Here is a 144,179-nt window from a genome sequence, read left to right on the forward strand (position 1 = left end):
GTGCACCATTCTGTAACCTTTAAGCCCAAAGGCAAATGGGTTAAATAATTGAACCCTTGCAGGAATTTAAAAGAGTGATTGAAATATTCTAGCACTGACCCTTCTGGGATTTCACTTTGCATTCACTGGGCTACCACTAGAGGGTACTCCAACATCAGATTTTCAATGGCAGGCCGAGAATGTGGTCTCCTCATCCTAATCCAAAGGGTATAGCATTTCCAAACCCATTACTGAGACCTAGGATTTCCTATGTGCTGGCTTTCTACACATATATAAGGATCGCCACCTATATCTGGTTTAAGTAGCTTCTAGCCCAGTTATCCTAATAACAAGAAATGCAGACTATTGATCCCATAATAAGGGGACTGTACTGTAATATACTATGGGATAATGAATTTACCTCCCTTGTTCCCCAGATGAGAAGAGGTTCAAGTGACACAAGATACTGGCCAGACACCTACAGGAATGAGACATAGAATCTACCCACTCATAAAGCAATTAGAAGAGATTCTCTTCCCCACATAATTGCCAGTAAACCACAGCCTTCAAGCAGGTTAGATTCCAAATTCACTTCAAAAAGGGAGAGTTTAAATGAGGAAAACACTGATAAAGTGACAGACATTTACCCTCAACTAAAAAGGATTCTATTCCCAAGCAAAAGCACACCAAGAGGAAGACATTTGCTGATGTATAATAATCCTTGCATTTGATATAACGTCTTATCACGTCGTCGAGACGTCTCAAAGCACTTCACAGGATATACTATAAAAATTATTGATTACGTATTTTGTGGACAAAACACAGTAGCCAGTTTGCACATAGCAATATCCTGGGCCAATAGAAAAGTGTGGAAATATTTGCCCAAAATTGCAGGGAAATTTGCGAATGTTGAAGAAAATTGCGGGGAGTTGATTGATGCTATTGAGATACATTTTACTGCCAATCTACACTTTATTGATAAAAACTAAACATGAGGAAAAAACACATATTAGATTGTTGACATTTTTTTGAAAGTTTCACCAAAAAACAGACACTCAGGACAAGTGTCCTGACTGTGGGGCTACAGGAGCTCACCACCTCTTGCCTCTCATTGCCCAGCACCACACACCAACACAGAGACCCAACAACAACAACAACAACAACAACAACTTGGATTTATATAGTGCCCTCCACGTTGGACGGCGTCTCAGTGCGCTTTAGAGTAATGGATCCCGGGACCAAGGGAGGGGTGACCAAAGGCGCGGTCGAAAAGAAAGGTCTTCAGCAGAGACCTGAAAATGGGAAGGGAAGGAGCGAGACGAAGGGAGTGAGGAAGGCAGTTCCAGAGCCTCGGGGCATAGTGGCTGAAGGCACGGCCCCCGAGGGTGGAGCGGAGGACTCGGGGGACAAGGAGGAGGCCAGACCCAGAGGAACAAAGGCAACGGGTACTGTTTTGAGGAGAGAGGAGGTCAGAGAGGTAGGGGGGTGCAGAGGAGTGCAGGTACTTGAATACAAGGGTGAGGATCATGAAATCGATTCTCTCTGGAACAGGGAGCCAGTGCAGTCTGGCAAGGACTAGAGTGATCGGGGAGCGGAGTTTGGTGCGGGTGAGAATGTGGGCGGCAGAGTTTTGAATGATTTGTATTTTATGGATGGTAGTGGATGGGAGACCGGCGAGGAGGGCGTTGGAGTAGTCCAGCCGAGAGGTGACAAAGGCATGGACCAGGGTTTCATGGACCCAGAGAGAGACACACACACAGAGACACACACACACACACAGACTCAGAGAGAGAGACACACACACAAAGACAGACACACACACAGACCCAAAGAGCGACACACACACACTCGCAGACACAGAGAGGCATACTACAAGAATAATAAATTACATTTGTAAAGCGCCTTTTACGTCATGACGTCCCAAGGCGTTGGACAGTCAGGGAGCCGCACCCAAACTTGAGGTTGGGATCAGGAGGGGTGGAGGGCGAGAAGGGTAGAGGTAGGAGGGTGACCGAAGGCACATTCTCAAAGAGAGAGCGAGCGACACACACGCTCATAGACACAAAGAGATGTATACACACATAGAGAGAGGAGAGAGACAGACTCACATAGAGACACTCACAATCGTACACACACGCATAAAGAAAGAGACACACAGACATACTCACACAGGCACTCACAAACACACACACACACACACAGAAAGAGACACAGAGACACACTCACACAGACACTCACAAACATACAGAGAGAGAGAAAGAGACACACAGACACACTCACACAGACACTCACAAATACACAGAGAGGAGAGAGACACACACACAAATAGAGACATTCACAAACACATAGAGAGAGAGAGACACAGACAATCTCAACAGTGGAGGAAAGCCCATTACCTGTTTGCGCTGCACCGTGCATGTACATCTGGAGCCGCTTGGCCCACTGTTGCATCGGATTAACAGAGCGAGAGACTGGAGATGTTTTTCGAATAGTGGCATTGGGATCTTTAATGTCACCAGAACAGGCAGACTGGACCTTGGTTTAACACCTTATCCAAAGGACGGGACCATCGGAGCAGTGTATTGGAGTGTCAGCTTAGACTATGTGATTCCAAGTCCCGATGTGCGGCTTGAACCCACAACCTTCTGACTCAGGGGTGAGTGGGGTAAGAGTGCTACCACTGAGCCAGGCTGACAGATTGATATCATACATCATTCCTGTGTGACATCCAGATGGCAGCTCAGAGATTGGGTAGAGAAACGTGACAATACCAATGTTCAGCACATTCTGTGTTGATGACCAGGTTTAGCAAACACGTATTCAGGGGAGAAGGAAGAGAAAGTGTAATGCATTTTGAAGGACTGAAAAGTCTGAAACAAGTTTGCCAAACAGATTATTTTGTAGATGAATCACAGTCCTGTGCACAGGGAAGTAGCAAGACAGAATTATAAAATGGTTCCAATGAATTAAACAGATCTGAGACGTATGCTATTATAAGAAATTCTAAAAAGTTGTATTTCCCACTTTAACAATACATGACATAGCATGGCCTAACAATATTAGCTGAGATATACTGTTGAAAGGGAATATTCAGTCAAGTGTGAGACATTCCTTGGAGGATCCTATCTCAAGGTTACTCTGGCTCCTGAGATCTAGTAACAGTGATACTCTATTGACGAAATCCAAAGTCTGTATCTTAAACCATACAACCAGTCTCTGCAGGCACAGAGCCAGGGTATCTGTTCCAAGCACTGCATGAATCCCTCAAGCAGACAACTTTTTTTACCCTATATTGGATCTCTGGAAGGCAAACTGGTTTATTTGAAGATTAAACTGCAGGATCGAGACATTGCACTTTGCCAGTTCTGAATGTTTCTTTTTAGCTTAAGTCTGAAGGTGTTTACCACAAATTGCATAACAATGCCATTTTAGCTGAAACAGGTATGCATAACTCTACCTTGACTAGCTCTGTGACTGAAGCTAAATTAACCACAGAAATCTTTATAATAATAATCCTTTAATTTGATATAGCACCTTATCACGTCTTTGAGATGTCCCAAAGTGCTTCACAGTCGTGGATTGAGTGACCAAATTATTATTATTTTTTTAAAACCTCTTTTTTGAGGGGATTATTATCCCCGGAAAAGCAATCCCCCAATCGACTTACAACCAGGATCTTACTTACTGCTAGGAAAACAGAGTTTCAAATGAACTCTTATCTGTGGATTCTTCAGTCGGGAAGGTTGCTCTACAATATAGGAAGGCATAGGAGATACTAATAATATTCCTTACTACTGCAAGAGATGTATACTCAACCTGCAGATAATTTATTGACTGTGCACCAATATGAAATTCCTAGCAATAATTCACCTCCTGTGACCACAAGCTGACCTCCTGTGTCTATCTTCAGTTTAGAATATGGTCATATCTGGTGCGCTCACTGCATCAGTCAATTTGCAGCCCAGCTTTCTCAATCATAGGAGTGCCTTTGTGTCCGCATATTCTCTCCCAATCAACCTAAAGAACATATGAAATGCCAAACATAAGGCCTGTTTCACATGGCTGAGTAATGGGTCTGTGGTAACAATACGCTCAGCAAGTTTCGCCAAGTTTACCCAGCTATGAATGCCCTTCTCTTTAGGGTTTTGGGTCACAAATTAAGAATGTTAACATCTTCAAATCTCATTATGAATCACTTTAAATCACTTGACTTTCCTGGGAGAGCAGACCAGGATGGGTTGGTGAGGAAAAGCTTTTTCCGGGGATAATAACCTTCAAAAAAATAATAATTTGGTCACTTAATCCATGACTGTTTGTGGGACACTGAAATGCACAATAGGCTACCCCGTTTCGCCCACTAAATATACAGTCAATTCACTTTACAGTAAATTCTGTGAAGTGCTTTGAGGTCGTCCACGGGGCAAAGGTGATGGAGGCGAATGAATTGGCCACCAGTGTCAAAGATGAGGAAATGCAGAGGGACAGTGAACCCTGGGTCCAATCAGACAAAATGTCACAGGTGACTCTGACAGGGGTAATCTCAATGTTATGCATGAGTGTTACAAGCTTGTGTCTTTGTCTGGTTTTAGCTATCTCAAACTCTCTTGGTAGCCTGTTCACTTTCACTTTCAAACTTTTTTGAGCCTGTGTGGCAATAAACTGATTTTGCATACTTCAAACAAACAGCTCTGACTGGCTAGGAATGGACAGTCACAAAACCAGTTTCATTTCACAGTCTCTCCCTTAGGAAATTAAAACAGCAATAACCTCTCACAAATTGTAGGTTTTCCAAATATGATAGTTTAGTTAATACTTTAGTACATCACATAAATAGTGTAGTCCTGTAGCGTATTGGTTAGAGCACTCGTTGAGCAAATGAGAGGACCTGAGTTTGATTCCTGAGCGGGGTGAAACAGGCAAGTTAGGCAAGTTTCCTCACTCCACACCCCTCTGCTTACCTAGCAGCAAGTAGGAACACGGTTGTTAGTCCATTGACGGATCACTTTTCTGGGAGTATTAATCCCTTAAAAAAACAATAATAATTTGGTCATTTAATCCATGACTGTTTGTAGAACATTGTTGTGCTCAATTGGCTGCCGCATTTCACCCACAAAATATACAGTCAATTCATTTTACCATATATTCTATAAAGTGCTTTGAGATGTCTCAAATATGTGATAAGGCACTATATCAAATGCAAGGATGATTACTATTATTACTACTATGTAGGCAGCGCAGGCCATAAGGGATTGTGGAAAAGATAGAAAAGAACAGAACAAATAATAACAATTACCAGTACTTAAAAGATGATTTCACAGATAAGATTGCTTCAAAAACCAACTTTTTGGTGCACAGACTATCCACACATTTTCTCTATCTCCTTATGTACAGACTTGCTGTTGACTTGAAGTGTGTGTCTCTGTGTTCATTTTCCCCCGCAATGAAGTGTCTCCCTGAGATATATTTCCCACTTGCAATCTCTTCTCATTCGTTGAACATTAATAAACTTCCAATTTGTGACATTTTCAATTTGGTAGAATCATCTTTCATTTTAACCTTATTTAATTTATCAACCATTTGGTCTTTAATGTTGTGTTGATTATAGCAAAGATACTGTGAACAAACAAATCTCTTTCACACTTTATTGTGAAGAAAACTTTGGAGAGAGAGACCCTCTACAATTTCAGTTTGAACAGAACCAAATGGTTCTCTCAAGGTTTTTTAAAAAAGCAAATAGCGGATAAGGCAGGTTTAAAATTGTCTCGGTGAGTTGAAAGCTTCTCTGGAGAGTGACAAAGATACAGACAAGTACTATGGCAAGAAAAGGCTAGTTACAGATAGGGCGGTAGTTTGAGAGATTAGAGATGAGTCTGATCTCATCTCTATGCGAAATTGCAGAGGACAGGTTACATGATGGAGAGAAGGAGGTGGAGGAACGTGAAGCAGTTAAAATGAATAGACTCGATTGTGGACACAACACAAGGAAAGCTCCTCACATTTTGAATCAAAGCAAGGATTCCAGTGGTTAGTGGTAGAGGAGAGATGTTTGGGACCCTACTTGCCTATCAGAATGATGCTGTAGGAGTTCGAGAAGAATGCTTGAAATCTGATCTTAAACATCTCAACCTCTGGAGGCAAAGGCAGTAGAACTTCTTCACATCTGGTTCAGTTCAGAACATGCTTCATGCCAGATATTAATGGATGAGCTGGGTGTGTGGAGACACAGCAGAAACCAAAAAACCACAAGAATGCCTGGAGCACTAAAAATTGTGCTCGTTATCATACCAGCGGCAAAATAATGATTTGAAATCTTTGTCTAGCAAACAGATGCATAAAGCAGATTGCTGTCATTTTATCAGGAAAAAAACAGGAAATTCTTTCTGAAATGCAGGTGGGTTGAAATTTCTTTGGCCATGTGCGATTATAATAGAGGAAATCCAACTAGCTCCCCAAATCGCCAAAGACAATGCTCGTAATACCAACCGAAACTTTAGGGTAATAGTGTATCTAAATTCTAAATCCTAGAATGCTGTAACAAGGAAACATGCCATTTGGCCATCAAAGAACATAATGCTTCATTAACACATTATACACAGGCATAAATATAAAAACATGCATTTGATATAACACATTTCACAGAGGACCCCTTAAGCGCTTCATAGAATCTACTGTAAAGTGCTGTGACTGGATATTTTGTAAGCGCATATAACAATGAGGCAACCTGTTTATCCCAAAGCCTGGTAAAATAATCCAGAAACATGCAATTATGATAATCTTTGCATTTGATGTAGCACCTCTATTGTTGAACATGTTTCAAAGTGTTTCATGGGAAATTTCTTTCAATTGTCATATCCAACTTGTAATGTTCCTCAAACAGCCATGAAATGATTGACCAATTTACTGGGAGAATTGTTGGCTAGGACATCAGGAGAAATTCCCTTCTCTTTTTAAATAGTGCCATTGGATCTGTTAATGTTGAACATGTAGATAGGACCTTGGTTAAAGATTTTTTCTGAAGGATGGCACCTACAACAATTCAATACTGTGTACCGGACTGGAGTGTCAGCTCAGATCACGAGATCAAAGTCCCAACATATAGCTTGAACCCACAATCCCTAACCCAGAGGGGTTGGAGCTAAAACTGAGCTAATCTAATTATAATATTATATCTTAAAAGTACTATACACTAAATTACTTTAATCATATGGTTCAAGATAATCATATGAATCCCTCAGTGTGCTACAATTGGCTGTTTATTATCCTTTATTACAGCACAGTTTCGATAATTTGAGTTATTCTTTAATTCCTTATTAATGATGCACAAATAGAATTATGGTTATTAACTGGAGTTACACAGACCTGTGGGAACTTTATTTCAATGTAATTTATTTCCAAAGCAGAATTCCCATGGACAGGAATTCTAATAGGATTCCTTATTAAACAATAAAATTTAAAAAAAACGCAAATTAAGCCTCAACGTTAGATGTGCCAGTCTGCCTGGAACTAGATGCTTTACAGGAAATCTTTGTAATGAGGCAACAAAAATAAACATCATCTAATAGCAAGAGTGCAGAAGTGTGTAGGCACATCTGAGTGGTTGTGTGCGAATGTGTGTGAACCTGTTTAGGTGTGAGTGTACAAATAATAATAATCTTTGCATTTGGTATAGTGCCTTTCATATCAGGAGGACTTCTCAAAGCGCTTCATAGGATTTACTGTAAAGTGTAGTGACTGTGTATTTGTAGGAAAACACAGCAGCCCATTTGTACATAGCAATGTCCCACAAAAATCCCTGAAGTCAATGAGCAATCTTATTTGAGGGATTGTTGGCTAGGACACTGGAAGAGACACCCTTCTCTTTTCAACTATTGGGAACTTTGATGTCCACTTGAAAAGGCAGATGGGACTTCATATCTTTCTGTGTGGAAGAGAATGTGTCTGTGCGTACGTATGTGCACATGTGAATGCCGCTGTAAGTATATATTTCTGATATTGAACTGCTTTACTCTTTCTCCTGGTTTATTGTTCCAATAGCCCAAGAAAATTGCAGGTGCAGTTCATAATTATGTGCAATCCAATTAGGAAGTTACACATGTCTCTGATGTCCCATTAAACACTTGAATCCATTTTGAATCCAAAATAACTGTGTATTTTGTGGGTGAAACATGGAAGCCAATTGTGCACATCTGTGTTCCACAAAAAGTTGTGGAATGAGTGACTACATTTTTTTTGGGGGGGGAGGATTATTACTCCCGAAAAGTGATTTGCCAATTGACTAACATCCGTTTCTTACCTACTGCTAAGTAAACAGAGGCGTGTGGAGTAAGGAAACTTGCCCAAGGTTTCGCCCTGACCTGGAATAAAACCCGGGTCCTCTTGCTTACCACTACGCTACAGGACTCCGATGATGTCCATTATTAGACTGCATTTGTTCCCGATGTCCCATTCATTAAAAACGTGTTGTCCTCGTTGGCAAGTTGAAATCCAGGGTACTTTTTCAGACTGCTACTCCTGTCAACTCATAATGTAACATAGTTTGTACTTTAATTTGGATCCTGCACTTTGCATGGTCATACGGACCTAAATAAAGCATTTCTCTTAATGGGGAAACACAACAGAGTACCTCTTCAGCCAAAGGGACTATCTTAAGATGGCAAATAGAAAGCTCAAGATTGCAAGAGAGCTTTGGATGAAGAAGGCAAATGACACAATCGGTCTTCTGCTTCCAGAATACCCACCCACAGCATTAAGCATTTTTTTCATGAGTCCAGTGTCCTGGTTTGTACCATCCCTCCTGGTAACTCGTTCCAGTTGTTAATTATGCCTGCAATATGTAAAGAATGCAATGTCCAAAAAAATTTAATATTTATACTAAAATTATTTTTTAAATCCTGATTTGTGGTCTCTTGTCCTACCTCCTCGACGTGCCCAATGTATTGTCATAGGGTTTTCCTTCTCTACCGCATTTAACATTTTGGATTCCTTTGAGATATCTCTTTTTAAGGAATGAAGAGCCCTAGCTGATCACATGAGCTGATCAGCTCATGATTAACTCATAGATCTTGGAAGCAAAGAGCCATATTGTATAAACAAAGGTCTACTGCATATGATTTGCTCCCAGCTGCTAGATCTACATATAAGGAAGAATGCAATAAGATGTCTTTTACAAGGCAATAAAATGAAGAAAGCTTCAGGTGAGATTCATAAATTGCAAGAGCAAAGTTTTATCATTTCCTAGAAACCCACTCCAGCTGGTTGTGGAAAATGTGCGACTGGAAGAGAGTTCTAAAGGGGAAAAATTTCAGTTCTTTATTAATATATCACACTCTCCCTTGAATTGAATATTCATTCATCCCATATGTGTGTCAACCTGGCTTAGTTTGGTAGCATTCTCGCCACTGGGTTAGAAGGATGTGAGGACAAGCCCCACTTTAGAACTTGAGCTAAAAGCTCACGCTAGTTAAGTGCTGCACTGTTGGAATGGACATTCTTTGGTGAGATGTTAAACTGAGGACCCATCTGTCAGGTAAAGACTCCTATGTCTGTCCACAAAACAATCACTGACCTTGACAGTAATAACTTGCTTTGAAACATTTCAACATGATAAGGTGCTATAAAGTGTAAATACATTTCAACATGATAAGGTGCTGTAAAGTGTTAATACACTTCAACATGATAAAGTGCTGTAAAGTGTAATGAGCTAATAACACAACACACTAAAAGGTGTTCAAGTTCTCACTGAAAACAAAATACAGATGACAAATAGGCTTGTGGCAAAATAATAAGGTGCTAGTGTTATATGTACAGAATCATTAGTGGAAGAATTGTTTATTTGTCACCAAGTGTTAATGATGACAGATTATTATCAGCTCTCTGATAAGTCACCATGGGGTAGGCAGATTTCCTATTCCAGGACAAACCCCAGCAACCTAGTTCACCTGTTTCTGCTTTCAAACAGATGTGCATGTCCTATTGCCAAGCTGTTTTGAAATCTCTTGGCTTGAGAGATTTGAAGAGTTGAAGAGGCTAATAAAGGAAGAGATTTGGAGNAAAAAAAGCATGAATAAAAGTATTGAGAAGTAGGAACAAAACACAAAATACTGCAGATGCTGGAATCTGAAACAAAAACAGAGAGAGCTGGGAAAACTCAGCAGGTCAGGCAACATCTATGGAGAAAGGAAAGTGAGTCAACGTTTCGGGTCCACAACCCTTCGTCAGAACTCGAGAAGTAGGAAATTAGCTGACTTTTTAGGACTTGCAAGCAAGAAGTGGTGATGTGGCATGGGCAGGAGAAGCCAGGTTTGTTCTAACGTTGTTGTATCGACAAACTCCAGAATAATTTATGGGATGGGGAAAATATTTTGTTGTAAATGTTATATCCTGTGAAACCAAAGTGGCAGTTTGCAGTAGGACTACTGAGAAATGATGCCACTCACTCAAAGTAATGGAGTGGCTTGATCAGGGGAGTCTGGGTTGATCCATAAAGCCTCTCACTGTGGAAATTGCCAAATGTTCTTTCCTTTTCCTCCACCCATCCTCCCAATCTCTGATCTTGAATGATATGTCATCAGTAAAGGCCTCAGCTTCATCCCTTTACACTCCCACTTCAATCAATTTCGATCCTAGTATGATGTTGAACTCTTCTTCCGCCACCTCTGCATGCGCACCCACTATTTTGGCCAGTAGACCTCCCCCCGCACAACAATAACAACAACAACTTGCACTTATATAGCGCCCTCCATGCACGGTAGTATCTCAGAGTGCTTAACAGTGGCAGAGCCTGACTCTGAGCTGGGGCAGGTGGGAGGGGGTTGATGGCCATAAGCACAGTCAAACAGGAAAGTTTTCAGGTGGGACTTGAAAGAGGAGAGAGAGGGGGCAAGGCGGAGCGATTAAGGGAGAGTGTTCCAGAGTTTTGGGGCATAGCAGCTGAAAGCACGACCTCTGATGGTGGGGCGGAGGGTGTGAGGGAAGAGCAAGAGACCAGTGCCAGTCGAGCAGAGGAGCCGGGTGGTGGATTGGGGAATAAGGAGGTCGGAGAGGTAGGGAGGTGCCAGGGAGTGAATGGATTTGAACACGAGTGTGAGGATCTTGAAGTTGATCCGTTCAGTGATGGGGAGCCAGTGGCCTGTCCATAACTGATGAAATGTGGGTACGGAGTTTGGTCCGGGTCAGTATGTGGGCAGCAGAGTTTTGAATGAGCTGGATCTTGGGAATGGTGGAGCTGGGAAGACCGGCAAGCAACAGGTGAGAAATGCATGCACGAGGGTTTCGGGTGCATTTGGGGTAAGGTACGGTCGGAGGTGGGCAATATGGTGGAGGTGGAAGAAAGCCGTTCTGGTCAGGGACTGGATGTGTGGGAGGAAGGACAGTTGGGGGTTGAACCGGAAACCTAAGTTGCGCACTCCTGTGGTGACTCTGAGGGAGAGTCCGGGCAGGTTGAAGAGTTTAGATTCGCAGGTGTGAAGACATTGACAGGAGCCAAGGAGTATGGCTTCCATCTTGTTGATATTCAGCTGCAGGAAGTTTACACTCATCCAAGCCCTGATGTCTGTCAGACAAGCTGATAGAACATCGCAGGACCTGGAGTCGATACTGGAGGAGGCAAAGTAGATTTGTGTGTCATCCACATACACATGGAAGTTTACCCCGTATCTGAGAATTACATCATCCAGGGGGAGCATATAGATAAGGAAAAGTAGAGGGCCAAGGATGGAGCCCTGGGGTACCCCGCAAATGATGGGGCGGGGATGGGAGGAGAAACCATTTGCTGAGATGAAATGGAGGCGGCTGGTTAAGTAGGACTCGAGTCATGCGAGTGCCATCCCACTGAGGTAGATGAGGGAGGAGAGCCAGTGAAGGAGGATGGCATGGTCAACTGTGTCGAATGTGGTACAAAGATCCAGGAGGATGAGAAGGCAGAGGGAGCCCTGGTCACAGATAGAGAGAAGGTCGTTTGTGACTTTGACAGGCGCTGTTTCTGTGCTGTGGGCAGGGTGAAAATCAGACTACAGGGACTCGAGGAGGGAGTGGAGGGAGAGGTGTGACTGAAGTTGACCTGCAACAATGCATTCCAGGACTTTGGCAAGGAAAGGATTCGGCCAGAAGTGGGGAGAGAAGGGATAGTTGAGTGACCAGCAGCTGGGTGGGAGGGATTTGAGGCAGCAGGTGGTGAACTTCATCCGGGCGATTGTAGTTGAGAGAGAGGAGGAAGAAATGGGGGCAAAGGAGTGTAAGGAGGGGATAGTGGCAGGAGCCGTGGTGGAGGGAGAAGGTGGTGTAAATGGTCTGATTGGGGTGGAAGGGGACATAGGGTGGGGGAGGATGATGCAGCTAAGCGGATGCTTTCAATTCTTGAGGCAAAGAATGTCTAGGACCTCTTCGCACTTGGCGTTTGACGTGAGAATAGAGGGGGCTTGAGGGGATGCACGGAGGAGGTGATAGATGGTGCAAAACAACAACAACAACAACAACAAGATTCCATTTATAAAGCGCCTTTCACGTCAGGAGGACGTCCCAAGGCGCTGCACAGTTGGGTCATGACCCGAGCAGGGGGGAAATGGTCAGGGTGAGGGAAGGGAGGGAGCAAGGAGGGGGGAAATGGTCAGGGTGAGGGGAGGGAAGGGAGGGAGCGAGGAGGGGGAAGAGAGTCGAGAGGGGAGCTGAAGGCACGGTCAAAGAGAAAGGTTTTGAGACCGGCCTTGAAGGAGGAAAGGGAGGAAGCAAGGCGAAGGCACTGGGGGATGGAGTTCCAGAGCCTGGGGGCTGAGAGGCTGAAGGCCCGACCACCGATGGTAGGGCGGTTGGGGCGGGGGACGTGGAGCAGACCAGAGCCAGAGGAACGGAGGGTACGGGCAGGTAGGTAGGGGGATAGTAGGTTGGAGAGGTAGGAGGGAGCGAGGCCGTGAATGGCCTTGTAGGTGAGGATGAGGATCTTGAAATCAATCCTCTGGGGGATGGGGAGCCAGTGGAGGCGAGCGAGGGTGGGAGTGATGTGGTCCCGAAGCCTGGTGCGGGACAGTACACGAGCTGCAGAGTTCTGAATGACCTGCAGCTTGTGGAGGGAGGTGGCGGGAAGGCCGGCGAGGAGAGAGTTCCCATAGTCCAGCCTTGAGGTGACAAAGGCGTGGACCAGGGTTTCAGCAGCGTGAGGGGTGAGGTAATGCCGTAGTCTGGCGATGTTCCGGAGGTGATGGAAGGCGGTGCCAGTTGTGGTGCGGATGTGAGGGAGAAAGGACAGCTCAGGGTCGAACAAAACGCCGAGGTTCCTGACTGGCTTTGAGAGGTGGAGAGTGCAGCCTTGGATGCTGATGGTGTCAGCGCCTGAGGTGCGGAGGCGCTGACGTGAGCCAATCAGGAGGGCCTCGGTTTTTCGCACGTTGAGCTGAAGAAAGTTGTCTCTCGTCCAGGACTCGATGTCGGACAGGCAGGCTGTCAGGACATCGGTGGTCGTGGAGTTGAGAGTAGAGGAGGAAAGGTAGAGTTGGGTGTCATCCGCATACATGTGGAAGTTAACTCCATGTCTGCGGATGATGTCACCGAGGGGGAGCATATAGAGGGTGAAGAGGAGGGGACCGAGGACAGAGCCCTGAGGGACACCACATGAGACAGTACGGGGAGTGGAGGAGAAGCCATTCGTCGAGACAAAGTGAAGACGGTGAGAAAGGTACGACCTAAACCATTCAAGGACAGTGCCTTGAAGGTTGAGGTGGGAGGACAAGCGGTGGAGTAGGATAGCGTGGTCGACCGTATCGAATGCTGCCGATAGGTCGAGGAGGACGAGGAGACAGAGGGAGCCCTGGTCACAGATGGTCAGGATATCATTGGTGACCTTGACCAGGGCAGTTTCTGTGCTATGGGCAGCACGGAAACCTGACTGAAGGGTGATAGATGGTGGAAAACAGCGTCTTTGGATTGTTGTTTGCCTCCAGGATGACTTTGGAGTAAAAATCAGTTTTGGCCTGTGAAAGGGAGAGGTGGTAGCTGCAGAGGTGCTCAAGCCACAGCAGGCGGCAAATCCTCCCCATTGGGGAGACCAAATGCAGATTGGGAGATCGATTTGCCGAACACCTTCATTCTTTCTGGAAGCACAACCCTGAGCTTCCGGTTTCTTGCCACTTCAACTCTCCCTCCCACTTGCACTCTGACCTCTCCATCCATGGTCTCCTATGCTGTTCCAATGAACCGCAGCGCAAGCTTGAGGAACAGCACGTCATTTATCTGCTGGGGACCTTACAGCCCTCTGGCCTCAATATTGATTTCAATAATTTCAGGCAATAACAACTCACCTTCCACCTCCCCCAGACACACATTTTCCCTCTGGTCTGCTTGTTTTGTTGCAATCCCCCCCCACCCCACTTTGTTTTGCGTCATTAACATCTCTTTAACCCATCATCCCCTGAACTCTATCCTATTTTCTTCTTTGTCTCCCTTGCCTTGCCTCCCACCTCTCTGTTAGTCCTTAAAAACCTCTCCCTCCCAACGTGCCCCAGTTCTGATGAAGGGTCGTGGACTCGAAACATTGACTCACTTTCCATTCTCCATAGATGCTGCCTGACCTGCTGAGTGTTCCCAGCAACTTCTGTTTTTGTTTCAGATTTCCAGCATCTGCAGTATTTTGTAATTTGCAAGGATTATTATTATCTGCTGTGCAAGTAAGAGTATTGGGATCACCTGCCCTATCACATTTTTTTAATTTACCAATCCAAAATGCAATCTAGCCACATCTGGTTTCCCAATTAGGCTCATGTGGGTCGTGGGTAATATATTGGACAACTCTGCTACAGAGGGCTGCTACAGGTTGGCTCAGTTGTCAGGACTTTCACTTTCGAATCAGAAATTGTGGATCCACATCAGGACTTCTTGCTCATTCCAGTGCAGTGCTGGGGAAATACTGCATTGTTGGAGGTGTGTCTTTCAGATGAGACGTTAACCAAGATTCTGTCTGCCTGTCCAGTTGCACATGAAAAGATCCTATAACACTATTCAAAGAAAGAAGGGAGTCTGCTGTCCTGGCCAACAATTTGCCAGATACATTAATTGTTCTTTTCATGGCTGTTTGTGAGACATTACTGGATTCAAGTTGGCCATTTGATTTCTCGTGTAGCACCTCTTGGGTCATGGCATCGTGGGCAGGTCTGACAAGCCACAAGGTTGGCCAATCATTCAGTGTTGGAGTGAGAATGGTGTTCTACCATTGCTAGACTGAGATGCAGCCACAGCAACTAATGTAATAATAATAATATAATAATAATCCTTGCACTTGATATAGGGCTTTTCATGTCTTCTAGACGTCTCAAAGCGCTTCACAGAACAGACTGTAAAGTGAATTGACCGTATATTTGTGGGCGAAATAATGAAATGTAATAACACTAGCCCATTCCCTTTGAAGACCTCAGGAAATGCCCTGAGCCTCAGAGGACCCTGAGAACAGCATTGAAGACCTTCAGCCATAGCTTCACATAGTGAGCCGGTGAAGTACAGCAGAACAGTCCAGGATCCCCTGCCAAGGAGCCTCTCTCTTGAGGACCTGGATTCAGCAGCTAGTGTTGATTAAGTCTGGGAGGAATGAATGGGTTGGACCAGGTCAGGAGTTTTGGGCCATATAAAAGGCACTGCAGTTTGGCACCAAGTTGATTTATAACTAAACAGAGAGCGAACTTGTCAATGAGTTCAGCTGCTTGTTTTGTTGGATGCAGTGGGTGCAAATAACATATCGGGTTTTTGCTAACTTCATGAGTAATGAAAGGTAGGTGTATTTATAACAATCCTTACATTTACAAGGTCCATTCTGGCTCTGGCGATAGACGGATTGTCCAACCTTGTGGTTGGTTGGCTCTATTCCATGATGCCAAGGCTCATGAGTTCTACACTGGAAATCAAATGTCCAATTTTGTGTACAGCAATGTCCCACAAACAACACAAAGTGAATAACCAAATTTATCCGGAAGTTCGTTGGTCTGGAAACCCTCTTCTTTTCTTGAATAGTGTTCATATGGATATTTATCATTCACCATCATAAACTGTCTGCCACAGCAGCAGTACATATTTCATGTAAGATCCATTAAGAGCATAGCAGACATTTCCCCAGAGAGACAGAGTTGGAGGGTGAATTAAAAGCAATCCACACTCGCACTTTTAACAGCTAAACTCAAAAGTGGTATTGTCAGATGTCAGGGGCAGGATGCTGGCCACATTGCCTGGCAGAAGAACAGTGCACTTTATGGAGGTGGGTGATGCAACCGAAGAAGGAAATAATGAGTGTAAAATAAGCCAGTAAAAGAAAACAGCAACTAACATTGTGTTAAACGCCACTGTATATAAATACAAATAATAATCCCTGCATCTGATAGCGCTATGTCACATCATTGAGATGTCTCAAAGTGCTTCACAGAATGTATTGCAAAATGGATTGGCTGTGTATTTTGTGGGTGAATCCGGCTGCCAATTGCACATAGCAGTGTCACACAAACAATCATGGAGGGAGTGACCAAATTATTATTATTTGTTTTTAGAGAGATTATTGCCCCTGAAAATCGATCCACCAATTGACGAACAACCGGATTCCTACTTACTGCTGGGAAACAGAGGTATGTGAAGTAAGGAAACTTGCCTGAGAGTGATTACATAGAAAATAATAGACCCATCAATAGATTGCAAGGCAGTAATTCTATCAAGGTGTACATTTCACAGCATGAAATAGAAGACAGCAATTGAAGAGGCATCATAGAAACACTTTGCTCATTATTGACCAGCAGCTGAATGCAGTACTGTGCTTGTTGAGATACTTTGATTGTTCAGTGGTCTGTGTTATATTATACTTTGAAGGATGTTCTTCACTGCACTGTTATTTCCAGAACTTCTGAAAAAAAATACATCTATACTTTTTATCCCAAAACATGCACTTACTTGGAGTTGTAGATATGTTGGTCCTCATCCACTTCAGTATTCCTTTTATAGCCGGAAAGATTATGAAGCTCCGCTATTAATGGGTGACTTTTCAACCATTCTGACCCCACCATCTGGAACTCCATCACAGAGTCCTTCCCCCTTGCTCCCTCCTTCACCACCTTTAAAGCACGCCTTAAGACCTACATGTTTAGCTACCTTTCCCCCTCATCCTCCTCTCTTACCCACCCCTCCTCATTCCGGCTTCCAGTCAGCAATGTGAAATGCTTTGAGATGTTCTCCCAATGTTAAAGGCACTATATAAATGCAAACTGTTGTTGTTGAAGCACCTTCTTTACATTTAGCAGCTAATATGGCCTCAGCAAAGAATATTATTAACAAAGAAGCTTAGTGTGCTTGATGTCAGAGTTTTTATCTATAACTCTTACAGTAAAATTTTTTGATTGTGGCTTCAGCAGCTAATGGAAATTCTCTATTTTTTGAGTTGAAATGAAGTTGTGCATTGATCAATAAATTGGCCAGTTGGGCAATTAAAATTTAGTTGGGTGATATCAAAGTTAATAAATTTGAATTCATATACAACCATAGCATAAATAGAAAACCTGGGACTTTTAGATTTATGGCAAACACAAGAATGGAGAATACCCCACTGTGGAATTCCACGTATCCTGGCAATCACTTTTGCTGACAGCAGGTATGGAAATATCTTTTGATCTGATTGAATTTAAATGATTTACTCAGAATTGTCTGAATGACAGATCCGAGGATGTATTTTATACATCTTTTGCAAGCTATTTAAATTTAGTTTTCTATCTTTTTTCTTTCTATCATTCTCTTTCCATCAGCACTCAGCCACCTCACAGATTGTCGGGTTTGCTTGAATTTGAAAAAAAATTATTCACATTTCTAGTATATATGAGCCATAATATTCCTTTGCACCATGACTTGTGTTAGAGTGAACAGCTGTGCTATTAATATGTCTGGTGCCTGTTAAATCTAAATAAATTTGATGAGAGAGGCAATAATTATTGGGTTCCTTTCCAAGAAACTCATTCATTGTAATTGGAAGTAAAGGTGGCTACTTTGGTTATACTATAATTTTAACTCCATTCCCTTTTGCCTCAAGAAAGATAATTTATTATAACTTATGTTCTTCTTGAACATCTAATTTATATTGTAATTTCTTTCAGGAATTCTCTCCTCTCTTGAGTTAGCTATTCACAACAAGCATTTGTACAATAAATGTATATCTCATATTCAAACAATAAATGTATATCTGTTCAGGTAGATATTAAAGATCCCGTTGTACTATTTGAAAACAGAAGGGATTTTTTCTTGGCAAGCAATCCTTAAGATAAAATTGGGCATTCACTTCATGACTGTTTGTGGATCAGTACTGCATATAAATTAGCTGCCATGTTCAAGGCTGGATTAACGCAAGGGGCTTTAGGGGCTGTAAGGCCAGGGCCCCAGATTTTGAGTAGTCCACAAAAAAGAGCAAGTCGCAATGATGGGACTAGTAAAGGGAAGGAATTGAACATGCAAAGAGGGGCCCCCGAAAACTATAATAGCCCTGGGCCCCCATCAAGCTTAATCCTGCCTTGGGTGTTCTGTTTGAGGTACGTACGGGAAACAAAGTTTTGACCTGGAGAGTTCAGTAGTGTTCAGTAATGACAAATGCAGTAGCGATGTTATGAGTTGCGTGATTGTTAATACGGTTTCCTCCAACTGATAGCTGTGTAAAGTATAATGCTGCACATATCTTCTGTTATAACTGAGACAATTAAGGGGACTCTTAACATCTCCCTTCAACTCTTAAGTATATCACACATTTGTATCATCTCCCACTGCAAGAAAAATAGAATAAAATCAGGAAAGGCAATAGGAACATTCAGATAAGACAGTTACAAATATTAAAACAGGTTGGAAAATACATGAAAAGGGTTGTTCCAAAAATTGATGGGTCTGAAAATTTCCATTTTGAAACCTTGTCTTAATGTCACCAGCCAATTCAGTACTTGTGTACTTGTTATGTATTTGTTATATAAAATCCGACCTATACATAATTTCACATAAGTCATATATGATACAACATTGACATAACTCATACTTGCATGAATCATATTAAATGTAGGGTCCCAACTGTAGACATTCTGTAGTTCTGAAAGAAACCAGTTTTAAACCCTTTTTCTTGCTCTACTTCCCCAACAATTGTGGTAGTCTATTCTGATATAATATATCCACATATGTCCAGAACCAGAAGGAGCTTTCATGCTTATTGGACCATATTATATTAGGGCAGAATTACACTGCAACATATCAATATTTTATAATTTTTTAAAAAAAATTCCAGTTATATGTTAGAAAATAAAAACACAATGTGAATAAAAGCATAATGTGAGTCCATTACAACATACAGGTATTTTAAGGATCTGTGGTATAGCAGAACTGACAGTGGCAAAGAAGGCTCAATAAATTATAGGATAGCGAACATAAAACATCTTGTTCAACCTCTACTTTTGAAGTAAACGTACTACCATTTGTGTCTTTGGTTTAACAAATGTTTTATGAGCATACATAATACTTAAACTTTAGACCAACCTTTCATTTAACTGCCTACATTATTTTGTAGGTCCCCGGAGGCTAAAACCCAAATCCATCTCAAATCTGCCTTCACATCTGGCTGTGTGTGGTATAAAATGCTTTTTAAATCCAACATTCTAGTCATTGTAACCATGGCTGTTTTTGTTTATATACTATATATATTTTTTGATAAATCCCTGGTGGATTTTTTATGTTTTCAGTAATATTCATTATTTTGTTTGGTCAACCGGATGTTTGACGCATGCAGAAACCTATCACCATGCGTATCCAAACCAAACTGAGAATTCCATGTTCACGCCTATATATGAAATTCCAGAGATATCTGTTGGAATGGAATGCGCACTGTTTCCCTGGAGGGATGCATCCTGGTTACCTAATTCTGGAAAGTATTAGGCTCAGGTTGGCGAGAGCCAAGGCTTGGGGACCCCAGAGTGTGCGTTGGAATCTAATCAGTTAAAAATAATTTGACAAGTGTGGTTTGAGCTCTCACTGGGTGGATGGCAGGTACCTGGAACTCGCTGCAATTTTCGTAGTTGGTAACACAGTTCAGCATGGAATGCATAAGAGCATTGACACCATTTTCCTGTCTGCAGCTCGGGCCCACATCTCTTCCCATTAAGTGCTGCTTCCACCAGTTGAAGGTGCAGAGTTTAAGAAGCAGCTGCTTGCCTCTCTGCAGGCCAATTAAGGTGGATTCTAGGTGCTGGATGTATGAATGTGTGTTCACGACCTCGGACTCAAGATAACGCCCACCAGCTGTTTCCTCAGGCCTCAGTTTCCTCATCAGCTATCTTGTAGACATCTCCCTTTAGCAATGTGAGAGGACCTTTACAGGACAGCTTGTGATGTGCTAGCCACCTTGATGTTCTCGATGTCCAAGTCCAATGGTGTGTACCAGGCTTACTCAGCACCAGCTGCTCAATCCAGGTCTTCATGTGAGGGGCCTTGGCAAATAGACATATTCATGACAAAAGGGAAATACCATCAGCAATTGATTCCCAGGATATTAAATGCTATTGTACGTAGGTTGGTCACTCACTCTAAGGCAGTTGTGGAACATGGCTGTGTGCCTAATCGGCCACCATGTTCACTCACAAAACTCACAGTCTCATTACTTTACAGTACATCCTGCGAAGCACTTTGAGATGTGTTGATGACATGATCAGGTATTATATCTAAGGTATTATATTATTTCACTCCCTGCTAATTTTCACATATTTGCGTGTTCGTCTGTATGTCAGGGTGTTGAAAGGGGAATTTAGGCTAAATATCACTGAGTTGCAAAACTTATCATCACACTATTGTTGCCAGGTCTTACACCTTGCCCCTTCTGTCATTTTAAACAGTGAAACGTATTTCATACAAGTGAAGGAACGTTCACTACTTATTGTCCAGTGACACCTTATCTGAACAGTTTACAATTCTGAGGTCTGTTTTCCTGTCAGTTTGAATAAAATAATTCAAGTACTTTGTCTACTTCTGTTAGTTATTTAAGACAGGAGCAAGTGGACACAAAGTGTCTTGTAGTTCTTCATACTAATTAAACCTTCACATCTGTTTCTGCAAAAATATAAATTGAGCAATTTGAATGACAGAAAATGAATATATTTACCATCATTGGAGAAAGTTTGCATGTTGTGGCATTTCAAGCATTCTTCTACTCAGAGGTCAACACAAAACATTTTGTCTGTGAAACTATCAAGATCAGACATAAAACTGGCCGATCTTAATGCAACCAGCACATCAGGATAACATGATGCTCATGTTTGATTTCTTACAGTCATGTTTAGTCTTCTACTTAGCATTTACATGGCTTCTGAAAAGTATTGAAAATGAGTTTGACAGAAGATTCCCCTCGTTTTGTGAATCGCCTTCTGTCAACAGAAAGCCTATGTTTCTGTCTTTATATTGTAACTTGGGTACCAGTACCATACCAATATTTTCAGTAAAGCATTTTCAACAACTTGCACTTATATAGCCCCCTCCACACCGGGCGGCATCTCAGAGCGCTTAACAATGGCGGAGCCCAAGGCCGAGCCAAGGGGAGGGGGAAGGTGACCATAGGTGCGGTCGAAAACGAAGGTCTTCAGGCACGACCTGAAGATGGGTAAGGAGGGGGGTGAGGCAAAGGGGTTGAGTAAGGGAGTTCCAAAGTTTCGGGGCATAGTGGCTGAAGGCACGGCTGCCGATGGTGGAGCAGAGGATTCGGTGGATGTGGAGGAGGCTGAGCCCAGTAGAGCGGAGGCAGCAGGTACTGTTGTGGGGAGAGAGGAGATCAGAGAGATAGAGGGGTGCCAAGGAATGGAGGGATTTAAACACTGGAGTAAGGATCTTGAAGTTGATCTGCTCTGTGACAGGGAGCCACTGGAGTTTGCCAAGGACTGGAGTAATCGGGGAACAAAGTTTTGTGTGGGTGAGATTTCGGGCGGTGGAGTTTTGAATGAGATAAATTTTGTGAATACAACAACAACAAGATTACATTTGTATAGCGCCTTTCACGTCGGGAGGATGTCCCATAGTGAATAGTGGAGGAGGGGAGACAGGCGAGGAGGGCATTAAAGTAGTCCAGCTGAGAGGTGACAAAGGTATCGACAAGGGTTTCGGCAGCTTTTGGGGTGAGATATTGTCGGAGATGGTCAATGTGGTGGAGGTCGAAGAAAGTGGTGCTGGTCAGGGATTGGATGTGGGGGAGGAAAGATAACTTGCACATGGGTTCAATGAGCTTCAAGGACAGATCGGGTAGGTTGAAGAGGTCGGAACTGTGGGACAGAAAATGTCGGCAGGAGCCAAAGAGTATGGCCTCCATCTTGTTGACGTTTTGTGCAGGAAATTTGGGCTCATCCAGCTCCTGATGTCCAACAGACAAGCTAACAGGACATCAGGGGACTGGGAGAAACAGCTGGAGGTGGAAAAGTAGAGTTGAGTGTCATCTGCATACATGTGGAAGTTAACCCTGTGTCTGCGGATGACATCACTGAGAGGAGCATATAGATGAAGAAGAGAAGGGGGCCAAGGATGGATCACCGGGGTGCCCCGCAGGTGACTGGGTGGAAACGCAAAGAAAAGCCATTTGCAGAAATGTAGTGCTGGTGGTTTGAAGGTAGGACTTGAACCAAGCGAGTGCCGTCTCACTGAGGTGAATGATGGAGGATAGGCGATGGAGGAGATCGACTGTGTCAAACGTGGCAGAGAGGTCCAGGAGGACGAGGAGACAGAGGGAGCCCTGGTCACAGATAAAGAGGATATCGTTTTCCATCTTCACAAGTGCTGTCTCTATACTGTGGGCAGGCCAGAAACTAGATTGGAGGGGTTTTAGTAGGGTGTGGAGAGAGAGGTGTGTGCGAAGTTGGTTGGCAACAACGCGTTCCAGAGCTTTGACAAGGAAGGGCAGGTTTGAGATAGGGCGGTAGTGGCCAAGGTTGGTGGAATCAAGAGTACGTTTTATAAGGAGAGGGGTTGATGACCACAATTTTGAGGGTGAGTGGGACTGATCCTAAGGAGAGAGACGGTTAATAATGTCTGTCAGCAGTGTGCAGAGGAGGGGGAGCTGAGCAATCAGCAGTTGGATGGGGAGGGGTTGAGGCAGCAGATGAAGAGGTTTATTGTGGTGATGGTGAATGAGAAGGAGGAAAGAGAGATTGGGGCAAATTACTGTAGGATGGGGGCCATGGTAGGAGCTGAGGGCGGGGTGGGTGAGTGAGACGGAATGGGAGTGGTGGTGTCCCGCTGATCGCTCGCTCCCGGTCTCTGCGTGCGCATTTTGGCTGCCGCCCCGACCTGAGCTGCTCCCCCTGGAATTGCTCCTCCTCCTACTCCCCTCTATCCACTACTCCCACTCCGTCCTTCTCTCCCACCACCCTCCCTGCCTTCTCTCTCTCCTGGGCCCCACCATTACTTCCCTCTGCTCCAGAGTGGGCATCCTCCATCAGACCCATCATGGCTCCCAGCGTTGGTTGTCCCAGAGCAGCCACCCAAACTATCCCATCGCTCACTCTCTCCGCACCAACCGCCTCCGAAAGTCAAACACCCCTTCCCTCTCCTTCATTCATACCCTCTCCAACTCTCCCAGCTCCTCAAACTCTACGGTCATTTCTCCCCTATGACCCCAAATCCTCTTCATACCACTCTCTCCTCCGACCCCCCTCCCCACTAGCAAACCCATCCGGATTTCCCTATAAAATGTCCACTCCCTCTCCAATAAAGCCCTCACTATCCATGCCCTCATCCTGGATGAGCACATAGATATTCTTGGGCTTCCGGAAACCTGGCTTTCCCCCAGTGACTCCGTCCCCCTAGTTGAAGCCTCCCCTCCTTCCTACACCTTCCATCACACCCCCTACCCTAACCAACATAGCAGCAAGGTGGCCCTCATCTCCCAAGCTTCCCTCGGTCTATCCCCTTGTTCCTCTGGCTGCTTCTCCTCATTTGAGCACCTCACCCTCTACCATCCCTCCTCTCTCTCACTCAAACTTTTCCTGGTTTACCGCTGCCCAAAACCCCTTGGCTTCCTTCCTCTCCGATATCTCCACTCTCCTCTCCTCCCTGTCCCTCTGCTCAGAACGCCTGCTCATAATGGGCGACTTCAACCTCCACCTAAACTCCCCTTATACCACATCCTCAGATTTCACTGTCCTCCTCTCCTCCCTAAACCTCACCCTCCATATTAATTCGCTGACCTGCACCACACCATGGCCACCCCCTCGACCTCGTCATCATACGTGACCTTGACATTTCCAATGACAATGCCATCTCGGACCACTTCCTCATCTCCTTATCCTCTCACATTCCTCTTCCCTCCATCAAAACCTTAACCATACTTTTACACCTGTGGAAAAAGCTCCCCGAGACGCTCACAAATGCCCTCTCATCCTCAAACCTCATTTTCCTCCGGCCTTCCACCCGCAGCAACCCTGAATCAGCCGTCAAGCTGCTCCATGATCGCCTCTCCTCCACCTTCAAATCCCTCGTCTCCCTGAAATCCAGGGTCGGCTCCAAAACCACCCACTCCTCCTGGTACAACAGCCATCTCCACTCCCTAAAACTCCAAATCCAGTTGCTCGAGTGCAGGTGGCAGAAAACCAGCCTCACAGTTCACCACCAGCTGTGGCTCGAGCATCTTCACACCTACTGGCCCTTCCTGTCGCAAGCAAAAACTGCACATTACTGAAACATTATAGTGGAGGCCAACAATAACTCCAAAATCCTATTCTCCACCGCCCACCACCTCCCCATGTGGCCCCTCATGCAGCCTCAATCATCACATCTAACGCCAAGTGCGAAGAGATCATGGACTTCCTTACCTCTAAAATTGACAACATCCACCTGGTAGCTTCATCTTCCTGCCCCGTGTCACCTACCACTACCCCCATTCCGTCTCCCTCACCCACCCTGCCCTCAGCTCCTACCACAGCCCCCATCCTACATTATTTGCCCCCATCTCTGATGCTGATTTTCAGAACTGGAAGAGAAAACTCTAGCCATATTTTAATTTGCTTTAACAAGCTGAAGAAAATAATTGGCAGCACTTTTGAGGGCAGAAACCGTCAACCCCCATTCCACAGTGAAGAGGTAGAGGGCGGTTAGTCAATAACTGGAGGACATCAATTTAAGTTAGCAAATGAGCAAATGGGGTAGTTAAGAGTTTTGTTTCCACACATAGGGCGGTTAGCACCTGCCAGGAGCGGTGGTTGAGGCAAAATTCATATTAGCTTTCGAATGGGAACCAGATATTGAAAAACAGGTAGACTGCCTGGGTATTGGCGAAAGGCAACAACAACTTACATTTATATAGTGCCCTTTTATGTAGGTAATGTCTCAAAGCTCTCAATAGTGGTGGAGCGTGAAACAACAACAACAACAAGATTCCATTTATAGAGCGCCTTTCACGTCGGGAGGACGTCCCAAGGCACTGGAACCAAGCTGGTAAGAGAGGAAACGCCAAAGAAGAAGGTCTTCAGATGCGATCCAGAGTTACTTATGATAGAGTAGAGGGGACAAAGGATATACAAATGGCTGGAGCCAACTGAGCAAAGGGAATAGGTAGAAGAGTAGGGTGTAAGCAGGCAGGCAGGCAATGTCTATGTGAAAAACCTGCACATCATTATCCTTATACGAACAATCTACACCAATATCTGTATGTCAACAATCTACATATCATTGTCCCATGTGTGAATAATCTATAATCACTGTCCTGTATGTTAACCTACGCACCACTGTACCATTTGTGAATAAACTGCATACCATTTTCCTGCATGCGAATAGTGCACAACATTTGTCTATGAGTGAATTGAAGTGCTCCGCGTGAAGGGCTTATAAATGCCTGTTGTTTTTGTTGTGAATAACAAACACCTTTGTCTGTATGTCTAGAACTTACTGTTACTGAGACGCTATCCGGCGTGGAGGGTGCTATATAAATCCAAGTTGTTGTTGTAAATCCAAGTTGTTGTTGTTATGTAACACTACTGTCCATGTATGGATAATATGCACAATAATATTGTGTAGAGATAACCTATCAGGGAACCTTTTAAGAATACAATCCCTGTACAATAAATGGAAACAGCAAAGTGATAAACTCGTAGTTTATTGAAAACAGTGCATGGAATATGCACTAGATGGCGATGATGCAAAGACTCCAGTGTTCAACAATTCATGGTCCGTTTCTGGTTTTAAATGAACTTGTTGCATTACGTGTGCTGCGTCAGCAGAGAAATAAATGAACAAAAGACTAGCAGTGTTAACTTTTTATAAAGTGGAATGAAACCTATAAATAGAGTCCTCAATTGTTTTTGACACAGTTTATTCAACTATTTCCTTCAACATTATTTATTTATTTATTTATAACCGGGACTATCAAAAGACTTTAAACCTTGGAATCCTCTCTCAATAAAAAATGCTTTACACATTACTTCAGCATTGTTTTACTTTTCTCAATCTACTTGTCGATTTTAAAACATGCTAATTACCTGTCCAACACCAAAATTATTGGTACAACATATTTGAGCGTTCGTAGCAGGAAGATAGAACTACCTCAAAGTCTGGGAGGGAGAAAGTGGACATTTACTTCCCATGATGTTGTAAAATGTACTTTGAGTTAATGTCACTAATGAAGTTTCAGCTAACATTAGTCATAACCTTTTCCCTTGAATTATCTCACTTAATGGTGCATTTAAACAATTTCAGTCATCTAAACATAAATATGTAGCTAAAATTAAATGAGTAATTTAGTCATTTAAATTTCACAATAATTCTCTTACAATGCTCTGTTGCAGAATTACTGTTCCAAGGCCAAATCTGTAACTGCTTCCCCACCACAATTCAGAGGTGCTATTATAAGAAAAAAGTGGCGTGTTCAACAATAGATGCATCATGTGTTTGGAGTGTATAAGGATGTTGTCCCCAGCAACTGGTTTGCACCAGTATAAAGGTCAAAATAAGGTCTGATTTAAAGTAGGGCTAAAAAGAAAATAAAACTGCTGGGATCTAAAATGCAGGATAGTGACGTTAATGCCGATTAGTTACAGGATCAGTGTGAGTGAAAAGCATAAAGCAGGACCACCTGACATATGATGGTCAGGTTACACTGCTTACATACAGGCACTCCACAGTATCACTATTACTCACGGCATGACTGTACATGTGTAGGTATGCATACACCTTGCACACCTCCCGATGCACTTGCAGTGGTGCTGGGATTGTAGAGAGCAAACCGGAGCTTCCAATTCCTGTGATCCATTTTAGCTGGCTGTGCGTGTTTTAAATCCGCCCTGGATGGGTAGATTTCACACCAGTTAAGCACACAGGGTGATTTCAATGGACATCGGGACATGCATTAGCTGCTGGTGAATGTATCAGCTTACTGATACTGTAGTCAACACAGTGGGTACTCCAGCAATAGGGCATCTACTTGGGTACATCTCTGTGAGGACAAAACTATCTGAATTGAAGTGTGGTTCAGCTACTCAAAACCATGAATTTTCACTGGATTGATGCTATCACAGGTATAAACTCACTGCATACATCTTAGTATTCACAGGCATAGCACACAGATTATAACATTCTTGTCTGAGTTATTTTCATAGAATGAGACAAGTGACAATGAATCCTAGCAATTCTTTCACAAGTTTTTAAAGTGTGATGAGGAAAGTCTTTCTCATGAGTGATATGTCAACTCAAACTCACCATTACTGGGAGACATTTGTTTTATTCTGCAGATGTACTTTCTCAGAATCTTAAATGCACCCTTGAATTAATTCTCAAGCACCATGCGCTACTGTTAAATTTTATTTTGTCATAGATTCACCCAATGTATGAAATCTCAATACCATGAGCAGTGAATTTCTTATTATATTCTCAGAATAGACTTCTCTGTCAACAAAGCTAGTATCATTGATTGGATAGAGAGGGTGAAGGAAATGCAAGTTCCAAGGGTGCAGTGAAGTGGCAGGTTCCAATGTGCTTAATCCAGAATGCTGGCATAGTGCTGGCATAGCTTTATGACTGCGTGATCTGCAGAGCATCCAGCATGTCCTCCACGACCTTTAACGAATACTTGGTCTCCTTCTTACCACGACCTGCAAGCTTGAAGTAACAAAGAAGGATTAGATCTAGTTCCCGGCTGGCACTGTTTTAAATCTATGGCACCAAGCCATACAGCCCTCCCCACCCCCATGCTCCAACCTTTCGTGTCTGATTGCTGAAATGACTTGTAATGCACCTTTCAAAAAGGACAATGAAACTGGAGAGCATTTATTTTCACCCAGGACACTGACATTTTCTCAATGCAATGCTTTCCCATAACATAAGAATTAATACAACCTTGTTTCACACTGGGACAAACTACCACATAACAGGTTCATATCCACTTGAGAAAAGAGGTATTCAATAGGGCCTCAAGACTGCTATTCATTACGAAAATAGCAATTCTATTTCAATAATAAGGTGAGAAATGATTTGTTGGAAGAGTTTACTTCACTGGCAATTATCCAAAAGACAGCATTCATTTTGACCTGGCTCTTCTTTAGCCATCGAACAGATACACACGTATAGAGATACAGGTATAAGCTATTTGTTCAATTAAGGTCATTGCTTTAATGGAAGCACATGTCATCACCTAATATGTCATCAAATTTAATTCTAAATTGTGGTCACGTTATGCACCACAACACTGTAGACCACACCAGTGGATTTTTAATTAAATCTGTAAATGTTGGCGATTCTCCAGATATGTGAAGTGACACTATCAGCTGTCTTCATCACATTTTAAATCTCTAAACTTGTCTTTGAGGTCGAACACCATTACATGACTGCCTCTAAGTTATTGATATTTAAAGCCACAAACCTGTCCAAAAGTTTAAGTGATAAAGCAGCAACAATAGAAATTGTTTCTATTGTTTCTAAGAGACAACAGAAACAATAGAAGTAAATTATTTTCTTGTGCTAGCAGGCTTTCTCTGCAATTAGTCGAATCCTGTGCTCATGTAGAATCTGACATTTATATTAAACTGGATATGCATTTTGGCATAAAATAGCAGGGAAAATATGTCTTTCTAAAAACACTATACTTTTCTTATAACTGCTATTAAAAATATCAACAGCAAGAGACTTTAAAAACACGTTGGGGGTCAGAATCTTTCTGTCAACGTAACAGTCGGTGCTTTGAAAACATTAGACTTTTATAATCAATCCATTGCAAATCCTTACACAAGTCCAACATTAAGCCATAGGAAGTTAATGCTCAAAAGATGACAACGGCCCATTTGCACATTTATGCACCAGTAATGCACATTTTCATAGTAAAAGACATAGATGTTCAGTTTGCTCAAAAGATATTGAACATAAAATCCCATAGTTTTGCCTGCCTCTCATACCTTTGAGTTGTGTACTGTTCACCAGAAAATACATATATTCTTTGTTAGCTTATATGTAAAGTTTATTTTACAAATAAATAACAGATAGTTAGCACTTAAGGATTTACGACACTGGTATCTGTTGCAGCAACTTAGTAGCTAAAGATGGTTTAGTCTTTCTCCTTTTTAAATAGGTTAAGATGATACTTTTACAGCCCAAGCTGCCTGGTCAAGCAGTTGAGTGCTCAACACTAATTCAAAAAATTGCCAGTGTGAGTCCTAGAATAGCCCATCACTCAAACTTGCTCTCAATAATGAGTTCAGTCAGTTTTTAACTGAGAATGTAAGGTAAGCATCTAAATATTTCATCTCAGCTCAGGAGAATAAGAATTCAAGAGTTATTCAACACCTCACCTCACACAAAAAAGTCTGGAGGGAGTACCTTGTGTTCAAAACACTCAAAGATAGAAGAAATAATTATAATATAGCTCGTGTGTGGCTAAGAAACCTCGCTTTTCCACATTTCCTGGATCTTCCAGCTCCATTCGTGGATCTCTCCAAAGATGTACATTCTAGAAAGGTGTCAGGGAAGTCTCGACAGTTTAGTGGAGGATGGGTGGGTTTTATCTGGGAGCAGAGCACAGACGAGCAGGCATCAGTCTGGGAACCACCTGACTCTGGGAAATTGCAGTATCGACCAGGTATTTCAATGTTCTTGGAGCGTTGTCTGTACTGTGCTATCCTGGGAGAGGGTATTGATGCATCCGTGTATATTGTTATTCCCTGGCAGGGTGTATTGATGCCTGTTTGTTTGTACTGTTCAATTCTGGGAGGGGGTATTGATGCCAACTCATCTGTATTCTGTTAACATGGGAAGGAATATTGATGACTCCTCATCTGTACTGTGCTATCCTGGGAGCTGATATTGATGCCTATTTGTCTACAGTGTGCTTTCCTGGGAAGTGGTATTGATGCCTGCTTGTATTTATATTGTGCTATCCTGCACCTCAAAATCCACTCCCAAGCTAATTCAAAGCACTCAATCCATTGCACCTCTGCCTCAGAACAACAGTGTGTCTTAGGATTGGAGGAGGCTGGTCACAGATTGAGTAGGAAAGTGAGTCATCGTAACAAATATATTAAATATCATTTTTTTCTATTTAGGACAATACTGTACTATGAACAAAATAAATACTTCCGATCCATTCACATGATTTTTACCACCAGTAATACTTAGTGAAAAGATGGAAAAGGAGCACCTCCATGTGGAGAGAATGTTACTGTCCAATTTTGAAACAGACTGATTTTCAATACTTCCTGTTTTGTCAAAAGAACTCAAGATTTCAATTCAACACAAGAGTTTTGCAGCTCTGACGAGCATGTTTTTAAAATGCCATCATTTAGTTTTTTGCAAAAAATATTTCAGCATTTGTATTACTTTATAATCACAGACTACATTTATATCTATTGCGGCAAAAAATTAAGGGTGAGACAACTCTATATATTTATTCAAAAGACACTTTCTAAATATTGTGGCTACGATCTTTCAGCTAATCAATATTTTCCTTTTACAATCAAGTTCCTATCTTAACATTGCATTTCTAACAATTTAAATATAAAATATTCTCTAAATCCAGTGGATCTGCACAGAAAGTGTTTTATAGTTCACAGGGTTTCAGTTGTACAACATTTGCACAGCTGCCAGCTATTCAATTTGTAACCAGACTCAAATATTTTTTTCTGCCCAAGATTGCACTTGCAGTAAGAATGAGATGGAAGACTGTATCCAATGGAAAGTTTCAGAAAACATCCAAAGATGTGAACAGCTTGGATCTTACTTCTTCCTGTGCATATTTTTAGTGTAGTTAGAGGTAAAATTTGTTGGAGTATCTTCTTATGATAGCATAATCTTAATCCTGACACATTTTATTTGCTTTGCAGGTCCCTCCCTGACCATATATCTATAAGGCTGAGAATGCAGAGCGAGCAAGCAAGCAGCCTACTCACAGGTGTCTCAGCAAACAGTGTCATCCTAGTGCTTTGAAGTTGTTAAGTTAGAGCTTTGAACTATGGTATATTGTAGTTATTAGTTGTACTGTCTTGATGCTGTGATCTTCCCAAGAAGGTACTAATCACCTTTGTCAAGTAGCTACGGTAATATTAGAAGGAAATTACATAGATCCAGAGCTTCACACTGAGATTGGATGCCTCCAGCCTTAGCCGACCGTCCGCAGGCAGTTCAGAGGCGGGAGTGTTATCCCTGTGTTAAGCACTGGCACACCGGCTGCTTGCGGCCTTGGCCAGAATCCTCTTGCAATCCAAGCATACTACAATTTAGTGACCGTTTAGTTTTATGCATGGTTTGGCAATTACCAAACTACTTTCGAGCATTTCCTCAGAGAGAGCATGAGCTAATAACCCATGAACAGGGCCAACAGAAAAACAGAGTGGCATGCAATTAATAGACACTAGCAATTACTGGTTAATTTTGAGAAACCTTGGATTTTAAATAATGAGCAAATGAACATGTAATTTAAATAAACCTGAATATTCAATCCTGGCCAAACTTTAAATTGTCCAACTCTTTAACCACCAATAAAACCTTGGGCAAGTTTCCTTACTCCACACGCCTAATAATAATCCCTCCAAAACAAAACAATAATAAATTGGTCATTTTCAATCAACGATTGTTTGTAGGACACTGCTGTGTGCAATTGGCTGCCATGTTTCGCCCACAAATATACGGTCAATTCACTTTACAGCATATTCTGTGAAGCGCTTTGAGACGTCGAGAAGACGTGAAAAGCGCTATATCAAATGCAAGGCTTATTACTATATTATTATAATAAAACTAAGAGCAGTTATTCACAGGCATGTGCCAATCTGATTTAGCAATCCTCGTTTTTCTTTGAAATGGCTATTTAAAGAGTCATTATGCCTCATAAATTGTTTTTTCTTTCTACAAACCAGCAATTATCGACAAACTCTGGTCCTCGTTACTCTATACTAACATGATTAAATCCCATTTTTGAATTTCCATGCTGTATGGTAAACAGTCCACTTCCAATGATTAAAACAGCTTTCTTTACAGTACAGTTTTATGTTCAGAGACTATCACAGTCCAGCTTCACTGTGAGTCCACAGCATCACAGGACACAAAGTTTACCTCCTGACAACCTTAAGCCAATTTTGAATGCAAGAGAGTGAAAGAAAACTCATGCCTCTCTTCCAAATAATCAGATTAATAAGGACATACAGAAGCATTCAAGTAAACATTCTAAGATAAATTAAATCACAGGTCCTTAAGCACCATGGTTTTATTAAGCTTTCCGTAATTGTTTCCTTCCCTTAGCAAATACACAGATCATGCCACAGATAAATTTTTTTTCAAAAGTCTATATAGTTAACATTGTATTGGATTATCAATTTTTAATAGAACAACATTTTCAATCAGTCCTTATGCTATTCATATATTTTTATTAGATATCTGGTACTTAGACATGATCAATCCAGTCTGTACAAAAGGTGAACCTATATTAATAATGACATAAGTGTGAGAACAAGCACCAGCTGTTGTTCTACAGTTGAACCTTGGGTTCAGCTCTGACCCTTGATCACTCCCAGATGTCTAAATATCTTCCTGAGTACCTCTCCCCAGAATGGTTATGATAATCACCAGGTACCACTTACATTTATGACCAAAGTTTCGTCACAATCAATCACACACCCTGTCTTGTATTATCCCCCAGCTACAGAGCAAAGAATCACAGTTCTAGGGTAGGCCCAAAGGGCAAAGCAACCAGTCCTTTAATTTTGATTTGCCAGGCGGCACAGGCACCTTTTCACACACTTGGTTCCCATAACTGGCCAGCGCGATAAAAGCTTTCAAGTGGTTTAGAAGAAGCAGTGGAGGAGATTGCTTATTACTTCCTTTCCCCAGCTGATAAAGAGAGTTACATTTGTACTGGAAGAGAACAGAGCCTTTCTTTAATGGCCTCCCATTCCCATGCAAACAGAAACTGCCCTAATCAGATGTTAGGGAGTTCCAATCCCTGGAAAACAGCTTTGATGCAGAGTTTTAACTTGCCTGCAGATGTCAGTTCTTGGGAACCTAGAGATAAAAATCATGCAAGCTGGAAACAAAACTTTCTGGTATCACATCTGAAACTGCTGACATATAATTTAGCACTAATTATGAGAAGAGTTACATCAGAAACAAAGACCATTAAAACATAAATATTTAGGTAAGTGAAAGAGTCTTTAAAAACAATACGTAGCTCATGTGAATCTTTGCATAGCATTTGATGTAACTTTTCTTGTCAGGAGGACATCTCAAAGTGCTTCGCAGGTTATTTTGTGAAGTGTAGTGACTGCACATTTTGTAAGTGAAATATGGCATCCAATTTGTGCACAATTTGTGTCCCACAAACAGCCAAGAAGTGAATGACCCCAAATTTTATTTGGGGGGATGTTGGCCAAGATCCAGAAGAAACAATCTTCTCTTTTTGAACAGTAACATGAGATCTCAGGTGTCAGCCTAGCTCAGCTAGTAGCACTCTGAGTCAGAAGAGTATGGTTTCAAGCCCTGCGTCGAGCATTAGAATTCATAGTCTACTCCAATGCAATGCTGGGGGAGCGCTGCATTGTCAGAGGTGCTGCCGCACAATTACTCAGATAAAATTGGTCACTCACATCATGAAACATTGATATGCTCAAGTTGGCTGCCAGTCACCTATAGATAATCGATCACTACACTTTATAGTAAATCCTGAGAAGTGGTTTGAGATGCTTCAAAAACATGACAAGGCATTATATCAAATGCAAAGATTATTATTTATTATCTTTAATATCCACCTGAATGGGCAAACGTGATCTTGGTTTAATGTGTCTTACTATGAGTTCAAAGTACTGACATGGAGAGCGGGATTGATTTGGATAGCTCTTTTCAGAGAGCCGGCACAGACACAATGGGATGAATGGCCTCCTTCTGTGTTGTATAATTCTATGATTGTTGACGCGAATACCTGGAGAAACTCCCTTCTTTTGAAATAGTGTCACAGAATTTTTAAGTACACTTGAACAGGCAGACAGGACCTCAGTTTAATGTCTCATCCGAAGAATGGCACCTCAGACAATGCAGCACACCCTGAGCACTGTGTCAGTATAAATTGTGAGCTCAAAGTTCCCACATGGGCCTTGAATCCACAACTGTTTCAAGGTGCAAAAAGCATGGATGAGGGTTTTGACTGTTTTGAAGCGAGATGCCTTGTAACATTCCAGACATAGAAGATGGTCTTGGTAAAGGTCCAGGTATAAGGTTTGAAACAAGGCTGGTGGTCAAATGAATATCAAGAGTACGTGCTGGCTTTGTTAGATGGAGCAAGCAACCTGGAAGATTGAAGAGCAGGAAACTTTTGTGAGAAATTGCATTAATACAATTCACATTTATCGCGCTCTCATATTACAATGATGGATGGACACCCGAGCTAGGGGTGGGAGCCAAGAAAGGGTGGGTGGGAGGAGGGGGTGGCTGCGGAGGGGAAAAATAACCAAAAGTGCAGTCAAACAGGTATATTTTGAGAATGCCTTGAAAGAGAGGGAAGGACTCGGATGGAATTCCAGAGAGTGGGGCACCACAAGAATTGTAGAAATGTAAATGCTTTCATGGTGAATGAATTACCTTTTTGAGGCCAGTCCAACTTCCACTGTACACAATTTTATCAACATTCAACAAGTTCAAGGCTGCTCTTTCACATTCTACAGCTCTCTTCATTTAGGAACACATACACTTCATGCTGCTTATTATTATTATATAACTGCTTTCACACCACAGTCTTTTTTGATAAATGTTTTGATATATTTCTACGCGATAAGACACCATTATCAAATTTTACTATCATTTGAAATTCTTCAGTTAGAAGCTGATTTTTGCTCCTGATCTAGTCACAAAATACTGAAAGTGATCAAGTGCTATATACAAAGAATTTTATGGTTTCACAGCAAATTGTATGGTGTGAAATGCCACTACTAGGTCATTTCGGGGAAGAAAAAAAAACTAATGCAGTAGCCCGGTTTAATTATACAGCTAACAATTGCTCTCTTGGGGTTGGAGGGTGTACAAGCATCAGCAATGGACCATTCAATTTTCTTCAGACACTGCCCTAATTTCCAGCTCTGGCGTTTCCTTGGCATGGCACTTTCCCATGAGCTGGGCGGTTACATGCTGTCAGTTAAAAGATATCATAAAAATGTGGCTGTGTTCTGATCCACTGAGCCTTGGTTTCACTAAAATTAGCTTCCTTTGGATGAGTTATTGTCGAATCGTATGGAATGCCTTCAATTTATCCCTCTACAACCTCCCTCCTAAAACCACAGATGATATTTTCACAGCCGTTGCAGAAAATTGACTTTCATTTTGCCAATATTACCAAGGATTGTCTTACAATTTAGATCAAGTGCTTGAGTGATTTTAAAATTATTTAAAAATTTTCGTTAGCCTCTTACTTTTTCATGTTATGGGCACACAGCAGTCCTGTACAGAAGAGTTTCTCTTTTTAACTACTTTAGTTGTATGTCAGCTTTGAAGGTTTTGTGAAATGGGTTACACAATCATTCTGATAACCGATTCCTATTAATGAGCATGGTACCTTTAGAATATTCCTATTTTTTCTAACAGGAATATTTGTTACAGTAATACAATGTAGGTGTGACATGCCAAAGTGTAACTATATCAACTGCTGCCAATCTCCCTGGCAGATCTTACTTGAGGTAGCTCAACTCCAGGGATATCCTGTCTACTCTCTGCCCAAGGAATTTTAAATCAAGTACTCATTTTATCAACTTAACAACAATATCTACTCCGTTCACATACGAAAACACCTCAAAGTGCTTCAGAGACAAAGTGGGAGTCTGAACAGGGTGGGAGGTAGAGGATTGAAAAGTCATGATCAATAGTGTAGTCCACGAATATTTAAGTTTGTAGGAAGGTTTGGAAAGCAGGAGGATGATGCAACACAGAATGAATTAGGGAAAGAGTCCCAGAGAGTAGGGTAAAGGGCTGAAAGCTTGCCCACCCATGATGGGAGTGGTGGGAGTGGGCAACTTGCATCAGGCTCAACTTAGCAGAGCAGAGGGAGGGGACAGGGAAGTAGGACGATAAATAACAGAGATAGGGTAAGGCAAGGACATGGAGGCATTTGAAAATTAAGCTGGGGATCTTAAAAGTCAAGTGAGAAGGCTGTGAGTCCAAAATCCACGCCGGCATTTGGAACCCATATAGAATAATCTGACACTCCAGTGCAGTGCTGGGGAGTATGCATTATCGGAGGTACCGTACTTCGGATGAGGAATTAAACCAAATTCATATGTCTATCCAGATGGACATTCAAAATCCCATGGCACTATTTGGAAAGAGAAGGTAAAAGGTTTCTCCTGCTGTCCTGGCCAACAATCCCACAAATAAAATTGATTATTCAATTCATGACTGTTTGTGGGGCATTTCTGTATGTAAATTGGCTGTCCTCAAAGGCACACCACTGTACAGTATATCCTGTGCAGCACTTTTGAGACGTCTCGATGATGTGATAAGGTACTATCAAATAACTTTTTTTTAAACACAAAATGCTCATGCACATACACATTGTTATTGTTACATCAGTTATAATAATAATCCTGGCTTTTGATATAGCGCTTTTCATGTCGGGAGGACGTCCCAAAGCGCTTCACAGAACACACTGTAAAGTGAATTGACTGTATATTTTTGGGCGAACGCGGCAGCCAATTGCGCACAGCAATGTACCACAAACAGTCGTAGATTGAAAATGACCAATTTATTATTGTTTTTGGTTTTGGAGGGATTATTAAAGAGAAGGTATAAACTTTGGAATTGGAAGGGGTCATAAAGTCTGATACAGAGTGAGATGATAATGGTGTCGAAAAGAAACTTACAAATCAATGTAGCAGTGGAAATCTCACTTTTGTCTCTCTCTCCTGAATTATGAATCAATACTTCAGTCTTTGAATGCTTCAACCGAACGAGCATTCAATGCATTAAGTGGAAATCTGTTGCCAGTCTTCATCTTTCGTACCTCAAGTATCTGAAATCCTAAAATCATCTGTCGCAGTTCTTTCAATCGCTTTCATTTCCTCTATATATTTTGTAACTATGGTGATTAAAACTGGCCCAGGAACTCTCCTTGCGTTCATGCAATGCTTTGAAACGAGTCAATCATTTTAATGGACTTGTACAGACATATGGTCGCACTCTAATATTTCACTTGTGCTGGTAATCACTGCCATAAAATACAACAATGCTTTCAACATTTGGCAAACTTCCACCCCAGACCTTGAAATCATGTTTGCTATTTTTTGCATCAATATGAATAACCTAATTATCCTCAATATTAAACACTATCTATGATTCACCTGGTTGCTCAATCTCTGTAGGTCTTTGATGTTCTCTCTCTCTTCTTAAAAGATTCTCATTCTCAAACAACTTGGTATTGTCCACAAACTTAACATCTGCCTACAATACCCTGAAGAAAGTATTTAATAAACATGAACAGTAGGGGTCCCACAGTGATCTCTGGGATTACTGTGTTGGTCACAGCTTCCGGATTAAAACCATTACCATAACCACCCACCACCATTTCCCATTATCCAAATAAATTTTTAAAAAACCTCCTGTTTAAACTGTGATCTCTTACATTTGCCACTAACCTCCGGTGAGTAATAATACAATATACCAAACAAACCACCAATCACTGCGGTAAAACAAAGAATTGTAAAGATCATTAGGCATAACCTACCTGTCATAATCTATGATGGATTACAATTATTGCTCTACTACTTATACATAAGGTCTACTCACATTAAATGTGCTTGAATCATTACTCCTATAACAGGCTCGAAAATCGTTGCCACTACAGATGTGAAGCTAAAAGGGCTATCATTCCCAGATCATGTTTCCGCCTTTTTTCAACAACTGTATTAAAATTGGCTATTTTCCTGGATTCTGTTAATACTCCTATACCCTGCAAACGTTAAAGAAAATTCCCAACACACTTTTCTATAAATAATAATAATAATCCTTGCATTTGATATAGCGCTTTTCACATTTTCGAGACATCTCAAAGCGCTCACAGAATAGACTGTAAAGTGGATTGACTGTATATTTGTGGGCGAAACATGGCAGCCAATTGCGCACAGCAGTGTCCCACAAACAGTCGTGGATTGAAGTGACCAATTTTTTTTTATTTTTGGAGGGATTATTATCAGTCGTGTGGAGTAAGGAAAGTTGCCCAGGGTTTCGCCCTACTGGGAATTGAACCCAGCTCTCGCTTGCGAGGCGAGTGCTCTAACCACTGAGCTATAGGACTCTCTAAATAGGACTCTGGAAATCTATTCCCCCTCTATTTTACTTTCAAATTTGCTCCCCTCCCAAGCAACTTTTCTTTCTACTGGATATGGTTTCACTTATTGGTATCTCTGACCAAGTGGCCATGCTTTTTTGAGCCTCAATAGTCAGCGGCAGTGAGCTTCTCAAATACAAGGCACAGCACAAGCACGTGTGATCCCATCCTTAGCTGATCTCCAGACACTAACATCTTCCCCCAGGAATCTCTGGAAAGCAGTCAAGAGAGCAGAAATTCTGGCTGATTTCCCCTTCTATAACAAAGGCCCAATTGTAACTCTCAACTGCTGCACTGGTTGAGATCAACTAACTCAGCACAAGGTGAGCTAACTGGCGGCCCATGAGCTGCACCCAGCCCGGGGAATGATTTCATCCGGCCTGAAAACCATTTCCAACATTGTGCCGCCTGCTCCCTTCCTCCCAGGCAAATTGTCCTCTCATGGCTGGGGCAGGAGCCGGCGATTGGTAAGGAAACCCGCTTTGCCTTCCCCTCAGCTCGGGGGGATATCGTGAAACACTGCAGTACATTTGAGCTACGGAATTGGAAATAAAGTTTCCCATTGCCGCAGTCTGTCTGAACTCTCCTCCCACACCAGGCCATCAACGAAGCTGATCTTTANTTTTTTTTAAGCATTTTGATATACTTGTTTGCTTCTACTGCTTTATAACTATTCAGGTAATCCTCTTTCAAAACTTAACATATGATCTACATCAGCATCGATGCAACTTTCAGTTACTAGACTGATTTTCAGTTACTAGACCACTGCTGAGCTAATTCAGTGAAAAATGTAACCAAAACGTTTAAAATGTGATCAAACATTTGTCTGATTTCTGATCTGATGTTAGAGACCTGTCAGCACTTATTTTCTGACAATTTTACTTGTTACCCAATCAAAAAAAATTCTAGTTAATTTAATAAATGTTCCAATTTTGTTTTTTCTAATTTCTCTTTTTATGATAAATTACCTTTTCTATAATTTTTCACCTTTATACATTTTTTCAAACTTCTCATTTTTTCATGCCTTTGCAACTTTAAAAATATTTTGTTACCAACCTTTAATTTATCTGAAGACCATATTTTGTTTTGTCTGATCTTCAATTCCTTTTACTCAGTGTTTTATTTCTCGGCTATGATTCACAACGTGCCTTTAACATCAGGACTTCTTTTGAAGCAAAATTGCTCATAAGTACCTATTCACTTATTTGACCATGATAGCAGCCACAATCACAGCCTATGATAATGTCAAGATTTGATCTTGTTTTTTCTTAATGACTTGCCTAAATAGAATAAAATAGCACAATCTAAGTACTCGCCGAGCAAGGCATGATACCAATTTGGCAGTTAAACCTCAGAGTATGGTGCACAGAAAGATTAAAATAGGTTAAATAACTGCATGCTCTGCATAACTGCAGCAAAGCTAAAAAACATGTTTTTAAAATTAGCAAATTCTTCGTCTTCAACTAAACTGCTGGCACAAATGTGCGCATTTGCCTACATAAAAAAACACTTAATTTCTCACGTATCGTATTTTATAAATTTCTTTTGAGACATTTCTGTTATGTGAAAGGCATTATATAATTGCAAGCTGTTGCAGTCACACCTAATACAATGCAGATGCATATTTTCACACTCCATTATCCACTGTTAATCCCTTCATTCTGTTAGATAATGAATGTAAATGTAACTGATTGGTATATGATTTCAATTCTACTACAGCTACAAGAGGAGCTATAATTGCTCAAACTCACCATTGAATTTTAAACAATTTTAAACATACTTTTTGAACAATTCTCTTTTATGGTTTATTCTGAAATGTGAAAAACAATCAAATTGTGCCAATCTGTTATATTGTGATTAAAGTCACACATTATTTAATATTGTGGCTATATTGTAATTTATCTCAATGCTTTTATTACATTAATTTAGTAACCACTGTACTATTTTATTATTTCTCACTGTTTCCTCACAGACACAGCCCAAAAGGGATTAGAGTTGGTATGATGTATTGCTGGAATACATTGTTAATGCCACTGAACACAAATTGCAGGTGATTATCCTCAAGATAAATCAACAACAACAACTTGCATTTATATAGCGCCCTTCACACAGGGCAGCATCCTAGAGCACAGAACATTATTAAAATCCAAGGTTTCATTAAGGCTAATTGCTTTTTTTGGCACTTTCACAAAATGAAATACCTCCATTCTAAACCACTTGGTAACCTCTTGAACTCACTGCAATAACAGGTTCAATACAACAATAATTTGTGCACTTACAATAAACACAATGGTCACTTTTAAAACCGTCTTATTGCAGTATCTTAAATGGAGGAAATTAATCTGTGGCACTCAATGGTATTCAGTCCAGTTCAGTAAACAGTTCTATATGCCTGAAAAAGAGTACTCTTCTGAGAAAGAATTAAAATTGGAGCTTCACAGTGAACTCTGACATGGGAAACTCATCATTAATGGATAGACAAAGATTTGCTATTTCCATTGAGGATTTCAGTTTCCTTACTCCCATCAACCCACAGTGAATGTCCTTCACAGCTATGACCCCAGTGTTGCCAATGCAAGTTCAATTTCAAAACTAATCAAAGCAACAGGAGTTCAAGACAATTACGACTCCCATCATGAAAGGTACACTTTATACGGTTTGACTTCATAAAAAACAAAAATGTACCAGCACACAAAACAGAGCACCCAGTCTTCAAACTATGCTTTAATCAGCTCAGGTTCATTTATGTTTTGACCAAAGAAGTAATCCACTAAGGTTGATTGCACAAAACATAAAATCTTAATCGACTTGTGTCCCACTTAATAATAAGTTATTATTTATAAATTATTAAATGTGCTATAATAAATTGTGGTTTTAGCTAATAAAAATTAATAAATTAATTAATAATTTCAGACAATTATTTCAGACAACAATCGATGCAAGAATACTACTGAATTGAAACAGTTTAGAAATCGGAGCTCTGTGTGTTGGCTAAGTTACATTTCAATTATCATTGAATTATGAACCTCGACTTAACATTTTCTCCATTCACTCTACTACTTGAGGAAGTGGACAGAAAGTTTTGTTAAAATCATATGTGCATTTGTTGCAAACAATAACAACTTGCACTTATATAACACTTTTCACAAAGGACTAATGTCTCAAAGCATTTACAGAAACAATGTGGATCACTGAGCAAAGTGGGAAGAGGGGATCAGTTTCAGTATTTTGACTGACTGACTCCCAGTGCCTTGGAACGTCCTTGCGACGTGGAAGGTTCTATATAAATACAATTTGTTGTTGTTGACATGGTCAAAGAGATGCATTTTTAGGAAAGTTTTAAAGGTAGGGAGAGGAGCACAGCAAAATGATTTGGGAAGAGTTCTATGAGAGTAAGAGGGGTGGAGATTGCAGTGATAAAATAAAGCAACCTCATGAAGGTCATGCGAATAATAATAAATCCTTGCATTTGATATAGCGCCTTATCACGTCTTTGAGATGTTTCAAAGAGCTTCACCGAATATACTATAAATTGAATTGACTGAATATTTTGTGGGTAAAACACAGCAGCCATTCTTTTTGAAGGCATTATTAACCCCAGAAAAGCAATCTGCCATTTGACTAACAACTGGGTTCTTACTTCCTGCTAGGTAAACAGAGGCGTGTGGAGGAAGGGAACTTGCCCAACATTTTGCCCGAGAATCGAACCCAGGTCTCTCGCTTGCAAGGCAAGTGCTCTAACCACTGAGCTACAGGATTCCACAGGACTACAGGAATGCACTGGCAGTTGGAGAGCCAGTGGAGGCTTGTGAAGATGGATTTGTGGAGCCAACAATAAAAGAGGATTTAGGTAGCAGAGATTTAATATGAGTTGTAGCTTTTGGAGGAGGGTAGAAATAGAGAGGCCAGCAAAGTGTACATTGGAGAAATCTAGCCTTGAGGTGATGAAAGCATGGGTAAAAGTTTTGGCTGCATTGAACTTAGGTGAGCAATGCTGTGCGATATTACAAAGATAGAGGAAGACTATTTTGTTCAAGAATCAGATGTAGTTTGAAGCAGAGCTGAGAGCCAAAGATAGCAGTTATCTTTGCATTACATTTTGATATTTTTAAATACAGCAACACTTGCATGTGACTCAGCCTGGTTCTATGCCCACTTCCTGAGGACAAATATGTAGGAAATCCTCTTATAAAATATTAATAGCTTACAGTTATCTTTTTCCCAGGAAAATCTACATGAAATAAACTGAAACATTGCTTCTGAGCAGTCGTATGCTTGCACAGTTTCAAGCCAACATTGCACCAACATTTCTGCATTAATAATGTAAACAAGCATTATTACATTTAGCATTTCACCAGCCGTTAGGGAAACTTTAAAGCAGTGTCTGATGCCAAACACACAAATAAATTTGGAACGATCTAAATCCAGGACAACATCTGCCTCATCATGTAAAACATACTTTCCTCCCACAAGAAAAGATTGCCAGCTTGTTTTCAGTTAATATTTTATAAGAGGTTCCCAACAAATGTTTTCCTCGGGAAATAGACGAGCACTAGGCTGAGATGTAGGTCAGCGCTGCTGTATTTAAGGATATCAGGATATAGCTCAACAGGAAAAATTCACAAAATCTTCTGGTCTGGTGTTTTATTTCTTGGTAGCCATTCTGATTGTCATAATCCAGAGAGACCAACAGCAAAAAGGATTAACATCATAACCTTTCTGGAATAACAGTGGGTTCATTAAAAACAATCTGAAACTTTATGGATTAGTAAGAGGTGCAATCCTATGTCAAGCAACGTTGTGGGATTTAACTGATTTTGGATGCATATACTGTAAGTAAAACCGAATTTATACTCCTGACAGCCACACAACAATGGAGCTATTTGGAGAAAAAAAACACAATTCATATTTCTCTAGCACTCAGCAATAGTTTGTTTTAAAAATATTGTGTGACTGACTTATTAAAAATTATCAATACTAAAAATAAACCCCAAGAACTATTGAGGTATAATTTGTTGAGTAGAGATTTTATCGTACTTTTAAACGTGTAGAGGTAAAAAGAACAACATTGATATAGCAAGAGACTATAGCAAGAGAGGGGAGGCGGAAGCCCAGAGAAAGAAGCATAGAGTGTGTATGTTTGTGTGTGTGTGTGAGAGAAAAGAAAGAGAGAGACAGAGTGTATGAAAGAGAGAGTGGCTGTATATGGGTGCATGCTTGTGTGAGAGAGTGTGAATGAGTGAGAGAAGAGTGGGGGCAGAGTGAGAGAGAAACACATGTTTCTGACACATGCAAAAACCCATCACCATACAACAAAATCATCCAAACAAGACAGAGTACCACATATACATGTCGCCTAAGCACTGAAATTTCTGTTTGGAATGAAAAGCACAATCTCTCCTTCCGGAGAGTATTAGGCACAGGTTATGTTGGGATTCTGCTAGCTCAAACTGCATAGCTAACCATTGAGAGCATCAGCTGGCAAGCTTCCTGCTGTTTATTCAGCAAATGGGTAGGGCTTTGGTTTGGAGGGTTAACAGGAGTCTAGTGAGAAGAGTGGAGTCCTGTAGCTCAGTGGTTAGAGCACTCGCTTTGCAAGTGAGAGACCTGAGTTCAATTCCAGGCAGGGCGAAACCTTGGGCAAGTTTCCTTACTCCACACGCCTAATAATAATCCCTCCAAAACCAAAAACAATGATAAATTGGTCATTTTCAATCTACGACTGTTTGTGGGACATTGCTGTGCGCAATTGGCTGCCACATTCGCCCACAGTGTGTTCTGTGAAGCGCTTTGGGATGTCCTCCCGACGTGAAAAGCGCTATATCAAATGCAAGGATTAAGAATACCTGCGCCCATTGTCTTGGCCACTGTGCCCTGCTGATGAGCCAGCAGTATCTTAGTGTATAGTGGATCCACCTGGCTCAGGAACTAGAGAATCTAGTCCGCCACAAACATCTCATTGCCAAGCACATCAATTTGAAGCCAAATTCAGCTCTAAGGAGACCCCGCTTATCTCCTAACGAGGGTAATGAGAGAGGGAGAGATAGAGATAGAGAGGGAAGGAGAGCGGCAGTGTGAATGAGAAGCACAGAGAGAAAGAGAGAGGCAGAGCAAGAGGTGGTAGAGAGTGTGAAGAATTGGAATAACATGATCCTCCAGTATAACTCCTGATGGAACAACTTTTGTTAACAACTGTAGCCAATTTGTATTTTTGCGAGTTGTTAGAATTTGGAATGATCTGCCAGAAAGGGCAGTGAAGTCCGATTCGATAACAGCTTTTAAGAGAGAACTGGATAGGTATCTGGGGAAGACGGGTTTGCAGGGTTATGGGGAGAAAGCTGGTGAGTGGGGTTAATAAAAGTCAGTTGCTCTGTCAAAGAGCCGGCACAGGCCGAATGGCCTCCTTCTGTGCCGTAACATTCTATGATTCTATGATTCTATTTTCCATGATGTCTAATTATCAACAGCATTTGCTAACCCAACCACAATGGACCAGTCCTGATTAGTGCAATCAACTCTACTGCTTTGGTACGTCCTCCTGACATGAAAGGCGCTATACAAATGTAATTTGTTGCAATTTGTTGTTGTAATAGACATTTATACAGTCCACACAGTGTACCAATTCAGTGCAAAGAATACAGTATAAATCCAGTGTGGGGTGTAGTAATTTGTAATGGAACTTAACTACACAGTTTGTCTGAATTCTCTATAACAGGGAAGACCACAGAGTATGACTCAGCTCGGCACAATTCTGTCCCATGAAATCCTCTCTTTTATTCTTTCCTCATTACATTTCCAGAAATTTGTCCAGAGGAATGGTTACTCTGAGAACATAGCAAACTAGTTTGTCCAGCTTGTTTGATTAAAAAGCAAATGAAGCAGAGTCTGTTCACAAATCAGGAAATTTATCTCTTTTACTTTTAATCTAGAGCCAGGTCGGTATATTCCCAGGAAAATGTTCCTCACACATATGTTCTGTGAGCAAACCAGGCTGATATTTTGTAAACAAAACGATTGTTTCAGGTTTCAAGAGAATAAAAGAGAGGTGCCAGATATTGTTTTGGTAGTGCCATTTATTCTGCTATCATTTGTTAATGACCCAAATATCCAAATTGACAAAGTCAACTAAAATGGGACAGGAAACAAACTTCATAAAGGCAGGCAAGCACTTCTCTGTTTTTTTTTACTTACCTGATAAGCTTTATTAACCTGTGCAGCCGCCCAAGTGGCATATTTCATATTGTCCTTTTTTATTTTGGCGTTGGCTTTGGGATTAGAGGCAATATGACTTGCAGTCTTGGAAATAGAGAAAAAAATGTAAATAGAGATAATATTTAGCCTACAATTGTGTTATTTTATATTATACCACATTGTAGCATTTACCAAAAATATCTGTTGGCTGCAAAAATTGTAACAACATTCAAAAGGGAACTGGAAAACACAGATTACCTTAGATAGCTCCAAAAGGGAGCTCCAATAGCACACTGGCACAGACTCCACTGGCACACAGTACAAACGTTCTAGGAATTTCTCATTATTTATGTTTTGGGTCATGCGACAATGATGCATTAACTGCAAAAAGTTTCTCAACACAGAAGAGAAAACTTGGGTCAAGAAAATGTATTTCATGAATTTTAGAACTAACACCCAAAATATAATGGCTTGGGTCCACACACTCAGTCCTATGGTATAACAAAGTGCCAAAAAATGGACAACTTCTGACTCGTCAGATTGTCAGTGATGCCGCAAGAGTGCGCTGCACAGAAGCGTAGCTGACATCACTTCCTTCTCAAAGTGCCATGAGCAGTGCCAGGGGCAGATTGGCTATTCAGAAATTCCGAGCCCTTTCGGGAGCTATTGCACCACTGAGCAATGATTTCTCCAGATAGAGTGCAGGAATTTAAGGCAGCAGGAAGTGACCCTAACCAATGATCTGATAACTCAGAAGGTGCCAGCTTTTTTTGTCCACAGTACACCTCAGCTATAAGTGAACCCATAATAAACTTGACAGCTTTATGCAGGGGTACCTGTAATAGATTCATTAGTACTTGTAAAATTAACACAGGGTCTATAAAGTTAAAACATGTCAATGTACTTCAAAGGTAGTCGCTACACTTAACAGCAATTGTGCATTTGGAGGCAAATGTAGAAGTTATTTTGCATACAAGGGCCCACAAACGGCCAAATCGTTTCACGGGATCTTTAATGTCCACCTGAAGAGGTAGATGAGATGTTGTCTTAACATCTGATCAAAGAAGAAGAAAAAAAGGAGAGAAAAATAGCATTGTTTTTAAAAAGCCAGAATAATGAAAAAGAGAACGGGAGGAAAAAAGACCACAGGTGAGGTATTTAAAATGTTTAAAATAGTGTTTATAAAATTTACTTTAGCAGGCTAGGATTAATATTACATGAATAAACTTCTGACCATCTTTCTTATTATTTGAACATTGGTGCTTTTTAACACCAGTGCGTGAGTAGAAAATATGCTGAACATGGGATAGACTGTTTTTTCAAGTCTTTAAATCATGGTCATAAATGAGAAGCAGCCTTACATCTCCAGGGAGCTACAAAATAACTTTATTAGTGTACAATTTCCTCCACATATTCCAACTTACCATATAAAGCCCAAACAAAGCTCTCATATTTCTGTTGTTTAGCTTCAGGGCCTGGGAAAAATATTTTCGAGCTATCTCCAGGTTTTCAAGACCACCTTGTGTGTATTTCACCTGTAATACAGAGGAGTAAAGATGAATAAAGTTGGCTAAATTTTGAACCTCAATATTTTCGAACTTGATTAAAAGCACAAATTGAAATTATCTATTTGCAGTGCTCCAAGACACTATCCTGTGTGAAGGTTGTTATATAAATTCAAGTTGTTGTTGGAATGTTAATAACTCTATTTTACAACAAGACTCATTGAGCTTTTGCAAGACTTCATTTAAATCACTATCAAAACGTTTAATTTGTGCTTTGTGCTGTGCTACTATTCATCAGAAGAGTGTAAGAAAACATGATGCAGATTAATAATTTAACTACTATTTTGCTCCTGCGAAACACTGCCTGTTAAGCTTTTATTGTGAATTCTGTGCCAGCCATTCATAGCGAATACAACAATTTTCTTCACCCAGTGTCAACATCAAGCTTTCTCTAAGTATAGTAGTTAGAAACTGAGTAAAGCTCCTTCTCTTCTGCCCGAAAACTCCAGTCTCAGGAAATCAGTGTATTTCCACTTTCTATTGTAGTTATCCAACAGCTCCATTATAACATGCTGTTTGCCAACCCACCTTATAATGGGGCCTGAATGCCTATCAGGATTTCCGTAACATGATATCAGTCATTTAACTGTTGTCATCATATTAAGGGATGCTTAAAAACATGGTCAATTTCTGTGTTACCAGGTCACCAATGGCCTTCTTGTGTGTTGTACACATGCATGGAATGTCTCCAGCCTCGTAATGCACAATCTAACCAGCTAGGATTTTAAAAAGTACATGAGATTTTATTCATTTTACACTGAGATTGGTATCTGATTATATATTAAAACTAGAATTTGATGCAACCATCCTTATTTCCCTAATACAGCAATTGCAACAGATTGATATAATGGTCTTCTGTGCTGTAAATTTCTATATAACACAAACAAAGTGAGGTGGCAACACACATTATTCAGAGGGGGATGTTGTCAGTACAAAGGTCTACAAATGCATTCACTTTTTAAGTGTGAATGAATTATGTTTCTCTGACTTTGAAATGAACCCAATAAATAACAGCAAGTACAAGCAAATTATGTTATTACAGGTGTATATGACCGTTTATACATGTACATATTCCTTGAATTAACTGAGGGAAAAAGATCACATCCTCTCTCTGATTTTGGATTAGAAATGCAACAGCCTGTGTCAAAAGATTAAAAATAATCAACAACAACAACAAGATTCCATTTATAGAGCGCCTTTCACGTCGGGAGGACGTCCCAAGGTGCTGTACAGTTGGGTCAGGACCTGAGCAGGGGGGAAATGGTGAGGGGAGGGAAGGGAGGGAGCGAGGAGGGGGTAGAGAGTCGAGAGGGGAGCTGAAGGCACGGTCAAAGAGAAGAGTCTTAGAACCGAGAGAAGATTCTGCAGTGTAATGGAATGGAACTATCAAATCAACTGAGCAGTTTTTTACATTATTATTGTGTTAATATCTGTAACAAGAATGAAGATGTTGTTCTCTACGCCCACCTCTGCATAATTCTGACAATACAGGTGATTGTGAGGGTTGGTCATCATAAGCTCTTCCAGGCAAAATGCTGCTTTTCCATAACTGCATGATAAAAAAAATGAATGCAGAATGATGAAAAAGGCAAACAGTTCAACACAATTAATTTCCTGCACTAGTTTGTTTGTTGCAAATTTAAATTCAAATCAAAATGCCAAGTTATTTCAATTGATTTTGCTACCTTCACTTTACTTTGGTACACACAGCAAAAAAAGTTATTAATTGTGTTTTAAATGGCATTCAACTGAGCATTATCTTCTAATATAACTCAGTGGTGATCATATTATATAACATACTGCACTTTTTAAAAATGTATTTAATGAATAGGAAATGATATCCTCCTTGTTCAATATACAGCTTGACAAATTACTTGACTAATTTCATTTCCAAACCCTACATATTGCAGTCTCTCCAAGGAGACTAAATCCAACAGAGCAGTGACCTAGAAGTAATCCCTTGTAAAAGTTGTGTTTGTGAGGCCAAAATAAGGTTAACACTACCACTGATAATTGCAAACAGGGAAATAATATGTTGAGGTAAGCAGTTAGTTAAATAAAAATATCTCTCTAAATGGCTGTAATAACAATAAAGAGTTTGAAACCCACCATAAATGACACCAATATTGTTTTTCATAGCGAGAAAACTTTAAAGCACTAAAAGAAACTTTGAGCACAGAAGAAGGCCACTCAGCTCGTGTCTATCCCATTGCGATCAATATTAAGACCACTTTCCAACTCCTTTTCCCATATCCCTTAATATTTTTGCTGCTTGGTCGTTTATTGAGTTCCTTCAAGTTCCACTCTGAATGACTTGATCCAGTTACAAAAGCCACCTGTGGTAATAAATTCCAAACCTTAAGAATCCTCTGAGTGAAGAAATTCCTTCTCCCTGCTTCTTTTTCTAACAATCCTGAGACTATATACCCTTGCCACCAATTCCCCATATAAAGGAAATAGTTTTTCCCTATGTAACTCCATTACAGCATCCTTCATTACTGATTCCCCATTCTCCTCAGCCCCAGTGGAAAATAACACAATTTAACCAGTTTCTCTCATACATATAATCTCATACCCTGTGTCATTTTAGGGTAAATGAATCTGCATTGCATGCACTCTCTCTGTCTGACATCTTTCCTGTAATAGGGAGCCCATAACTGAACAAATTGCTCCAACAATACCCTAACCAATGTATCATACAATTCCAACATCATTTCCCTACTTTTATAATCAATTTCCTGATTTGTAAATCCCCAAAACCTCATTTGTCTTCTCTTGTACTGGTTCCCCACATTTAGCGATTTATCCATTTTTACCCCAGACCCCTTCACTCCTCCACTTTAGCTGAGTGTTTACCCTTCAAGCTAAACGTTATAACTCATAGGACTATTTCTCTAGCCTAAAAATGTCCTCCTAAAGTCTTGCATAATTATTCTCACAACTTGCTTATTCAGACATTTTGATATCAGCAGCAAATTTGGATACAATCACTCCAATGTTTAAGCCAAGTCACTGATGCATACTGTAAAAAGCAATACATCCTATTAGTCTGAGAAATGTCTAATGATTCACACTTTCTCCCTAAGCAATCTTTCTATCCACTGGTTGATGGAACCAGGGAGAAATCCGTTTGATAATTCCAGTCAGGAGTTAATTAAAGCACATCAATTTGAGGTTAAATTAATCAGGTTAATCAGAATTAAGGATGTTGATCAAAAGTATGTTACAAAAGATGTTTTTAGAGGAGTTTTGAAGGCAGCGAGCAAAAGAGAGAGAGCGGGAGAGAAAGAGAAAGCAAGGCAAGGGTTTTGGAAGACAATTCACCATGCAGTAGCATAAATGGCTGAAGGTTTGACAACCAATGGTGAGATGGAGGGAGTGATGAAGCAAGAAACACCAGATTCAAGGACTACTACGAGTTTAAAATGTACGAAGTATTCCAGTCAACTTTGTTACAGCATCCTTCTTTCCTGATTTCCAGATATACCTTTTCAGTCCCTCCTCCTCCTCCCGACCACATCTTCCCAAACTGCTTCTTATGACCCCTTGCACAGTTACTAAACCACCATCATCTGGGAAATTGTTGTAGTTGGCATAGTTTGGCTCTTAGCTTTATTATGAGAAGGGAGTGCACAATGTGATATAATCTAGTCTGAGCAGAGAAAAAAAAATTGTGACAAAAGTGACAGATCTTTTAAAGAAGAGGTGGAAAAAGCTGTGATAATAGAAGTAGTATTAAGCTCTAAACTAATCCTCTCACATTGGGATTTCCTCTTGCCACGACAGCAACAAATGCATTGAACAAAACCATAAATATCCAATAAACTGTTTTTGTACTATGACTGGGATTCTTTGGCCTGCCGCTTTTTCACCCTGACAACAGACTACACAGTCTGAACTCCTAATTCTCATCCCTTAACAATAATATGGGATAGATGTGACAGAAACCAAATTATTTTTCTACCATCCTCACGCCAGAGCCTATTCTCCTAGCAACACAACCATAAGCAAGGATATGGAAGTGCTTTCTTCTCCCACAAGTGCGAGGGCTTACAGTTAAATCCTATTAAAGTCTGATTCCATGAAACAAACAGCAGCAATGTTCAATCTTGCCCCAGGAGACCTTGGCATTTTGTGGGCTATTGTGACGCTCTCGGAACCTCAATGGATCATGCTGTCCACTTTTGTGCTGAAATGAAGCACCAGAACTTGTAAAGAAACATAACATATTTGAGACAGATAGCATACTTACTCATGTTCATTGATATAAAGCTCTGCTAGCTCATGCCAGGCTTCCTGGTCTCCAACAAACCTGCAAATAAGAAAACAAGTAGGCCTTAAATAAAACGCGCATTGGAGAAGGAGGGGGTAAAATTAGAATGCAAATTCCTTTTTAATTAAAAAAGGTTTATCAGAGGGCATAGCTCAATCCCCTTGTAAAACACTCACTGTTCTAGATACTCATTCAGCTCCCTGGTGGCTTCAGTGGTTTTCCCCAGGGCTTTGAGAATGGCAATCTTACGCTTCCGTGCTGCCTGTGGATTGACATTAATAGAGGATTACGGTCTCATAATTCCTCAAGTGTTTGTAAAGAAGGTAATTTGACTGTGCAAATTATTATCTCAATGCCAGAAAATTCCAATGCAGAGTGACTGCATGACTGGAGTTTATCAACATAGCCCGTAATATCCCCCTGTGAATTCGAAAACCTGCTTGCACAATTGCACTATGCTTTATTTCTGATGCAAGCAGTACATGCATCATTTCATCTTGATAAATGATTTTACTGCTTTCAATAAGGGCAGAACAGCAGGATACCTAAATCTGTGTCCATCAGATGTTTACTGTCATTCACAGGATTTGTATCTTGGGGGATAAATTATAATGAAGGATTAAAGTATCCTACTGTGTTACCTCCTCGTCAGCTCAACAATGTTGCTGACAACAGTTTGGATTGATTTTATTATGTATTATGACTTTTCTGGAATTTAAAAAAATTGTAAATAGCAACCCAGTTTATATTTGCATCTCCTCAGACTTTCACTCCAAATGGTATAGACATGATATCAGGGTCAACATAGTCACTCTAAATAAGTGTACCAATTCTCAAAGACAAATCACCACAATGCATTGAAAAAATATTCACCAATTATTTTGAGCAATATTTAAACCGGACTCGGCACCACAGCGTGCGATACTTTGTTTGAAAAAGAATAAATCTTACTTAAATCCGTAATCCTTTACCACATATCTGACATTTATGGGGTTGCCTACATGCTTGCTTTCTCTCCAACAGTGGAAATAATGACACCTTTTCTGTGTTGGAAATTATTTCAGGATTCTTTTGGGTTGCACTATAAAATGTGCAGAGAAAGTGTACAATACATTGTTTGTTGTGACATTTAAATGTCTTTTGTGATATGGTTGTTGAACAAGAAAAAGAGATTTGTAGGTTTCATTAAGTATTGCTAATAATACATTGCTACCATTATATATTTCCTTGCTAGGTCAAGCTCAGGTTCCCAGGAAATCAAGCTTAAACTTTCTTTTATCTTCACAGGAATTGAACATTAGTCAAACAGACACAACCTGAAATGCATCAATTCTGTCTCATCCTATGATTCAACAAGTAGCAGGTCAGCACTCATATGCAATGGGGTGGGAACAAAGACTTCAATTGTAATTAACTTTCTAAACGTGCTAGGACGCTATCAACAGGCACTGCTCTAGTCACATCACAGTAATATCAATGAACTACACAAAAAATATGTTTTTTTTACATGCAATGTAATTTTTAAGAATAAAATTTCTAAGTAAGTGAGAACTCTAACCTAGGTCCTGTGGTCAGTGGAAGAAGATATAGGGACAATACTTTTTGTATTCTGATATTAAATCTGAATACTCTGAAAAACTAAAATAGATGCCAAGTTAAGAATAATTTGCCAATAGAATCAGCATTTTAGATTATGTTACTGATGATTTGTAATACAGCATGCATCGAAAGGGCCATTAATTATGCCAAAAAGTCACTTGAGGGGGAAGCTTCTACAGTTATTGAGCAATTACAATAATATTTGGGAGGTGTAGGGCATGTCCTGACAGGAAACTTCATACAATTGCCCCACAAGCCAAATGGCTTTCTTCTGTGCTGTAAATTTTATGGTTCTAAGGATGGTGGGTTTATTTCCTAATTTAAACGTCATAATAAAAACAAGCATCAAAAAACAAACAGACTAAAGTAAGCCTTCACATCTCCTCTTGAATGCATCTTAGATCTTTGATCTTTATTATGAGAACAACAACAACAAGATTACATTTGTGTAGTGCCTTTCAAGTCGGGAGGACGTCCATTTCAGAGTACAGCATTTCAGACCTGAGCTGGGGTCTGGGGGGGAAAGGAGGGGAGGGGAAGGGAGGTGGCCGATGGCATGGTAGAAGAGGAGAGTCTTGAGGCGGGACTTGAAGAAGGCTAAGGAGGGGGTGAGGCTGAGTGATTGGGGGATGGAGTTCCAGAGGTTGGGGCAGAGTAGAAGAAAGCGGTGCTAGTGAGGAATCGGATGTGGGGGAGGAAGGATAATTGGGGGTCCAACCTGACGCCTAGGTTGCATACGGGTTCAGAGAGTTTTAGGGGGAGGTCGGATAGGTGGAGGAGGTGAGAGCCATGAGATTTTAGACGTTGACGAGAGCCAAAGAGTATTGCTTCCGTCTTGTCAACGTTCAGCCGAAGGAAGTTTACGCTCATCCAGCCCCTGAGATTCTGCACTATTCAGGCTGACTGAATAGTGCAGAATTAAGCTCTCTCTTTTCAGCCTTAAATCCAAACTCAGGAGAGCAACCATTATTGCACCAATGTGGCATTTTCCTAATTCTGACACCAGCCAATCTGTGCCCCTCTCTTAAATATCAATTCAGACTGACAATTCTGTGAAAAATGAAGGGCAATTTTTCACTTATACAAGTCCATGCCTACTAAGAACTTGGTTGAGGCAGTCCAAATGCATTTCAAATAGTATCCCTGCATCTAGCAGACAAAGAAGACTTTCGTTTCCAGGTTCAGAGGTGAAAGGCCAGTAGGTTAATACCCTATTCTGCACCACCTAGTCCCCCAAATAGGTATAAAGCCACAACTAATGTGGAAACTGGAAAAAGTAGATAATAAGCAAAAATGAAAATCTAACGTCTTAAATTTATATCCTTTTGTAAAAACAATACTGAAATGTGCAATATTTGTGAACTACTTTTGGTGTTGTATTTTAAGCAACGGTTTACAAAATCATTCATCTGAAAGTCTGATGGTAAAATTAAAAAAGAGAAAGGAGTTTCTCCTCTATTCAAAAAGAGAAAGGAGTTTCTTCAGGTGTCCTGGCAAACAATCCCACAAAAATAAAATTTGTTATTCACTCCAAGGCTGTTTGTGGAATTGGCTGCCACGTTTCACCCATAAAATTCACAGGCATTCATTCTACTATACAGCATATCCTGTGAAGCGCTTTGAGACATCTCAATGACATGATAAGGCGCTATATCAAGCATTATTATTAAAACACAAACTGTCAAAAGATCTACTCCTTTAACACTAAAGTTAACATTAACTATACAAACAAATGCATAGGGTGCGTGCCTCCAATGTAAATATTTTCCCGTTTTAAAAATTATCCTACCAATTTTTTTAAAGCTCTCCCAATCTTACTTTTAATCTCCTTCACAGCTATGTGGAAACCTGTTTGGAGGATGGAGTTCCAGAGGTTGGGGGCAGAGTGGAAGAAAGCGGTGCTGGTGAGGAATCGGATGTGGAGGAGGAAGGATAATTGGGGGTCCAACCTGACACCTAGATGAATTTTCTGATCTGAAATTTACGAGCAGGTCTTCCATCTGATGATACAAGTGGGCTGTCTGACTCCACTCATTCAACTAATATGTTGTATCACTGCTAAATTGGTGGCTGCTCAACAAATTGTGAAATTATGGCTCCAGAAGGGAATTCAAGAACCAAAGAGTTGCAGACCACCAATAAATCAGTGTCCCTAACTGCGAGCTCCCAGACCATTATATAAGCCATCACTGACACTGATGCTGCCTTGTTTGCCCTTCTAACATTCATTTCATTTCTAACCAATTACCTCAGAACAGTCAAAATTGACAATGAGAGCTCGACACTTACATCGGACAGAATTTGTTTTTGCAGAAATATCAAAAAATTATGCAAACTGTCTCCTTGAGATACTGTGTATAGTGATTATTGTCTTCGATACACTGTACAAGTCCCTCAGCAGCTTTGATCAATTAGATCACTAGATGATGAAAATCAGTATGAAATTTCTCATCAACAGGAGAACAGCAAATACAAGAATCGTTGTGACTCAACAAGGGAATTTCACATCTGATGCTGCCAAAGCTTTTGATGGGTTGAATAGGAATAGGGCACTGTCTTAATCAGTTACTGAACCATTATCAAGCACAAAACAAAGTACAAAAACATTCATTCTCTAACCTCTGCATCACAATCTGGGTACAAGCTGAGTACAAAACACCTGAATAGATACAAACAAAGTCCCAATGATGATCAATTTTCCACTGAGACATAGCAACTTGAAGCTGAAATTTTCCCAATATACACACACACACATATATATAATCTAATAATCCTTGGTAAATTAAAAAATACTGCAGCAATTGACTCCAATATTTTAAATTTACAGGTGAAGACCAAGGATAAGAATAAGAATAATCCTTGCATTTGATATAGCGCCTTATCACGTCTTTGAGACTTCTCAGAATAATAATAATGCTTGCAATTGATATAGCGCTTTTCACGTCGGGAGGACGTCCCAAAGCGCTTCACAGAACACACTGTAAAGCGAATTGACTGTATATTTTGTGGGCGAAATGTAGCAGCCAATTGTGTCCCACAAACAGTCGTGGATTGAGTGACTAAATTATTTTTTTTGAAGGAATCATTACCTGCAGATAAGTGATCCGCCAATTGATTAACAATTGGGTTCCTACTTACTGCTAGGTAAACAGACTTGTGGAGTAAGGAAACTTGCCCAGTGTTTTGCCCTTCCGGGAATCGAACCCAGTTTTGGTGTGCACCACAATGAACTGAGAGTGCAGAACAAGTACAGATAATATAGAATTTAGCATTATCCAAATAAGTGGATCCGTATATGATCCAATGGTTCACTAAAACCGATGACTAACAAACCAATCTAATATTTTCCTCTTATCTCTCTGTAGGTTCATTTATGTTAGATTTGAAACCTTAGTGTCAGTATCAAAGTTGACATCATGGGTACCTGCTCTGCTATATAATGGCAAGAAACCTTTGAGAAGTACATTAATATCATTGCACAAGTTATCTTCTTTTGTTTAACCACTGAAGTCTTTGAAACAAACTTGGAAGATTTTATCCAAGCAACATTTCTAATGATGACTACTCTGCTATCATTAGAACCTTCCACCTCTCAAGTGGGAGGATTTTGTATTCACAGTTGCTGTTTCGTGTACCTTGTACTTAATGATTTCTTTGAGGCTTTCAGTTCAATGCTTCTGGCTCTTTCTTTGAATTTTTGGTGCATTTCCCACAATCTGAAAGCCTCCGAGTGTAACTGTTAGTGACATTAAAGGTCCTCCTGCAACTTAAGGATATTTCAGAGCTAGGACTCAACATAGTGAAATATTTTAGATTTCTTACACAAAAGCACCACTGTAATTCATTGAAATAATATCCAGAGGTAAAAAAACGAATGTCATAGGAGTAGAATGTCATATCAACACCAGCAGAATATTAACCTAGCAGGCCATGGGACCTAAATATACAGAATTTGTGGAGTTTTAAAAAAATCTGCAAGCTTGTTTTAAAAAATACATTTATACCCACTTATTTGACTCCTTGGGAGGAATGGGAAAAATGCCTCAAATACAAAATATCCATTACAAACTAGGATGGTTTACCATGGTTTTCTTATTACCTACAATGAATGATTTCTTCATAAAATGCTGCCCATTCACTTTTCTTCTCCCTCAATCCTCAGTCTCTAATCATAGATATCAGCATGCTGGGCTGCTCAGTGTTCATTACGACAGAACATTTAACTCCTCATATAAAAATTCAAGTTCAATTCCTAGTATGGACTGCCTCTCAGACTGCCCCTAGAGGGCGAGTTTGGGCAGAATGAAAGTTTCACTATCTGTTCGGAGGGAAAAAAGGCAAGGGCAGTCCCTTTCCATAACACTAAACAAACATTACAACATGTCAACCAAAGATAAGCACTGACTGTACTCAGAGATATTTATGGGCTGAAATTCACCGCCCTTCCAATCGAAAACAGTGTGAATAAAGGATGCTAAATTGAGGGAGAGGAGCAAAATATTGGGGAAGATGTCTCTTCCATCCAAAAAGTGACCACAAATCATGCATTTTTTAACTTTTTGTATCAAAAAAAATTTTTGTAAAAAAAATCGAAGTAAAAAATTACTAAAACAACAAATTGAAAGCAATTTCAAAATATATTTCTTCACACAAGGGCAACTTTCAGTCATGCGAAGGAACACATCATTCTAGCTAAAATACTGTTACATTTTGGCAGCTATTTGATGAAGAAAAGCTCTATTTCCACGCAAGTAGAAATTAGCAAACATTTTTAATATTCTTAAAGAAATGACAAACTGTAAATACAATATCACACCGTATGTAACTTTTTTGAGTAACCTGATCTTTTTCAATTAGATTATTAGATTGCTATGGCAGACAAATATACCTGTGCGTACTCCGATTAGTCTAGACGAACATGAATTTATCAATGTGATAAAACTGCAAATGCCTCTTTACTGCAGCAAATGTTATCACTTCTTACATCTCACTTCATCCAACAATGAACCAGAAATGATTATTTCTGCCAAGACCAAACATGTGTCTTCTATTACATTTTTCAATATTCCACAACAAATTTTAGTTAGTAAAGTACTAGAAATACATTTGCAATGAAGCCATATAGTCATAACTGTCTTCAGCAGCACGGTATCAGGCTTCACAATTATGCTGTCTACATTCACTCTTTGAAGATATCTCTATTTAAGATGAGCAAATGTCTCTGAATTTCCTCGTCCTCCTTGACCTCTTCTCTGCCTTCAACACTGATGACTACTCTATCCTCATCCACCGCCTCTCCTCTCACCTCGACCTCCACGGGGGTGTCCTTGACTGGTTAAGTTAGTACCTCTCACACCGCCTGCACTTCATCTCCTCAAATGGCTTCTCTAGCCTCCAAACCATCTCATGAGGCGTTCCTCAGAGCTCTGTCCTTGGTCCCCGCCTCTTCAATATCTATATGCTCCCTCTTGGCGACATCATCCGCAGACATGGGGTCAACTTCCACATATATGCGGATGATACCCAACTCTGCCTCTCTGCCTCCACCCTTGACTCCAGGACTACTGCTGTCCTGACAGAATGTCTGTCAGACATCAAGACCTGGATGAGGGCAAACTTTCTCCAGTTAAATGTCAACAAGACCGAGGCTCTCCTGATTGTCTCCCGTCAGCACCTCCTCACCTCAGGCGCTGACAGTATCACCATCCATGGTTGCACACTCCACCTCACTGAGCCAGTCCGGAACCCTGGGGTCTTGTTTGACCCTCAACTGTCCTTTCTACTCCACATCTGCGCCATGACCCGCTCTGCCTTCCCCCACCTCCACAACATCACCCGGCTCCGACACTGTCTCACACCACAGGCCACCAAAACCCTCATAAATGCCTTCATTGCATCGAGGCCCGACTATGTAAACTCATTGCTTGTCGGCCTCCCCAACTCCTCCCTCCATAGACTGCAGATCATCCAGAACTCTGCAGCCCGTGTCCTCTCCCTCTCTAGGCTCCGTGACCCTATCACCCCCATCCTTGCCCAACTCCACTGGCTTCCCATCACACAGAGAATACAGTTCAAGATCCTGGTCCTCACCTTCAAAGCCCTCCACGGTCTTGCTCCCCCCTACCTCTCCGACCTCCTAACCCTCTACTATCCTGTTCGCTCCCTTCGCTCAGCGGGCTCCGACCTGCTTCACGTCCACCTCGCTCGCCCCACTGTTGGTGGGTGGGCCTTCCGCCCCTCTGTCCCCACCCTATGGAACTCCATCCCGCAGTCCCTCCATTTTGCCCCCTCCCTTGCCACCTTCAAGACCCATCTCAAGACCCTCCTCTTCGACCGTGCTTTCGATCTCCCTGCTTCCCCCTCTGCCCTCCATTTTCCCCACCCTGACCCCAGCTCAGGTCCGTAACTCTGTCTGTCCAGCACCTTGGGACATCCTCCCGATGTGAAAGGCGCTATACAAATGTAATTTTGTTGTTTTTTCATTCTATCTTAATTGGCCTTCTGGGATATTACTATGGTTTGTTCATTGTTTAATCAGTTAACAAAAGCAAACTATCGCAACCTCCAAGTTTGCTTTTTGTTTGTTTAAATTTTAAAAAGTGGCAGTAAGCCACACAAGCTTAAAAGTAAATGTGAATCTGATTACAGTGGTGCATCCTAGTAGAAAACAATTAGATCGTCTCTCCTTCCATTCTACAGATTATCTTTCCAAACTACTTACTGCAAATTATTGGACAATCTAAAACAGAGAGTAGGGATAAACGGGTCCTTCTCAGAATGACAGGATGTGACTAGTAGAATGCCACAAGGATCAGTGCTTTGGCCTGAACAATTTACAATCTATATCAATGATCTAGACAAGGACATAGAACTTAAAATATATAAATTCGCGGATGATACTAAGCTAGGTGGGAGAGTAAGCTCTGAGGATGACCCGAAAAGATTGCAAAGGGATATAGATAGGCTCGGTGAGTGGGCAAGAAGGTGCAGATGGAATATAATGTGGGGAGGTTTGAAGTTATTCACCTGGGCAGTAAAAACAGAAAAGCAGGTTATTTTGTAGAAAGGGAGATAGTGTTAGTGTTCAGAGGGATTTGTGTGTCCTTGTACACCAGTCACAAAAAGTTAGTATGCAGGTACAGCAAGCAACTAGGAAGGCTAATGGCATGTTGGCGTTTACTGCAAAAAGGTTAGAATACAAGAGTAGGGAAGTCTTGCTGCAACTGTATAGGGCCCTGGTGAGACTGCACCTAGAATATTGTGTGCAGTTTTGGTCTCCTTATTTAAGAAAGGACATACTCGCTTAGAGGGAGTACAGCATAGATTCACTAGGTTGGTTCCTGGGATGAGGGGGTTGACCTATGAGGATTAGTTGAATAAACTAGGCCTATATTCTCCAGAATATAGAAGAATTAGGGGTGATCTTATAGAAACATAAGATTCTTATGGGGCTTAACAGAGTAGACAGTGCGAGACTACATCCCCTGGTAGAAGAATCTATAACTAGGGGTCACAGTCTTATGATTAAGGGACAGCCTTTTCGAACAGAGTTGAGGAAACACTTCTTCACCCAGAGGGTAGTGAATTTATGGAATTTTCTATCCCAGAGGGCTGTAGATGCTCAGTCCTTGAACATATTCATAGAGGGATTAAGGGATATGGGGATAAGGCAGGCAGATGGAATTAGGTTAGAAGATCAGCCATGATCTTATTGAATGGCGGGGCAGGCACGAGGGGCAGAATGACCTACTCCTGCTCCTAATTTCTATGTTCCTGGGTTCCTCATTCCAAAAAGTATTAAAAGTTATGATAACTTAAATACCCAAGACTACTGCCCCAATAAGACTTTAAAACCACATACATCTTACTGAAGAACCACATAGCTTCTATAAATTACAAACAGCGATATCTCAACACATGCTGGCATCTCTCAGTCATTCCTCAATATCAATGTTTTATGCTTTTGAGTTGCTGGTTAGAAGCAATCTCATAACAAATTTTATAGTATGCTCCCCCGATGTGACAGTGTGAAGTTCCAGCTGTATCATGAATAGAACGCTGTGCTACTGTTCGCAATCAACAGTACAAAACTTCATGCCATCTCATCAGGGGAGTTCTTTTTGTAAAAAAAAGTCAAGCTACCTTTTACCAACAGCAGCAGCTGTAAAGCAAACAAGTATACGGGAGAGATGCAATGTACATGTAATTATCAAATGTTTTCATAACTTTGGAAAGAGTGTAAAGGTGAGGTATATGAAAACAACAATAAAATTACATTTGTAGAGCAACAACAATAAAATGATATGAAAAAAAACAAAATAAAATTCCACTGAAACTCAGTTTTAAAAAAATGGCACCACTTTTCACCATATGACTGCCAACGACATACCTCTGTAGTCACAGAAAGACTAATGAAAAGCAGCAACTTACTTGCCCTATTTCAGATGTGGAACTTCATCATAGCTGCTGATACCGATCAGCTAACTGTGCATTTTCTATGTGTAATTATTTTTATTCCACACTTTATTCTAGTTTAGTTGGAAAGAAGAGATAGAATAGTAACTTTATCATGTTTGCAAACAGAGTTTGTGGAGTACCACAGCATGTTGTGACATGAAGTGGTGGAATTCAAATTGTATCTGTGAGGTGCTAACTCAATCTGTCGTCTGTAGAGAACAGATATCGAGCTGAGGCTAGCCAAAAGGAGGAAGTGTGTCATCCTTGGGTCAATCCTGCAAGCTGCCCATCAACAGTCCTTGGAGTCATGTAGCTCAGTGGTTAGAGCACTCGCCTCAAAAGTGAGAGAACTGGGTTCGTTTCCCGAGCAGGGCGAAACTTGGGCAAGTTTCCTTACTCTACATGCCTCTGTTTACCCAGCAGTAAGTAGGAACCCGGTTGTTAGTCGATAGCCGAATCACATTTCCAGGGATAATAATCCCTCAAAAAAACAATAATAACTAATTCACAACTGTTTGTGGGACACTGCTATGTGCAATTGGCTGCCGCGCACAGTTTCCTGCTGCATGTTTCCCACAAATATACAGTAAATTCATTTTACAGTATATTCTGTGAAGCGCTTTGAGATGTCTAGAAGACATGAAAAGTGCTATATCAAATGCAAGGATGAATATTATTATTATTATCAATGACCACTCTCAGAGCAGCACTGTCAGAGATCAAGGAGCAATTTGCCCAACTTCTCAGTCACATGTGCCCAGCACCAAAGAGGCAAAAAAAAATGAATGGCACAGAAAAAGCTCACCTTTTTAAAATGAAGACAGCTAACATATCATAAATTTCCTGTAATTTCTATGGAAAGGAATAAATGATGTTAAACGATCTCCAATATTCTTATTAAAATGCTTGTTGAATGTCCAGAATCTTAACAAACAAAAAAAAGTCAATGTTAATGAAACCAATTCTGAGTGCAGCCCAGATTGGTACACTCTCCCTGTCAATATATTGTATCAGTAGAAATCAATATACTGTACATGTCAGTAAACCTCATAAGTGGTCTATGCAGCCAAGGTCCCAATAAAATTAGCTTTGAATCAAATTCAAATTTATACTGCACTTTTTGCAACAATATAAAGCAAAAACTACAACAATTTGCAGTAGTACAACACTTTTCACGAAGAAGAACCTTTTAAAGTGCTTGACAAATATAATGATGCACACTGAGCAGGGAAAAGAGAAATTTAAGGATGTTGATCAGCCGCACGATCAAAGAGAGATGTTGTAAAAGGGTTTTAAAGGTAGGGAGCAACTCAAACAGATTTTGGAAGTGACTTAAAAACAAAGGCATGGTAGCTAAAGGTTTAGTCATTGAGGGTAACACAGGAGTGGGGAGTAAACAAAATAGATCAACAACAAATTACATTTGTTTAGCGCCTTTCACGTCAGGACGACGTCCCAAAGCACTGGACAGTCAGGGATTTGGACCCGAGCAGGAGGTTGGGATCAGGGGGTGGAGGGCAGCGAGGGTAGGGGGTAGGAGAGTGCCCAACTGCACAGTCGAAGAGGAGGGTCTTGAGGCAGGCCTTGAAGGAGGCAAGGGAGGGAACGAGGCAAAGGGAATGTGGGATGGAGTTCCAAAGGGTGGGGGCAGAGAAGCTGAAGGCCCAACTGCTGATGGAGGGTCAGGCCTGGCGGGGGACATGGAGCAGGCCAGAACATGCTGAGCGGAGGGAGACGGCAGGATGATATGGGGTTAGCAGGTCACAGAGGTAGGAAGGGGCAAGGCCGCGAGGGGCATTGAAGGCAAGAGTGAGGAATTTGAATTCTATCCACTGGGGATGGGGAGCCAGTGGATTCGGGCGAGGATGGGGGTTATTGGGTCATGGAACCTGGTGCAGGAGAGGACATGAGCTGCAGAGTTCAGAATGATCTGCAGCTTGTGGAGGGAAGAGTTGGGAAGGCCGACAAGCAGGGAGTTGGTGTAGTTGAACCTTAGATGTGATAAATGTGTGGATGAGGGTTTCAGCGGTCTGAGGGGTCAGGCAGTGGCGGAGTCGGGCGATGTTGCGGAGGTGTGGGAAGGCAGAGAGGGTCATGGAACAGACGTGGAGTAGAAAGGACAATTGAGAGTTAAAAAGGACAACAAGGTTCCGGACTGGCTTAGTGGGGTGGAGTGTGCATCCTGGGATGCCAGTGCCTGAGGTGTGGAGGCGCTGACAGTAGCCAATCAGAAGTTCCTCGGTTTTGCTGACATTCAACTCGATTTTGGTCTTGAGGAAATCCAGCATCTCCTCGTAGTTGTAGTTGGAGGAGTGGATGGGCGAGGTGTGAGAGGATGGGCGGAGCAGCCGGTTGGTGGTGGAGAAGAGGAGCCTTGGCTTGTCGTTGGCCTCCAAGATTATCTTGGAGTAGGACAATTTAGCGGAGGCGAAGGTGGAGTGGTAAGATTTGATGAGGTCCAGCCAGATCTGCTGATGGACCACTAAATTAGATTTGAGCCAAGTGCATTTGGCGGCACACACCTGACTCTTGAGGGAGAGGAGGTGGCTGGTGTACCAGGGTGAATTGTGTGAGTAGGAGTTGGTTCGGGAGGTGAGGGGGCAAGAGCATTGAGAGTGGCGGAGCGGGAACTATGGAGTTGAGTGACTTGAGGAGAACAAGTAATTGTGAGAGGAAGCCCAGAGGGGAAGGAGTTCAGATGACTCCAGGTTAGCGGAGAGTGAGTGAGGTGAGATTTTTCCTGGGGGTGAGATGAAGGTAGGTTATGTGGCGGTGGGGAGAGGAATTGAGGAATTAAGCGAGATGAAGTAGTGGTCCGAGGTAGCTTTGTCAGTGACGATTTGTCAGGTCCGAGATGCTGAGGTCCTGGATAATCACCAGATCAAGCGTGCGTGGCAGACTGGATGTGGAGGAAGAGGTTGAGAGAGAAATCAGTGGAGATAGAGCAAGAAGGGATGAAGTGCAGGTTGAAGTCATCTAGGATGACGAAGTGTTCAGAACAGATCAGAAGACAAACTACACAGGATCCAGTAGGAGAATAGGACTTGATAAAGGGTTATAGGTAGGAAGGCTCTATTGGAGTTAAAAGACCATTTTGTGTAGCAAATTCTTAAATTCTATCAAAATTTAAATGTGTACATTTATCATAACTGCAGAAAACTAGATTCCAAACTGAGTTTAAGAATTTCTACAACAAAGACAAAATGGTTCTGCAGGCCACAGAATCTTAAAGTAGATTCGCTGAGTTACTGAGAGCAAGTGGAGGATAATGAGGACAAGGATCATACGTATGTAGTGTCTAATGTGGAACAGAAAACAGTTGTCTTGTTTAGGTCAAATATCAACAACAACAAATTACATTTCTATAGCGCCTTTCATGTCAGGAGAATGTCCCGAGACCCTGATGGGACCACGATCTCTTTAAAACAATTACTGATGACTTCAAACCTTTCCAAGAACTAAATCTGAAATTATATCTGCGAACTCCCAAAATATTTCTAGGAATTAATGTTCCAAACAACATGGCAAAAATGGCCTATTAACACGTCAAATTGGAGCACGCAAAAGATAAACAATCTAATGCAAAAAAAATTCATTGATTTCTAAAAATGTAACTATTTCTGAAGCAAAATATTAAAAATCCCATCTCTGATCAAATTAACAACAAAATTACATTTGTATAATGCCTTTCATGTCAGGAGGATGTCCCAAGGTGCTGGACAGACAGAGTTTTGGAATTAACATAAGCTGTAACATCTTTCTGAAAGTTTAGATTGGCAAACAAATTAGTTTATAGTAAAAAGCTTTGAAGATTTGTATTACATTTAATGGAGTTGACATTCTGTAACTTTAACCAATTTAGTTTTTGGCAATACTTGGAAGTAGCATTGAACAAGATCCAAAGGAATCACAAGCAACAAATGTGAAGAACAATTTTATTATAAGTACAATGCAGTTGATTCACGTTACCGTCACATTTAGTTTACCAGCAAAATAAGTGGAGTGACAGGGATCAAATGAACCCACTTTGTAATAATGTCAAAAATTGTTCATTCCTTGCAGTGAGGTTTATCTAAAATATTATTCAAAGATGTTTCAAACAATTTGTGGGAGTTGTATATGTGGAGGGGACCATCAAGCTGTGGTCTGCTATCTATGTTTATTTGTAGTGAAGTCAGTCAATTCTTTTATCTATACGTGAACTGCTTGGAGATTATCTTTTATACGTATCTGGTAGCATAACATGCCATCTAATTTGACTTCAGACCTGGGCAACAAGAGCATCTAATACATGCGGAAACCATCACCATGCTTAAGAGTATCTAACCAAAGTTCTACATATGCTTCCCACCTTCGGGGAAATTTTCATACATTTGGAATGGAAATGCGTCCCTGGAGGGATGCACCCTGCTTTATCTGATTCCAGGAATTATCAGACACAAGTTGGTGAGAGCCACGGCTTGTATATTGCTGTACCACTGAAGTCTAACCAGCTAAACTTGCAAAGCTTATCACTGAAAGCACTGCTGGCAAGCTTTCTGCTGCTTCTCCAGCTAGGATCACCCTCCCCATCAGGGCTTTGGCTTGCAGTGTTAACAGGAGGCCTGCTGGCGAGCCAGGCTTGCTGGTCTGTCTGGCTAGTCTATCACCAGCAGTGCCCTAGAGACTGCAGACCTGCTTGACTCAGGAACCAGACTACTGAGACCACCACAGAAGGTTGACTTGATTCTGCTATTCACATATGAATGAAAATGTCTACTGCGAAAAAAGAAACCACTTGCCGGGAAAAAGATAGAAGAGGGGTATGATAACAAGATGAGCTCCGAATAACATGAACAATCTTTGAACAAATAACATTTTCTGCGCCTAACTTTGGCCATTTCCTAAGAGTTCCATGTTAAACATCCAAAACTATTTAATCTACAACTAAGGCTGGGGTTACAATATCTCCTGTAGAAAAAGATAGTAATAACCAGTACTTTTTGCACATTCCCTACATCCAAAGGTTTGTTATATCCTTGACAAGGTGGTCTGTAATTTTAGGTCCCTTGCTGGATACAGCTGTTCTGTGTTTCATCACTGTCAAAGCCCCCAAAGTTAGTCAGCCCCTTTGATATCCAGGTAAAATTACACTTTGCATGCTGGAGCATAATTTAGGGCATAATCTCATATCCTTACAACATGTAATTACGAGGCCAATGGTGTGTTGAGAATCCTTTTGTAAACCAAATTATTTAAGTAACATGGCTATTGCTACAGGAAATATCAGACTTAAGTAAATGCACCCTACTAAGGTTATCAGTGTTCAACCCATGAATTTGACTCCATCTTGGATGAATGAACAGCTGTACCACTGTTAACATATAGAAACATATACCTTGGTTTAAGGACTCAAATTCACCATTAGAAAACGTCCTCCAAAAATGTCAAGGTAGATCAACTAAAAATCAGCTGGAGGCCATGACTTCAAAGGAGGGAGGAATTAACAGGGTTCTGACCTTTTGGGACAACTAGGGACCTAATTGCATACAAAAATACCTCTTTCAAAAACAACCCTACAGTTATTATGAAAGCAGAGAATGGTGGAAGTACAAACAGCATGTAATGCATACAGCAAAACATTTTGATCACGGATATTAGAAGGTAGTAACAAAAATTAGATCAAACCAATAACAGGTGATAGATAGAAATGCTATTTTAGTTTTCTGAGGATTCAAATTAGTCAGTCTTTGACTTTAGGGTCTTCCGTCCAGCACTCAAGCAAATATATACAATCATAATATCCAAAGACAGAGGGCACATAAGAAGGTTCACAAAATTAGCATTCTCATACAAGTTTAAATATAGCAACTGGGATTCATTTAAACCAGGTTTGAAGGGAAATGCTTTGGTCGGTAGAATGAAGTGCAGTCTGTTAATGATCAGAAGATCAGAAAGGTTGAAGATCATAATAAAGGAGGAAACAGAACAGAACACTAAAGAAGGAAAAAGCTAGCAAGAAAAAGTATTCAGACAAAAGGGGGGAGTGGGGTTGCAAAGGCCACAACTAGATTTTTTGTGTTTGCGTTTATAGAATAAATAGATGGTGTCAACAGATAATCAAGATGTGGTAATAATAAATAATAATCCTTGCATTTAATATAGTACCTTATCATGTCTTCGAGACGTTTCAAAATGCTTCTGCATTGTTGAATATTTTACCAGTCCCCAAAAATTCCCATCGAACTAGTGGTACAGATTGTCTTGTTGAGGTCCAAGAAGATTAAAAATTAGTTTAATCTTGAAAAACTGGTGCATGACAAGATATGTCATAAAATGCCCTCAATAGGCCAAGTGGGTAAAGGGAATGCCTGGCGCTACATTAAGTTATACAGACCTGAATATCATATGTTTGAATTCTGTGTTGAATTGATAATAATAATCCTTGCATTTGATATAGGGCCTTATCACGTCATTGAGACGTCTCTGAATGCTTCACAGAATATATTGTAAAGTGGATTGACTATGTATTTTGTGATCAAAATTAGTTGTCAGCTGGGGTAGTAGGAATGCCTGGCATAGGTTAGAGAAAGATTCCGAAAACAAATCAGACAGTGTTCACACTCCTGTTCATTATCCAGAGACCCTTAAAGTGCACTTGTGTGGATGTCCATTAAGGACAGGATTGGGTCGGGCTCTGATGCACCCTCTTCTCACAATAGTTAATTAATCTGCCAAAATTGATAAATAATGGCTGCTTGCAAGAGGTTACCAGCAACTGACATCCATGAAACCATAAGAGTAAAGACACAAATACCTTCAAGACGGTAGGAGAGAAAAACATGACAAAGGAAAATATTTAAAACAAGATGCAGTATTACTAAAAGCTGACATCTTATTGAACTTAAAGTGCAAAATTAAGACAATGGTATAGTTGGTAAATCAACCACCCAGGTTATAACTGAGCGAGTATAGTTTGGAGTTAACATAACAGATTTTGTTATTGCCATTTCCCTCACTTCTTGCAGCACAGTTTTTTTAAATAACCCTTTAAAGAAAAATCTGTTTCAATTACAGCAGCTGCCAACACGAAACTTAACATTAATATTCCTAAGCAACTTCACATATCAGCAAACTGAAACATCAGAAAGAAGAATTCTAAATTAGTTATTGAGCCAAAACAAGACAAAAGTTTCTGTATAAAATAATGCAGTGTGTAGTTTGCTACTATAGCCACGTGTGCTTATGGAAATGATTACCAGGTAGTTAATGTCTGAACAATTTCCAGATCCTAATAATTTATTAAATAAATCTGAATATAAGTCTAACAAAGCCCACAGAAATCAAAGATTCAGACTTAAGGATTAGTATGACAAAACAAAATAATTTGTGAATGTTTTGTCTGTTGCTTGTCCAGATGATGTCATTCGCACACGATTACAGCACATTTTGTTTCAAGTTCAGATCTGGACCGAATACCAGGAGGTATTTGTCTTCATATAAATTCTCATTGATAATGCCAATTTCATGTCACTTTTATGTTTTATTTTCCCAACTGGTTTTGAATACTTCATCTGTTAACATCTTCTAAGCCACTGTTTGGATTAGGGACATGAAAATATAAAACAGCATAAACATGTAAAGCCCTACCTTCCTCTTTGCATACCCAAAAAAGCAACTGGATACCAACACTATTGAAACAAATCATTTGCTTTTTTAAAAAAAAAGTGTTATGGACATTACTCCCCTCCCCCCATTTTCTCTGAACCAAATTGAGTTTTGAAGCAAAACTTTATTTACTTAATAGGTATTAATATTATGAAAAAAGCATGTTGTTACAATCACAAGGGATAGGAGTGGGGGGGGGGTTTGAGAAGTAAATCTCCTTTCATGCAACATGATCAAACAAGACTGTGTTTCATATCTCTCGAGCAACCATGACATAAGTAAGCTTCGGTCCTAGTCCTCTTATCCCTTTGGGTCAAAACCATGCAAAAAACAGACTCCTAACAATGCAATTCAGGCTAATAACCTTCATGTCATTTTCTTAAATTTTGAGGGCAAACCCCTTATAGTGCAGTCCCGTATTTCGCTGGCCATAGTATAAGACTGTGCAAAAAAATTAGATTGTCAAGTTGCTGCTAAAGTTGCTTCCTGCATAATACAATCTAATAAAATGCGTTCACTTAAAACACAGCAGTAATTTAACCAAGAGATTTAATTCGTTAACGGTATTTTAATAAGCGCACATCCAATCAAACTCTTTTTACTTACTGTGTTTGTTGCATCTTCCTGTAAAATTGTATCATACACCTTGTTGGCATCCTCATACCTTTAAAAACAACAAAAAATGTTTTTATAAAAGTTGTCTGATTAAGTTCTAAGAGTCCAGAAAATTGTCGTTAATGGAGAATTCAAAACTACAAGGTGGCTGACAAAAATCATAATTTCTGACACATGGATCTACATTACAGGACACAACTAAGCCTTCTTTACTGATGTGTTAAATACCTGCTTCAAACAGTTTATAGACATTTGCAGATCATTAAATCCTGAACTGTATATCGTGGAATCAATTCACCTTAGACATATGAAAGAATCTGAAAATTAATTCTGTACCTTTTTTATGTTTCTGTTTTCCTAATTCCTACTCTTACCCAGTTGTATCTAGATGAATGAGGTTTCAAATACCTTTCCAAGGACTCTAATCGCATGCCAGTCAATCGTTTCACTCGGTGGCTGCCTGGAAATTGCTTTCGAAGTTCATGCAGACACAACTGTAGACAGAAAAAAACATAAAACGAACAATTCGAGTACAGCACAATTCTCATATGGTTAACAAATCTTGATCCTACTTTTATGGTCTACACATGCGTCAATTATGCACCATGTGTAAACTATGCATAAACAAGTATGTATTATGCACCAAGTGCTTATTTATGTAATGAGCCAATTAAAATATTTTATGGAATTGGCAACTAATTCATTTCTAGTTGCTCAGCTACATAATTTAGGGTAATTGTACTATGCTCTGCACACATACATTTACACATGATGCATACTACGTAAGCATTTACATACGACGCATTAAGGTTCCATTGATGAGAACCTTTTAATATTTCTGCGTACAGTAATTGACGTGGATGTCAACTTGGCTCAGTTGGTGCATTCTCACCTCTGGGTCAGGAATGAGCTCTCGTTGCTAAGTGTTCGTTTCTCACCTCTAAGTCTTTTACGACTGTACATTTGTCACTCTCACTCACATCTGCCAACTGCACTATTCAAGGATAAACAAAAATGCCAATAGCTCAAACACAGAGGATGCTAATAAATTACTCTTCCACAACAAAAAAAATATTAAAAATGAGTTGTGAATGGAATAAAAAGGAACTGATAACGATGCATATTTAGATTTCATTTTCTTTGTAACGTTAAGCCATGTTAGACGTTAGTGACAATGTGGGTAGAATTGTTGTATGAGGCAATCCCTACTAAATGAATCCCTAAAAATGAATACCAATGAAATTGATTTTTCGTCTTTCCCCTGTTAATGTCCCACAACAAGAACAAAATTACATTTGTATAGCGCCTTTCATGTTGGGAGGATGTCCCAAGGTGCTGAACGGACAGAGTTTCGGACCTGAGCTGGGGGTCGGGAGGGGTGGGGAGGGCAGAGGGAAAGCAGGGAGATCGAAAGCAAGGTCAAAGAGGAGGGTCTTGAGATGGGTCTTGAAAGATCATCAAGAGGGGGCGAGGCGGAGGGACTGCGGAATGGAGTTCCAGAGGGTGGGGGCAGAGTGGCAGAAGGCCTGCCCATCAAAAGTGGGGCGAGCGAGGTGGGGGATGTGAAGCAGGCCAGAGTGGAGTGGGTGAGCAGGATGGTAGGGAGTTAGGAGATCGCAGAGGTAGGGGGCAGCACGACCATGGAGGGCTTTGAAGGTGCGGACCAGGATCTTGAACTATATTCTCTGTGTGATGGGAAGCCAGTGGAGTCAGAGGTGCGGGAGAGGACAGTGGCTGCAGAGTTCTGGATAATCTGCAGCCTATGGAGGAAGGAGCTGGGGAGGTCGACAAGCAATCAGTTTGCATAGTCGAGCCTCGATGTAATGAAAGTGTGAATGAGGGTTTCGGTGGCATGTGGTGTGAGACAGTGTCGGAGCTGGGCGATGTTGCGGAGGTGGGGGAAGGCAGAGTGGGTCATGGCGCAGATGTGGAGTAGAAAGGATAGTTGAGGGTCAAACAAGATGCCAAGGTTCCGGACTGGCTCAGTGAGGTGGAGTGTGCATCCATGGATGGTGATACTGTCAACGCCTGAGGTGAGGAGGTACTGACTGGAGCCAATCAGAAGAGCCTCGATCTTGTTGCCATTCAACTGAAGAAAATTAGCTCTCATCCACAAACCATCCACTATCCCCCCACTCCCCCATCTATTATCCCCCTACCCTCCTCCTGACTATCCAGCTGTATGAAGCGCTTTGAGACATCCTCCCAATAAAAAAGGTGCTAAATAAATGTAAACTGTATTGTATATCACACATGTTGAGAATATTGCATCCTTTATTTGGTCTCTCCCTTTTTACAGCATAAACGAGAACAAAACAGAATAGCAATATGCTGTACAGCACAACATTCGTTTGTGTTAACACAGTGAAGCCCACTTGTGAGAACAAGACAGCCTAGCCAGTTACAAATCCAATTTTTCCTCTCTGTTCACCTATGCAATAAGCATGGCAAAGCCGCAAAAGAACATTTTTCTTGGTCGAATAGCACGTTCCTGTATCAGTGCTTCCGCATGCTAAAAAGACCATTAATCATACAAAGAAACTTTGTTGTTTATGACAAATTTCATATTACGATTAATGGGCTGGCCTGAGTTCAGTCAGTTAGTTAGTTTGGTTCAATCTGTGCCAATCCAAGCCTATACAACCTTGCCAGCCGCATCAGAACTGTTAAACCATCGCAGAAATAAATTGCACAATTTCAATTCCAGCAAAGCAGCAAATTTTCTTCTCGTGTTAGGTTATCAATTTACAATTTATGATAACTGGATTAACCACAAAGCTTTATTCAGAACCAGTTAAATTCTACCCTTTTATGATTAACTTATTTTCATATTTTTCTTTATGCGGTCTGGGCTAAATTACTCACCTTTAAGGAGAATAGAGAGAGGGGCCTCAGGAAGGTAGAAAATAACACAAAGGCAAGCACCTTCACAAAGAATGACGCAAAGCCTTCTCACAAAGAATGATGCAACATAAGCTCTAAAAGAGGTCATGTAACCAATTATTTGTTGAAAATTCAAGTTCTTCTTGAGAGAACACAAGAATCTTTGCATTTTGATATGGCACCTTTCACATCAGGAGGATGTTTCAAAGCACTTCGCAGGATTTACTATAAAGCATAGTATCTGTACTTTTTAAGCAAAACAGGGCAGACAATTCTGCAGACAGCAATATCTCATATATTAATATCCCAAAACAGCCATTGAAGTGAATGACCAATTATATCTGAGGGATTGATGACTAAGACCAGGAGAAACTCCCTTCACTTTCTGAACAGTGCTACATGATCAATGTCCATCTAAACAGATAGACAAGACCCCAGTTTCACACTGCATCTAAATAATAATAATAATAATAATAATCCTTGCATTTGATATAGCGCTTTTCACGTCGGAAGGACGTCCCAAAGCGCTTCACAGAACACAATGTAAAGTGAATTGACTGTATATTTGTGGGCGAACGCGGCAGCCAATTGCGCACAGCAATGTCCCACAAACAGTCGTAGATTGAAAATGACCAATTTTTATTATTGTTTTTGGTTTTGGAGGGATTATTATTAGGCGTGTGGAGTAAGGAAACTTGCCCAAGGTTTCACCCTGCCGGGAATTGAACTCAGGTCTCTCACTTGCAAAGCGAGTGCTCTAACCACTGAGCTACAGGACTCCACAAGAATGCAACATAATGGAGTTTTCCCTAGATTGTATTGAAATGCCTGCCGAGACATCAAATTTCCAATGGATCTGATGTGACTCATTAGAAAGCTACCAACTGAACCAGGCTAATTTATTCATCAGTTTACTCAATAACTCACCATAGTTATTTCCTTTCATTGCAAGTCTCATCCTGTTTTTTTATGGGTAGCTGGTTACTGACATATGTGGAAACCCACCATACTTAAAGACTATTCAAACCAGACAGTTCCATGCATGCCATCTACACATGGTGACAGTGTTCATTGGGCACCCAAGCTAGGGGTGGGAGCTGAGTGGGGTGAGAAGTGGAAAGTTGATCAATAGCACAGTCAAAGAGGCAAGTTTTGAGATGAGTCTTGAATGAGGGAAGAGTGAGCAATTCCTATTAGTATATTGCTATATTAAGGCAAGCTACAAACAGTGTGAAAAGATGGGAGTCACATTTTACTGCTCACCAATCAGAGAATGGCTGTTTTATTCCAAAGATCTGCTTCCTATCTGTCAACCAATTTTCAATCCATGGGCTGCCCTAATTTGCCCTAATCCTAATTTGCAAAACTCACGACAAATCTGTTAGCACGAATGAGTGTTAAACACTGAAGTGCAGCATCTGAAGGAAATTTAGTCTCTGAAGTGACCAATATATGTCACATACAATCTACTTGGAGTCCTGTAGTTCAGTGGTTAGAGCACTCGTCTTGCAAGCGAGACACCTGGGTTCAATTCCAGGCAGGACGAAACCTTGGGCAAGTTTCCTTACTCCACACAGAGCCTAATAATAATCCCTCCAAAACAAAACAATAATGAATTGGTCATTTTCAATCCACGACTGTTTGTGGGACACTGCTGTGCACAATTGGCTGCCGCGTTTCACCCACAAATATACAGTCAATTCACTTTACAGTATATTCTCTGAAGCGCTTTGAGACGTCCAGAAGATGTGATAAGTGCTATATCAAATGCAAGGATTATTATTATTATAACTGTTTTTAGGGGGATGGGAACAGTGCCAGATAATAGGGAGTGATTGATGATGTCAGAGAGTAGAGTGGCGAGGAGATGGAAGGATTATTATTATTATTTTAACAAAGCATTGCACATAAATTCAAAGTAAAAACAAACTAGAAACAAGTGCCAAAGGGTAGAGGTACCTACCATTGCTAAGTCATCCCGACTGCAATCAAGGGCAGCAATCATCACTTGTTCATAAATTATCCAAACTGAAACAGAAATAAAAACACAAAAATATTGGAATCAGATGAAAAATACTGTTGTTATATAAAAGGCATTTAATATCCTATCCCTAAAATAAAAATTATACTGAAAACTAATCAGCAATTAAGCATTTCTCTTTATTTAATTATCAGTTTTTGGTAAGATGTCTAATGGGAGAAGTTTGTATGATGGATCTCTGGATTCAAGAGTACCTCTAAAGATTTGCTCTGTAATTTGAGAATGCAAACTGGTGCAATCTACTGTTTCACATTGAGACTGATAAAAGTACTCAGCTTCCTTTGAAGCACTTCCCAGTAATAATCTTTAGCAAACAGCTTGACACAACAATACTTCAAAAGGACCAAAAAGATAATTTAATGGAGACCATTGATCACACAAAGCTGCAACCGTGTAAATTATAATTACTCAAATAAGTTAGCCAAATAGGGTGCTACACAACAAATTTTTGTATTAAGACAGCACATCTTTTGTTCAATCCTCATTTTTTAATAATTGTTTATTAAAATACAATTTTTAATTTGAAAGTATGATATATAAAAGCCATTTTAATTCAATAAACACTGTCTTTCAAGATAGAAATGAATCTGTTGTAGTATAACATTCACTGTTAAGTCAATGGCAGCCTCGTTGACCTACACCCTATACATATGCAAGTTTAGTAAAGACATAACTTACAAGTTCAGTACAGTCCAAGAGAAAACATATTTTGCAATTTAATTATCCATCAATTTGTTGTCACTTACAGCAATACTACTGTACTCAGGTTTCAACATGACAAGAGGAAATTTGTTTTCAGTTATGGAGGGAAGAATACATTTTCAAATTACATTTTATATAAGAGGTTAATGAATAAATCCATGTCAATAAAAGTCAAGGGTAGAACTATGGAAGATACTAATTTGTTTGGTCAGTCAGGTATTTGACACATGTGGAAACCCATCACCATACTTAAGAGTATCCAAACCAAACTGAAGAGTTCCACATATATATGCCACCTAAACATGGAAAAGTCTGTATCCGGAATGGAATGTCTACTCTCTATATGGAGCGTTGTATCTAACTCTGGAGAATATTACGCATGGTTTGGCAAGTACCAATGTTTGGAGACCCCAGAAAGTATGCTGTGGAGCTGTCGGATAATTACCGCATAGCTTGCCATTGAAGGCACTATTTGGCAGGCTTCCTGCTGTTTATCCGGCTAGGGCCACTGTTCCCGTTAGGGCTTTGGTTTGCATGGACCAGTAGGACTGAATAATCTGTTTCCATGCTGCAATGTTCATGTAATTCTCAGAATAAATAGGCTAATACTAAAAGTTATCTCATCTTGCACTCTTCCAAGAATTGCCTTGCCTATCAATTAGTCAATGCTCAATTCGTCATTTGATCAGTGCCTGGAAATAAAAGTGATAATTGTCAGGACACTATATAATGTGTGTATTGTAGCCAATTCATTGGGAAAGTACTGCAAGAGAAAAGTCCTGCTACTGTTATAACTATTAAATGATTTTTGTAAATTATAAAATGTCAAAAAAAGCAAAGGAAGTGGCTAAACTAGAAGATAATTATAATCAATCATAGTGTCATCCTTTAGACTGACCTTGGTATCCTTGATTCCCGAGAACAGAACAGATAGTCACTTAACTACAGCACATGTAGAATTATGGATAATTAGGAGGGAGTGAGAAGGTTGTAATTTATCCCTGGGGTTCAGGGGATATTTTAAGCCAAGAAAGAAAGCTTAAGTGGTTCTAAATGTCTTCTAAACTCCCAAGATTAAATTACTGTCCTATAGTAACTTACTATCATCTATAGTTCTATAATTGTGTATATTTATATAGTAACCTTAATAAATTGATGTTAAAAAACCCCAAATGGTGCTGAAATTATGCAGATTCAACAGATTAATATAGTGAAATATTAGATTTTATAAAAGGGAGAAATTAATAATTGTTTCAGTTGATATAGCACATTTCTTGTCAGGAGAACATCTCATAAAATTCACTGTAAAGTGCAAGTGACTGTATTTTGAAGGTGAATGCAGCAGCCAATCTCAATACAGCAATGTCCCATAATCATCGATAAAGTGAATGACCAATTTTATCAGGGGATTGCTGGCAAGACATCAGAAGAAACTAATTTCTCTTTTCAAATTGTTCCTTTAATGTCCACCTGAACAGGCAAATGGGACCTTGGGGTAATGTTTCATCCAAGGAATGATATTTCCAACAATACAGTGCAACACCAGCACTGCATTGGAATATCAGCCTAGATAAGTGTTTCTGTTTCCCATCGTAAATAATGCAAACCAGGTATAGAAGATAAAATTAATTAATATGGGAGACATTGGTTCAATACAAAATACATGCAATACAACACAGTGCAGATATTTGATTAATCCATTAGTTTCCATCACAAATTTCAAATACAAGTTGTATTTATATAGCGCTTTTCACACGGATGGCATCTCGGAACACTCAAATGCCAAGCCAGAAAGGAGAGGAGGTGAGCAAAGGCACGGTTGCAGAGGAAACTCTTTAGGTGCGATTTGAAGACAGTGGGCAAGATGGAGAGATTGAGGCAAAGAGTTCCAGAGATTCGGGGCATAGTGGCTGAAAGCACGGTGATAAATGTGGAGCGGAAGAGACGAGCAACATGCAGCACACACATGTCAGCTGAGTGAAATCTTAAATTCAGAAGAAAGAATGAGAGGCAATGGTTTACAGATAAGTAAGCTGCCAAATACATTGGATCTCATTACACAATGGAGCATTCCTCATCATATTTTATTTATGCTGTGTGCTCTACTGGCTTGAATTTTGCATTGAAAACAGCACTGGTTAGGGCAAAAGTGTTGGGCGGAAGGTAGGGGTACAAAGAGGTCTGTTGTCTGATGCATTTCACAAAGATCACTGAACACAGGGGACTAGAAGCCAGCTAATGTGATTTCAATACTTGAAGTACAATCCTGGGAATTAGAGACCTATTAGTTTGACATGGAAGGAAAAAATATTGGAGTCTATTATCAAAGAAGCATTGGAAGAGTTCCTAATGGGAGAAATGGTAATAAATCGAAATCACAAAATTGCATGAAAGAGTTTGCAAGCATTTCATTTATGGAGGTTTTTTTTGCTACAGTAATTGAGTCAGTGAGGCTTTGGTGGTAAATTTTACCACTTGTCACAGTCTCTCACAAATTAACTATGGCTAAAGTGAAAGTTTATGAGTTAAATAACTTTTATATTATATAAATAATAATAATCCTTGCATTTGATATAGCGCCTTATCACGCTAAGAACACACTGGGCAAACAACTTTGTCACTGGAGAAGAAATTGAGAAAAGTTTATAAATTATATACTCTTCTAAGCCAGGAGATGCATAGTGTACGCATTGCCAAGTAAAACTGTGTTGAAATGAGGTAATATTGCGTGAACAGGTCTTATGCCAGCAATGTCGTTTGAAACAAATTCAACAGAATTATAATTTAGAGCTACTTTGGAAGTGTTACGAAGCCAGACAGAAAGCAGATACAGTAATTAAAACAGAATGCTTTGGGGATCGTGTAATTTAAACTGTGCATGTTTATTTTGTTTCAGCATGCTGTTGTCCTTAGTAGCTCTTCCTAATCAAAAGCCCCAACAAGCTATTGGAACTCAACTTTTTATTTAAAAACAAAACAAAATATGAATCAGGAGCAGACAGGAAAAAAGCAATAAAAGTTGCACTGAAAAAGTTAATATTTGATTTTGTTTTCAAATGGGGAATGTTAGATAGAAAGTGAGGTAACTGTTAATACCAAAAGGGCACTCCAATGTCCCTTTATACAAATAACTGAATACGTAAGTTGAAATAGTGCTTTCAAGGTGCTACAATGTTCTTGGAGAGTAGTAGGTTATGAGAATGTACATGATAGTATATTACATTCAACTTCCGGTCAATTTAAACAGATTAATCCAGAAAATCCTTCACTTGCCTGACAATCTGATACACAGAAGATCGTGTTCTTTCTTTTTGATTACACAGCTTTTTTTTAAAAATAAATCTAACAAAATGTACTCAACTTTTGCTGAGCGTCTGCACAGTCGCAGATAGGCAATGCAAAACGCCATCTTATAAGACGAGTCATCCGATCAATTTTACATTGCAAATACTTACAACAACAACAACAAGATTCCATTTATAAAGCGCCTTTCACGTCAGGAGGACGTCCCAAGGCGCTGCACAGTTGGGTCATGACCCGAGCAGGGGGGAAATGGTCAGGGTGAGGGGAGGAAGGGAGGGAGCGAGGAGGGGGAAATGGTCAGGGTGAGGGAGGGAAGGGAGGGAGGAGGAGGGGGGAAATGGTCAGGGTGAGGGGAGGGAAGGGAGGGAGCGAGGAGGGGGAAGAGAGTCGAGAGGGGAGCTGAAGGCTCGGTCAAAGAGAAAGGTTTTGAGACCGGCCTTGAAGGAGGAAAGGGAGGAAGCGGCGAAGGCACTGGGGGATGGAGTTCCAGAGCCTGGGGCTGAGAGGCTGAAGGCCCGACCACCGATGGTAGGGCGGTTGGGGCGGGGGACGTGGAGCAGACCGGAGCCAGAGGAACGGAGGGTACGGGCAGGTAGGTAGGGGGATAGTAGGTTGGAGAGGTAGGAGGGAGCAAGGCCGTGAATGGCCTTGTAGGTGAGGATGAGGATCTTGAAATCAATCCTCTGGGGGATGGGGAGCCAGTGGAGGCGAGCGAGGGTGGGAGTGATGTGGTCCCGAAGCCTGGTGCGGGACAGTACACGAGCTGCAGAGTTCTGAATGACCTGCAGCTTGTGGAGGGAGGTGGCGGGAAGGCCGGCGAGGAGAGAGTTCCCATAGTCCAGCCTTGAGGTGACAAAGGCGTGGACCAGGGTTTCAGCAGCGTGAGGGGTGAGGTAGTGCCGTAGTCTGGCGATGTTCCGGAGGTGATGGAAGGCGGTGCCAGTTGTGGTGCGGATGTGAGGGAGAAAGGACAGCTCAGGGTCGAACAAAACGCCGAGGTTCCTGACTGGCTTTGAGAGGTGGAGAGTGCAGCCTTGGATGCTGATGGTGTCAGCGCCTGAGGTGCGGAGGCGCTGACGTGAGCCAATCAGGAGGGCCTCGGTTTTTCGCACGTTGAGCTGAAGAAAGTTGTCTCTCGTCCAGGACTCGATGTCGGACAGGCAGGCTGTCAGGACATCGGTGGTCGTGGAGTTGAGAGTAGAGGAGGAAAGGTAGAGTTGGGTGTCATCCGCATACATGTGGAAGTTAACTCCATGTCTGCGGATGATGTCACCGAGGGGGAGCATATAGAGGGTGAAGAGGAGGGGACCGAGGACAGAGCCCTGAGGGACACCACATGAGACAGTACGGGGGGTGGAGGAGAAGCCATTCGTCGAGACAAAGTGAAGACGGTGAGAAAGGTACGACCTAAACCATTCAAGGACAGTGCCTTGAAGGTTGAGGTGGGAGGACAAGCGGTGGAGTAGGATAGCGTGGTCGACCGTATCGAATGCTGCCGATAGGTCGAGGAGGACGAGGAGGCAGAGGGAGCCCTGGTCACAGATGGTCAGGATATCATTGGTGACCTTGACCAGGGCAGTTTCTGTGCTATGGGCAGCACGGAAACCTGACTGAAGGGGTTCAAAAAGAGAATGGGTGGAAAGGAAAGAGCGCAGTTGGGAGGCGACAACTCTTTCCAGGACCTTGGAGAGAAAGGGGAGGTTGGAGATGGGCCGGTAGCTTGATAGCTGCGACGCATCAAGGGAGGGTTTTTTCAGGGTGGGCGTGATGATGGCAGTTTTTAAGGGAATGGGGACAGAGCCAGAGGAGAGGGACAGGTTGATGATGTCGGTGATATGTGGGGCAAGAAAGTGGAGCTGGGAGATAAGGAGTGGAGTGGGGATGGGGTCAAGGGAGCAGGTGGTTGGTTTTAGGGATAGGATGAGTTTAGTGACAGAGGGTGGGGAAACGGGTACAAAAGTGAGTAGGGGAGGATGGGTAGCAGTCGGAGTGTAGGAGTGAGGGGGTGGGGGGTTGGTGGATGTTGGAGGGGACGTGACCGTGGAGTGAATTCCCTTGATAAGAATTGATAAGAATCCCTTACAAGAATTCCTAGAATGCAATTAGTTATGTATTAATCGGAGTGACAAGTAAAGAGGAGTGCTTCATTAACATTTTGCTTGGGAAGTGGCCAGGATATTGGCAGCATGGCGACTTAATTTATAGTGAAAAGTTAAGCCAGGTTAGTTATCTGGCGTTCACTGTATCTCAATTCCAGTCGTACAAATGCGTGGTCATTATCTATGAATTGCCTTGAGATGTCCTCCTGATGTGGAAGGCCATATATCAAATTCAAGGATTATTATCATCTGATTACATTATGCTTAGCTATCATGAAATGAAAATCATAGAGGTTACCTTTTATAGCGATCATATGTCATTGACTGCTGCCAGAAAGTCAAAATTAATCAGGTGGAGGGAAAGATGGTTAACTTTGTTTTGGATGTGATGCATCAAAGTTGTTCAGATGTAAGGTTTTCCTTCCTGCCCTTTTCACATTTGCTCATTTCCCATGCCCTGCTTTCACAATACCACACACCAGTGGTGGCCAACGCATGGTCCATGGGGCCCTCAAGAAGCACTCCCCACCCGAACATTCACACTAGTCTAGGTAAGTCTGTGATCAATCACTAATGTGTTTCCAGGTTTTACTTGATTATTTCTTGATTTATAGCTTTAATATAAATTACATTTATATAAATTTATGCTCAATTGGCTGTTGCGTTTCTCCCACAAAATATAGTCAATTAGTTTTACAGTGTATTCTGTGAAGCGCTTTGAGACGTCTCGAAGACGTGATAAGGCACTATATCAAATTCAAGCTTTATTATATGTATAGCTCTGACTCTCTCTCTATATATATATAACACATATATATATCATTCTCTCAGTGTAAATCTCTCACGCTTTCTGTATAAATTACTCTCTATAAATATTTTTATATATATCATTCTCTATTGTTATTCTTACAGACGTGATAAGGCGCTATATCAAATGCAAGGATTATTATTATTAATCAAGAAAATTTATTTTGTTTGCCGACCAAAAAGATTGGCCCATCACTGCCAAACACTGGCAGTGCCCAAATTGCTCATTTTTCCATCAATTGTTGCCAGATTGTACATAGATACGCCTTTATTCACACTGGTAATTGGGAAATTTGCATTCAGGTTTGCTAGACAATAATAATAATAACCCTTGCATTTGATATAGCGCTTTTCACGTTTCCTAGACGTCTCAAAGCACTTCACAGAATATGCTGTAATGTGAATTAACCACATATTTTTGGACGAAACACGGCAGCCAATTGCGCGTAGCGCACAAACAGTCGTGGATTGAAAATGACCAATTTATTATTGGCTTTCTTTTTGGAGGGATTATTATTAGGCGTGTGGAGTAGCAAACTTGCTCAAGGTTTCGCCCTTGTAGTAAAAAAAAGTGTAGTAAAACAGCTTAAGAAAGATGCAAGTGAGAGCAAAGTACCTGGAAAATCTACCTTGTATTGTCTCATTGAGTCTCTCTGCCCCCAATCTTTGGAACTCCATCCCACAGTTCCTTTGCCTTACCCCCAAAATTCTCCCTTACCTCCTTCAAGGCCTGTCTCAAGACCCTCCTATCTGTATCATGGACGGCTGATAGTGGTGCAAAGGGCAGGCAGGACATTCTGGAGCAGAGAAGTGAACACGGAATTCAAAAATATTTTTTACAGGGTATTTTATTGACTCCAAAAATTACTTTCTAAAAATAATTTCACAGAAACAATCTGGGTCATTTTGGCATACTTGTTCTTTGAATTAAATTAACTAGTAAACTATCTTTGCTACACACCCTTTTTTCCTTTAAGGTCTCTTACATTCCCTTCTGCCTTGATATTTGTATTCATATTCAAGGCTCAACTATTTTTTTTTAAAAGGTATGTAAAGTAGTTCCACTGAATATTGGCAGAAACTATCACCTCTTTGAGTAAATATCAAGGAGTGGAGGAGGAATAGGTCCAGTTATCATTGTGAACATTCACAGAAATGACAATTCTGCAAATAAACATTGTGTGCTCTTGCAAACACAAGTGTCAGCAGATAAGGTGTCTGTTCATTAATTTATAAAGGTTTAATAATAATCCTTGCATTTGATATAGCGCTTTTCACATCTTCTAGAGGTCTCAAAGCGCTTTGTTAAAGACTCAAATTGATAAACAAAATGCACATTACAGCAATTCCCACAGTATACTGAATACATTATCCAATATCTCTAATTAAATCTAAAAGTAAGCCCTTTCTCCTTTTTTTCGTTGTTACACCAAATGTGTCCAAAATATTATGACTGGAACTATTTCCACAGAAACCTTCTCACCCTTTTCAGGATTCAATTGCCATGACGCAGAAGCAAGCAGAGAACTCTTTCTGCTTTGAAATGACTTCCCAATGTTCCCTTTTCTGTTAATTACTGATTATTTTATGACTGTTAAATTACCACTCATTTATTTTATTTCATTCACAGAAACATTATTGTTCAAACAAAAGGTTTGTAAGAACAGGAGTATAGGGAACCCTGTCATAACAGGCCTGCCGGGGCTGCTTTTTTCCATCTCCGCCACATTGCCTTACTCCGTCCATACCTCACAACCAATGCAGCTGAAGCCCTCGTCCACGCCTTTGTGACTTCCTGGCTGGACTATTCCAATGCTCTCCTCACTGATCTCCCGAGCCCAACGATACACAAAATCTAATTAATTAAAAACTCCACCCCCCGGATAGTCACTAAACTCTGTATCCCCATCACACGAGTGCTTGCCAGGCTTCATTGGTTCCCAATCACCGAACAGATCGATTTCAAGATCACTCGTTTTCAAATCACTTCATTCTCTCACACCTCCCTACCTATCCAACCTCCTTACTCCCCACTCCACCACACGCAGCCTCTGCTCAGCTGGCTCCAGCCTCCTGTTTGTCCCTCATGCCCTCCGTTCCACCATCGGTGGTCGTACCTTCAGCCACTATGCCCCGAATATCTGGATCTCTCTTCCTCACTCCCTCTGCCTTGCCCCTTCCTTCCCCACCTTCAAATCCCATCTAAAGATCTTCCTTTTTGATCTTGCTTACAGTCACCTACCTCATCCCTTTCCCACTGGCCCGTTGTCAGACTCCTCCACCGTGAAGCGCTCCGGGATGCTACCTTGCATGACGGGCACTATCTAAATGCAAGTTGTTATTGTTGCCCACCGTCTCTTCTCTTCAACCGTGCCTTCAGCTCCCCTCTCGACTCTCTACCCCCTCCTCCCTCCCTTGCTTCCCTCCCTTCACCCTGACCATTTCCCCCCTGCTCGGGTCCCGACCCAACTGTCCAGCGTCTTGGGATGTCCTCCCGACGTGAAAGGCGCTCTATAAATGAAATCTTGTTGTTGTCTCACAGGTCTCAGAGTGGAACTGTGCTAACAAGACTTCCTAGATGTTCAGGTCGCCATTGGTGGCACTTCCTTCGCATTGCACAGAGGGCATCAGGGCACTTCTTGCACAAGAAATGTGATCTGACCACCCAGAAGTTGGCCATTTTTCGCACTTCGCTTATAACAAGGCCTCTTAGGCATTGAACCCAGAGAACCTCATTAGTTTTTCTGTAATACGTTAATACATTCTTTGATTGTAATTTGTTCTTACTGGAGTGTAGACTTCTACCAGTGAGGGATTTGGAAACGTTCCACTTAAAATCTCCCCAATGCACATCAGTACTTTTACTTCTTAATACAATAGTTTAACTTGCAATGATTTTTAGACTGCAGTCAATGTGACATTTCCAAAGATCATTCAAGCATTTTTTTTATTGCAAAGCACTTCCTTCTCACATTTGTAGATAAGGCCATTATTGACAAATAAACTACATCATAAAGACACATAAAAAAGAACACAACCACAAATCTGAACATCTTGATCTAAGTCCTAGATCAGGAAGCTACTAGATCACGGGTACAGACACCACAATCCATATTCTCCAACTCCACAATCCCCATGCTATTCATCCTTCAACTAGTCTTATTCAGTCCTCACTCACAAGACTTCTTTCCCAGCCAATTTTTTTAAAATCTTGAAATCTCCTCAATGTTAATCTGTAAAATCCTACTAATCCAGACATTACCGGCCTCACACTATGCAGAATAGGTTGGCTCAGTCATTCTGAGTTAGAAGGCTGTAAGTTCAAGCCCCATGTTAGGACTTTCAGCTCATGATTTATTGCAGCTTGATGCTGCAATCCAGTGCCCAGCAAGCACTCCAATGTCGGAGGTGCCATCCTTCGGATGAGACATTAATCAAGATCCTGTCTGTTTGTTCAGGTGGACGTTAAAGGTTCTATACCACTATTTGAAAAGGGAAGAGAATTTCTTTCTCTAACCTAACCAACAATCCTGCAATACAAAAATGTGTCATTCACTTCATGTATGTGGGACATTGCTGTACAAATGCCTTTCTCATAGTCACATACTCACTGTCATCACCAAGTTTTGATGCATAGTCATTTATTAGCTCTTCTCCAACTTCAACTATCTGTTCACTGTTACGATAATTTTCTTCCCTCCATTTCCTTAATTTGTCGCGCATATCTGTGAAAACAAGGAGAATAATAATAATAATCCTTGCATTTGATATAGCGCTTTTCACGTCGGGAGGACGTCCCAAAGCGCTTCACAGAATATACTGTAAAGTGAATTGACTGTATATCTGTGGGCGAACGCGGCAGCCAATTGCGCACAGCAATGTCCCACAAACAATCGAGGATTGAAAATGACCAATTTATTATTGTTTTGTTTTTTTGGGGGGGTTATTATTAGGTGTGTGGAGTAAGGAAACTTGCCCAAGGTTTCGCCCTGCCTGGAATTGAACTCAGGTCTCTCACTTGCAAAGCAAGTGCTCTAACCACTGAGCTACAGGACTCCACAAAACCTTAAAGAGAAAATGGAACATAATACAGATGGTGCAAATCATATCCTCCTTATGCCCAGGGAACAAGGACAATGGTAGGCAAAATCAAAGGCATTTGGAGTGCTTCTTATTGAAACAAAGCACAATTGTAAACACTGTAATAATAATTTTGCATTTGATGTAGTGTATGTCATGGAGGAGTACCAAAATGCTTCACAGGATTTTACTGTGAGATGTAGTGACTGTGTATTTGTAGGCAAACGAGACAGACAATTTGCATACACTAACATCCTACATCTATGGATAGATAATAATCCTTGCACTTGATATAATGTCTTATCACATCTTCTAGACATCTCAAAGCGCTTCACAAAATATACTGCAAAGTGAATTGACTGTATGTTTTGTGGGTGAAACACAGCAGCCAATCGCACACAGGAGTGTCCCACAAACAGTTGTGGATTAAGTCATGCAATTTGTCCTGATTATTTTTTGAAGGGATTATTACCCCTGGGAAAGCGATCCGCCAATCGACTAACAACCAGATTCCTACTTACTACTAGGTAAACCGAGGCGTGTGGAGTAAGGAAACATGCCCAATGTTTTGCCCTGCCCAGGAATCGAACCCAGGTCTTCTCACTTGCGAGGTGGGAGCCTGTTCCAAACAAGTTATTTAGCAATCTCAGCAGCTCAGCTCCAGAGTGATGCAACTCACAATTCGATGAAATTGTACAACCCATATTCAGAAAATGCTGTCTACTGCAAGAAGCCCCCAATAAACCTGTATATACAATGAATGAGGTATCACAATCAGGAAGTAAGGGACCTGGGTTGGGGGAAAAAAAGGGGGTATAAAATCAGCTGGGAGAGATCAGGGAGATGGACTGACATCAGGGAAGAGGGAGAGGTTGGATCAGGGTCAGGTGGAGAGGGACAGAGTTTAGGGGATTGATTTGCAACTCTCCATCTGCCTGCCCTTCTTGCTCTTTCTGCCTGCCTCTCTCTGTCTGTCAGTCTGCCACTTTCTCCCTCTGGCCTGCCTCACTCTTGTTTGCCTGTCTCTATCTGTCTGTCTGACACTTTGGTGTATACCTGCAAGCTCTTTGCCGGACTCCGCCTTCACCTCTATCTGCTTCCATTGGTCTGTGTCTCGCTCACTTGCTGGCTGCCTGGCTGGCCATCTGGCTGGACTGCCATGGAGCTGCCCATCCAGCTTGCCAGCCAGCCACCCGCCGTGCATCTGCCTGTCATCTGTTGTCTATTCGTCTGCCATCTGTCTGTCTGATGTCTGCCTTTCTGCCAGCAGTTCTTTGTCTGTCATCCGACTGTCTATCTGTCTACATTCTGACTGACTGCCCTCTCTCTGTCTGACAGTCATCCATCCATCCGCCGGTTGGTCTGTCAGTCAGTTGGTCCAACTGTCTGTCTGCCCGCCACCCACCTTCCAAGCCAGTCTGTTTTCCATCTGTCTGTCTATGTCTCTCAGCTATCTGTGTCTGTCTGTCTCTCTGCAGTCTGTGTGCCTCTCCGACCTGCTTACTCCACAACCCACTGCCTTCGCTCCACTGGCTCTGGTCTCCTGCATGTCCCTTTGACCCTCGTTCTATTATAGGTGGCCGTGCTTTGAACCACTGTGCTACAAAATTCTGGAACAGTCTTCCTCTATGCCTCTGCTTTGCCCCCTCCTTCCCCATATTTAGACCGAACCTGAAGATCGTCCTCTTCCGACTGTGCCTAGAGCCAACTCTCCCTGGCTCAGTGTCATACTCTGCCACTGTCAAGCGCTCTGGGTCGTGATTCCTCATGAGGGAGCTATATAAATGCAAGTTGTTATGTATATAGATATATATATCTGTTGTGATTCTCACACTCTCTGTGTAGTTCTCTCTCTATTGTCACATATATACACACATCAATCTCTCACAAGTTATCTATATTTCTCAGTCTCTCGCTCCTTCCTCACTCCCCCCTCCCTCTCTCTATCTCACTCTCTCTAACTTTAGCATCACTCAGTGGTAGCGCTCTCGCCCGAGTCAGAAGGTTGTGGGTTCAAACCCCATGTCAGGACTTGGTATCACATTGTCTAAGCTGACACTCCAATGCAGTCCTGGGTTGTGGTGCATTGCATTGTGTGAGGTGCTGTCCTTCAGATGAGACATTAAACCAAGGTACTGTCTACCTATTCAGGTGGATGTTAAAGATCCCATGGCACTATTTGAAAAGAGAAGAGTTTTTCCCGGTGTCCTGGCCAACGAGCCCCCAAATAAAATTGGTCATTCACTTCACTGTTTGTGGGATATTGCTGGTTGCAAAACTGGCTGCCGCATTTCACCCACAAAGTGCAGTTAATCCACTTTCCAGTATATTCTGTGAAGCGCTTTTAGACGTCTCGAAGACGCGATAAGGTGCTATATCAAATGCAAGTTTTATTTTATATATATATATAGCTCTTGACTCTGTTATATATATACACAAATATATGTATATCATTCTCTCAGTGTAGCTCTCTCACTCTGTCTGTATAAATCACTCTCTATAAATATTTTTGATATATATCACTATTGTCGCTCTCAGTGTAGCTCTCTCTCTCGTCACATTCACACTCTTTCAGTGTAACATCTCTCGATCGTCACTGTCATAGTGTAGCTCTCTCCATTGTCTCTCTCACACCCTCTCAGTCTCCCAGTTTCTCCGTCATAGTCGTCTCCCACACAGTCGTCTCCCACACAGTCGTCTCCCACACAGTCGTCTCCCACACAGTCGTCTCCCATACACTCACACTCTCTCTCACACGCGCGCCCTCTCTCTCTCCCTCTCCCTCACACACACTCTCTCAGTCTCTCTCTCTCCCTCACACACACTCTCTCTGTCTCTCTCTCTCCCTCACACACACTTTCTCCCTCGCTCTCTCTTTCCTGCTCTCTCACACTCTCCCACACACTCTCCCCCTCCCTCCCCCCCCCTCTCTCATACTCTCTCTCTCACACTCTCTCTCCTCCCACCTCTCTCTCTCCCTCCCTCTCCCTCCCCCTCTCTCCTGCTCTCTCACACTCTTCCCCCCCCTCGCTCTCTCCTCTCTCACACGCTCTATCTCTCCCTCCCTCTCTCTCTCCTGCTCTCCCCACCTTCTCTCTGTCTTCTCTCTCCCTCCCTCTCCCGCTCTCACACTCTCCCTCTCTCTCTCTCACTCTCCCCCCGCCCCTCTCGCTCTCTCCCTCTCTCTCACACGCTCTCTCTCCCCCTCCCTATCTCTCTCTCCCCCTCCCTATCTCTCTCTCCCCCTCCCTATCTCTCTCTCCCCTCCCTATCTCTCTCTCCCCCCCTCCCCCTTTCACTCTCCCCCCACACTCACCCTCTCTCCCTCCCTCTCTCACACCCCCCTCTCACACTCACCCTCCCAGCTCACACTCCACCCCTCTCTCCCCCCCTCACACTCACCCTCCCAGCTCACACACTCCCCCCACTCTCTCCCCCCTCTCCCTCATACTCCCCGCCCCTCTTTCCTCCCTCTCCCCTCCCAGCTCACACTCCCCCCTCTCTCTCCCCCTTCTCCCTCACACTCACTCTCCCTCTCTCTCCCACTCACCCTCCCAGCTCACCCTCTCCCCTCACACTCCCCCTCCCAGCTCACCCTCTCTCACACTCACCCTCCCAGCTCACCCTCTCTCACACTCACCCTCCCAGCTCCCCCTCTCCCCTCACACTCACCCTCCCAGCTCCGCCTCTCCCCTCACACTCACCCTCCCAGCTCACCCTCTCCCCTCACTCTCCCCCCCCAGCTCCCCTCTCCCCTCACACTCACCCTCCCAGCTCCCTTCTCCCTCACACTCACCCTCCCAGCTCCCCCTCTCCCCTCACACTCACCCTCCCAGCTCCCCTTCTCCCCTCACACTCACCCCCCCAGCTCCCCCTCTCCCCTCTCCCCCCCTCCCCCCCCAGCTCCCCCTCTCCCTCACACTCACCCTCCCAGCTCCCCTTCTCCCCTCACACTCACCCTCCCAGCTCCCCCTCTCCCCTCACACTCACCCTCCCAGCTCCCCTTCTCCCCTCACACTCACCCCCCCAGCTCCCCCTCTCCCCTCACCTCCCCCCCTCCCCCCAGCTCCCCCTCTCCCCCCCCCAGCTCCCCTCTCCCCCCCCAGCTCCCCCTCTCCCCCCCAGCTCCCTCTCCCCCCCCCCAGCTCCCCCTCTCTCCCCCTCCCCCCCAGCTCCCTCTCCCCCCCCAGCTCCCCCTCTCTCCCCCTCCCCCCCAGCTCCCCTCTCGCTCCCCCTCTCCCCCCCAGCTCCCCCTCTCCCTCCCCAGTTCCCCTCCCCCCCCCCCAGCTCCCCTTCTCCCCCCCAGCTCCCCCTCTCCCCCCCAGCTCCCCCCCCCAGCTCCCCCTCTCTCTCACACTCCCCCTCCCCCCCCCCCCAGCTCCCCCCCCCCAGCTCCCCCCCCCCAGCTCCCCCTCTCTCTCACACTCACCTCCCAGCTCCCCCTCTCCCCTCACACTCCCCCCCCCAGCTCCCCCCTCTCCCCCCCCCAGCTCACCCTCTCTCACACTCACCCTCCCAGCTCCCCCTCTCCCCTCACACTCCCCCCCCAGCTCCCCCTCTCCCCCCCCCCCAGCTCACCCTCTCTCACACTCACCCTCCCAGCTCCCCCCCCCCAGCTCCCCCCCCCCCAGCTCCCCCTCTCCCCTCACTCACCCCCCCAGCTCCCCTCTCCCCTCACTCTCCCCCCCCAGCTCCCCCTCTCCCCCCCCCCAGCTCACCCTCTCCCCCCAGCTCCCCCCTCTCCCCCCCCCAGCTCACCCTCTCTCACACTCACCCTCCCAGCTCCCCCCCCCCAGCTCCCCCCCCCCCCAGCTCCCCCTCTCCCCTCACTCACCCCCCCAGCTCCCCCTCTCCCCTCACTCTCCCCCCCCAGCTCCCCCTCTCCCCCCCAGCTCCCCTCTCCCCCCCAGCTCCCCCCCCCGCTCCCCCTCTCTCTCACACTCACCCTCCCAGCTCACATCGAACATATCTGCCACCGTCGCCATGTTTCTCACGCCGTCACGTGACACACGTACGTCAGACGCAGAGCTCGTCACCAGCCAATCAGAGGAAAGGAGAAGCCGAGCCGCGCAAAACACTGCGAGAGGTCAGAGGGCACTGTGTGTGAGTGACTGTGTGTGTGTGAGTGACTGTGTGTGTGTCACTGTGTGTGAGTGTGTCACTGTGTGAGTGAGTGTCACTGTGTGTGAGTGTGTGTCATTGTGTGTGTGACACTGTGTGTGAGTGTGTGACACTGTGTGTGACTGTGTGAGTGTGTCACTGTGTGAGTGTCTGTGTCACTGTATCACTGTGTGTGAGTGTCACTGTGTGTGTGAGTGTGTGTGTCACTGTGTGTCAGTGTGTGTGTGAGTGTCACTGTGTGTGAGTGTCACTGTGTGTGTGAGTGTATGTGTCACTGTGTGTGTGAGTGTGTGTGTCACTGTGTGTCAGTGTGTGTGTGAGTGTCACTGTGTGTGAGTGACAGTGTGTGTGTGTCACTGTGCGTGTGTGTCACTCTGTGTGTGTGTCACTGTGTGCACGTGTCGACCCCCTCCCCATCCAACTGCTGAGCGGATCGGCTTTAAGATCCTCACTCTAGTATTTAAATCCCTCCATTCCTTGGCACCCCCCTATCTCTCTAACCTCCTCTCTCCCCATAGCAGTACCTGCTGCCTCCACTCTGCTGAGTCCGGTCTCCTCCGCGTCCCCCAAATCCTCTGCTCCACCATTGGCGGCTGTGCCTTCAGCTACTACGCCCAGAAACTTTGGAACTCCCTCCCTCAACCCCTTTGCTTTGGCCCCTCCTTCCCCATCTTCTGGTCGTGCCTGAAGACCTACCTTTTCAATAGCGCCTACGGTCACCTTCCCCCTCCCCCTGGGTCAGCCTTCGGCTCCACCATTGTTAAACGCTCTGAGACGCGGCGTGGAGGGTACTATATAAATGCAAGTTGTTGTTGTTCACTCTGTGTGACACTGGTGTGTAACATTGTGTGTGTGTGACACTGTCACTGTGTGGCACTCACTATGTGTGACACCATGTCACTATGTGTCACTGTGTGTGTGCCACAGTGTGTGTGTGTGTGACCCTGTGTGTGTCACTGTGTGTATCACTGCGTGTGTGTCACTGTGTGTAGCTGTGTGTGTGACACTGTGAGTGACACTATATGCGACGTGTGTGTGTGACTGTATATGTGTGACATTGTGTGTGTGACATGTGTGTCTATATTGCAGTGACAGTGTGTGTGACAGGGCATTGGTTATATCAGCAGCAACAAGATTACATTTGTAATGCGCCTTTCACGTAGAAAGGACGTCCCAAAGTCCCTGAACAGTCAGGGATCAGGACCCAAGTGTGGGGAGGGCAGGGTTGGGAGGAGGGAGGGCAGAGGGAGTAGGAGGGCGGCTGAAGGTATGGTCAAAAAGGTGGGTCTTGAAGGAGGCAAGAGAGAGAGCAAGGTGAAGGGATTGTGGACTGGAGTTCCAAAGGGTGGGGGCAGAGAGGCTGACAGTCCGGCCACTGACGGGAGGGCGGGTCAGGCGGGAGACTTGGAGCAGACCAGAGCCTGCTGAATGGAGGGAACAGACAGGTTGATAGGTGGTCAGCAGGTCAGAGATGTAGGAGGGGGCAAGGCCGTGGAGGGCCTTGAAAGTGAGGACAAGGAATTCAAATTCTATCCTCTGAGGGATGGGGAGCCAGTGGAGCCGGGCGAGGGTGGGGGTGATGGGTTCACCGAGCCTGGTGTGGGAGAGGATACAAGCTGCAGGGTTCCAGATGATCTGCAGCTTGTGGAGGGAAGAGTTGGCGAGGCTGACGAGGAGGGAGTTTCTGTAGTCCAGCCTTGAGGTGACAATAATAATATTGTCCTGTAGCTCAGTGGTTAGAGCACTCGCTTTGCAAGTGAGAGACCTGAGTTCAATTCCAGGCAGGGCGAAACCTGGGCAAGTTTCCTTACTCCACACGCCTAATAATAATCCCTCCAAAAAAAAAAAAACAATAATAAATTGGTCATTTTCAATCTATGACTGTTTGTGGGACATTGCTGTGCGCAATTGGCTGCCGCGTTCGCCCACAAATATACAGTCAATTCTCTTTACAGTGTGTTCTGTGAAGCGCTTTGGGACGTCCTCCCGACGTGAAAAGCGCTATATCAAATGCAAGGATTATTATTATTATTATTATTGTTAGAACCAGAGAGAGATGAGAAATTATTGGGGAGTCCTGTAGCTTAGTTGTTAAGATTACTCGCCTCGCAAGTGAGAGGACCTAGGTTTGATTCCCAGGCAGGGTGAAACGTTAGGCAAGTTTCCTTACTCCACACGCCTCTGTTTACCTAGCAGTCAGTAAGTAGGAACCCGATTCAGTCGATTTTAGTTGATTTGCAGATGGCTTTTCCAGAGATAATAATAAATTTGGTCACTTCAATCCACAACTGTTTGTGGGTCACTTCTGTGCACAATTAGCTATCGTGTTTCACCCACAAAATATACAGTCAATTCATTTTACAGAATATTCTGTGAAGTGCTTTGAGACATCTAGAAGATGCGATAAGGTGCTATATCAAATATAAATAAATGCAAGGATTATTATTGCTTTTTTCTTCCTTTGTTAAGAGTCAAAGTGCTACTTAAAAATAATGCATTTGACAAACCTAGAGATATCAACATAAAAGAAAATCAAGTAGAGTATTGTGTAAAGGAACAAAAGTCAAGGAATAATAAACAATTTTATCAACAGGTAAAAAGCAAAAGAATATTTTAAAAGAGTAGGGACCAATTAATAACAAAAGGGAATTATTGTCATTGAGAGTGAATGGCAGAGATGTTAAATGAGTATTTTGCCTCTGATTTTACAGTTTGGTGAGAATATAGAGATACAAGAGGAGAAAATAGAACAACGAGAACAGAAGAAAGGAAGTTGTACAGAAAAGGCTGACACAACGCAAAAGTAGAAACGTCACAAAGCCCTGATGGCATGCATTCAAAATGCTGAGGGAATGAGAGAGAAAATAGCAGAAGTTCTGACTGCAATCCTTAAAATATTCTTGGATGAGAATGTAAAAGTGGAAGCACATGGATGGGATAGAACTCACTAAAGGAAAAGTTGGAAAGAGTCCTGGGTGTTAGTTAATTTTCTTGCTCAACATTTGCAAACAATGTAAGGCAGCAATTAAGGCAAATAGGATGCTGGGCAATATTCCCAAATTAGTTGAGTTCAGATCTACAGAATTCATATTCAAGCTATATATAGTCAGGCAGGATTATAATCCCTACTTTTGATTTAGGGTCTGTCACGTCAACAACTCAAAGTGCTTCACAGAATATACTGCAAAGTGTAGTGAGTGTGTATATTGTAGGCGAACGTGATAGCCATTGTTCCAATAAATAGTCATGAGGTGGATGACCATATATCACAGGATATGGTTTCTGGTACCTCGCATAACTGGTGACTTTAAAGGTAAATCTAGACAGTGACTGTTGATAAGCCAATTAGCCATAGACCTCACAACTGAGCGTGATCCTGTTCTTACCTGACATCCACACATGAGCACCTTTCAATGGTTCATTGAACAGTGATCACGAGTGGAACTCCTGGATGATTATTGCCTTGCATAGCTCAGGGGCCTGGAATTCAACTGTGGTGCCCAAGATCTGTGATGGGAAGTCGATTAGGTTGGGTGTCCTGGAAAGATGAGATAAAATGGTCCAAAGGGCTTTCTTCAACCAAATCAACCTTGTGTTCATGTGAGTATCTAAACTATTGTATACAGATCTGGTCACCTTGACATAACCAGAACCTAGAAACAGTGCAGAGAAGAGAAACAAGGTGAATCATTAACAAGGTTGTGCCTGGCTCAGGTAGTAGCACTCTTGCCTCTGAGTCAGAAGGTTGTGGGTACAAACCACACGTCAGAACTTTGAACTCAGTGCACACTGAGACTAATGCAATGCTGGGGACGTGCTGCATTGTCAGAGCTGCCGTCCTTTGGAGGAGATGTTAAATTGAGATCCCGCCTGCCTGTTCAAGTGGACATTAAAGATCCTGTGGCTGTTCTTAAAGAGAAGGGAATTTCTCCATGACATAAAAGGACCAATAATCACCCAAATAAAAGTAGTTATTCACTTTATGGATATTTGTGAGACGGTATTGAATGCAAATTGACTGTCGCATTCACCTGCAACAGAGTCACTGCACCTTACAGTGTATCCTGTGAAGTGCTTTGAGATGTCCTGCTGATATGAAAGGCACAATATCACTAGTAAGGAGCATTATTGTTTTATCGTTAAAAGATGAATGAGCCATGAGAAACAACTCAAATAAATTGTAGTGCAGCAAACTAATTATATTGAGAATGGAGTATTTCTTAAAATGGCCCCTTGGAAATTCTTTTAAGTGATAATTTCTGAGCAAGGCAATTGAAATATTTAAGAGAAAAGTAGATAGATATTTGGTGACAGGGGTATCAAGGAATATGGCAATAGGACAGGGAAATACTATTAATTGTAGATCAACCATGATCTAAAAAAAAGGTGGAACAAGCTCAATAAGGCTGAATGGCCAATCTGTTCCTGTGTTCTATTTTATTGTGATTTTGCATTGCCCGCATTTATATTGACATTTTCGACATGTTAGTTCTTTGTGCCATGGAAGAGGTGACAAAAATGAATCAGTCACGAGAAGACCCTTTGAAGTTTGCTGCCACTCTGCGATTGTACAGTTCCTACCACAGAATACATTCCTGTTCACAGAATGGAAAGATCTCCTCACTGATAACCACATGTGTACAATCTGTTGTTCCCAACACGGTATGAAATCCACAATCTGAATTTAAAAAAACAATTTCAAACTTGGCATCATGTTGCTTTCTTGCATTCCTTTAAGAAAAATGATGTAGCCGAGACCTGCCCTATCACTATAACCTAGAGCAGCATTACTGCCAGATGATTTAGCTTTATCAGAATAAAACTGGTGGATTTTTCCCATGTTTCCAACCCTGACACAATGAATTGCAAACAAACTGGGACAATGGAAGCACATTGTTCAAACTGCCATTTTGCACTGCAAACTGAAAACCTTTTTGCTTTTTATCAAAAGTCATCTCTGTCAGAAAAGGACTCTGGGAGAAACTTTTCAAATAGTATCACAGACTCATTAATGTCCACCTGAAAAATAGGCAGACTGCATCTCTGACAGCACCACACAGACAAGGGTTAATATTTGCAAATGTACTTAGCTCTGCTCAGTTGGTAGCACACATGCCTCTGGAACACAAGGTTGTGGATTCAAATCCCACAGTGGGACTTCAAGCTCACAGATTTGGCTGATACTCCAGTCAGTGCAGTGGGGGAGTAATTGTTGCTCATAGCTCATTCCTCTAAAACTGGGGATCAGCCCCATTGCTTTACTCTGCACTGCCTCTAGGGCTTGGGCAGCCTCTTATGTTATGGTGACCAGAATCGTATGCAGTACTGAAAGTGCAGTTTGATCAGAGCCCTGTACAGTAAGTATGTCATCTGGGTATCTAAACTCAGCTGAGTTAGCAATGTAAATAAAACGCAAAATACTACAGATGTTGGAAATCTGAAACAAAAGCAGAAGTCGCTGGGAACACTCAGCAGGTCAGGCAGCATCTATGGAGAGAGGAAAGTGAGTCAGTGTTTCAGGTCCACGACCCTTCATCAGAACTGGGGCGTGTTGGGAGGGAGAGGCTTTTAAGGGTTAACAGAGAGGGGGGAGGCAGGACAAGGAAGACAAAGAAAATGGGGGAGAGGACAGGGGATGATGGGTTAAAGTGTTAATGAAGCAAAAATGATGATGATGCTCATGAGGTATTAATGATACCTTGATTTAGCAATGTAGTCCAGCATCCTAGTTGGTTTGTTTATTGTTGCTTCACACTGTTTTGACAGAGTGAGCGACGAGTCAACTAAGATCCGTAAATCTTTTTCAGCTTCTCCCTCAGCAAATTCAATGTTATTGTTACTGTTATTCTTGGATCCTATATGTAGATCCTTAAATTTATCAGTATTATACTTAATTTGCAAGTTATCAGGCCATGCACATACCCTATCAAGCTCTCTTTGTAATACCTTTGCTGCCTCCTCTGATTCCACATTTCCATCCAACTTGGTCTCTTTCTTGCACCGGGTTTGTGAATCTGGGTCATTGATATATACAAGAAACACAATGGGTCCCAGTACAGACCCCTGAGGCACCCAGCTTAGTACCTCTCCCCAGTTGACATAGCTCCCCTAACAAAACCTCTATGCTTCCTTCATCTTCAGCCAATTTGGAATCCATGTCCAGATCTTCCTCTGGATACCCCAGTGACAGTTACGGGTCCATAATGCTGTCTGTCCAGTACCTTGGGATTTCCTCCCGACATGAAAGGCACTTTACAAATGTAATTTTGTTGTTGTTGTTGACCACAGTTTGTGGTGGAGCCTTTCATGTGGTACTTTGTCAAATGCCTTTTCAAGGATTAGATACTACTACACTGTATGTTGCTATACGACGTTGCATTAGAGGTATTCCATCAAATGGAAGGTTTATTTTACAGTATATGATAATAATAGTAATAATAATACAACTACTACTAATAATCCTTGTATTTGATATGGTGCCTGATCATGGCAGAAGGACGTCTCAAAGAGCTTCACAAGATTTACGCTGAAATAGAGTGATTGTTTATTTGCAGCTACACAGTTGCGCACCACAATGTCCCAGAAACAGCCATGAAACAAATGACCAACTTGAACCCACAACTTTCTGACTCAGAGGCAAGAGTGTGATCACTAATCCTTGCATTTGATATAGCGCCTTATCACATCTTCCGACCACCTGCTCCCTCGATCCCATCCCTACTCCTCTCCTTACCTCCCATCTCCAACTCCTTGCCCCTCTACTCACTGACGTCATAAATCTCTCCCTGTTATCTGGTATAGTTCCCACCCCATTAAAAAACGCCGTCATCACTCTTATCCTTAAAAAACTCTCCCTGGAGTCATCTCTACTCCCAAATTACCACCCCATCTCCAACCTCCTTTCCTCTCCAAGGTTCTGGAGCGAGTTGTTGCTTCTCAGTTTCACTGCTTTCTCTCCCGCTACTCCCTTCTCTCAGAATGTCTGTCAGACGTCAAGTCCTGGATGAGAGCTAACTTTCTTCAGTTGAACGTCAACAAGACCGAGGCTCTCCTGATTGGCTCCCGTCAGCGCCTCCTCACCTCAGGCGCTGACAGTATCACCATCCACGGTTGCACACTCCACCTTACTGAGCCAGTCCAGAACCTTGGCGTCTTGTTTGATGCTCAACTATCCTTTCTACCCCACATCTGCACCATAACCTGCTCTGCCTTCCCCCATCTCCGCAACATCGCCCGGCTCCGCCACTGTCTCACACCCCAGGCCGGCAAAACCTTCATACACGCTTTCATTACATCGAGGCTCGACTACGCAAACTCCTTGCTTGTCAGCCTCCGCAATTCCTCCCTGCATAGGCTGCAGATCGTCCAGAACTCTGCAACTTGTGTCCTCTCCCACACCAGGCTCCGTGACCCTTTCACCCCCTTTCTCGCCCGATTCCACTGGCTTCCCATCATACAGAGGATACAGGTCAAGATCCTGGTCCTCACCTTCAAAGCCCTCCATGGTCTTGCTCCTCCTACCTCTGCGACCTCCTAATTCCCTACCATCCTGCTCCCTCCCTCCGCTCAGCAGGCTCTGGCCTGCTTCACGTCCCCCGCCTTAAGCACCCCACTATTAGTGTACGGGCCTTCTGCCACTCTGCCCCCACCCTCTGGAACTCCATCCCGCAGACCCTCTGTCTCGCCCCCTTTCTTGCTTCCTTCAAGACCCATCTTTAGACACTCATCTTTGACCGTGCTTTTGATTTCCCTGTTTCCCTCCCTGCCCTCCACCCTCCCCAACCCCAACCCCCCGCTCGGGTCCGAAACTCTGTCTGTCCAGCCCCTTGGGACGTCCTCCCAACATGAAAGGCGCTATATAAATGTAATTTTGTTGTTGTACTATGCCAACATTTCTAACATGCGTACCATAATTTTGAAAGACATCTTCTTTAAAAAAGTAACATTGTTGTATTCTCTCAGGAGTTTGTTTCTGAATGATAGTTTTTGTTCCAAAAATGATCAAAGGATTGGTTTACCTCTTCTGCTCCAAGTTATAAGCTTTCCTGATGAATTTTTTATGATTGGGTTAGAATTACATTTTTCTGTGTTACAAATTTGGTGGAAGAGCAGACGATGGAAAGCTTTGTCAATCCACTTGTTTAAAAAATGCATCTCTTTTCAAGTTGAATTTTAATCTATAAATTAATTTTCTCTTGGGCGCAATTGAAACCCACAATCTATGAGCCAGAAGTCCAATACCGTGGTCCCAGGAAATAAATATTTAATGATGTCTGTGACATTATTCACGTATTCATTTCTTTCTTTTATTTGTCCATTGAGGCTTCAATAAGACAAGGATACAATAATATGTGACTAATGAAAAGTCAATCCATCTTACACCTTGACACTTCAATATGTAGTGCACCACAATAATCAGTTTATTTATCTCTAACAATCCAGGCTCAACGACTAGGAAAAGGATTCAAGCATGACAGTTAGGTCATGTAATCTCAGAGAAGTATAGAATTGTAGAAATTTGCATTGCAGAAGTATCTGTCCTAGCTCTTTGAAAGAGTACTTATTTTAGTTCCATTTACCTGCGTTTTCGCCGTACAACTTCAAATTTGTCCTAGTTAGATATCTCTTGAAAGTTCATATGGATTCTGCTTTGACCACCGCAAATGACAGGTCATTCCATATCCTATGAACCCTCTTTGTAAAAAAAGTCCTATTAATTTCTGCCTTTGTTAGCCTATTTCGGTTAGCAGCATTCTCGTCTCTGAGTGAAAATTTTGTGGGCTCAATCATCACGGCAGGGCTTGGAACTTACATAGTCTTGACTGCCACTACAGTGCAATGCTGGGAGGAGTTCTACATTGCTGGAGGTGCTGTCCTTCAATGACATATTTAATCGAGGTGCCATTTGCCTGTTAAGGTGGATGTTAAAGATCCACCTTCAAATCGTGCACATGACACGATTTGAAAAGAGAAGAGAGTTTCTCCTGGGGTATACGCCAGAATAAAAAATGATCATTCACTTTAACGCTGCTTGTGAGACATTACTGTGTACAAATTGCCTTCTGAGTTCACCTACACAATACAGAGGCACTATATTCACTGTAGTGAATCCTGTGAAGCACTTTGAGACATCCTCCCGATGTGAAAGGTATAATATCAAATGTTAGGGTCTGGGACTGGAGTTTAGCCTCTCCCTCTCTGGAGTTTAGCCCCTTCCCCTCTCCCTCCCCTTATGTATATAATTACAGTGGATCCAACAGATGGCCAAATTGAGGTCCCGGAAGGTTGTGGGACCAAGATATAGCAGAGCTCAAAACCAAAGTTTTCCAGAACTTCAGACATAACTACACAAATCTACATTCCATATTGGATCCTTTGGTTTCAAGCGTAGCTGCAACGGGTCGGTACAGCAAAGTATTAATAATTGCAAAAACGGGTGCCAAATTAAGAACAAATGTAACAATTTTCAACAATTCTGTGCAGTCTTGAATTTAATTTGATATGTTTTTGGAAGCTAAAACTAAGTTTAGGCCAACTGATTTGAAACAAAATGCATACATAGACTTTGTAATGACCCCTACAAAAAATGGGGATATTGGTTGAGTCTGAAACACCCTCTTGTGGTAGTTGAGCCAAGGTTTGCCTATTCAAGATTTGCTCAGCAATAATAATCTTTAAATTTGATATAGATCCTTTCACGTCGGGAGGATGTCGAAAAGCGCTTCCCAGGATATAATGTAAAGGGAGTGACTGTGTGTCTTGTGGGCGAACACAGCAGCCAATTTGTATGCAGCAATGTCCCACAAACGGCAATTAAGTGAATAATAACTTTTATTTGGGGGATTGTTTGCCTGAACACTGGGAGCAACTTCCTTCACTTTTCGAAAAGCTCCATGGGATGTTTTAACATCCACCTAAACAGGCAGATGAGACCTCGATTTAAAGTCTCATCCAAAGTACAGCACCTCCAACAATGAAGCTCACCCCCAGCACTGCGTTGGTGTGTCAGCCTAGACTATATGATCTATAAGCCCCAACCTGAGGCTTGAACCCACAATTTTCTGACTCAGAAGCAAGAGTGCTACCAACTGAGCCAGACTGACCCACAGTAATGTGTGTCTGACTGGAAGCAATGTGCAGCCCCTCAGCTTGTTTTGTCTGAGTAAAAATAAACACTTTATAACTTCAACTTGGTGTGTGGATTAGTTCATTGTATATTTTTACACAAATATGGTAATTAAGCGGAGTCACTGTCTTAGGAGAAATGTTATCATTTCCACTAACCAATTTATCTTTCTGGGGGTGGAGGAGGTAAGCAAGGATTCCTGGCACTGAACTGGTTCCAAGGTGAAATGCTGGCCAACAAAAATGTCGGAATCATGTCAGCCCCTCTGTGTGGTGTTTTCAGTTGCCAGTTTCCCTTAGGCAGGCAAAGTCGGTTCCTGAGCCAATACTCCAGAGCACTTCTGATGACAGACCAGTCAGCCTGACTTATCAGAAATACTTGGAGGGGCGGTTACTGCAGACAGGGATTCTTCCCACTCAGTTCTTGTGAATCCTGCAAGCCAAGCCCTAATGGCTAGGTGGTTCTAGCTAGAGAAGCAGTGGAAAGCATGCCAAACAGTGTTTGCAATGGCAGATTGTTCCCCCAATGTCCACTCTGGGTAGTCTCCAATCCTTTTTCCTTGTCAAACTGTGTTTGGAACTAAATGGATTTCTTTTTTAATGAGCCAGTACAGGCTTAATGGGCCTTCTGTTCTGCAGTTTCTATGGTTCTAATATTTCCTGACATTAGGTGCAAACTCCATTCCAAACAAAGGGAAATTTCAATATATACGTGGAAGTATCAGTGGTTTGTGAATGCTTAAGCATGACAATGGATTTCTTCATGTCAGACATTAGAATGTGCTTTTGTGGATCTATATCACCCAAATAATGATGGTGAGGTAAGGCAATGTACCTGAAAATTAGGCAATTTTGCTCCTGTATTTTTCACAATTCCACTCTAATTATTTGGCTAAGAACCCCAATAGTTTAATATATTCCTGTGTAAGATGCCAAAGCTGCAAAATGGAAACATCATGTTGAAAACCATCAAGTCAAATGAACTCAGTACATGCATTGACCAAGTTGCAAGGAAAAGGTGATGTCTAACACCAACAAAAGGCAAGGTGTTAACTGGATCAAACACAGTGAACTGACTGAAGCTGGGCTGAGGACACTTTGAGGGCAAAATTTTTTTTTTTTAAAATGGTCAATGAAAGACTCACAAATAATCAGCGGAAGATGGGAAGAAAAAGGTTGCAAAAGCTTGAGTGAACAGCGACGGGGGAGATCGTGGCTATGGCAAAGGAACAACCTGCATAAGCTAAGAACCACAAGCAGCATCGACGAGTAGTCAAAATGAAAAATACTGCAGATGCTGAAAATCTAAAACAAAAACAGAAGTCAGGAAGAAAAAGGTTCAGCGTAACGGGTTGTGGACTCGGAACGTTAACTCACTTTCCTTTCTCCATAGATGTCGCCTGACCTGCTGTGTGTTCCTAGCGACTTCTGTTTTTATCGATGAGTCTCCCAGGGTAAGAATCTTGATTGAACTGAGTCCTGAGTCATCTTCCGCAGTTTATGTGTTTTATAACTATTGTAACCGTCATTTTGGTTAGCAATAAATAATATCTAGTTTACCGTATTTTATCTCTGTTCAAAAAGCTTACCTCAGGGTGGAATGAGTTGACTCGCCACATATTTACTCATTGTTAAATGTTAAAACATGAGAAATGGCATCATTGCACATCACTCTTTCACCGTTGCTTATCTGTGAATGAGCACAAAAATGACCAACATTTAGAATATCTGTCTGACTGGCTCTATAAGTGAAAACTAAAATTACCATTGGCATATGATGCTCTTTCATATCCACAGATGAATAAATAAGACATCTTATTGTAGCCTCTCTCCCACCTAATTACATCATTGGCCCTGTTAATGTGAAATCTGAAATGTCAGTTTCTTTAATGATCAGTTTGAAGGTAGTTAGCAAAATAGGATAAATCACTAGTCTTTTACACGTGTCCATTTATGTTAACAATGACAGTTCTGGAATTTCCTGGCGTCTGGCATGTGCATGAAAAGACAGAAAGCCTAATGTCTGAAATCTGCCACAAACAAAATTTTAGGATTAGCTTAGTGACTAGTTTCCATAGATTTTCCACAACGTGTAAAGAAAAACATATGTAGTCTGTCAACAAATCTGATCGGTTTGCTTATGGACTAGGTTTCAGAATTTGTCAGCAAAAGCCTTTTTAGATACTTAGATACTTTTTAGATGCTTTCTGGATACTTAGCATCCATGGTCTGCACTCAAATCGTATATAACTGCATCTTACATTTATGCAACACCTCTCTTATAAAAAATTGTCTTTTTAAATGGCATTCAACCAAATAAGATTAATTGCATTTGATATTGTGCCTTATCATGCCAAAGCACTTCACAGAATATATTATAAAGTGAATTGACTGTGTATTTTGTGGGTGACACATGGCAGCCAATTGCGAGAAAATGAAGTAAATGTTGTTACGGAGGCAAACTCTGCAGCTGATTTGAGTCAGTAAAGTGCTATGAAGAACAATGTGAAGAGTAGGCAACTGATAGAAATTTTGGGGTGAGCTTATTATGCATTTGATGTAGCATTTTATGGTGTCTTTAAGACATCTCATGGCAGTTCACAGGATTTACCGTAGAGCATAGTATCTGTGTATATTGCAGGTGAAGGTGTCAGCCAATTAGGACATAACAATATTCCACAAACAGCAATGATGAGGAGGAAGAATAACCCAAGATAACTGGGAGTAAAACTCTTTTTTATCAAATGACAATAGTGAGGGAAGGAGGTGTCACTTTCATATCCAGCACTGAATGGTGCAGCATGTCAGGCGTACCAGTAAGAGATAGGACATGGAATTGTGTATGAAACTCTGCACATATTGAGTTACTGAGATCAAGCATATCACAGCAGGGAGATGATGATTTAGGTTGCATTCCTTAGAACTGCGGAGGTCGAAGAGAGATCTGATTGAAGTATTTAAAATAATGATGGGTATTGACAAGCAGCAGGATAGTGGGTGACTCCTTTCCTCTGATAGAGGGATCTAAAATACAGGGAAATAATCTTGAAATTAGAAAACATTTCTTTACATAGAGGGGTGTGAAAATATGGTATGCATTACCTCAGAAGACCATAGAACTAAAATCAAACGGGACATTTAAAAGGTAAGTAAATAGACAGACACACACGGACAAACAGACGACATAGACAAAATACATACATGGGAGTTAGGGTATTAAGGGGTATGGAGAAATAGGATTAAACGATTTGCAATAAGTTATTTAATTGGTGGAACATGCTCAATGGACTGAATGGCCTCCTCCTGTTCCCATGTTCCCAAATCACTGAGGAGATGAGGAGCAAAGTGAATAAAGAGTTTTAAAAATAGAGTCTGGTGAGCAGTGAACATTATGTTTGTCACTACATTGAAAAACTGTGTAAAAAAGATGATTGAGATAAATGAACTAATGGATAAATACTGTTAATCTGTGTTCCATCGATTTTATCTGTAACAAAAGGTTACCTTATTATGTTGCTTCTAACAGTTACTAATAAACTATAAATTAAAGTATGACATATTACAATTGATGGACAGCTTTTAATGAGAACAATTGATTGGACAGAAAATGCATTGCTTACACTGCCAAAGATCCTCAAAAATTCTACGAAACTTACATAATATTATTATTAATTGGAAACAGGTGGTTCAATAAAACAAAATCCTAGGCAAAGAGAGACCTTTCCATTAAGACATGTACACTGTAATATTATTTATTTGGTCAACTCAGTCATACTTTTTTTTCTTTTTAAATGAAGGAAGGAGCAATTTTGTTTTAGCAGATTGTTTGTCTGTCTGGCCACATGTGTGCTTCAAGCGCTGCTCAATGCCAATGATTGTCCACGGTTGATAACATTAGTGGTACCTCACATGGATTAAAGGTAGCCTATATATGTACCAGCAGCCATCACAAAGCAGTTATAATGTCAGGACAAACCTTTGCTCTATAAATAGCAACATTGTTATTTACATTTCTTTCAACCATTTCCAGAGCAGATTAGCTCCATTCCAGTCTTGCAATGACGAGCCTTCGAAGATTTACAGTGGCGTGTGTGGTAATAGTAATGAATGGTTGCTGTAAATAACGAACCATTTCAGACTCCAAGGATCAGCAATACATGATGGTGGTAAGATTTACATTCAAATTTGAAATTAAGCATCGGTTCAATAAAAATTTATTTATTTGCAATCTGTTACTGTACAAGCCTATGTTATACTGTACTATTGTTGGAAGTGAAAGTACATTGCCTAATATGATGTTGTAAGCCTTTGACTCCTTTATTATCCTCATATCAAGTTGTTCCATCTCTTTCATATTTAACATTATTTGGCACACAGCCATAAATATATTATTTAAACACATTACTTCCAAACCACATTCAAGTGTGACTTGTGACTCCTCTTCACAATGTAATTATCCTTGCATTTGATATAGTATCTTATCACGAGACGTTGAAATGTCTCAAAGAGCTTCATGGGATTTATTGAAAGGTGTAGTGACTGTGTATTTTGGCCAGGACACTGGAAGACCTCCCTTTTCTTTGTGAATAGTGCTCTGGGATCTTCAGCGTCCACTTGAACAGGCAGAAAGGAATCTCGGTTTAACATTTCATCTGAAGGACAACACCTCTAACAAAGCAGCATTGCACTCGTGTCATCCTAGACTATGTGAGTTCAAAGACCTCAAATAATAATAGTAATAATCATTACATTTGGTAAAACGCCTTTCATGTGGGAGTACATGCCAAAGCGCTTCATAGGATATCTGCAAAGTGTAGTGACTATGTGTTTTGTCAGTGAACTTAAGTGAATTTGCACACAGCATAAAGACAGTACAGCACAGACTGCCATAAAGCCAATGACCAATTTATTTGGGTATTGTTGGTCAGGACACCGTGAGGAACACCCTTCTCTTTTCAAATTATCCTTGGTATGTGGATAATAAAGGAATCAAAGGCTTACAACATCAGATTAGGCAATAGTCCATCAATTGTAATATACCATACTTTGAGTAACAGTTTATTAGTAACTGGGTAACATACACCTGGGCAGACAGACGGGGCTTCGGTTTCATGTCTCATCCAAAGGATGGCACTTCCAACAATACAGCACACTCCCAGCACTGCATTAGAGTATCACATGAGTTGCAAGACCATGTGGGCATTGAACTCACAACCTTCTGACTGGGAGGCAAGAGTGATACTAATTGAACCTGACACTATCATAAACAATAAATGATGTCAGACAGAAATATGAAAGTACAATTTTTTTTTGGGGGGGGTCAGCCGGGGTTTGATACATATGAAAACCTATCACCATGCTTAAGAGTATCTAAACTGAACTGCGATTTCCACTAGAAAGTCAGTCATTCTGATCCATGCTCATGAATCAATTATGCCCCTTGAGAACAACACCTCTTTGTAATGTAATATCAATCCTAACTAATGGAATACAGTAAGGGTGCACAGAGGGGACACTGGTGTCCAAGTCTAGGCTTTAATTTTTTCTTTTCAGACAACCTTCGTGGAGTCCTGTAGCTCAGTGGTTAGAGCACTCACCTTACAAGCGAGCCACGTAGAAGACGTGAAAAGCGCTATATCAAATGCAAGGATTATTATTATAATCTGAAAAGTTTTAGGAAAAAGTTGAACCTTCCGATAAAGCCTCCTATTTGACATGGGAATTCTGCTACCTTTACACAGTGTGAAGTAATGGGAAAAAATCATGAATGATTTCATTTAAAAGAAAATGGCACGGAAAAATGAAACTGAGCATTCCATTATATTCAAGCCAGTCAATGATGGATGCTGCCACAGTGCTGTAATGTCAGTTTCTAATCCACTCTTGCAGCTTCTATCTCATTTAAGCAGTTGTGCTCCCATGCTACATTATATGCAAATAAATATTCTTTCCTTTTTTTTGTTTCATTTCCTTATGTTTATCTCCTTTATAATAAGAATAAACAAGATTAAAAAATATTTGCATTTGATATAGGACCTTATCACAGCATCAAAATGTCTCAAAGTGCTTCACAGGATTTTACCCTAAAGTGTAGTGACTGTGTATTTGTATTTTAGAAACTTATCATTAAAAAGGAACCAAAAACTGTAAATGAAAGCCTGAAGTTTGTAATGCTGCAATTACAGTGAACTGCTAGGTTATATAAATCACTGCAGTCTGGACTACTGAAGCCTTCTTGTTGAAAAGTCATGGACTGGAAACAGTAAATGAGGAGCCGGTGTCTAGACCTCATTGAATATGTGTGGTCGATGCTGGAAAACTTTCAGTTTCCATAGAGAAGAGAAAAGCGACCCTGAGCCAGATGTGTCTTGGGTGCAAGATAGACTTAGTGTGAAAGAAAGCCACACAATCAGTGGACCTCAGATTGTAATTGAGTTTTCATTCATAATGTTGGATGCTGGAATCAATTTGAAACAATGGATGAAAACAAGTCAAAGTGGAGGAAGTTGTTGAAAAAGCCCTGCTGGGGAAAACATTTTGTGATATAAGTTGTGTTTCTGCAGAGAACCCCTGTAGGTCACATCAACTGGCAAGACCTCAAGGAGAACTGGAGGTGGAAACAAGATCTTGGGTGTATAGAACATATAGAACACAACAATAGAATACAAGTTTACATTTATATAGCACCTTTCATATCAGGCGGACATCCCAAGGCACTGGGGCTGGGGCCGAGGAAGTTGGGGGACAAAGGCGAGGGAAAGATGGCTGAAAATGCGACCAAAGAGGCAGAACTTGATGGAGACAAAGGGGCCAGTCGAAGGGGCTCCAGGATGAAGTTCCAGAGAATAGGGGCAGCTAAGCTGAAAGTCCAACTGCTAATGGTGGGGTGGATTGGGTGGGGTAGCCGAAGCAGGCCAGTGCCCCCTGAGCAGAAGGAGCAGCTGGGTTGGTAGGGTTTGAGGATAATAATAATAATAATAATAATAATCCTTGCATTTGATATAGCGCTTTTCACGTCAGGAGGACGTCCCAAAGCGCTTCACAGAAGACACTGTAAAGTGAATTGACTGTATATTTGTGGGTGAATGCGGCAGCCAATTGCGCACAGCAATGTCCCACAAACAGTCGTAGATTGAAAATGACCAATTTATTATTGTTTTTGGTTTTGGAGGGATTATTATTAGGCGTGTGGAGTAAGGAAACTTGCCCAAGGTTTTGCCCTGCCTGGAATTGAACTCAGGTCTCTCGCTTGCAAAGCGAGTGCTCTAACCACTGAGCCACAGGTCTCCACAGAGACCTGTGGATATCACAGGATATCACAGAGGTAGGATCATGGAGATATTTAAATATATATGAATGTAAATTTCTATTGTTCTATATGAGTTTATATAAAAGGGTTGAAAAAGCACTGCTGATGATAGTTCTTGCATTTCCAGTTTGTGTTTGCCTCCCAAGTTTGCTGGACAATCACAGCACCTCCATCAGTCCTACCTGAAACACTAATAATAATATCCTGTAAAGTGAATTGACTGTATATTTTGTGGGCGAAATCTGTTCTTCTGTTTCAGATGCCGAATGACATGATACCTATTTTTGGCATTTCCAGTTTTTCGTTTTATATCTACTCTGATGCATATTGTTAAAAGGCTGCATTAATCTTAAGCCTTTCCTTAATTTCTTTGTGTGTTCAATTCAGTTCCTTTTTAATTCATCTTTGCTTGTGGGTTCAAGCCCTACATTGGAACCTTTCATCTCATAACCTAGCCTGTTACTTCAATTCAGTGCTGCGAAAACACTGCATTTTCAGAGCTGCTACCCTTCAGATGAAATGCTGAGATAAGGTCCCGTTTGCCTGTTCAGATCCCATATCAGTATTTGAAAAGAGAAGGGAATTTCTCCCAGTGTCCTGGCCAACAATTCTCCAGGGACATTGGTCATTCTGTTTATGGGACCAAAAGGTGCACAAATTGGCTGCCACGTTCAATTACAATAAACAGTTATTACACTAAAATTTACTATGAAGTGTTTTGAGTCCTTTTAACATTATAAACTCAATGTCAAATCAAAGATCATTGTTAATTATCATTGGTATTATTATTGGTATCCATTATGGATGTTGAGGTTCAAAGTTCCTTTCTCAGTTAGGTTATAGATCTTTGGGTCATGAAACCTCCAGTGATTTCTAACTACCTTTGAGCTGTGCCCAATGAGATAATTTGAGTTTAAATTCTGTATGAAAGTGGACTGTTTGATCTCCGAAAAATCCTGCTATTAGTCACACTGACAAGTAATGGAACTCAGTATAGTGTTAACTGGTAACTCCAGTGTATACACCACTCGATTGCTGTAGCGATTTGGAACTCATAGCAATTTGCACAAGATCCAGCTAGGAAACAAGCCCATCAGATGCAAAGTTAATGTCATATTTCATGTGACAATGCAAAATAAAGAGACACAACAGCTGTACAGTATACTCTGAATGTGAAACATACATGGTTTCTACTCTCCAGTTGTAGTCTCCTTTCAGTCATGGTTCTACATTTGCATTGTAGTCAAAGATTACTCATCCAGTTCACATTAAAAACTCAAAGCAAAAGTGCCTTTGATATCTGGAAAATGGATTTTGAAAGACTTAACAGTTAAAACATATTTTTAACAAATGGAAATAAATGCGCTATGTATATGAAAATTAACTTTGTTTAAGTTTTCACAGAACATGTCAAAGATAACTTCACTTCTCTGTGAGTCATAGGTAAACGATGAAACAATTTGAATGGATTAGATTGGAGGCGGCAACTTGTGCCATGCTTATAGTCACATTTGATGATGTTCCGACTTTGTAATTTAATCATGCTGGTTAATCATAAGGAAAAGGAACAGAATATATCAGAGTGGACCTCGAACAGGCATGTGTAAACCCACACTGGCTTAAACGTCTGCCCTCATTAATCAGGGGTTTGCAGTAAAGACCTAGACTTACCAAATGATGACTCACACCTGGGGGTGGTTTGCAGGACCTATCTGTGGTTTGCACAGATGCTGTCTGCAAGTGATCCAATTCAAAGTATAACACAGGATATAATGTCCAAAGGTTTGACTTTAGCCAATTTGCTTCCCATACAAGAGAGCCGTACTGCCTTAACAGATTGCATTGGATACAGTTGTAAATTGGACACCAATCCCATCTCTTTATACATCCATTGCACAAAATTTGCAGGCATGCCTTAATACATTCCTTGTGTTAATTAGCATAAGGAATGGGTTAGAAATAACTTTTGTCTACACATTTTTTTCAAAGTCAGTGTGTCTCCATCATAAACCCACTCGATCCTTCTCTCACATATCATGGCTGGATGATTTTAGACTTCTTCATAATAATAATAATGATAATCCTTGCATTTGATATAGCGCTTTTCACATCTTCCAGACGTCTCAAAGCGCTTCGCAGAATATGCTGTAAAGTGAATTGACTGTGTATTTGTGGGCGAAATGCGGCAGCCAATTTCGCACAGCAGTGTCTCACAAACAGTCATGGATTGAAAATGACCAATTTATTATTGTTTTGTTTTTGGAGGGATTATTATTAGGCGTGTGGAGTAAGGAAACTCCTTATTGTTCTGAGACATACTAAATTGCTTTCTTTTGCATATTGTTCTTGGTAAATTAAGACTTGCAATGTGTACCATGGAGGTTTGCATTAAATGTGGAAATATTTTTGCAGCATGTATTTTGATTAGGTTAAATGAAGACATTCCTATTTTAAAACGAGTTGGGTAAGATTTATTCATCTCCTCTACAATTTATTCATTTCCTCTTTTGTGATCTGTACACTTTGCACAAGCACAGGGAAAATGAAGCCTGCATTATTCTATTTGTTTGTTGTCACTCATTATAAGTTGGAGAGTCCCTCCTACTTGAGCTGAAATGTGGGAGACTGAAATTTATAACAACAACTTGCATTTATATCGCCCTTCACTCTGGACAGTGTCTCGGAGAGCTTATAATCATATATATAAAGATTATATTTATATAATCATATAGTTCCGCCATCAGCTGCCGTGCTTTCAGCTATTAAGTCCCAACCTTCTCGACCAGTAGTGGCCAACCTGTATGGTCGTTCAACAAAATACATTTTCTTGACTGAATATTTCTTGAGTAATGCAATAAATTTATGCAATAAATCAAGAAATATTCAATCAAGAAAAGACTGAAAATATACTACCGATTGAACATGGATTTACTTAGACTCATGCGAATGTTCAGGGAAATCGCTTCTTGACTGCCTCAAAGCCACTTCCAGCGGGCGGGCCACAGGTTGGCCACTATTGCAGTAGAACTTCTTGCTTCAATCCCTCCAACTTGGCCCCTCCTTGCAACAGTCTCTTTGACCATGCCAATAGTCTCCTCCCCTTTCTCGGCAACAAACTCCACCATTGTTAAGCATGCTGAGACGCTACCCTATGTGACGTGCGCTGTATAAATGCAAGTAACTATTGTTGTTATATCGGAATAAGATGTTTTTTGTCTGATGTATGATATCATGAAACCCTCAGTAGGCAGAGTTGGCTCCATGGCTGACACATTTCTTTGCCAAGGTCCATCACATGAGAAACTGGATTAAGCAATTGGGAACATGTGAGCCTGGTATGTAAAATTGGACTTGAACCTCTACAATGTACACCATATAATTTGTGCTGATTAGGTCATTCCACCACTCTGAAGGCAGATGTCTACCAAATAGCTACTAAAGAAACTCTATGACTTGGGACAACTGATGCTGGAAGGCGTTACCTGGACTCCAGGTTCATGAACACAAGTTCATATATCTAGGGATTGGTATCTACATCGATTGGCTACAGAGGTAAGCAGTTTCTATTGAAGCGCCACATTTCCAATTGGTGAAACCATGTCTGTATGGGTTGGGATGTGTGGCAGTGGTCAGAATTCTCTCATACACTTCACACAAAACTTTGTTGTTCATTAAGTAGCTCATGAGGAGTACTCCTAGTACATGCTATCCACCTAATGAGGGCCCAAACCTTCTATTGTCAGATATTCAATGACCAACCAGTGACTCTCCTCCTTGTATCCAGGTAAGCAGAGTCTAGTTGGAATTGAATCCATCCTCAATGGTGGTCTCAATAGCTTAATACCTGGGAGACACAAATTCTCACCTCTGAGGCCAATGATAACTATTGATTATTGTTGACCACGTATTTTGGTCAATGTGATATCACCATGATAATATCCCATTCAGCATTTTGTTCCCTCCAATTAGCTCATGTTCCTGCAACAGCTCTCCTGAGTAAATACAAAACACCTCAGGAAAGGCTGAACGCATTGCTTGCCAGCAAGCCAGTACTACAAGGCAAAGCCAACAAAACATTGTATAGTAGCACCAGGTAGATTAACATTGCATCAGGAAGGATGGTTGAGAAAAGAACAGCAAAAGAGTTGGGTGGATATTCTGGAAGGATGAGACTGCTTTCTTTATCTGGACCTCTCTTGTGATCTTCTCGTCTGGTCTGGTCTGCCAGTTATGCCTCATGGTAAATGTCTTACAAAACTACTAATGAGCAGGAGTTTGCTTTGAGAGATTAACTAAAAAAAAATGTTTAATTGAAGAAGGGCAACATCAATGATTAGATTTGATAAGATTCTTCCAAATATTGCTTGGAAAGGTTATGGAAAAATACTAATGTGCCTTTAGAATTTACTTTGAAGCCTTTCGTGTAATAGTAGCATAAAAATGTAGCGGTCTACTTAGCCTCCATTTAGTTTAATTGCACAACCATTACAATCTTTTACAACAAAGTGGTATAATGATAGGCAAGTCAGAGAGAGACTTTTCCTGAAAGCACTTACAGAGACATCTGTTCAGTAAATGCCCCAAGTGTCCAATACAGCTGTTACACATAGGATTGGCAATAATCTCTTTATATAACCATGACCACGGTTGTTTCAAGGCAAACATGTGTTTCATAGAGTAAGAGGTGAATATAACATGCAACAAAGCTATTTAATGAGGAGCAAAAATATTGCTTGTATTTATAAAAGATTATTTTCGCCCACAAATATACAGTCAATTCACTTTACAGTCTATTATGCTTTGAGACATCTAGAAGACGTGAAAAGCACTATATCAAATGCAAAGATTATTATTATTATTTACAATCACTTCACCAACCACATCACATCAATCTCTTTATCATTAAACACTGAATCAGAATAAATAATGGATGTTCAAGCCGAGAGGAAATACTTGCATATCTGATTATAAGTAATATATCACAAGGTATTTAGTCAATAAAAATAAATTGGCTGCTTATAAAGAGTTCCAGCACATTAGGAATGATATTATATAAAGTGTAGCCATTTCCTTTTTTCTTTAGCTGTGCCTTTGGTCAATACCCTCAAATTTCCCTTTGTTTCTACACTGTTTGGTTTGAAGAACTTCTATGAAACATGTTACATAATAAATTGCACAATACATGGCAAGTTGTTGTTACTCCTGCTCACTTTTAGGGAGAACTTTCACCTGAGTCTCAACTTACACAATTTTCTTATTATTTCAGAGAATGCAGTGTTTGATAAATTCTTAAATGTACTTCTAAATTTGAGGCAAGTTCTCTGCAGATTCTTTTTAATTTTAAAATGAATACTGGCATTTCTTCCCCAAATCAGAACCATGAAAATGTACAGGATCAGAAAAGATCATTGCAGCCTGTCTGGTGGGTTCAAAAGTAAAAAGGTTANTTTTTAATAATGTAGAATTATTTTAATATTTTTAAATTGTTTGTTTTTGAAATAATCCTACATTACTCAATCTCTCATATGTCTCAACAGAGTTATTAGCCAAATAGCTATCTAATTCCTTTTTGTATTTTCTGGCTCCCTGAGTTGTCTGTTCTACATTTTTTTCAACTCTGCAAAATAATTACATTTGAACTTTCTATCTAACTCTCTTCTGAGCTTGAGTGTTTGTCCACTTGTTTATAGACTTTTTGGCCATGTTAAACATATTATTATAGTTTCATTTATCATTGCCCTTTAGGATCTTAAATACTTCAATAAGATTGCCCCCTGGCACATGGTTGCTTTGAAAATGGACTCTGTGATTTGAAGTTCTGCTGTGGTGCTAGTAAAACCATGCTCTCTACATAAAGGCGACAATTTTCTTTTGATCAGGCGGGTATGTCTGATATATATGGAAACCCATCACCATGCTTAAACCAGACTGAGAATTCGATGTATATCACCTAAACATACAAATTCCCATGTTTGGCATGGAATTCACACTTTCTCCCTGGGGGAACACATCCCTTGGCAAGAACCAAGGCTTGGGGACTCCAGAGTTTGTTGGGATTATTGCTGGAGTTTAACCAGTGAAAACCACATAGCTTGGCATTGATATTGCTGTCTGGGAAGGTTTTCCGCTGCTTGTCCAGCTAGGACCACCTATAGGGCTTTTGCTTGCAGGGTTAACAGGAGTGAGTGGCAAGAATTCCTGTCCCCACTGAGGAATGATTCTCCCAGTTGGAGGTGTGGAGCTTGAGCAGCAACCTCTTACCTTTCTGCAAACCGATCAAAGTGGATTCCAAGACTTGGATATATCAGTGGGTGTTCACGAACCCAGACTCTGATAATCTGATATCATCTCTAGGTTTAGAGTTTCCTCATTAGCTACTGCTGAGGGGGAGGGGAAACCATTGTTTTTATTCAGTTTTTATTCACATAATACAAACCCAGATAATTTAGGTGTTTTTTAGGTTTATTTTTTCTATAAAAATGGGGAATGTTTAACACAAACCACTCCCCCACCCCCTATCATGTAAATTCAGTGAATTCCAGGCCTAAATAAACCTACCAGCCTTCCAGACACACTCACACACCATGGTTTATAAATTACAGACAATTGAAAAATTACAGCGCTCCCCACCCCACTCTCAAAATAGTTACTGAGGCCCTTACACCCAAGCCATTCCCCTGCCCCTGCTAGATCTACATAAATACATGTCATCAGCAGTGAGCATCCTGCAACTCGTATCTCCTGGTGAAAATGTGCTTGTGATAATGTGTGCGTTACTGAAACTAGCTTTTTCTGAAGATTGTGGAATAGTGAGGGTATCATATTCTATGTTAACATAAAAATAAAGGAGTCGTTACACTGAATAATAATTACTGCAGAGCACTTAAACACAATTTTGGCATGAGATATACAGATCTTGGTTAGCTTCCAATAAGAGTTTTAAGACCTAAAATAATAAATATAATATCTTTCCTTTTGATATAGCACCTTATTATATCATTGAAACAACTCAAAGCTTTTCACAGGATTTACTATAAGGTGTAGTGAGGCTGTATTTCGTAAATGAATGCTCCAGCCAATTTGTGCACAACAATATCCCATAAACAACTCGGTATCCATGCATGTGCACAAGTCATTGACTAATGATTATTGTCAACTTCAACCTGCATTTATATTGTACTTTTCAAGCAGGATAGCACCTCGGAGTGCTGTCCAATGGCGCAGTTGGACACCAACTGGCAAGGGAAAAGGGGGAAGGAGGTGACCGTGGGTGCATTTGAAGAGGTAGGTCTTCAGGTAGGATTTAAAGATAAAGAAAGAAAGAGCAGGAAGCAGAGACCCTGTGGGAGGCTTTCTATTTGTTCGTTGGGAGACACTGAGGTGAAATGTAGCATTGCCACTCAGCAGAGAGCAGCGACAGAGCAGAGATGGAACTTGCTAGATATAGCTCAGTGCCACAGCTCCTTGTGCTTCTACCCACGAGACATCGGGGAAGCTCGAAATATCTCTTCTAACAGATGGTGAATTGAAAACAACAAGCACAACAAGATCATGTATTTCCATTGTGTGACCCCTGACCTGTGCATAATACCAGCATGTGTGCGGTGTAACATACATTTGCCAGTTCCTGCATGGATTACAGAGAAAAGGATGCAGGACAACAAGTGTACCACTGGTTTACTAACATAAGCACTCACAGATTGGGAGGTCTGTTTCTCAGGGGATAGTTTTTTAAACCTTCAGTTATCAACATGCAATCTATTTATATCATACTTCCTTTCCTTACAACTTTTTTATGTTATAAAAATAACCGGAAAATAAGCTCCTCATTCGGACATAAAGGAATACATTTTTGCAGTGTTTCATAACACATTTCTTGTGACAATTAGTACAACGGAGTGTTATAAAATGGTAAAAATTGCACCTCATACAACCTCCCATCTTTGAGCTGTGGACAAAAATAACTTGTGGCTTAAACTCCTCCTGATCAGAAAGAAAAGCTGTTCTGAGCAAAGTGTGAGTGAAACCAGACATTCAGATATCGCACTCACACAGTTGCAAATTGGCTGCTGTGTTTCCCTACAAAAATACAATCACTGCACTGTCAATAAACCCTGTGAAGCTCTTTGAGACAACCTCTTGACGTGAAAGGTGCTATATCAAATGCAAAGATTATAATAATTATTATTGTTATTATTATTTGGCACCAAAGATAACAGCAACAACAACTTGAATTTATATAGCGCCCTCCACGCCAGACGGCGTCTCAGAGCGCTTCACAGGGCTGCGCCAGGGCTGCGCCAGGGGGAGGGGGAGGAAGGTGTCCAAAGATGTGGTCGAAAAGAAAGGTCTTCAGCCGAGACCTGAAAATAGGAAAAGAGGGGGTGAAGCGAAGGGAGTGAGGAAGGGAATTCCAGATCCTCGGGGCATAGTGGCCGAAGGCACGGCCGCCGATGGTGGAGTGGAGGATTCGGGGGACAAGGAGGAGGCCAGACCCGGTGGAGCGAAGGCAACAGGCACTATTGTGAGGAAAGAGGAGGTCAGAGAGGTAGGGGGGTGCAGAGGAGTGGAGGCATTTGAAAACAAGGCTGAGGATCTTGAAATTGATTCTCTCTGGGACAGGCAGCCAGTGCAGTCTAGCAAGGACTGGGGTTACCGGGGAGCAGAGTTTGGTACAGATAAGCATGCAGGTGGCAGAGTTTTGGATGACCTGGATTTTGTGAATGGTAGTGGAGGGGAGACCAGCGAGGAGGGCATTTGAATAATCCAGCCAAGAGATGACAAAGGCATGGACCAGTGTTTCAGCGGCTTTTGGAATGAGGTATTGGCAGAGACGGGCGATGCGTCGGAGGTGGAAGAAAGCGGTGCTGGTGAGGGACCGGATGTGGGGGACCGGATGTGGGGGTCGAACCTGATGCCAAGGTTGCGTACAGGTTCAGAGAGTTTTAGGGGGAGGTCGGGTAGGTGGACGAGGTGAGAACCATGAGATTTTAGACCTTGACAAGAGCCAAAGAGTATGGCTTCTGTTTTGTCAACATTCAGCTGAAGGAAATTCACGCTTATCCAGCTCCTGATGTCATACAGGCAGGCTGACAGAACATCAGGGGACTGGGGGTCGCAATGTGAGGTGGAAAAATAGAGTTGGGTGTCGTCCGCATACATGTGGAAGTGTACCCCATGTCTGCGGATGACATCCCCATGAGGGGCATGTAGATCAGAAAGAGGAAGGGGCCAAGGATGGATCCTTGGGATACCCCGCAGGTAACCAGGTGAGAGCGGGAGGAAAAGCCATTTGTGCAGATGTACTGCTAGTGGTTTGTGAGGTAGGACTCAAACCAGGCGAGTGCAGTTCCACTGAGGTGGATGATGGAGGAAAGACAGTGGAGGAGGATGGCGTGATCGACTGTGTCAAAAGTGGCGGAGGGGTCCAGGAGGATAGGGAGGCAGAGGGATCCCTGGTCACAGATAGAGAGAACGTCATTTGACATGTGGGTGATCTTCAATGTGTTACCGGATACAAAGATGTAACTCAGCATGGAGCTGGCGGCCACAGTTTGTCTCATATTCGTGCAATACAGAGAAGGTTTAGATTTAGGCTATTAAGTAACCCGGCATAATGGAAGAGCAAGCTGCAGTGTGGTCTGTGGCTTCTGCAGTGGGAATGATTCTCCAATTTCAACTGTCTTATCTGGCATAGGAATGGGGAAGGAAGTAACCCAACCCCCCCTCCCCCCCACTCACCCCCCCACCCACTTCCCTCACCCCACTTGGAGCCCCCACACTGCTCAAGGTTCCCTCATTACAGATGAACCACAGACTAGCGCTGTGAGCAGCTGTCGGCTGCACCATCCCACTCTCCCCACTGGTTAGGAAGGGAGCAGACTAATTTGAGGGCAGAAGAAACCAGTCTGAAAAAAGTATATAAAAATAGAATACTTAATACGAAACATGTTTCCTCGAAACTTTGAAGAAACTAATTCCATCAACAAATGGTTAAATGATTAAATCAAAGCTTTAAGTTATTTATGTGGTAATCGTGACTTCCCACCCATTCATTTTATCTTTACATAAACCATTTTGACAAATGGAACATGATATTTTTAGTATTATTCATTTTAATTTCCTTGTTTTATTTAGATTAAACTAAAAAAAATCACATCCTTATTCCAGCCTCTTTTCTTGTCATATCTGAACATTGGAAGTGTGTGACTGAAGCAGACAAGTTATCTGAACAGATTTGGGATGTTGGTTGCAATGTAAGCCGAGCGGCAGGAATATATATAATAATAAAATTATTATTATCCTTGCATTTGATATAGCGTCTTATTATATCTTCTAGACGTCTCACAGCGCTTCACAGAACAGACTGTAAAATGAATTGACTGTATACTTTGTGGGCAAAACACGGCAGCCAATTGCACACAGCAGTGTCCCACAAACATTCTTGGATTAAGAGACCAAATTTTTTTAAAGGGATTATTACCCCCGGAAAAGCAATCCGCCAATTGACTAACAACCGGGTTCCTACTTACTGCTAAATACCCTCCCAAAATAGATTATAGTACCTAACCTGAGCAGAATTATAATAACACAGTGTTTAATCTGAACAGATTTACAACAACAACAAACAACAAATTACATTTGTATAGCCCCTTTCATGTTAGGAGGATTATCTAACATGAATAGAGCTACCGTAACACACGGTATCTAACATGAACAGAGCTCGGCTCATTTAAGAAACAGCTTGATACTGTAATAGAAAGATGGGGATTCTGGAAGGATAAAATGAGCCAAACAGCCTCCTTCACTCGAGCCTCTTGTACCATTTCACAAGCACCCAGAGCCTTTAATACCTCACCTAAGCGGTCATTTAGCATATCAAATCTTTTTTCCCAGAGGAATAAGTTCAGTGTCAGAGGAATGAGCTACAAGCATTGATTAGGCCAGCTAGGGCTCTTCAGCCTTGAGATAAGACATCTCAGAGAGGATCTGAAAAAGTAAATTCAGATCAATTTGATCAAAAGCAATTTGATGGTGTGATTGGGGGAATGATGTTCTGGAGGGATGAGATTGGATAGGCCAAACCAATCTTATGGTCATGTGATGGTAACCAATGTTAACTGAAATAACCCCAGCTGCAATATCATTGCTGTGACATTGCTCTTCGAACCTGTCTTCTCCTCCTCTCTCATCACCACCATATCCAGCATAAAACACACCACCTGCTCCCTTGAGACCATCCCGACTCCTCTCCTTACCTCCCAGCTCCATCTCCTCGCCACTCTACTCTCCGACATCATCAATCTCTCCCTATTATCTGGCACAGTTCCCATCCCCCTAAAAGCAGCTAATAATAATAATCCTTACATTTGATATAGCACTTACCATGTCTTCTGGACGTCTCAAAGCGCTTCAGAGAGTATACTGTAAAGTGAATTGATTGTATATTTGTGGGGGAAACGTGGCAGCCAATTGCGCACAGCAGTGTCCCACAAACAGTCATGGATTGAAAATGACCAATTTTATTATTGTTTTTTTTCTTGAGGGATTATTATCAGGCACCTTCAATCCATGAACCACTCCATCCTCCTCCACCACCTCTCCTCTCACCTCAACCTTCAAAGGTTCTGTCCTTGAATAGTTCAGGTCTTATCTCTACCACCATCTCCAATCACCCCCAGCCTGAAAAAACCTTCCCTGGACCTATCCCTGCTTTCTAACTATTGGCCCATCGCCAACGTCCCTTTTCTTTCCGAGGTCCTTGAAAGAGTTATTGCTTCCCAGCTTCGCTGCTTCTTCTCCTACCACTCCTTTCACGAGCCACTCCAGTTGGGTTTCCGTGCTGCTCACAGCACAGAAACTGTTCTGGTGAAGCTCAAAAATGACATCCTGTCCATCAGTGACCAGGGCTCACTCTGCCTCCTCATCCTCCTACAACCTCTCTGCTGCCTTCAATACTGTGGACCACTCCATCCTCTTCCACCGCCTTTCCTCTCACTGCAACCTTCAAAGGTTCTGTCCTAGAATGGTTCAGGTCTTATCTCTCACACCATCTCCAATTTGTCTCCGCCAACGATTTCTCTTCCAGCCCCCGCACAGTCTTGTGCAGTGTTCCTCAGGGTTCTGTCCTCGGTATCCTGCTCTTCAATCTCTACATATCCCCCTTAGTGACATCATCTGCAGATATGGAGTCAACTTCCACATGTACACGGATGACACCTAACTCTATCTCTCTGCCTCCACCCTTGATTCTAGGACAACTGACGTCCTGACAGACTGTCTGTCAGACATCAAGTACTGGATGAGAGCCAACTTTCTACACCTGAACATCAGCAAGACCGAGGCCCTCCTGATTGGCTCGCGTCAGCGCCTCCTCTCCTCAGGCACTGGCAGCATCAGCATCCATGGTTGCACACTCCACCTCAGCAAGCTAGTCAGGAACCTGGGCGTCTTGTTCGACACTCATCTGTCTTTTCTCCACCATATCCGTGCCATGACCCGCTCTGCCTTACCCCACCTCTGCAACATTGCCCAACTCTACCACTGCCTTAGCCCTCAGGCTCTCATACATGATTTGGCACCTCAAGGCTCGACTATGGAAACTCCTTCCTTGTCAGCCTTTCCAACTCTTCTCTCCACAAGCTGCAGATCTTCCAGAACTTTGCAGCTCATGTCCTCTCCCGTACCAGGCTCCGTGACTCCATCACTCCCACCCTCATCCGGCTCCACTGGCTCCCCATCCCTCAGAGGATACAGTTCAAAATCATTGTCCTCATTTTCAAGGCCCTCCATGGCCTTGCCCTCTCCTACGTATCTGACCTGCTAACTCCCTATCAACCCGTCCGCTCCCTTCATTCAGCAGGCTCTTATTTCCCACCTGACCCGCCCCACCATCGGCGGCCGGAGTTTCTGCCTCTCTGCCCCACTCTTTGGAACTCGATCCCACAATCCCTTTGCCTTGCTCTCTCACTTGCCTCCTTCAAGGCATGACTCAAAACCCTCCTTTTTGATGATGCCTTCAGCCATCCTCCTACCTCTCTGCCCTCCCTCACCCCAACTCCCATGCTCAGGCCTGATCCTCAACTGTTTAGCGCCTTGGGATGTCCTCCCACTTTGGAAGGCACCTTGCAAATGTAATTTTGTTGTTGCTGTTGAAAAATTCACAGCAAGAATTATTAAAATAACTGCTTTTTTGGTAAAATTTAAGGACCTGCCATAATTCAGAATGAATTTCTGAAAATAAAATAGTTGTGGGTTAAAGAGAAACTGCATTACTGATATTGCCCAATTTTGTACTAAACAGAAAACTGTGACCAGAAGTGGGGACATAAGGGGTGTGGGACTGCCATCATGCTTCATATCATGTGTAGTTTGGAGCAGCAGCCTAAGAACAGGTTTCATGTTTGTTTTCTTAACCACAGAAAAGCTTTAGACTGGGACAAGCACTACGCTCCCAGAACTTAAGCAATACTATTTGCAATGGTAAAAAAACAAGATATGTACAATGTGGTATTGGATCTGTTACAAGTACGGTAACAGTATTAGTTACAAGTTTGTAAAGTGTTAATCGTCTGCTTCATAAACTGATTCCAATGGATTTAAGCCTGAACATTTTGCTAAAAATTATTTACTTGAATAAATGTTTGGAGAGAAATTCTACCTGGGTTAAGATTTGCTCTATTTATGTGGCATTTCAGAGTGTGCAGAACTTGGCTAATTCTTAAATACAGCTTTAAGTTTGAAGCTGTTTTCTTTCTGTAAGCTCTTTAAGAACCATGGAAAAACAACTTCAAAGTTAAGTCTGAATTCATCAATTTGCCAAATTCTGGGACGCTGTAAAATGGTACATAAATAGAGTAAATCTAGACCCAGGTGGAATTTCTCCCCATTTGTGCTGTGAAGGACTCCATTGTTACTCATTGCAGAAGGCAGTCAGTATTCAAGCTTATGAATATACTTAAGGATTCTTAAAGGTCAAAATAGCATTAAGGGATTGAGTAACTTTTGAAATCCCTTTTCTGTCAGATGTTTATTATGTTCTCTTCAGAATGCATTAAATAGAATGATATATAAGGGTTAGAATGTTCTGTTCACTAACTGTAGTGTGATGTTGAGTTCATACAAAGCCTTGGTTAGTCTACATTTGGAGAATTGTGTCCAATTCTGGTCTCCACACTGTAAGAAGGACATAGCAGCAATGGGAAAAGTATAGTTAGGTTTGCAATGATGATGAGGATGATACCAGGACTGACAGATTACTGCTATTAGAATAAACTGGAAAGGTTAGGTCTTTTTTGGCTAGGTAAGAGACAATTAAGAGGGTACCGAATAGAAGTGTTTCAAATTGTAAAAGGGTTTGATGAGGTTAACATAAGTAGGCCGTTTCACTGGTTAGGGAGTCCGTAACCAGGGGACACAAATATAACCAACTAGGGGATCAAAAAGAATTTAGGAGGAACTACCAGAGAGAATGTGGAACCTGCTGCCTAAAGCGATGGTTGGATCAGCTAATACAGAAGCATTCAAGAGAAAACTAGACCTTCACATGAGAGCGAGAGAGAAGAGGAATAGAAGGGTATGGGAGGGAGTAAGGAATGGGTGGAGGGTTGTGTGGAGTATAAACACCGCCACAGTCTGGCTGGGCCAAGTGGCCTGTTTCTGTGCTGTAGACTCTTTTTAATTTAATGGGAATTCTCATTGTAAGCATGGTGAAGGTATAGTGGAGATTCATTTGAGTAGTAACAGCGATGAAATGTATAGTCCTGTTAAGAGTTTTGAAAACTTGGGACTATTTTCGCTATAGGAGAGAAAAGTAAGGAGGAATCTAAAAGCTTTACATGATGAAAAATATTTAAAATAAGAAAAGTATATATTTGGCGAATCAGTAACAAGAGGGCATATATTTAGAATCATCAACAGAAGAACAAAGGGTAAGAAACATTTTGTTTGCGTGAAGATATATAGGGTGACCAAAAAGTCACAATACCATTACAATGGAGTCCTGTAGCTCAGTGGTTAAAGCACTCACCTCACAAGCGAAAGACCTGGGTTCAATTCCGGCAGGGTGAACTGTTTGGCAAGTTTCCTTACTCCACATGCCTCTGTTTACCTAGCAATAAATAGGAACCTGGTTGTTAGGTGATTGGCGGATCACTTTTCTGGTGGGTAATAAAAAGCTATATCAAATGCAAGGATTATTAATATTACTATGTCTACTAAGTCTTAAAGAAATTAGGATTTTTTTAGATAATAGGGTAGATATCATGACTTTTTGGTCACCCTGTATATAATGTTTTACTACAAATGTCTTTGAAGTTAAGACCATGATTGCATTGAAAAGGAATTGGATACATAGCTAAACAAAAATGTTAAAGGGTACAATGTATTAAAGGGTAAGACCTGGGAAACAAATTAGATCATAGCTCCAATAGCGATTTCACTCAGCTAAGCCAAATGCCATCTAAAGCTCAAGCCAAATGCTGCAGCCTCATTCCTGGCCTTTAGTAGGGCTTTCAGTTCACTTTCCTTCCGTACATCTGGTCCGTTACCAAGAAAGTCCTTCTTCAACTTCGCCCACATTACTCCCCTCTGTTCCTATGTCATGTCCAATGCAGCCAAAACCTTCTTCTCCGACTCTAGACTGGACTTCTCCAATGCCCTCCTCACCAGTGTCCACAGCTCTACCCCCCATAAGCTTCGGCTCGTCCAAAATTCAGCTGCTCGTATTTTTACCTGTACTAAGTTTCATATGCTCAGCACCCCTCTGTTCTTGCCAGGCTCTACTATCTCCCTGACCATCCACAGACTAATTGATCCTCACTCTCACTGACAAATCCCTTCAGACCTTCACACTTCCCTACTTCTGTGATCTTCTCCAGCCACACTCTCCTGCTTGCTGCCTTCCCTCAGCTCTGTATTACTTGTCCCTCTGCCCCACCAACAATGGACAAGCCTTCAGCCACTATGCCTTCACCCTCTGGAATTCTCTCCCTAAATCCCACCATCTCACTCCTTCTCTATCTTTCTTTAAATGCTTCCTGAAAACCTACCACTTTGACTGTAACTTCAGTCACCTCCCCTCACTGCTTCCCACCTTCCCTGCTCAGCGTCCGTCTACCTCACTGTGAAGCGTGCTGAGAAGTTGCTCAATGTAAAATGTTGCTATATAAATACAAGTTGCTGTTGGTGTTAGGTGAGTTAGCACTAGCATGAACAGAGTGGGCTGTAAACTTTCCATGTAAGATGTTGCCTATTCACTGTATCAACAAGAGATTGACCTGTTTGACCTTTACTCATCAGACCTGGATATAGTTGTCAGTGAATATGTGGTCAGATTAGTGGGAAAATCCACACAGTACAGTAACCACATAAAAATAATTCTACTCCCCTAAGAGTATGGGAGTCTCCTCTGGCAGCAGGAGTAATGGCAAGCATGATTGTTACAAGCTGCATGCAAGACCAGGTTTCTGCCAGAGCTTTTGACGTCAATAGCCTGGCTCTTCAACTTGACTGGTTGTCTCCTTGACCATGATTTCAAGCCACAGATGGAATCTCTGACTGACAAGAACACTTGTAGCATATTTGTATTGGAATAGCGTTCTCTGGAGAGCCAGAGGACTGAATCCCCATGGAAGTTTCACAACTGGGTAACTTTGCTTGCAAAGAATTAAACAAACAGTGCTCACATAACCATGACTGACTTCTACTCACATAAACATGTTCAGCTTTAAACAGGAGACATGTTCATCTTTTTAAACTAAGTATTAGCTTAAACAGTCAGAGAGTCAGTCTGTAATCCCTCGCTCCATATGGAATGAGGTGTTGATGTGCAAATGCTTTCCTTGAGGCAGGAGCTCATGATTTATCTAGAAACCAAGAGCAATGCTATCAAATCATTTGATTTGTGTGTGTATATAGAAGAACTTGCATTTTTATATGTAATGTTGAAACGTTTCAAAGCATTTCACAGTATTTACTGTTTTACTGTGGCTGTTTTTATAGGCAAATTGTGGCAGCCATCTTTCATATAGCAAAGACACAACATTCACAACAGCCATGAGGTGAATGACTAATTTTATCCAGAGACCAATTTTATCCAGAGTATTGTCGGCCCACACACCAGGAGAACCTTATTTCTCTCTTCAAATTCAAGTAGGATTTTTAATATTCATCTGAAAACAGGACCTGGGTTTCTTATCTCATCTGAAAGACAATATCAGATTCACTGGGCTATGAGATCAAGTCCTGATGTGGGGCTTGAACCCACAACTTTTTAATCCACAAGTGACAGCACCATGTTTTTTGGGAAAATCGGGAAAATTTACTAGGTGCCGCTGTGAATGTTTCCCAATGCTTACTATGCCGAGCAGTGTAGTTCAGAAGTTCCATTTAAACCCCTGACAAAGTTTTTAAATGTGTGGATGTTTTAAGATTTTTGCCCCCCGCCCAACGAATCACCAATTGGTACTCCCATTTTACATGATAACGCCAAGCTCTTTTGGGGAGCCAGTCCACCGCTGGATAGCACTAACAACAACTGAGCAAATTGCCACCTATGTACAAATAAGTAAAGGTGTGTGTGAAACAATGTGAATGTGTGAGAGAATATGCATGTGGGAGTGTTTGTCTGTAAACATCTGAATGTGTATATCTGTGTACATGTGGGTGGGTGTTTGTAGATATTGAAGGGTCTATTCTGTGCCGGGAGAAAATGATGGATGTTAAAGTGGTGGATTTAATTCAGTGCATGTGAAATTGTAGCATAAGATAACAGTTATATTTGGTGCTACTAAAGCTGGGTGTTTTTTGATTGTGTAAATGAATGTGTTACTTGAATCGATGAACGTGCCCACTAGGAATGTCTACTTAATTCAATTTTTATACTCTACATTTCATACAGATTGCAATAGTGGGATCATCGGGACCTCAAACTTTGCACCATTGTACATTTTCAGAATGGAATCTAACCTGTGTGATTCACAAATAAACCTTTGTAAATAGTGGTCCCTTTAAAGACAACCGCAAGAACCTACAAAGAACAACAACAATAAATTGGATTTATACAGCGTCTTCCATGTCGGGTGGATGTTCTGAGGCAGAGTAACATGGCCTGCTTAGCAGAGGGGAAAATAGGCAATAGATGCAGTTTAATGTTGAGAAATGTGGAAGGTGTCTCCCACGATGAAAGAGTTAGTCAGCAGATCTGGCTGCGGAATAGCTCCGCCACTGCCTCACGCCTCAGGCCTCTGAAACCCTGATCTATGCATTCATCACATCTAGGCTTGACTATGCCAACTTGTCGACCTTCCCAACTCTTCCCTCCACAAGCTGCAGATCACCCAGAACTCTGCAGCTCGTGTCCTCTCCCGCACCAGGCTCTGTGACACCATCACCCCATCCTCACCCAGCTCCACTGGCTCCCCATCCCCCAGAGGATAGAATTCAAAATCCTTGTCCTAGCCTTCAAGGCCCTCCATGGCCTTGCCGCTCCCTATCTCTGCAACCTGCTGAACCCATATTAACCTATCCGCTCCCTCCGCTCAGCCGGATCTGGCCTGCTCCACGTTCCCCGCCCGGTCTGTTCCACCATTAGTGATCGGGCCTTCAGCTTTTCTGCCCCCACCCTCTGGAACTCCATCCCGCATTCCCTTTGCCTTTCAATCCACGGCTGTTTGCGGGACACTGCTGTGCGCAATTGGCTGCCGCGTTTTGCCCACAAATATACAATCAATTCACTTTACAGTATATTCTGTGAAGCGCTTTGAGACATCTCGAAAACGTGATACAAGGATTATTATTATTATTTGTGTTTTAATAATAATACTTGCATTTGATATAGCACTTTTCACATCTTCTAGACGTCTCTTTTGCAGTATATAGTATATATATCAGTAGCCAATGTCTTTACCAGTAGCTTCTCATTCAAGGTATTTAAAAGCTCTGTGAACAGCATATTTAAAATGCAATGCCACTGAATATATTCGAGTAAAAGTACATCCATGTCAAAGATGCATACAGTTGTATCAGTCTTCACAAACTGCACATTTTATTGGAAGCAATTGTCTTTTTTAAAAAATCTGCTAACTCCCCTTCAACAGCGAACAATTGACGGAGCAGCATCATATAAGTGAGATAATAGATTTTAAATAGAAGTTGAAATTAGTTGTAAAAGAATGCAGTTAAGAAATATTGCCAATTGGACCCCAAGTAACATTCTGTTTTATCTTTTTTATTCTTTTTTATGTAATCTTGTAGATGGAATAATACTACATAATTCCTTTTGAGAACAGGCACTGCTGCAAACAATTAAACCAGACAATTTATACAGCAACACCAACACCAACAACAACTTGCAATTGCATAGCGCCCTCCATGCAGAGCATCTCAGAGTGTTTAACAGAGGCGGAGCCTAACTCCGAGCCGGTGGGGGAGGTGACCATAAGCACGGTCAAAAAGGAAGGTTTCCAGGTGGGTCTTGAGAGTGGGGGCAAAACAGAGGGGTTGAGGAAGAAGGTTACAGGAAGATTTAATTTAGGTTTTCAAAATTATCAGGGTTTTTGATAGAGTAGACAGGGAGAAACTGTTTCCACTGGCAGGTGGGTCAGTAACCAGGGGACACAGATTTGAGATAATTGGCAAAAGAATCAAATGGGAGATGAGTAGAAATGTTTCTACACAGAGAGTTGTTATGGTTTGGAATGCACTGCCTGAAAGGGTGGGGGAAACAGATTCAATAACAACTTTCAAAAGGGAATTGGATCGGTACTTGTACAGCAAAAATTTGCAAGGATATGGGGAAAGAGCGGTGGAATGGGACTCATTGTGTAACTCTTCCAAAGAGCCGGCACAAGCATGATGGGCCAAATGGCTTTCTTCTGTGCTGTAATATTCTATGATTCTATGCACTTGATAGTTCTTAATTACAAAACACTTTTCAATACGAAAAGGTGCAATAATATTATTCTTTACGTGACAAAATTAGTGAATGTCTGCCAAATTCAATGTGAAATTAACAGTTTGATATACGTAATGCTATTTTTCACAGTTGATGAAATAATAGACCGGAACATCGCTTGTTAAATTAAGACCATTTTTTATGCCCAAATCCGCATGATTTTAAGCACAAAGACCGTAAAAAATAACAGCAGGTGAAATTCCACCCCCTCCCCACGTTTTTACAGGGTAGTTTACAGTTTCCCACTGGTACAGATTAATGCAGTACATTTATAGTATGTCCGGGTACTGTTGTGTTTGTATGGTATGTTTTTCTTTAATAGCACAGCTGTTTTAAGTTAGCAGAACATAAATGAAATAATATGAATGCAAACATTTTTCCGTGCACAAATTCAGTTTTTCTTTCCAATTTATTCAATGATTTTTTGGGGTTTGCCAATGAGTTATGGCAATTTTTATTTGAAGTGCAGCTAATACTAACCAAAGGCTCCGCAGTCAAAATACATATTCAAAGTAGAGAATTGAAACATTGATATTTACAGCCAAAAACAGATTGGTCCCATAGCGGAGCAACTTAACATGCATGTAGTGGGTTTGTTTAATAGTCATCATCCATCTTCAAACTTCAGGGAATAAACTATTTTTATTAATTCCATATTGCTAGCTGATCATGCCACATAAAATACTCAGTGTGATGGCTCTGGGAATGCCACAGGTAAAGCTGGGCACATATTAAGAAAACTGCTTTTTACTTTGAAAAACAAAATAAAAAATTCAAATCCTTTATTTTTATTTGTTTTGATCTCTGTCTTTTATCTGTTTACAGAAGGTTGTGGGTTCAATTCCCACTTTGGGACTTTTGCCTCATAGGCTAGGATGACACTCAAATACAGTGCTGGGGATGTCACATTGTCAGAGGTGTTGCCTTTCAAATAAGATGTTAAACTGAGGTCCCAACTGCCTGTTTCAGTTAATTGAGTATTCAATTTTTTATTCCCCTCCAATTTGCTCATCTTCTCCATTGAAGATATTGACTAACATGTTTTTCTCGTGTCCCAGACACTAACTGTTATGACCCAAACAGCTGCTTTGTCACAACAGTAAACCCCCAGTTTATGGGGTTCCAAAATTCGAACCTAGCCCTGGGAACAAAACAAAATTCCTTTTTCTTTTACAGCGGTCCAAAAATTTCCAGGGGCCAGCAGACTCCCAACTCGTAGTCCATCCCAACACCATGCTAAACATCCTCACTGAACTTGCCTTCACTGGCCTTCACAACAGGGACATTGTCTTTGAATGCATTTACTACCATTTTTGCAACATGTTGTTACCAGCGTTGTAATTACACTTAGCCGGAAATTCTGACTGAACGGACCTGATGATCGTCCCGCCCCCCCACCCACCCAATTAGTCCGGCTAGCCAGTGTTTACCTTTGGCGGGCAGGCCTTCATCCACTCTGCCCCCAACCTCTGGAACTCCATCCCACAGTCCCTTCGCCTCCTTCAAGTCCCATGTCAAGACCTTCCTCTTCGATCACCCTCCTTCCCCCCTTGCCCTCCACCTTCCCCAATCCCAATCTCAATTGATATCTGCCCAACAATCCCACCAAATAAAATTGGTCATTCACTTCATGGTTGTTTGTAGAACATTGATATATGCAAATTGGCTGCTGTGTTCACCTACAACAACAACAACAAATTGGAGTGGAGTCCTGTAGCTTACTGGTAGGCCTTGCAAACGAGAGGCCCTGCGTTCGATTCCCGGCAGGGTAAAATGTTAGGCAAGTTTCCTTACTCCACACGCCTCTATTTATCAAGTAATAAGTAGGCACCCGGTTAGTAGTGGATTGGCTGACCACTTTTCTGTGGGTAATCATCCCTTCAAAAAAGAGATTTTTTTTAAAAATTGATAATAATTTGGTCATTCAATCCATGACTGTTTGAAGCGCTCCGTGATGGTACCCCATGTGAAGGGTGTTATATAAGTGCAAGGTGTTGTTGCTGTTTGTGGGATATTGCTGTGCGCAATGCCCTCCTCGTTTCGCCTACAAAATATACAGTCAATTCACTTTACAGTATACTCTATGAAGCGCTTTGAGACATCCCAAACACTTGATAAAGCGCTGTATCAATTGTAAGGATTACTATTATTTATTATAATTGCTGTGGCTGTGTTAATAAAATAATAATAGTAATCCTTGCATTTGATATAGCGCTTTTCATACTGTTCCATACTGAATACAATGCTTCCACTCACTATGCCATTGAAGGGCACATAATACATTTCAACAAACTTTTTGAATGGATATTAAAACTATTAGGGTAAAATTCCACCTGGGAAGCAATTGTCAGCTTTGTGCAGATTGACTCTATTAATGTAACATTTTAGAACATCCAGATTTTTGACAAATTGTTCAATTCAGTCTTAACTTTGAAGTTGATTTTCTAAGGTTCTTAAAAGAAATTATGGAAAACCAGTTTGAAAATTAAGGCAGTTTGTAAGGATTTGCCAAATTCTACACGTTCTGAAATTATGTTAATAGAGTAAATATGGACCCATATGGAATTTCTGTCCCTATATTCCGCCTTAGAACCCATCTGTATTCTTTTGGATGGCTTAACTTATTATCAACTGTAAATTAATATACAGTGTGTCAGAAAAATTGTATTTTTAAAGCTTGGCAGTGAATCAGTGGTGTAAAAATGTGAATAAAACACGACAAGACTGCAGCTGCAATTCTCTCTTGTTTTTATTCACATTTAGCTATAATTACAGGTGTGTATGCTATAGTGTTATAAAGTATTGTAGGAGGTTACAGAGTTTTACAGATGAAGCAATCGATGCCAGCCATTACTAATTAAGCAATCAATTTTATTGGACCCAATTCCAGCAGATCATGTAAACCACGTTTGGAGGGCACCATGTAAAGGATATTGGCTCGCCACCTGCTCCTCTACAAACCCCCACTATGGGCATCGGCCATCTCTTAGAACCCTTCAGGCTCCCATCAAGGATTATTCATAGGTTTCTCTTGTGTAGGGGATCCTGGATTATCCTGTTCGGAGAATGATGCCTCCTGGTTTTAGACACCTCTACTCCAAGGTGCAAGACTGGGAATTCAATGGCAGTAGAGTGATGCCCTTTTCCAACCCCTACCCCACACTCATAGATGAGCCACTTGCAATCTCGGGTGACCTTTCTCCCCCACAAGTGTATTGCAGAATCGAAATACCAAAAAAAAAGTAATAATGGAAGTTTTGTTTTACATATATCAGGGTGAAAAATATGATACTTTCTAACAGAAATGAAAGAATAATTATCGCAATAATTATCACATAAATCATTGCATTTAACCCGTTCATTAATTTCACATTGAATTTGGGTGTTACATGAAATCCACAATGGGCCCTGTGCAGGTTGGTTAGTGCTGTATAATATGAGTCTTCAAGAGGTCTGAAAACAATAAAAAGAAGAAACAACACCTTGAGCAGCCAAAGCACTCAACACAACCACAGGAAAAATAAAAAGTTAGATGAGGAGACACAGAGGGAAGCTCAGACAGTTTCTACCAACCCACAAACTTGAGACATCAGGTAGCAACCAGCAACACAGAGCCCAAGCTTCAATTAATTGCATTGAGGCCTAGGATTAACAGTATGCAAGCTGTCTGGTGATAATGATCTCAGAATGTTGGCTCAGTCATCAATCTGGTGATTACAGCAATCTGTCATCTGTTATTTTCTTCCACACAGGACAGTGATGTTTTCAGTCACTGGAAAACAGACACATCAAGAAAACAGACACATTTCTCTGCCAGAAGTTGGTAATACCAATTCAAACCTGCAAATAGCAATTGCTGCTAGTTAAGGAAGTGTACCACAGCAAATCATTGGGATCAATCCGGAAATAGATCATTTAGGAATGGGGTTTCATTTTGTCCCATGGCATACGTTTGGTGAAATGCTAAAACCCCATAGCATGCCATTGATAGCACTATCTGGCAAGCTTAACTGGTGGTTGACCAGCTAGGACCATCCTACCCATTAGGGCTTTGGCTTTCAGTGTTAACAGGAGCTGAGTGGGAGGAGTCACTGCCCCCAATGACTGGTCTGTACTTTCTTGTCTTGTCCATGAGCCAAGCTGGCTGGACTGTCATAAACAGTGCCCTGGAATACTGTGGACCCAAATAGCTCAGGAAATGGACGACTAAGACCGCCACTGATGTATTATTTTCAGAACCAAAATAGCACAATTGTCAGCTATGTGCAGAATTATATTGAAGATGGCTTGTCCCTGATTATTAGCAAAATTACATTTTAACTACTCAAAAAAGAAGAAATGGGGTTAATTTCATAGACTTTTTTAAATGGAATTTCTTATAACCATAAAAAAAATTACAAGAGAAAGTGATTTGGTCCATTGTGTCTGTGCTGACTCTTTAAAGTAGCAATCCAATCAACCCCATTTACCTGTCTTTTCCCCCAAACTCATGCAGTTTAATAATGGTTAATTTAAGTTAAGCATCACCTGTTTGAGTTGAGCAGTATTCATGAAAACTTCTTCCAACAACCAGAAGTATATTTTGCTGATCATACCAACCCCTGAGCATACCCCTCTGAAAATTGATCCAGGTGGAGTGTTCCCATGATTCCACAACATATACTTCTGGCTTTCTTATTTAGGAAATCCCTTTAGAAATACTGCAAAGCTGTCCCAATTATCTTCTGCAATTAAACTCCAGGAGAACATACCACTGATCAATCGTCTTATCAGGCAATGAACTGGAGCATCAGGTATCAATCAATGCTTAAATATGTATAAAACTCAGGCTGGTTATTTTGGCAACACAACCAAGTCAATGTGTTTCTCAATAGAATCATTTTTTGAAAATATCTTTGGAGATGTTTTTCTTGTAGATTCCCAGTAATCCAAGGGTTGCGTACTCATTATGGTGCAAAATGAGTACGTCCAGTAATTCCACCTAAAGCTGGATTGGAACTCAACTCAATTGCATAAGATGGCAATGTACACTCGACACAAAGTGGCTTGCCCACGGAAACATTTTCAAATCAGGTATTGCTCTCCTATTCTGTGGACAGAACCTGCGTATAAACTATTGAAAATGCTGACCCCATCTGTTTAATCGTCCTCACAAAATGTAACATTTGAGTGGCTTACCAATTTGAATCTCCTCCTGAGGTTTACAGGGGGCTGCTGGCTGCTGCAATTTTTTGGCACAATCTTGCAGACTGCATAAAAGCGTGGCTAATGTTGAATGTTCTGTGCTTTTCTGTGATGTGTTGATATTTCCACATGCTCACCATGCCACTTTTTTTGGCAGTTTCTTCTGCTCTACTCACGCATTGTCTTGATTTATGAATCTAATGTGGTTCAAAAGATGGCTTCAAACATCAAAGATCCAATGAAATACAATATAGGCCAGATTGTTATCTCTGTGTAAAGCAAAATATTATTCCCAGTGAAATTCTTTCTTCCTTCCTACTGATGCGGTTGAGTGTAAAGCCTAGGAATGTACTTAAGTGTGCTCTGCCATTGGTGTTATGTAAAGTGAAAGCAAAGAGCATAATGGCAGCGATTCTCAATGGTTCGAAAGGATTATTAGTGAAAATAAGAAGGCAGTACAAAAGATGGTTGCAGACAGAAGCAAATGGGAGAGCCATTTTTTTAAACTAGGTTACTGCTAGATGATATGATAAAGAGGTCTCTCCAGGGATAAGTTGCCTGGTTCACTCTCACTTCTTAGTGAGAAGGTTGTGGGTTCAAGCCACACATCGGGACATGGAACCGTATGAAGCCACAGATACTGACACTCCAATGAACACAGCCAAAATCTTCAAAGAATGCTCAAGGGTATGTTAATTACCGACTATGCAAAGTATAAAAAAAGGATTTTCCAAGAATTACAGTAGACATACCATGCCAAAGTAGAAATTTGAGTCTTGACTCTGACATCGGTAAATCGTCATTATTCAGTATTTTCTGAGAAATACCTACCTATTACCTACTAATATGTCAGTTTGGCTCAGTTGGTAGTATTCTTGTTTCTGCGTCAAAATGTTATGTATTCAAGACCCACGTCAGGACTTGAAACTCATATGGTCTAAACTGTCACTCCAATACAGTGCTGTGGATGTCCTGCACTGTTGGACATGCTGTCCTTCAGATGAAATATTAACCACGGTTCTGTTTGCCTGTTCAGTTGGATGATAAAAATCCTATGGAACTCCAGTGTTCAAAAAGAAAAGAGTTTCTCCTGTGGTACTGGCCGACATTTCACAATTCCCCAAATAAAATAGCCCATCATCCTCATGGATGTTTGTGGGACATTGCTGTGTGCAAACTGGCTATAGTTTCACCCAAAAATACAGTTACTACAGGAATCAGAGAGTAGAGGAAATGGTAGGAAATTAAAAATGTTATATCTGAATACGTGAAGCAGTGGATGTGATCTATTTGGACTTCCAGAAGGCATTCGATAAGGTGCTGCATAAAAGGTTAGTCCAAAAGATACGGGCCCATGGAATTGGGGGGGAGCATATTAACGTGGATTGGGGAATGGTTAACAGGTAGGAAACAAAGAATAGGGATAAACGGGTCCTTTTCAGATTGGTGGGATGTGACTAGTGGAGTGCCACAAGCATCAGTCCTTGGGCCTCAGCTATTTACCATCTACACCAAAGATCTAGATGAGGACATCGAAGTTAATATATCTAAATTCGCGGATGACACAAAATTAGGAGGAAGTGTCAACACAGAGGATGACATTAAAAAAATGCAGCGAGACATAGATAGGTTAGGTGATTGGGCAGGTAGGTGGCAGATGAAGCATAATGTAGGGAAGTGCGAAATCATCCACCTAGGTAGCAAAAACAGCAGAGCAAGTTATTTTTTAGAAGGGGAGAGATTGGAATGTGTTAGCGTCCAGAGGGATGTGGGTGTCCTTGTACACCAATCACAGAAAGTTAGTCTGCAGGTGCAGCAGCAATAAGGAAGGCTAATGGTATGTTAGCATTCATTATGAAAGGATTAGAGTATAAGAGTAGGGAAGTCTTGCTGCAACTGTATAGGGCGCTGGTGAGACCACACCTGGAATATTGTGTGCAGTTTTGGTCTCCTTATTTAAGGAAGGATGTACTTTCCTTGGAGGGGGTGCAGTGTAGATTTACTATGTTAGTACCAGGGATGAAGGGGATGAGTTACGAGGATAGGCTGACCAATTTGGGCCTATATTCACTAGAATATAGAAGAATTAGAGTGGATCTTATAGAAACCTATAAGATCATCAAAGTGCATGATAGAGTAGATAGTGGGAGATTGTTTCCCCTGGTTGGAGAAACTAAAACCAGGGGTCACAACCTTAAAATCAGAGTCCAGCCCTTTCGCACTGAGTTGAGGAGGAACTTATTCACTCAAATGTTGGTGAATGTATGGAACTCACTACCCCAAAGGACTGTTGACGCTCAGTCCTTGAACATATTCAAGACTGAGATAGATAGATTTCTTATTGCAAAAGGGATTAATGGATATGGGGATAAGGCAGGGTCAAGGTTATTAGCTGGAGTTAGATTAGAAGATCAGCCACGATTGAATGGCGGGGCAGGCTCGAAGGGCCGAATGGCCTACTCCTGCTCCTGTATGTTATGTTATGTTATGTCACCTCCCACTTGGATTACTCCAACGCACTCCTCTCCAGTCTTCCCAGCTCCACCATTCAAAAGATGCAGCTCATTCAAAACTCTGCTGCCCACATACTGACCCGGACCAAACTTGTACCCACATCTCACCAGTTCTGGACAGGTCACTGGCTCCCTATCACCAAACGATCGTCTTCAAAATTTTTACACTCGTGTTTAAATCACTTCAATCCCTGGCACCTCCCTACCTCTCCGACCTCCTCACTCCCCAATCCACCACCCGGTGCCTCCGCTCGACTGGCACCGGCCTCTTGCTCATCCTGCGTACCCTCTGCCCCGTCATCGGAGGTCGCGCTTTCAGCCACTACGCCTTAAAACTCTGGAACAATCCCTCAATTCCCTCCGTCTTGNCCCCCTCTTCCCTTTTTCAAGTCCCGACTGAAAACTTTCTTCTTCGACTGTACTTACGGCCACCTCCTCTCCCCTCGGTTCAGAGTCAGGATCCACACCTGTTAAGTGCTCTCAGACATTGCCCTGCGCGGAGGGTGCTATATAAATGCAAGTTATTGTTGTTGTTCACAGTATAACGTGTGAAGCGCTTTGAGACATCTCAATGATATGTTAAGGCACAATATCAAATGCAAGAATTACTAATTAATAATTTAGGAAGGGAAGGTTTAGGAAGATCAAAAGTTGTGTTTTATATTCTTTGGATCCCAGTCCTTAACAGAACATTGACAGCAGGTTTTAACGCCCTCCGGATGCAACCCCACGTGAAGGGCACTATATAAAGTTGTTGTTGTTTTATCGTTCTATCATGAGGAGGGAGAAATATAAAGATGAATCAGAAGAAGAGGAGTGACAGGAATCTTTTGGTCATCATTTAATATTTGTCCATAAAATGTACTTTACTGGCTTTGATTGAAGTGTGTGGGTGACAATCATGTTTCTGCAGATTTAAAGAGTCAAATATAAGCTCAGTACATTACTGATGATAATCATCACCCCCTTCCTCAAAAATTCCACCCTTGACTCCTTTCCCTGATTAGGACCGCCTTCCTCCACCTATGCCACATTGCCCGCCTCCGACCAAATGTGGAATTCTCTGGGACAAACCATAACTGAGGTAGAATCCGTAGATTCTCATACAACAACAAAAACTTGGATTTATATAGCGCCCTCCGTGCCGGACGCTGTCTCAGAGCGCTTCACAGTAACGGATCCCGGGGCCAAGCCAGGGGGAGGGGTAGGAAGGTGACCAAAGGCGCGGTCGAAAAGAAAGGTCTTCAGCAGAGACCTGAAAACAGGAAGAGAGGGGATGAGGCAAAGGGAGTGAGGAAGGGGTTCCAGAGCCTCGGGGCATAGTAGCTGAAGGCACGGCCGCCTGAAGGGCACTGTTTTGAGGAGGGAGGAGGTCAGAGAGGTAGGGGGTGCAAAGGAGTGGAGGGATTTGAAGACAAGGATGAGGATCTTGAAGTCGATCCTCTCTGGGACAGGCAGCAAGTGCAGTCTGGCAAGGACTGGGGTAATCGGGAAGCAGAGTTTGGTGCGGGTGAGAATGCAGGCACAGAGTTTTGAATAATCTGGATTTTATGGATGGTAGTGGATAGGAGGGAGTTAGAATAATCCAGCCGAGAGGTGACAAAGGCATGGACCGGAGTTCCAGCGGCTTTCGGAGAGAGGTATTGGCGGAGTCGGGCGATGCGTCGGAGGTGGAAGAAAGTGGTGCTGGTGAGGGACCAGATGTGGGGTAGGAAAGATAATTGGGGGTCGAACATGACGCCTAGATTTGCATATGGGTTCGGAGAGTTTTAGGGGTAGTTCGGGTAGGTGGAGGAGGTGAGAACTGTGAGATTTTAGACGTTGACAAGAGCCAAGGAGCATGTCTTCCGTCTTGTCAACATTCAGCTGAAGGAAATTCACGCTCATCCAGCTCCTGATGTCATACAGGCAGGCTGACAGAACATCAGGGGACCGGGGGGTCGCAATGTGAGGTGGAAAAATAGGGTTGGGTATCATCCGCATACATGTGGAAGTGTACCCCATGTCTGCGGATGACATCCCCATGAGGGAGCATGTAGATCAGAAAGAGGAGGGGGCCAAGGGTGGATCCTTGGGGTAACCCACAGGGAACCGGATGAGAGCGGGAGGAGAAGCCGTTTGTGCAGATGTACTGCTGGCGGTTCATGAGGTAGGACTTGAACCAGGCGAGTGCGGTCCCACTGAGGTGGATGACGAAGGAAAGGCGGTGGAGGAGGATGGTGTGATCGACTGTGTTGAACACGGCAGAGAGGTCCAGGAGGACAAGGAGGCAGAGGGAGCCCTGGTCACAGATAGAGAGGATGTTGTTTGTGACTTTCACAAGCGCAGTCTCTGTACTGTGGGCAGAGTGGAAACCGGACTGGAGGAGTTCGAAAGGGGAGTGGGAGGAGAGGTGTACGCGAAGCTGATTGGTAACAACGCGTTCTAGGACTTTTGCGAGGAAGGGCAAGTTAGAAATGGGGCAGTAGTAGTTCGGATTTGAGGGTTCCAGGGAAGGTTTTTTGAGGAGGGGAGTGATGCCAGCAGTTTTCAGGGGGGCAGGGACTGATCCGGAGGAGAGGGACTGGTTGATGACATCAGCCAGTAGTGGGCAGAGGAGGCAGAGCTGGGTGACCAGCAAGTTGGTGGGGAGTGGGTCGAGGCAGCAGGTGGTGGGTTTCATGGAGGTAATGGTGGGTGAGAGGGAGGAGGGAGAGTTGGTGAGGAAGGAATATAGAATGGGGGTGGTGGTAGGAGTAGATAATGAGGAGGCTTGAGGGGGACAGAGAGGGCGTGGTGGTGGGTGACAAGAGGCAGTTGGATGAGGCTCCCTGGCGGATGTTATGTCTTTTAGATGAAAAGAAGTCCATGACCTCCTCGCACTTGGCATTTGATATGAAGATTGAGGAGGCCTGAGGAGGGGGCACGGAGGAAGTAGTGGGTAGTGGAAAAAAGGATGTTAGTGTTGTGTTTAGCCTCCAAGATGATGTTGGAGTAGAAGGCCTTTTTTGAGTGTGTCAAAGAACTACGGAAGCTGTGAAGATGCTTGAGCCACAGTTGGTGGTGAACTGTCAGGCCAGTTTTCTGCTATCCACACTCGAGCAACCGGGTTTGGGCTTTTTTGGTTGTTGTACCAAGGGGATCGGGTGGGTTTAGAGATGGATTTTAGCGGGATGAGGGAGTTGGTGGAAGAGAGGTGATCATGGAGCAGCTGGACGGATGCTTCAGGATCTCCGCAGGTGGAAGGCCAGAGGGATAGGTTATTTGATGATGTGAGGGCCTTTGTGAGGGTCTGAGGGGGTAGCCTTTTCTAAGGGCGAAAGAGAAAGAGATGAAAGAGAATTGAATTGTTCTTGAAGAGGGAGAATAATAAAGGGTATGGAGAGTGAGCAGGACAGTGGGGTTTAGATTGACTCTCTCTCTCTGGTCTGCCTATATTGTTGCAATCTCTCCCCCTCCCTTTGTTCTGCAGTATTAACAACTCTATTCCCCTGCTTCGTTGCAATTTCCCCCACCTTTGTTTTGCATCATTAACATCTCTTTAACCCATCATCCCCTGTCCTCTCCTTAGTCTTCCTTGCCCTGCCTTCCCCTCTCTCTGTTAGCCCTTAAAAGCTTCTCCCTCCCAACGTGCCCCAGTCCTGAGGAAGGGTCGTGGACCCGAAATGTTGACACACTTTCCTTTCTCCATAGATACTGCCTGACCTGCTGAGTGTTCCCAGCGACTTCTGTTTTTGTGTTCACTTTACAGTATATTTAGTGAAGAACTTTAAGATGTCTCGAAGATGCGATAAGGCGCTCTATCAAATGCAAGGATTATTATTATTATATTATTATATAATCCTTGTCTGTGATACTGTAAGTCGGAAAATGTAAAATGAAGTGATCATATTACATTACATAATGGATTTTAGCTAATCAGAACATTCACAAATATATTTGTGGAACATGCTGTTTGTGGAACATTGCTGCGTAAAAATTGGTTACTGTGTTCAACTACAAAGTTCACAGTCACTATACTTTACATTACACCCTGTGAAACGCTTTGAGATGTCCTTCTGACATGAAAGGTGCTATATCAAATGCAAGGATAATTATTAAATTATTTTCTTCACCTTTTGACTTGAATTTATAATAATAATAATAATCCTTGCATTTGATAGAGCGCTTTTCACGTCTTCTGTTTTGAAAAACAACCTAACTTATTCCTATTCGGCAAAGGCAGATGAATCACTATTAGTTTCAACATTAACATCTATTTTGTTAGCAATAATTAAATCTGGTTCTTTATCTTTTACTTCCGCAACTAATCTGATGCAGGAGCCTATAAGAATATACAGCCCTGAGTATGTGGAGGGAGCAACTGGGTTAGTAGGGCTGCATAGAAGGTCACAGACGTAGGTTGGTGCAAGACTGTGCAGGGCTTTAAAAGTGAGTAGTAGGATCTTGAACTCGATCCTCTGGCGGCTAAGGAGCCTGTGGAGCTCGCATAGGATAGGGATGACAGGCTCGCGGAGCCTGGTGTAGGATAGGACATCAGCTACAGAGTTCTGAATGGTCTGCAGCTTGTGGAGGGAAGAATTGGGAACTCCAGCAAGCAGATATTTGGCATAGTCAAGCCTTGACATGATAAAAGTACTGATAAGGGTCTCATTAATTCTATTGATGCACATCCGAGCTAACTTTCCCCAGTTGAATGAAGGAAGATGTTCACAACCTGAGGAGGCTGAGATGCACTAGGGAGGCTGTGTTTGGGCTTATTTCACTTTCTGGAAGAAGACCCACAATAGCAATATATTACCAAAGGAGCACTTGCAATGGCAGTGAAGAATACCTCTACTCCCCGCAACTTTACTGCCACTCACATGGGATATTGTAAGAGTTAGAGAGTTTTTTGCTTAATCTTAAATAAGGAAGATAATAGAGGTACTCTGTAGAAACGCATCTCAGCTGTGTAAAATATGGTAAAGTTGTGAAACCAGGGATTATTTCATGAAATCTCTGAAATTTTCAATAAAATTGGGAAACCATGAAATCACTGAAATTAGGAGTCAAGGATTTTGTGCAAAAGTGATCCCAGCAGTGAACACGGGTACAGGGGATCCCAGGAACATCCCTGGTGTCATCATTAATAGAGATTCAGACACTGACCAGTGCAAGATAACAGTGAAGGCTGGCATCCTGAGGGGTCACTATTCCAGGAACCAATTTGACCTCTGCCCATAATGATTATTAACAAATACCAGCTTCAACCAGGAGAAATCGTGTCACTCTGTGAAGCACAGTCTGTTTGTGGTGGACAAGGCTTTACAAAGTGTAACTGGGGGTCAGAAGAAATGTCAGACCAACCATTGTAAATGCTTCAAAGCAAAGCTAAAATGTAACTTACGGTGTTATGGAAGCCTCACTTGTGTTAACAAATGAACATTTGACTCCTCAGTGAATGAAATGACGCATGAAGTTTATGGTCAATAAAATATTATTTTTCATAATGTGCTATTTGTTGATAAATCCAACACGTGTCAAGGTAAATTTATCAATATGATGAAATGATCACTTTTTCATGAAATCCCTGACTCCTAATTTCAGAGATTTCATGGTTTCACAATTATATTGAAAATTTCAGGGATTTCGCGAAATTCCTGGTTTCACAACTTTAGTGTAACATGTACATCTCAGGAGATGTTAGCAACGAGAGTTTCAAAGGCAAAACCATTTGGGCCAAATAGCAGCTCACCATCACCTGCAATTATGCAACCATTAAACTTCCCATGGTAACCCTGGAAGCATGCCTGAACCACAAGATTTCCATTTAGTTCATTTGGAGCAGATGGTCTGGAGCAATCAGGGAAACACTTGAGGGAGGCCTAAAATTCTGACAAGTCTTAAAATGAAAGAGCAATCTTAAGATTGTGCAGAATTGTGGAAACCAGGACTGTTTGTGGGACACTGCTGTGCGCAATTGGCTGCCGCATTTCCCCCACAAAATATATAGTCAATTCACTTTACAATATATTCTGTGAAGCGCTTTGAGACGTCTAGAAGTCTTGAAAAGTGCCATATCAAATGCAAGGATTATTATTATTATTTTAACTTAAAAATTAAATTCAATGAAAAGATGGTTTTCTTCAGTTCTTAAAAATAATCAGCTTTCAAATGAAGACTGAATTTGTGAATTTTCCACATTTCTCTGAAATGTTAAACTTTAAGAAACAATAATCTTACAAACTAAGACCAGCTGGTATATTTGGCCTTACTCATAACCTGAGGACATTTTTCTCCATGGCAATGTCTCTGTCTATTACAACATTAATATGCCCCTGCAGATCATCTCACAAGAAGAATTTAGCTCAGTCTCAGCCTCTTTGGTCAGAATGACCCTCCTTCTCAGGCACGACTCCTTCATTTGTGGCCAGGCAGCTGAGTCTATTAATGGATTCCCATACTGCCTGAGGTTGTTCCTGATGCTTCTTTGAGTCCCTGGTGTACGTCCATGTTCCTGGATCTCCCTCTCTTATAGAAACATAGAATATTACAGCACAGTGGGAGGCCATTAGGCACTTTGGAAGACCTACCCTATCTGTTCCACTCCGCTGCTCTTTGCCCATATCCTTTCAAATTTTTCATTTTCAAGTACCTATCCAATTCCCTTTGAAAGTTGTTATTGAATCTGTTTCCACCATTCTTTAGGCAATGCTTTCCAGACCATAACAATTCTCTGTGTAAAGAAAATGTCTCCTCATCTCCCTTCTGTTTCTTTTGCCAATTATCTTGAATCTATGTCCCCTGATTATGGACCCACTTGCCAGTAGAAACAGTTTCTTCCTGTCTACTCTAACAAAACCCCTCATAATTTTGAACATTTCTATTAAATCTCCCCTTATTTAATGTTCTCTGCTCCAAGAAGAACAATCCCAATCCCAATTCTTCTCTACTTCCAAAATGACTGGCAGTGGTCTCAATATCCTTGATATCCTTCTCACTTGTAAATTGTATCACCATATAATAGTGGACATCAATCATCCCATAGAAACAGAAAGTTGATTCAACACCAGTTACTGGGGTTTGAACGACATGCTAACTCCATGACTAAAGACATCCCTGCACCCCTCCTCCCATTATCACATATATAAGTGGTGCAACATGGATTACATTAGAATACATTAGAATCATTAGAATATACAGCACAGAAACAGGTCATTCGGCCCAGCTGGTCTATGCCGGTGTTTATGCTCCACATGAGACTCCTCCTGCCCTTCCTCAACTAAGCCTTCAAGCATAACTTTCCATTCCTTTCTCCCTCATGTACCTATCTAGCTTTCCCTTAAATACATCTATGTCATTTGCCTCAACAACTCCTTGTTCCATGTTCCACATTCCCATTCCCACAGTGGGACATCACAAATGTCACACCAAAAACAATAATAAATTGGTCATTTCAATCTACGATTGTTTATGGGACATTGCTGTGCGCAATTGGCTGCCACGATCGCCCACAAATATACAGTCAATTCACTTTACAGTGTGTTCTGTGAAGCGCTTTGGGACATCCTCCCGACATGAAAAGCGCTATATTAAATGCAAGGATTATTATTATTATTATTATTATTACTCTCTGTGTGAAGAAATGTCTTCAAACTTCCATATTTGATCTATTTGTGATTCTTTTATGTTGGTGGCCCCTGGTTTTGGTCTCCTCCACAAGTGGAAACATCTTCCCTATGTCTACCCTATCAAAACCTTTCATAATTTTAGGACCTCTATCAGGTCACCCCTTACCCTCTTCTTTTCAAGAGAAAAGAGTCCCAGCATGTTCAGCCTTTCTTGGTAGGTATAACCTCTCAGCTCTGGGATCATCCTTGTGAATTCCTTGTGTAGATTCTCTACAGAAGATGTTAATGCTGATGGCTGAGAAATTTCTTCAATTTCCATGATAATGAAAGGTTCCATGAATGTGTTGACAAAACGGTTTGGGAGAACTTACAA

The 144,179-nt window shown here is 41.8% G+C and overlaps 1 protein-coding gene across 1 annotated transcript; it reads right to left on the reverse strand.

Moving 5' to 3' along the window:
* Positions 1 to 26,055: 26,055 nt before the first annotated feature.
* On the reverse strand, positions 26,056 to 91,038 carry emc2 (ER membrane protein complex subunit 2). The gene is made up of 11 exons (XM_042331874.1): positions 90,954 to 91,038; positions 85,540 to 85,653; positions 74,940 to 75,004; positions 70,502 to 70,587; positions 70,085 to 70,142; positions 51,952 to 52,037; positions 51,755 to 51,814; positions 48,970 to 49,051; positions 47,362 to 47,472; positions 45,938 to 46,042; positions 26,056 to 28,068 (listed from the first exon to the last, which is right to left on the reverse strand). The coding sequence occupies exons 1-11, from the start codon at positions 90,991 to 90,993 to the stop codon at positions 27,982 to 27,984; spliced, it is 894 nt and encodes a 297-aa protein (XP_042187808.1). The 5' UTR covers positions 90,994 to 91,038; the 3' UTR covers positions 26,056 to 27,981.
* Between the last annotated feature and the right edge of the window lie 53,141 nt (positions 91,039 to 144,179).

The sequence above is a fragment of the Callorhinchus milii genome, unplaced genomic scaffold, assembly GCF_018977255.1.
Source record: "Callorhinchus milii isolate IMCB2004 unplaced genomic scaffold, IMCB_Cmil_1.0 Scaffold2, whole genome shotgun sequence".
Lineage (NCBI taxonomy): Eukaryota > Metazoa > Chordata > Chondrichthyes > Chimaeriformes > Callorhinchidae > Callorhinchus > Callorhinchus milii.

Coding starts and splice junctions, on each gene's coding strand:
- emc2 (XM_042331874.1), bottom strand. CDS start 90,993: ATGGCGACGGTGGCAGATATGTTCGATGTGAGCTGGGAGG. Junction 47,473..48,969: donor ATTGTCAGAATTATGCAGAG/GTGGGCGTAGAG, acceptor TCTGTATTACAG/GTGAAATACACACAAGGTGG. Junction 46,043..47,361: donor CTTTGTTTGGGCTTTATATG/GTAAGTTGGAAT, acceptor TCTATTTCCAAG/ACTGCAAGTCATATTGCCTC.